The sequence below is a fragment of the Nicotiana tabacum genome, chromosome 7, assembly GCF_000715075.1.
Source record: "Nicotiana tabacum cultivar K326 chromosome 7, ASM71507v2, whole genome shotgun sequence".
NCBI classification, from domain to species: Eukaryota; Viridiplantae; Streptophyta; class Magnoliopsida; order Solanales; family Solanaceae; genus Nicotiana; species Nicotiana tabacum.
This window is the reverse complement of record NC_134086.1, coordinates 158,643,581-158,787,759: the sequence shown is the minus strand read 5'-3', so window position 1 is coordinate 158,787,759 and position 144,179 is coordinate 158,643,581. Positions and strand designations below refer to the sequence as shown.

The 144,179-nt window shown below is 38.4% G+C and overlaps 4 protein-coding genes and 1 long non-coding RNA gene across 13 annotated transcripts; 4 read left to right on the top strand and 1 right to left on the bottom strand.

The window, feature by feature from the left end:
- Window positions 1-29,459: 29,459 nt before the first annotated feature.
- LOC107810397 (brefeldin A-inhibited guanine nucleotide-exchange protein 2) lies at window positions 29,460-45,206 on the top strand. Its single transcript, XM_016635175.2, has 11 exons — window positions 29,460-31,010; window positions 34,771-35,088; window positions 35,198-35,543; window positions 35,649-36,071; window positions 36,154-36,443; window positions 37,020-37,293; window positions 40,931-41,430; window positions 41,528-41,849; window positions 41,985-42,363; window positions 42,498-43,183; window positions 44,320-45,206. Exons 1-11 carry the CDS (start codon window positions 29,818-29,820, stop codon window positions 44,929-44,931), a joined length of 5,343 nt encoding a protein of 1,780 aa, XP_016490661.1. The 5' UTR covers window positions 29,460-29,817; the 3' UTR covers window positions 44,932-45,206.
- A 1,557-nt stretch (window positions 45,207-46,763) lies between these two features.
- On the top strand, window positions 46,764-52,408 carry LOC142161900 (uncharacterized). Its single transcript, XR_012693619.1, has 2 exons — window positions 46,764-50,922; window positions 51,656-52,408. It is a non-coding gene; the product is annotated as an uncharacterized LOC142161900 (long non-coding RNA).
- A 3,438-nt stretch (window positions 52,409-55,846) lies between these two features.
- Window positions 55,847-66,209, top strand: LOC107810394 (putative calcium-binding protein CML18). 9 transcript variants are annotated; one of them, XM_075217934.1, is made up of 6 exons: window positions 55,847-55,966; window positions 56,113-56,174; window positions 63,639-63,701; window positions 64,631-64,690; window positions 64,817-64,904; window positions 65,064-66,209. In XM_075217934.1, exon 6 carries the CDS (start codon window positions 65,152-65,154, stop codon window positions 65,656-65,658), a length of 507 nt encoding a protein of 168 aa, XP_075074035.1. In that variant the 5' UTR covers window positions 55,847-55,966; window positions 56,113-56,174; window positions 63,639-63,701; window positions 64,631-64,690; window positions 64,817-64,904; window positions 65,064-65,151; the 3' UTR covers window positions 65,659-66,209. The 9 variants fall into 9 exon arrangements, with proteins under 9 accessions (XP_075074035.1, XP_075074034.1, XP_075074031.1 ...); XM_075217933.1 differs by having other exon boundaries at window positions 64,137-64,690; XM_075217930.1 differs by having other exon boundaries at window positions 63,639-64,690.
- A 7,952-nt stretch (window positions 66,210-74,161) lies between these two features.
- On the bottom strand, window positions 74,162-75,841 carry LOC107810396 (AT-hook motif nuclear-localized protein 24-like). Its single transcript, XM_016635174.2, has 2 exons — window positions 74,904-75,841; window positions 74,162-74,829 (listed from the first exon to the last, which is right to left on the bottom strand). The coding sequence occupies exons 1-2, from the start codon at window positions 75,374-75,376 to the stop codon at window positions 74,388-74,390; spliced, it is 915 nt and encodes a 304-aa protein (XP_016490660.1). The 5' UTR covers window positions 75,377-75,841; the 3' UTR covers window positions 74,162-74,387.
- Window positions 75,842-85,353: 9,512 nt separating this feature from the next.
- On the top strand, window positions 85,354-125,989 carry LOC142162386 (uncharacterized). The gene is made up of 10 exons (XM_075218734.1): window positions 85,354-85,576; window positions 85,665-85,816; window positions 85,925-86,825; window positions 86,913-87,156; window positions 116,258-116,343; window positions 120,154-120,452; window positions 120,557-120,706; window positions 123,442-123,570; window positions 125,549-125,600; window positions 125,712-125,989. The coding sequence occupies exons 1-10, from the start codon at window positions 85,354-85,356 to the stop codon at window positions 125,987-125,989; spliced, it is 2,514 nt and encodes an 837-aa protein (XP_075074835.1).
- Window positions 125,990-144,179: the final 18,190 nt, after the last annotated feature.

Genomic DNA, 144,179 nt, shown 5'->3' with positions numbered 1-144,179 from the left:
AGAAACAAGAAAGAAAAGAAAATGAGGGAAGTGAATCCAAATGCAGAAGTAGAGAAAGATGTGAACTGCTCAAGACATGGTTGAAATCACGAGCATTGCATGTCCGGTCTTGATCCGAAGAAGAATGAACTAGCACCTGCAGCTAGCAAGCGTCAAGATTCAAATCTAAAGTCCACATGAAGAGCCCTTCAAGACTCAAGACCAAGCTTCAGAAGACTTATAGATATGAATCTTGTAACTCATAGTTGACAGACTTAGCTAGTCTTTTTCATTTTTTGATTTTGATGTAATAACAGTACCGCGGACTGGAACCTCGACGGAATGACACCTCGATCGGCTCTCCACCTCGGTATACTCCATCATCTCACTCACTTCTGAACTACACGTGGCCTGATTCCTTTATAGCCAAGGATATGTAGGCAGCTCAGATACCAGGGCTCGTCACAGTCTCTGCTCTTTTAGCTTTTGGTCTCTTTAATAAGGGTCGGGTCAAAAAATCTGTCTAGCCAATCTTTGTCTGAAAATACTTCGTATTTCCAGTCAAAAAGGGGCAGCTGTAGACATGTGATTTTTGACCCTCCCCAAGATTTTACATATTTTAGCATATAAATATTTAGTTTAGGTCTAATATCGATATTTTAGCTAATTTTGACACTTTTACTTTATTTTATCACAAAAATTACAATAATATTTTCTCTTATTTTAACTACTAGTTGATATTTTGTCTAGTTAATTTTACTTTTGAAAAAATACAAAATAATTTTGGCATTTTTATTTTCCAAAAAAAATAAGAAAAAGAAAAAGTTCAAAAAAATATATTCATATTTACTTAGTTTAGTTTAAAAGTTGTAGGCCTCTAATGAAATCTTAAGTAGTTAGATTTTTTTTAAAATAAAAATTATTTTATTTCTTTCTTTTAATATCCCATTAGTTTAAATAAACTAAAAATTTTGTTTCATCTTCAAAAGATTAAAATTGAAAACAAACAAAAGAATAGAAAAAAGAAGAAGAAAACAAAACGAAAAACGGAAAGCAAAAAAACGTGAAAAAGCAAAGGAAAAAATCCAAGAAGAAAGAAAAAAAGGTGAAACGAAAATTAGATCTCCTTTACGTGGCTCCCATATTTTTGTCCTTCCTTAATTTCTTATTCTTCAGTAGGTCCCAACTCCAAAATTAATTTTCATCCATATCTTCTATCAAAATCACGGGCCTTCCTTCCATCCATAACAGAATTTGATTCCTTTTGGTTATACTCTTAATTTTGGCATTTTCATGGGGACCACCCATTAACTTTCTCATCAAGATATAATACTATATAAAAGCACACACAGATATACACAAGAGAGGGAGGTCTGAAAAGAGAGAGTGAGACGAAAAAACAAAGATAGAGAGAAATAGGGGTTGTGAAAGGGACGAAAAACAGAGGAGGTAAAAATCAGAACTTGCAATTCACTTTTCTCCAAGCCACAAACAATGTCTATACTTCCCTTCATTTCCCTCAATGATTGAGAAATACACACCCACAAAACCAAAAAAAAATATAGCAGAAGCAGAAATTGTCGGGATCAGAGATTAAGGAAAAAAACGAAAAGAGAGGAGAGAAAATCTGGGGAAGAACCATCAACGACATACCTGGACTAAAAAAACAAACAAAAGAAAAAGGGGCAGCTTCATCCCAATTCGAAAAAGGATTAGCAACCACACTCCATCTTCTTCTCATACATAGTGAACGAACATAGCAACGGAGAGAGGCGAGCTCTTCTTCTTCCTTGATAGAAAGAACTTCGATCTAAGAGTAGGAAAAGAAACCTCTGTTTTATTGCACCTGAGAAATAGCAGACCAAATACCATTTTTCATCCATCCTAAAATAGCCATGTGAGCAATTTGAAACCATCCCAGCACCATCGTTGCTCACCTCCAAAAATCAGTCGCAAAACACCATTGTTAGCACTTCAAAACCACCTAAAACTTTCCCTTTCTTCACTGTAAAACACCCATTCATTCCAGCGAAAACCGGTTGAGTAACCAGGCTCCATTGAAGATAAGACGAGGCTTCTGTCTCGAGGTTCCGGTTCGTAGCTTCGGCTTTTATTCCGACGATTGTTGCTCTGTTTGGTTTGATTGAGCTGTAGATTTTCATATTTGTTCATCACTATAAAGGTCTGATTCTTCCTTGCTCTATTTGCGGTAAACCTGCTGAAAATTTCTTCCTTTGCTTCTTCACTGCCCCTTTTTCCCTTTGTGATTTTCGTGCCATAATTATCTTCTAGCTAAGATTCATGTGATATTTTTGGGGTCATGTTTATTTGTAAAGAAAAGATTATGGGTTATACTTATGGTACTCGGGTATTTCTTTTCATTGGATAAGTGTGATTATTCTTGTTTGTGTTTGTTCAATTATCTCTTGAGAGTTGTATGTTTACTACGTTTCTTACTTCCAATTTGATTCATGAAATATATGGTGAGGTTTAAAAATGAGCAAAAACTATGGATGTATGTTTGACCTATGTACAATAAAAATGAGTGTTGTATATTTACTATGGCATTTTGGCCAATATTGAATTAAAGAGACTTGAGAAATGTGATCAAAATCAGTAACGTGGCCATACTTTTTTGTTCACCCCCATTCACTCTTTTGTCTTGTAGTAGTATTATATCTTTTCAGAATCTTACTTTCTTGCATTATTAATATACTTTCAATTTTTGAATAATTGAACTGTTAGTGAGGAAATGATTCATCGTAGTTGCTTTAGGCGCGTAAATAAATCATCGTGACTATGGGTATGGTTCCCGTGGCATGGTCACGATACGTAATCCTCAATTTGGGTGTGCATTTCATGTGACCCGATCATAATAACTTCGAACAATAATAAAAATAAACATGTCGCAAACCATGGGTGCATTTCATGTAGCGTGGTTTGCGGTGTGTTCCAAAACGGTAAGTGTACGACAATCGTAACTTGTTCAAGAAATAATTTCATAAACCCTAAAAATGGGTTAAAATAATTAAAAGCGGTTCTAAGGTTTAAAAATGCACAATATGTTTAAAACATGTAGTAAATCAGATAATAGGCCAATTTAATAGTTTAAGCGACCGTGCTAAAATCACGGAACCAGGGAATGCCTAACACCTTCTCCCAGGTTAACAGAATTCTTTACCCGGATTTCTGTGTTCGTGGACTGTAAAATAGAGTCAACCTTTCCTCGATTCGGGATTTAAAGCTGGTTACTTGGGACACCATAAATTATCCCAAGTGGCGACTCTGAATTTTAAATAAAATAATCTCGTTTCGATTGTCACTTAAATTGGAAAAACTCCCTTATACCCTTACAGGTGTAGTAAAAAAGAGGTGTGACAGTCGTGATTGCAAGACTAGAACTAGCTCTCGAGTATGGAGCACGGCGAGTCATCCTCCGATGTGACTCACAACTCGTCGTCAACCAAGTCACGGGGACTTTCCAAATCAAAGAACAAAGGCTACAAAAATATCAGGCAGAAATTCATAAGCTATTGCTCGAGTTCGATGAGTGCCAACTCGATCAGATACCTCGAACACAAAACAACAAAGCAGACAGCCTCGCCAAATTAGCAGCAGCCATAAGAACATAAGCGGAAAGGAAAATGTCGTCACCTTCCTCCGTTCGTTAATAGACCAAATTGAGGTACGCACTATAGGACTGGTGCAACCATATTATGTCATATTTGCAGGACAGAGTGCTCCCATCCTACAAAAAAGAAGCCAAGAAGATTCGAAGGCAGGTGTCCAGATACAACATCATCAACCATGACTTGTACAAAAGAATGTTTTAGCGGTCCCTTGGCGAAATGCTTAGGACCAAACCAAACTAGGTGTGTCCTCGAAGAAGTACACGAAGGCCACTGTAGAGCCCATACCGGTAATCGATCCCTCGTTAGATGCCTTATATGGGCAGGCTATTACTGGTTCACCATGAAAAAAGAAGCTGCCGACTTCGTTAGAAAGTGCAAACAATGCCAAAAATACGCTCGAATGATCCAAGAGGCGGGCGAGCATCTCTACTCAGTTACATCGCCTTGTCCGTTCATCAAATAGGGTATGGATATCGTCGGACCCCTTCCAGCAGGACGAGGTAATGTATGATTTCTTTTGGTTTTAACTGACTATTTTTCCAAGCGGGTAGAAGCAGGTGCAATTGCCCAAATACGCAAATAGGAAGTTATCATATTCATATGGAGGAACATCATATGCCGCTTCGACATCCCCAAAGAAATTAGTTGTGATAATGGACCCCAATTCATCGCAAAAAGACCGCCAAATTCTTCAAGAAATGGCACATCAAGCAAATACTCTCCACGCCATATCATCCTGCACGCAACGGTCAGGCAGAGTCCTCCAACAAAACAATATTGAACATCATGAAGAAGAAGCTTGAGGACGCCAAGGGATTGTGGCTAGAACTGTTACCGAAAGTTCTATAGGCATACCGCACCATGCCAAAAACAAGCGCATGAGAAACGCCATATTCACTAGTCTATGGGACTAATATAGTGATACCAGTCGAAGTCGGGGAACCAAGTTTGAGATACTCCAACGAGAGCAGACCAAGTAATGATGAAAGCATAAAGTAAGACTTCGACGAAACAGATGAGGAAAGAAACATGGCCTACATAAGAATGATAGCTCAAAATAGCAAGCAGAACTATACTACAACAAAAAAGCCAAAGTCAGACCACACAAGGTAGGGGACTATGTACTCAAAGCCAAAACACAAGCGAGCAAAGACCCACGTGAGGGAAAACTGGGAACCAATTGAGATGGACCATACAAAATCACGGCAACAAAAAATAAAGGGTCATTCCAACTAGAAACAATGAAGGGAAAACTACTACCAAAAAATTGGAACGTCGCCCACCTCAAATACTTCAACTTCTAAAGATAGACGTCCTCCAAGTCGTACTCTTTTTCCCTCACACGAGTTTTGTCCTAATTGGGTTTTCTCTGAGAGGCTTTTAATGAGGCGACGAATAGGACATCTCAAATTTTAGGTATTAAGTTCATCGCCCCGCCTATCGACTAATTCTCTAGGCCGAGCGATGAAGGGACTAGATAGACTAGGAATCCTCGGATATATGTACGGACCAAACAGAGTAATATTCTCCAATGAATAAACAAATCAATATATGACATTCTTACACAACTCCACCAAATTTACGCATCACGCCAACGCAAAGGAAATGTAAATTCGATCTCGTTCGAATGATTTTCTAAACTTAAATTCGACCTCGCTCGAATTAACTTACATACGACCTCGTTCGAATCAACAAAGGAAATGTACATTCGATCTCGCTCGAATGATTTTCTAATGTTACATTCGACCTCACTCGAATTAACTTACATTCAACCTCATTCGAATTAACAAAGGAAATGTACATTCGATCTCACTTAAATTATTTTCTAAGTCTACATTCGACCTCGCTCGAATTAACTTACATTCGACCATGTTCGAATCAATCTACATTTGACCTTGCTCGAATTAACTTACATTCGACCTCGTTCAAATTGATCTACATTCGACCTCGCTCGAATTAACTTACATTCGACCTCGTTCGAATTAACAAAGGAAATGTACATTTGATCTCACTCGAATTATTTTCTAAGTCTACATTCGACCTCGATTGAATTAACTTGTCACGCCTCCTTTTTCCTACACTTGGAAGGGTATAAGGGAGTTTTTCCAATTTAAGTGGCAATCGAAACAGGGTTATTTTGTTTATTCAGAGTCGCCACTTGGGATAATGTATGGTGTCCCAAGTCACCGATTTTAAATCCTGAATCGAGGAAAGATTGACTCTGTTATATAGTCTACGAACACAGAAATCCAGGTAAGGAATTTTGTTAACTCGGGAGAAGGTGTTAGGCATTTCTGGGTTCTGTGGTTCTAGAACGACCGCTCAACTATTATAACTGGCCTATTTATCTGATTTTAAACACGTTTTAACCTATGGCGGATTTTAATTTATTAACCGCTTTTAATTATTTTTAGGGAAGATTTCAACGTCATCTAAAACACGTCTTGGGACCACGCCACATAAAATGCACCCGCGGTCCAAGACACATTTTATTTAACGTTGTTGAGATTTGAATTTGGGTCACATGAAATGCACACCCGAGTTTAGGAAAGTAATTTTTAAATAGCGCGCCTAAAGTAACTACACACTTTCAACTTTGTGACGGCCATGAAAAATTCAACTAAATGGCACGCCTCGATTTCTAAATGTCATGCCCATGTTTATTTTTTATTCTTATTAGGTCGAGCCCGATATCTAAAGTATGCAGTCTAATTTAATACTAGTGTATTCGATCCTTCCCATACCCTACGGGCCAATGCAAACAAATTGTACTGGACTACTATGGTATCTAAAACACACGGGGCCAACAAATAGTCAAAATAAAGCTAAATAATCAAAATAAAAATGGTAGATCAAAATATAATAAGAGTCGTCAATATCTCTTATATTTCGCCTCAACCATAAAACATATAGCAAAATGGAAATTCACAGTACAACCTCCATGCGGAAGAGAACCAGCTGAACGAAACATATTTCCAAATTCATCCAACAACGATGCCTTCAATTGAAATTTAAAATAGAAAAGCCACTTTCCAAATTTCTGTTTCTACATTAAGAATCAATTAACAAGCAAATAAGCAGAATATGCAAAATTTGAATCCAAAGTTTCCAAAACCAAAGAGCCAAATGAATATACAAGACCATATGAATACATCCACATTTATTCAAGCGTGACACGAATCAGTACAAGATGAGGTACAAAAATGAAGATCCAAATTTGACAACTAAAAGAAAACAGACCTTAGTTAAGCTTGACTCACCGAATACGACCTCGAACGGGCAACCTCAACAAATCGACGACCTCACCGAAAAAACAGGAACTCCGATGGAACTTTTGTGTTCAAGTATTGTCTTGGACTAAAAAATTGCTGGAAAATGCACAAGCGACCAGAAGTATTGTATTCAGCCGGGTTTGACTCGGGATTGGAGTTTAGGTGATGTCCATGGTTGGGGTTTCTCCGATGAACACGACTGAAGAAGATGAAGTCAGGGAGTGGTCGTGTTTATGGGGTGGTCGATCGGTGGTGAATTCCGGCGATGGACAGAGATAGAGAGCTTTGGGGGTTGATTTCTGGGGGGAGGGGGTCACCAAGGAGATGAAATTTAGAGAGGGGTCTCCTCTTTTGCACTGTTGCGGCTGATCAGTGTGCAGTCCCCCCTTTGGATTTTAGGCGTTATTCCTATCTATAGGTCTAGGTCTAATGTACTTTTTGTGTATTTTGCCAATTAGTCCCTAGGTCTTTTGCGTAATAGGTCCCTAGGTTTTTTAAGAAAGGTTTTTCTAGGTTAAGGGAATATGGGTTTGGTCTTATGGGCTTCGTAATTATGGGTTAGGTCTAAAAATTAGGCCTAAAAATGGGTTGCTCAAGTCCAAGTTTTATTCTTTCTCCGCGAACGAGCCTATTAAATACAATCTCATTTATTAATTAATCCTACTTAAGTAAAATAACCATTAAAATAAGACTGTCCGTTAAAACAAACTATTTTTGGTATTTTTCAAGATTTAAAATGACTACAGAACATTAATGAACCTATTTTTTGTAATTTTTGTTTTCTTGTAATAAAATAAAGTAACAGAGTAAAAATGAGTTGAAATAGCTATATTAGGCCTAAATTAAATATTTACACGCTAAAATATAAAAAATCTTGGGGAGGGTCAAAAATCACATGTCTACAGCTGCCCCTCTTTGACTAGAAACGCGAAGAGTTTTCGGACAAAGAATGACTAGACAGGTTTTTGACCCGACCCTTATTTAAGGATACCAAAACTAAGAGAAAAAGGGAATGTGACCGAGTCTTGGTATCTGAGCTGCCTACATATCCTTGGCTATAAAGGAATCAGGCCACGTGTAGTTCAGATGTGAGTGAGATGATGGTCGCGATCCTGTTATTACATCAAAAATCAAAACATGAAAAAGACTAGCTAAGCCTATCAACTACAAGTTACAGGATTCCTATATATAAGTCTTCTTAAGCTTGATCTTGAGTCTTGAGTGGTTCTTCATGCAGACTTTAGATTTGAACCTTGACGCTTGCTAGTTGCAGGTGCTAGTTCATCCTTCTTCAGCTTTTCGGATCAAGACCAGGCATGCAGTGCTTGTGACCTCGGCCATGTCTTGAGCAGCTCACATCTTTCATCAACTTCTACATTTGGATTAACTTCTTGCCTTTCTCTTTTTTTTCTTTATTGTGACTAACTTCTGTTGATCACTTCGGACTGTTGACTCGCATTCTTGCAGCGAGCTTCTTTTGTTGCTGACTTGAATTGTATTCTGAAGTGAATTCTCTTATTCTCCAGGTAGGCGCTTGATTGCCAATATTTGACATGTCTTCCTTCGAAACTTGCTGCTTTCCCTTTGTTCTCCAGGTAGGCTCCTGATTTGTCACGACCCCAGTTCGCCCTCCGTGAACATGTTGTGATGGCACCTAGTCCCTACAACTGGTAAGCCTAACAATGCGGATTTTATACAACTTGCGGAAAACAAAACTAGTAGAAGCAAACAACCGAAAACTTTATTGTCAAGAGAAAACTGTATATAAGTGCCACTTGGCATAATATAACTCATATCACGAAATCCAAAACAATTTCCCAAAACCCATAAACTCACAGGAAAACACAGGCTAATAGAAATGAAATATACTGCTCTAACTCCAGAATGTCTACACAACCGAAAGAAGGGAAAATCATATACTAAGGCTGGAATAAGATAGAGACTCCTGGTCTGTGGACGTGGCAGATATACCTCAAAGTCTCTGCTAGATGTCTCCTCCGCGGGGATAGTGCATACCTGGAGCTGCACATGAAAAACATGCGCAAAAGAGGCATGAGTACACCATATCGGTACTCAGTAAGTGTCAAGCCTAACCTTGGTTGGGTAGTGATGAGGAAGTTCATGGCCCTACTGAGATAAATATAATAAATGATAAGATAAAGGGAAACAGTATAGATAAAGTCTACAACGAGAATCGAAACAGGATAAATAAGGAATGCAGTAATAGAAAGCAGAGACAAAACAATACAAGGTAAATACTGCTCACAACATGCATGATAATCGGGGATCTCTTGGTATCCCGAGGATCTCTTGGTATCCTTCATAAAAATTCGGGGATCTCTTGGTATCCCGAGGATCTTTTGGTATCCTCCATAATAATTTGGGGATCTCCTGGTATCCCGAGGATCTCTTGGTATCCTCAATAATGATTTGGGGATCTCTTGGTATCCTCAATAATAATTCGAGGATCTCCTGGTATCCCGAGGATCTCTTGGTATCCTCAATAATGATTTGGGGATCTCTTGGTATCCTCAATAATAATTCGGGGATCTCTTGGTATCTCGAGGATCTCTTGGTATCCTCAATAATTATATACACATGTGCCAAGGATCTCTTAGTATCCCGCACTCCCAATCCAGAACATAAAACATGCAGGTGATCTTCCGGGATGCCGTCCCGTAATCCCAAATTTAAAACAAACAATAACAGCTCAAAATATCAAATAAATTCCAAACTCATATCGAATACTAGTAAAATTCTAGCCTAACATGCTTCCTAGATTACAAACATGGCAGTTTAAGCAAATAGGCAAGTAAGTCAACTAAACATGCTCTTCAAAATAACACAGGCTAATTTGCAATTAAAGTAAAACAAGTAAGCAAGAAAACTCAATTTAAATACTCCAAATAAAAAAACGGTTTTTCAACAATTAGCTCAAGTATGCACTCATCACCTCACGTATAAGGCATTCAATTACCAAATATCAAATCCTAAGGGACAAAGTCCCCCACACAAGGTTAGACAAGCCTCTTACCTCGAACAAGTGCAAGTCAACCAGAAACCACGCTTTTGCCACGAGTATCCGACTCCAAATAGCTCAAATCTATTCAATTAAATTGCATATTGTAAATAATAATTCAAGTAATTGATTCTACAATTAAATTCTAAGCTAATACGCGAAAATATGTAAAATGACCAAAATGCCCCTCGGGCCCACGTCTCGGAATCGGGTAAAATTTATATTTCCAGAACCCTCGTACTCTCACGAGTCTAACCATATAAAAATATTTCAAATCGGACCACTAAATAGCCCCTCAAATCTCGAATTTAGAATTCAAAACTCAAGCCCTAATTTCTTACAATTTGGCTAAATTCTCAAGGATTTCAAGGATGATTCTACAATATAATTATGTTTTTAACTCATAAAACTCACCTCCAATCAATCCCAGTCGAAACCCGCTTCAAATGCTCCCAAGTAGCTCTCAAAATGCTCAAAAATGGTGGAAAATGGGTTTGGGTTCGCGGATGAACTGTTTTTTAACATTCTGTCCGGGCACTGTAGCTAACCCTATGCGATCGCATAGAACAAAATTTCCAGGCATAGAACAAAATTTCCAGGCCTCAAAATTACCCTATGCGATCGCAACTGAACCTCTGCGATCGTAATTCACCATCCAACAACACTGTGTGATCGCAGCGATCGCATAGCACAACCAAACAGCCCCCAAAATCCTCCTATGCGATCGCAGCCCTTGCTATGCGATCGCATAGAGCAAAATTGCTCTGCACTTACTGCTGCATTTCTGCAATATTTTCCAACTTCAAAAATTTTCGTTAGCCATCCGAAATTACCCCCAGGCCCCCGAGATCTCAGCCAAAAATACCAACACCTCCTAAAACATCATACAAACTTGTTCCAACCATCAAAATGCCTCAAACAACGCCAAAACCATCAAATTACATCGTATTCAAGCCTAAGTTCTTCTAAAACTTCCAAAACACGCATTTGATCAAAACCCAACCAAAACATGTCTGAATGACCTGAAATTTTGCACACATATCCCAAATCATCTAACGAAGCTACAACAACTCTCGGAATTCCATTCCGACCCTCAGATCAAAATCTCACCTATCAACCGGAAATCGCCAAAATACTAACTTCGCCAATTCAAGCCTAAATTAGCTATGGACTTCTAAAATTCATTCTGAACAAGCTTCCAACCTCGAAATCACCTAACGGAGCTAACAGAACCATCATATTTTCATTTCGAGGTCATCTTCACACTGTTCCAACTACGAACCATTTTGCAACACTTAAGCTCTCATTTAGGGACTAAGTGTCCCAAAACTCTCCAAAACTCAACACCGAACGTCCCGACAAACCAAAATAGCAGAAATGAACTTAGGGGAAATAGTTAATAGGGGATCAGGGCGTAAATTTCAAAAATGAACGGCCGGGTCGTTACATGATTGTTGAATTCCTTTGAACATTGCTACTTTTTTTCCTTCTCCAGGTGGGATCCTGATTACCAACACTTGCGTTGCTTTTCCTCGAAACTTGAACTGCTTCCCTTTGTTCTTTAGGTAGGGTCCTGATTGTTGAACTCCTTTGAACCTGGTTGCTTCCCTTCGTTCTCCAGGTAGGCTCCTGAGTGTTGTCTTCTTTTGAACCTTGCTGCTTCTCTTCGTTCTCCAGGTGGGCTCCTGATTACCAACACTTGCGCTACTTTTCCTCGAAACTTGAACTACTTCCCTTTGTTCTTCAGGTGGGCTCCTGATTGCTGAACTCCTTTGAACCTCGCTACTTCCCTTCGTTCTCCAGGCGGGCTCCTGATTGTTGTTTTCCTTTGAACATCGCCGTTTCCCTTCATTCTCCAGGTGGGATCCTAATTACCAACACTTGCGTTGATTTTCCTCGAAACTTGAACTGCTTCCCTTCATTCTTCAGGTGGGTGCCGGATTTTATCAAAACAAACAAAACAAATGACTGCCCCAGTTTGCACTAGGAAGATTTGTGAGTTGTTAGCAATATTATAAACCACTTATACTATTGATGCAATGGTGAGAGTAAACTAATGACTAGACCAAGATGTGCGTCTCCTATGAGTAGAATCAAAAACTTTGACTAGCAAATGCGTCTGCTAAAATAAAACCTGAATGAACCAAACTAGGAAGTGTGTCTCCTACGGGTAAAACTTGTATGAACCAAAACCAAGAAGTGTGTCTCCTAGGGGTGAAATATCAATTTAGGAAGTGCGTCTCCTAAAATAAAATATAACTCGAAAGGCCCTGACTAGGAAGTGTTCTCCCAATGGGTAGAACTTAACTGACTCAAACTAGGAAGTGAGTCTCCTACGAATGAACTCTCAGTTTAGGAAATGTGTCTCCTATGGGTGAAACTCAATTTAAGAAATGCGTTTCCTAGTGGTAAAATATCAATTTAGGAAGTGTGTCTCCTAAAAGTGTATCTTGAAAGACCCATGCTAGGAAGTGCGTCTCCTAGGGGTGAAACTCAATTTAGGAAATGTGTCTCCTAAAACAAAATATAGTCTAAAAGACCTAGACTAGGAAGTGCGTCTCCCATGGGTGAAACTTCAATGACTCAAACTAGGAACTGTGTCTCCTATGAATGAACTCTCACTTTAGGAATTGTATCTCATATGGGCGAAACTTCAATGACTCAAACTAGGAAGTGTGTTTCCTATGAATGTACTCTCAATTTAGGAAGTGCGTCTCCTATAGGTGTATTCGGAAAGACTCAGACAAGGAAGTGTGTCTCCTATGGGTATAACTTTAATGCTTAGAACCAAGAATTGCTTCTCCTAGGGGAAAGCTCAATGTAGGAAGTGTGTCTCCTAAAACAAAAATATAACTTGAAAAACCCAGACTAGGAAGTGCGTCTCCTAGGGGTGAAACTTTAATGGCTCAAACTAGGAAGTGTGTCTCCTATGAATGAATTTAAATGACCAAAGCTAGGAAGTGCGTCTCCTAACAAGTATAAACTGAAAGATCCCTACTAGGAAGTGCGTCTCCTGACGGGTAAACTTTCAATGACTCTAACTAGGACGTGCATTTCCTAGGGGTGAACTTAAATGCCTAAGACTAGGAAGTGTGTATCCTAGGGGTAAAAACTTCAGTGACTAAAACTCATATGATCCAAACTAGGAAGTGCGTCTCCTAAGGGTAAAATCTCAATTTAGGAAGTGCATATCCTACAACAAAATATGACTTGAAAACCCAGAGTAGGAAATGCTTTTCCTAGTGGTGATGTGTGATCTTCTCAATAGCCTTTGGTAAGCAGAATTGGGGGATTACACCTGAAAATTTCAACCTTCCAAGCTTTGATATGAACATAGCTTCTGTCCCTGTTTCAGACAAAGAAAACTTGTGAGTTTAAACACGGTGGTTGGTTTGTGGCCTTGACTTTGCGGCGATTGCTCCTTCACTTGCCATGATAACTTTGATTTCACCTCGAAAGACATTGCTTGCTTATTGACTGACCAATTTCTCTGTCACCCTTATCACAGAAATACCTTTGATCTGTTCACCCAACATCGTCTATCTGTTGGGTTGTTCATGAATTGATATATACCAAATCTTTGTATTTCACAGAATCCCAAAGCATGTTGATTGTTAACAACTCAGTGCGCACGTTGTTCTTTCCTGACTTATGCCACTTTGATATGCTAGCCAAATTCCGTTTTGTACAATTGGAAAGTTGGTAGCAAATTTTGAAGTCATTTCTCACTTGTTCTAACCAAATAGACTCAAGAAGTGTAAGTAAACAAACAAAAGGAACAGAGTAAGGACAATGGAAAGAGATGATTCCTAACAAGAAAACTAAACACTTATAGATGTGGATACCAACTCTAAAGACCGTGACATGCACCTTTATATTAAATGGCCTAATCTGCCAAGCAAGTCCGACGTTCAACTCTTATTGTACCTCATCGCCGTAAAACTGGGCTTCAATGCTCCGATTTTCCAATGTGATTCACGATACTTACTCGACTTGTAGTGCCCGAAGGGTTTTCACCATCAAGCCTCTCTCATTTTGTTCTTTCTCTCAACTTACCGTCGTCTTATGGTGTCTGTAAAGGTTTTCACCGATAAGACTCTCTCATTTTTATTTTCCTTGTATAGCACAGATTGCTGCCCCTGGTGTGAATTATACCTCTGCCTCGCTTGACTTGGCATTCTCAAGTATTTGTCAAAATGTCTTTCTTTGGATCGTAATGTAGGCTTTTGGATAGGGTTAGAAAGAAAGGATATCAACAGGCTCAAAACAACTTGAATGAGTTCAAAGTTACAACTCTTGGAATCAGATTTCTTACAACAATCACAATTTTCTACCCCAGTTTCTTTGCTTGGGGACTTTTGAATTTTTATTTTGATGGGACCTAACCGTGAGGCTGCCTACATATCCTTAAAAGGAATCAGGTCGAACGTAGTTCATGAAGATACGTTTTGTTTTTGCTATTTTTCTTTTCTTTTTCTTTTCTTCTTTTCGTTCTTTTTTCTTCTCCCCTCCCCCCCCCCCTTTTCTTTTTTCTTTCCTTCTTTTCTCTTTTTTTCTTTATCTCTTTTTTTTTTAAATTTTCTTTTTTGAATTTTCCTTTCGGAATGAACTTTCAAGAATAAACCTATGGGGACATGAACGTTTGTTTTTTGTATGACTCTAACTTGATTTCAAAATAGGAGAGGTCAAAGAAATCAGTACAGGCTCAAAAGGGTATCGAATGGTATAAGTGTTTGGGTAGCTGAAAGAGGGCCTCCCAATCCCTGAAAATGCCAAGTACAACACATGCAACTTGAAATGAAATTTGAAGATCATGCACAATATTTGTCTTGTGGCTTCGGCATTAATATCATTGATATGCCTTACACTGTTCTTTAGCACCTTGTCAAGTACAGAACCCTCATTGGGTGATTCCCTCTTCACAATGGATAACCTCCTTCAATTCGGAGAAAATTTTCTTGCCTTTATCTTGTTACTTGAGGTACACTTGAACTCAAAACTGATCGCTTCAAATTATCTGGGATGCACTCTCCTTTAATGAATTCTGGTCATTCTATTAACTTCCCAAATTAAATTCCCCAGTTTTACACAATTCGGGCTTTAAGTGATCTTAGAATCTCTTTATTTACTTCCCTCAAATGTCTCTATCATCTTCAAAATTGTTTCATTGATTCATGATTAGGCTAACTTTTTAGGTCAGGCCTAGAATTATGCGTGCATGTGATGTCGCTAAAGTCAGCATGAAAAGAACTATAAAAGAAAAGAGAACTAAACAAAAATGACTAGAAATAACAGAAAACAGAAAATTACACTAGACAGATGGTGGAAGAGTTTAAACAACAAAACAAGTAAAATAAACTAGGGCTACAACCCTGGAACAAACATAGACAACACTAAATGAGTTACTACGAAAAAACAAACTAGGCAAAATAAAAGGATAGAAGGGTTTGAATCAGAAGACAATATCCGCATTACAACCCTGAAAATAACTCGGACAACAAAAATGACAACAAAATAAACCACCAAGACTCCTCTCCAGCTAGCCAAGAGATAGAGCGTCTTTCCAATTACCAAGCACGATATCTTAGGGTTCCACATCAACATTGCCAAAACCATTAACAACTTCAATATCATTAACTTCAGTCAGCAAGTTCCCAAGAGGATTCGCATGCTCTCTGTCATTGTTATTGATCACAATTACCCCTTCTTGAATCATTCTTTCTATTTCCCTTTTCAAAGAAAGACAATCTTCAATGCTATGCCCTTGGGCATTAGAGTGGTACATGCATCGTATAGTAGGATCAAAGCCTTTTGCATATAGGTCTGGAGTATAGCCTAGGAGTGGCTCAATCAGGCCAAAATGCTTTAACTTTTCAAACAAGCTTGTGTAGGAATCCCCGATTGGCGTGAAACTATTTCTTTGTCTTTGTTCTCTTCCCTGCCCCTATATCCTAGCGTTGTTGGGTGCTCGAAAATGTTGTGAAGGCAAGAATACATTATGCGGTAATGGTGCTCGTCATAGGGAGCGACCTGGTGGTTGGACAGATGACCATACATTGTTCGGAGGATAATATTGAGGTGGATTATGTGGAGCTCGGGGATAGGTTTGGGGTTGGGGTTGAGGCTGGGTATATTGGTGAGGCGGGCCCTTTGGTCCATGTTGTGACTCTAAAACAACCATGGCAACATCATCGTGTTCCTTCTGACCCAGCAAGCTTCCTGTGTCATTCTGAATTGCTTGTGTTGTTGTTTTTAAAGTAGAATAGCTCATGATCTTGCTCGACTTCAACCCATCTTCTATTATTTCTCCCATTTTTACCATATCATTAAAAGTCCTACCCACAACCATGATCAAATGCCCAAAGTAAGTTAGCTTTTGAGCTTGGAGAAAGTACTCGACCATTTCTTTTTCTTCCATCGGAGGATTGACTCTGGCAACTTGCTCTCTCCATCTGAGCCCATATTCCCTAAAGACTTCATTAGGCTTTTTTTCTATCTTGGTGAGGTACATGCGATCTGGGACAATTTCTATATTGTACTAAAAGTGCCTAGCAAAGGCCTGAGCCATATCATCCCACGTGTACCACCTGCTAGCATCTTGGCGGGTGTACCACTCCAGAGCTGCCCCACTCAAACTCTGATTGAAATATGCCATCAATAATTTGACCTTCCCACCAGCGCCTCTCATCTTACTGCAGTAACCTCTCAAATGGGCAACAAAATCTCCATGTCCGTCATACAAATCAAACATCGGCATCTTTAAACCAGCAGCCAGTTGGATGTCAGGAAACAAGCACAAGTCTTTGTAAGCCACGCTCATCTGGCTCTCTATCCCTTGCATGTTTCTTAAGGACTACTCTAAGATTTTTACCTTCCTGGATATCTCATCTTGCTCCACTATCTTAGCAGGCTTTTCAGTTTCACCGAGAGGCTCAAAGTGAGGAATGTGAGAATATGGATCCGAGACTTTAAAAGTTGGTTCTGGAGCACAGTGTTGGGCATCAGGGACTTTGAACACAGTCTCGTTAGAGGATCGAGGAAAAATAGCTCGTGGAGGAGCTGCAAGAGCATGAGTGGCCAAAGGAGCGGGATATGAGGTGGTTTTGGCAGGTAGAGTGTGAAAAGGTCGTGGGGAGATATCAGCAGCAGTGAGAATCTGGATTTGTAATAGTAGTGGGATAGTTGCAGGGTTTTAAGTGTAGTTAGTGGGGAATAAAGGTGGAGGATGTCCCCTGATCCAAGACTGATACATTTCTGCTATCTGTTGTTTCACCCTTTGGACCTCCTCTTTCAATTCAGACTCCGACTCCACAAACTCCCTTGACGGGTCAACAACTCTTGTGCCCAATTTTTTGCTAGTCATGGCTAACTTGCCCTTTGACCTTGTGTTGTATGGACGAGTTGCCTTAAGAACCACAAACCAACCACCCTTCTGCTATAATGAGGAGAACAAAGAGGAACAAAATGAAGTCATCATGTTAGCGTTAGGGCATTTAACAGCTAAGAATATCATATTTCATACAATGCACCTAGCAACAATTAACGGTTCAAGAATGATTTCGAGGGTCACAAGGTCACTTGGCATCATCCCAATTTGTCCATTTGAATCTTCTCTTTTCTTTTCTTTTCTCGCACTTCTTAGCTCGCTCATTTTCCTTCCTTTTTTTCTTTCTGATTATCGTTCTTTTCTTCCCTCTCATTTCTCACATCCCATGATTTCATCTCCTTTTTTTGGTTGTTTTCTTTTCTTTTTTTCCTTTTAATAAATAAAAAATGATTCGATCGAACCCTATGTAGGTTGCCTACGTATCATGACGTCGCATGAATCAGATCTTTGCGTAGTTCGGGAAGATCGGAAATAAAGCAAACAAACTAACATTCCTTCTCCTTTTCTTCTTTTCTTTTTCTTTTTACCTTAATGACTACTCTGATGAGAAAAGAGAAACAAAAGAAGCAAATCTTTTTTTGAATTTCCTAGACTTAATGTTCTATAACCTATTCTAAACTCTGATGGTAAGCAACCCCCACTTCCAACCGAGAGGTTGTGAGATCGAGTCTCCCCAAGAGCAAGGTGGGAAGTTCTTGGAGGGAAGGATGCCGGGGGTCTATTTGGAAACAGTCTCTCTACCCTAGGGTAGAGGTAAGGTCTGCGTACATACTATCCTCCCCAGACCTCACTAAGTGGGATTATACTGGGTTGTTGTTGTTGTTGTTGTTGTTGTAACCTATTCTAAACTCAAACTTAACGGGTATGTATTTTTTCTTTTTTTTTCTTTTTCAAAAAACCACTCTATGGGAAATTATTAAGAAAAAAACCCTACAAGAGAAAAACATTTTTTTTTTGATTCTTTTTTAGGAAGGAAATCTAAACAATAAACCAAAGAAAAATATTTTGAATTTTCATTTGATATCCCTAAAGAAAGATTTCAAAACGAGAAATGAACAAGATAAAAAAATATTTTTTTTTCAATTTCAAATTTTGATTACCTAAAGAAGAATTACTAATGATAAACCAAAGATAAAATATATTTTTTTTCCTTCTATGTACAATGTCCTAAAGTTCTAGTGAAAATAGAAAGAATTTTTTTTTTTGTTTTATTAATTTCTGAAAGAAGAACCTCAAAGGGAAATCCTTTTAGCTTTTGGAATTAATATCTTAAAGAAAACTTGTAAAGAAATATCAAAAGAGAAAAATCGTATTTTTGTTTTTGAGTTTTTAGTCCTAGTATCCTAAGGGAAATATAAAAGCAATTTTTTTTGAGTTCTAAATATTAATTTCCTAAGGGAAAAAACACCTCAAAATTTATTTTTATTTTTTTTAATTTCTAGGAGTAGTATTTCTAAAGAAAATTCTAACGGAAATATAAAAATGCACAATATCTTTTTTTTTTATTATTCACAACACACTTTTTCAAATACTAAAAGAAAGTACAATAACAAAAGACTCGACATTACTGTACAAAACTAGAAAGTAAAAAACGACATAAAAAGAAAAACATGCCCAAAACATAAAAAATAAAAAAAATATCTCCTTAAGCAACTCTGAATAAGCGGTCCTCACTGAATGGTCCCGGGGTGTATGTCATGCTCAGACTCCAGTAAGTAGACCTACACATGTATGAGAAAACTTTAACCAACACTATGTGAGATAATAACACTCCCTATTAGACACATACAAGACATGATTGAGACTATTTTTGCAAAATGACTTATGTGGCCAAAAGTGGATAAAAATGTAAAATTTGGCTAAGACCCTGCAAAGCCAAGAACCTAAGATTTACTAGGAATACCGGACCCTATGTGGGTTGCCTACATATCATGCCCCGAAAGACGAGAATCAGGTATGCGTAGTTCGGGCAGATTGGATACGGGCGAGAATTAAAAAAAAACTAATTTAGAGAAAATAATTTTTTTTGTCTTTTTTTGAAAAATGATGAAACATGTAACTCTTTTTGGATTTTCTTTTCCCATTCTTTTTTTTTATTTTTTATTTTCGAAAAATGATGAAAAAGTGCAAAATCTTTTTGAATTTTTCCTGTTTTTTTTTTTGGTTTTTTTCTTAGCAAAAATGTGACAGAAAACATAACTGGACCCTACTTGCTTTATTTTCACACTTCACCCTCTCTTTTTTTCCTTATTTTTCTTTTTTCATTTGCCCTCAGCTATCATTGGTCCGCCAAATGACCCTTTTACCCTTGAAAATTGCAACATGTAGCACATAGGATGCATCAGGATGATCTTTTATTGTTTGGGCACACCTGTCCTAGACGGACCCAACCTTTGTATTGAGTCCCCAAAGTCAGATGCACATGATGCAAACAAATGTTCCTACTAGGGATCCGGCATGAGGCTGAGTTATTCTAAGTTCAAAACCTGAGTATGTTGTTCTAGACCTGGCTTATCCGAGCGGACAGCTCGAGCCGAGGAGGGGGCAGCGTACCGAGAATACAGAAGCTTCACCGGCTTTGCAACTTGTCCGAACCTCATTCTAAAATTGGGATATGACTCTAACAGAAGAGAAGTCACACGAAGTGCACACTTCTTAGATGATTTAGAAGACTCAGAGAGAGGAAGGTTTCGTATCAATTTATATACAGTTCAACAATATCAAAGCGGTAAAAAGCAATATTTAGCACATTAAGCCCAAACATGTAAATAAAACCATATTATAAATAAAGCCAAATATAACAATTATACTAAGCTCGAATTCTTGAACCCTGAACCAGAGATTCTAGGTTCGATCCCCAGTAGAGTCGCCAGAGCTGTCACACCTCCTTTTTCCTACACCTGGAAGGGTATAAGGGAGTTTTTCCAATTTAAGTGACAATCGAAATGGGGTTATTTTGTTTATTCAGAGTCGCCACTTGGGATAATTTATGGTGTCTCAAGTCACCGATTTTAAATCCCGAATCGAGGAAAGATTGACTCTGTTATATAGTCTACGAACACAGAAATCCAGGTAAGGAATTTTGTTAACTCGGGAGAAGGTGTTAGGCATTTCTGGGTTCCGTGGTTCTAGCACGACCGCTCAACTTTTATAATTGGCCTATTTATCTGATTTTAAACACGTTTTAACCTATGGCAGATTTTAATTTATTAACCGCTTTTAATTATTTTTAGGGAAGATTTCAACGCCATCTAAAACACGTCTTGGGACCACGCCACATGAAATGCACCCGCGGTCCGAGACACATTTTATTTAATGTTGTTGAGATTTGGATTTGGGTCACATGAAATACACACCCGAGTTTAGAAAAGTAATTTTTAAATAGCGCGTATAAAGCAACTACACACTTTCAACTTTGTGAGGGCCATGGAAAATTCAACTAAATGGCACGCCTTGATTTCTAATAGTCATGCCCATGTTTATTTTTTATTCTTATTAGGCCGAGCCCGATATCTAAAGCATGCAGTTTAATTTAATACTAGTGGATTCGATCCTTCTCATTCCCTACAGGCTAATGCAAACAAATTGTACTAGACTACTATGGTATCTAAAACACACGGGGCCAACAAATAGTCAAAATAAAGCTAAATAATCAAAATAAAAATGGTAGATCAAAATATGATAAGAGCCGTCAATATCCCTTATATTCCGCCTCAACCTTAAAACATATAGCAAAATGAAAATTCACAGTACAACCTCCATGCGGAAGAGAACCAGCTGAACGAAACATATTTCCAAATTCATCCAACAAAGAGGCCTTCAATTGAAATTTAAAATAGAAAAGCCACTTTCCAAATTTCTGTTTCTACACTTTATTGTTGATTAAGAATCAATTAACAAGCAAATAAGCAGAATATGCAAAATTTGAATCCAAAGTTTCCAAAACCAAAGAGCCAAATGAATATACAAGACCATATGAATACATCTATATTTATTCAAGCGTGACACGAATCAATACAAGATGAGGTGCAAAAATGAAGATCCAAATTCGACAACTAAAAGAAAACAGACCTTAGTTAAGCTTGACTCACCGAATATGACCTCGAATGGACAACCTCGACAAATCGACGACCTCGCCGGAAAAATAGGAACTCCGATGGAATTTTTGTGTTCAAGTGTTGTCTTGGACTAAAAAATCGCCAGAAAATGCACAAGCGACCACAAGTATTGTATTCAGCCGGGTCTGACTCGGGATTGGAGTTTAGGTGATGTCCATGGCTAGGGTTTCTCCGATGAACACGGCTGAAGAAGATGAAGTCAAAGAGTGGTCGTGTTTATGGGGTGGTCGACCGGTGGTGAATTCCGACGATAGACAGAGATAGAGAGCTTTGGGCGTTCTCTTGCGGGTTGATTTCTGGGGGGAGGGGGTCACCAAGGAGATGAAATTTAGAGAGGGGTCTCCTCTTTTGCACTGTTGCGGCTGATCAGTGTGCAGTCCCCCCTTTGGATTTTAGGCGTTATTCCTATCTATAGGTCTAGGTCTAATGTACTTTTTGTGTATTTTGCCAATTAGTCCTTAGGTCTTTTATGTATTACGTCCCTATGTTTTTTAAGAAAGGTTTTTCTAGGTTAACGGAATATGGGTTTGGTCTTATGGACTTGGTAATTATGGGCTAGGTCCAAAAATTAGGCCTAAAAATGGATTGCTCAAGCCCAAGTTTTATTCTTTCTCCGTGAACGAGCCTAAAAATACGATCTCATTTATTAATTAATCCTTTTTAAGTAAAATAACCACTAAAATAATACTGGCCGTTAAAACAAACTATTTTTGGTATTTTTCAAGATTTAAAATAACTATAGAACATTAATGAACCTATTTTTTGTAATTTTTATTTTCTTGTAATAAAATAAAGTAACAAAGTAAAAATGAGTTGAAATAGCTATATTAGGCCTAAATTAAATATTTATATGCTAAAATATAAAAAATCTTGGGGAGAGTCAAAAATCACATGTCTACATAACTTACATTCGACCTCGTTCAAATCAATCTATATTCGACCTCGTTTGAATCAACTTATATTTGACCGACCGAAAGTCGAGGACCTTCTCACAAAAGAAGACACTCACGAGAAAGAAAAAAGAAAGAAGAGCCAAAAATACACAGCAAAACCAATTGTTCGATTTCAATCATTCCATTCCAATACATTTTACAAAGGGCTTGAAAGACGCCCCCATAAAAAAATAACAAAACACAAAAAAACAAGTACAAAGACTTCACGCCGCATCGTCCCCTCCATCACCAACGTCACTGGCATACTATCGTCGTACCAAGGGTCGGAGGCAAGCCCATCTAAGGCGCCTTATCATCGTCCTCCCCGGGCGTACCAGGATCATAACCACAAGCGTCACGAGCTGTACGTGCCTTGACACGAACATCCTCAAATTCTGCCTTGGAAATCTTTCCAGTCGTCTTCAAAGACCTGTATATGTCAAGTTGGGCCTCCGCATGAACCCACATTTCATACAACTCCCGTGGTACACCGGGATCGGCAGAAGTATGAGAAGTAGACGACTTGGTCTGCTATTGTGCCTTCTCGATTCTTAGGGCGGCAACCTGCTCATTCAGCTCAGACAGCTCCGCCTCCAAACCCCCAATCCGCTCCTCAAACCTTGCCGCCTTGAGCGCCGAAGTTTCCTCCTCAGTAGCTCGCTCAGACCTACAAACACGGAGGGTGCCCCCTAGTGCTGCCACCTCCTCCACAATGGCCATTCTGGATTTCTCAACTCGGCCCAACTCTTCGACCATGGTGCTCAAATTCATCCCTCAAGTTGACGACCCTTGTTTCGCTCTGCTCGAGCTCGACCCTTAAAGATGCCACCTGTGCCTGAAGGTCAGTATTCTCGGCCATCACTCCCTTGCTCACTTAGAGCTAATCCTCTTTAGCCCTCAGCGCCCCCTCAAGCACATTGCATCTGCCGATGGTCCTCATAAGTTCCTCGTCCTTATCCCTCAGTTCCTCATCCTTCTACTTGAGCCCATCGTGAAGCGTCTAAATTGGTCATCCTTGCTAAGTAAGTTGTCTAGCACTCGGTGCTTAGAACGATACTCTCTATACTTGGATACCATCTTCTTGAAGAGGGTCGTCCTTCGCTCTTCCTGCCGATCATTCTCAATCTCAAAGATGAGGGTCTAACACACAAAAGAAGATAGGTCAGCGGAAGTAAACTACACATACAAAATGAACAAACTTAACATAGGAAAAGCAAGCTTACTCGTAAGGCCATGTCAGATATACCCAATGAAAGATCCGCATCCTTCACCATCTGCAGCATCCTGTTTTCAAAGTCTGCGTATAAAGAAATGAAGGCCGGCACCGCCTGTTCCGAGTTGTCCAAGAGGTTATAATCTAAAAGTATGACTATGTGCCGATCAGACCCCTTCGTCCTTATCTCCACTCAGGTGAACCTCTCCTCAAAAGCCCGTACCTCTTCAGGGTTGACATCGGAGCATGACCCATCATCTTCTACAAGGACGATTCTATCCCTCCCGTCCGCTAATGATGAGTCGACCCTGGCTGTTCGTGCATGCTCCCCTCTATTGTAGGTCCCTTCAACCTCTGATAGCCTTTCCTCCGTGACGATAACTGGCGTGGGAGCAGCCTCAATGTCCAGTAATGGCACCGCCTCCGCATCCAAAATAATGGGCCTTTTCAGCTCGGCATCAGTAGCACCGACCCTTCCGGTCTCCACCCTCCACCTTTTCCTTAGTACCACCTCCTCCTCGCCATTGGACGACTCGTTAATTAGGTGCAAGACGGGGTGATAAGAGGTCTCAGCCAATGTAATGGCCACGTATGGGGTAAAATCGCCCAACGACGGAGCTAGAGTTTGACCCTCTCGTACGGACTCAGCCAGTACGAATTGCATTCCAGTCGAAGCAACCGCCTGGCGGAATGCGGGCACCGAAGCCTTCGCTTTCTTGGAAGCTCGCCGACCTGGCACAAAAAGAAAATCATGTTAAAAAATGACAAGACAGTGATAAGCTATAATGAAGATGAAAGGGTCGTGGAAGTGAGAATCATACTTACTAGTCGAAGGCTTGGGCCCAAACCGCTTGTTAAAGGATGCCCAGTCGCGAATTCCCATAGTATAAGGTAAGACGCGAGTTACCCAGTCTTCAATGTCAAAAACCAGGGAAGGTGGACGCTTATCAACTAAAAGTAGAAAGACATGAGTGAGTCAGAAACAAAAAAGAGGGCGGATAAACAAAATATATGACAGACGATAAAAGACCCTTATGGTTGAAGTTCTACTACTCGGGGAACCCGACTGGGTGCGCCACTACGTGCTCGGTCCTGACGAAGGAGTAACTACACCGGAACCGGCGGTTTTCTTTGTCATCCATCCCCCCACCAATCCTTTAGTCCCATGGTGGCGGAGATGAATCAGCGTGCCTCTGTAGAAATTAGGCAAGAAGAGATGCAACAGATGACAGATGGAGACTTCGCAGCCTTCCAACTATGCAAACTTTGCCAGCATTAAAAAGACTTTATACAAGTAGGGGGAAAGCTGTGCCGGGCAGGCGCCATAAAGCGGCAGAACTCCTCAGCTAGTGGGGGAAGAGGAAGAGAGTAACCCACAAAAAATGGGTAGGCGTAGAAAGCGCAATACCTGGGCCGGTGGACTTCTATCACGTTGTTCCTCGCCGAAACAATATCCACGTGAGCAGGGATACAGAATTTAGATCAGAGGGCAAAAATTTATTTCGGCCCCATATCAGATAGTACCTGCTCAGGAGAAGGGGTAGGCTCTTTTGGGAAGTCATTTCTGACAGACGGGTTCCGGGGAACAACCTCCTCCACGGTGGAAAAACTTTCGCCTTCCGCAACCGTGGACTCACCGCCACCGGAAGGTATGACCACCGACAATGGGGTGGCATAAGAGACTATGTCAAAAGTTTGAGGGGAGTTTGTCATTTCTACAGTAACGTGTATACAATAGAGACGAAAAGAGAGTATCAAAGGGAAAAAACCCAGAAGCTAGAGCTAAAAAGTAGAAGGAAATCGGAGACAAGGGTTAGAGAAGAAGCAGAAGAATAAACAAAGTGCAAATGGAATATGAAGTGCGAAAGTTTCATTTGTGAATCCTCCTTCCTCTATTTATAGGATCTTGTGGCGCCCAAATCGATGCAAGAAACTGTCAGTGACACCAAAATCAAAGAAACAGAGGCATTGTAAACAACGCATTGCATCGGGAAGATGATAAATAATGACGCGCATGGCCATGACATCATCCTATGTCAGCCACGCCAACCACAACCTTTGAGCCGATCCTCATCAATTCGACATCGACCAATTCAGCTCATTCGCCACCACGGAATTTCTTGTGATTAGATGTAGATAAAATCCGATCATCGAGGATGACCTCAATAAGCGGAGGGACTAACTGTATGGGTCAAAATTAGGTCGAGTTTAGTGAATGCAAACGGACGAGATGAGACTGAGGTCAAAGCCAAGCACGGCCCAGTGGAGAGGAGCCACCCAAGGAGAGAGACCAGTGCCAAAGTCGAGTAGAGAACAAACAACTGTTGGAACATTTTTAGGACTATGAATAGGAATATTCCATTGAATATTCACCCAATTGTACCTTTTTAGAGTTTTCTAGAAATATCTCTTATAAATAGGAAGAAATAGGGAACAAAAAAGGGGTTTTCTGCCTAAAGTTTCATAAAGTGAATTTTTAAGTTTTGAACATCGATTCAGAGTCAGAATTGGATGAAACTAGTATAGTTGGACTCATAATTGAATGGGTTGTCAAATTTTATGAGTTTTGTCGGATTTCAAGATGCGGGCCCGGGTTAGGCCTTTTGGTCATTATGGGCTTTTGATTAAAGATTCAACCTTTTTCGATTGAGATTGGTTCCTTTAGCATTGTTTGATGTATTTGAGTTATTTTTGTTAGATTCGAGCCGTTCGGAGGTCAGAACGCGCGAGATGGTATTTTTAGAGCATCATTTGACTTGCTCGATATTGGAATTGGCTTGTTTGAGGTAAGTAACGATTGTAAATCTAGTCCTGAGGGTATGAAACCGCGAATTTCGTATCGTTCTACTATTTTGAGGTGACGCACATGCTAGGTGATGGGCGTGAGGCGTGCACCATTGGGGATTGTGACTTGGTCCATCCCGTAGCAACTATAAGTTGCGTATTTGGTTGAAACTATATGATACTTATGTATTTTAAAAAGAATTTCTATAAATTGGGCTGAACGACATACTTGGGCCTTGTGCCAAAGCTGTTTGGACCCCGAGGGACCTTTTTCTTACCATCCTCTCACTATTTTCGATTGAAAATCTATAACCAGTCATGTTATATTTATTGTTTTCATAACCCAGTCTTTATTACTTTGTTTTGATGCATATAAAAATTGTTTTGGGCTGATTACCCTGTTTTTACTGAGAGCCCGAGTGACTTGAGAGGTTTATGACTGAATGAGGCCGATGGTCTGATTTGTGAGGATATTTATGGGATCGGGCTGCACGCTGCAATATAATTTACTGATTTATGACTAAGTGAGGCTGAGGGTCTGATTTGTGAGAATATTTATGGGATCGGCCTGCACGTCGCAGCATGTTTACTGATTCATGATTGAGTGAGGCCGAGGGCCTGATTGATTTATGCCATGAGGTGGCTTGTTATAGCGCTTGGGCTGTAAGAGCCCCTTCGGAGTCTGCACACCCCCAGTGAGCGCGAGTGCCCTGAGTGAGTGATATGATGTTTTGCCCGAAGGGCTGTTCTTGATTCATGTTGTGCCTGCGGGGCTGTTTACGAATGATTGTGAGGTATGCTCGAGGGGCTGTATACGAGTGACTGTGAGATTGCTCGATGGGCTATTTATGATTCATGTTTGCGCGATGGGCTGTTCACGAGTAATGTTTTGCCCGAGGGGCTGTTTATATTTTCATCATTTTTTTACCCACTGTTTCATCACTTTGTTTGAAAACTGTTGAAAGATATTTTAAACGGTTTTACTAAAACTGGATTTAAGCGAGCTGAGTTGATTTAAACCCTGATTTTAAAAGCCTGTTGTATTCTATTGAGATTTCATGATATGAACTGTATATGTTTTATTGCTCGTCACTACTGCTCAATCTTTATTTAGTTTGTTTACTTACTGAGTTGGCGTACTCACGTTACTCCCTGTACCTTGTGTGCAGACTCAGGTATTTCTGGACCCGGTAGCGCGTGTTGATTATTCGGTGGTAGATCCATCGGAGTTAGTAATGTAGTTGCCTAGCGATCACAGCCCTGCTTTACTCCCTCTTTATCTTCTGTTAGTTATATTCAATTATTTCCAGGCTATGTTAGTCTTGATATTGTCAGACGGTTGTAGTAGATGCTTATGACTAGTGACACCCCAATGTCGGGCTTTCTTTTCCGCACTTTTGTTTTTGATTTACACTCCTTATGGAGTTTCTATATTAAATTACTTTGGAAATTATCTTGAAAATGAAAATCTCGTTTTGTTTTGGTAATGTATCGGCTTGCCTAGTACCACGATAGACGCCATCACGATATGGTTAGTTTTGGGTCGTGTAAGGTTACTATCAAGAATATACAAAAAGCTTGTCTTGTCTCCTTTGTTTGATTCTATTATTAAACATTCCTCTTTTATTCACAAGATCCAAGAACACTTTGTTCATTTAGGAATCATCCAACTCATTCAATATTTGGGTGACAAATTCCTTCTTATTACAATTAATGCCATTTGTCACATTTATTGCATGTTTTCATTCTCATATTTATTGATAATCATTGAGCATTAACTTGACATTCATTGACTTGAACACGGTCACATACCATCAAAATTATCGAACTTCAAATATAGGATTTATTATATTTAACTAGGATCCACTCTTTATCTACTTATTAAATTGATTTAACAAAAAGGGCCTAAAACGTTTTGGTCAAACAAGAATATAGAGAAAAAGAAGTTGAAATGCAGCAAGAAGAAGAAAAAATAGCATGTGTGTGGTGGTTTAAGTTTTGGCAAACCTTAAATATTTCACAATACAAAATATGTTTAAATAACTCTAAAACGGCTACCGGTGCGTTTAGTACTATTTATCTCTTAACTGGTATATCCATATTCTTGTAAAATCAAATGTGAGCTTTTATAGCTTGTTTGTCCAAACTTCTAAAATCAGTTTATTTTAAAAAATATTTGTCTATTTTTGGTAAGAAGCAATTTGTGTTTTAGTAATTTATTTCAAAAATACTTTTGAGAATCAATTAATATTTGACCAAGCTTTTAAAAAATGATTATAAGTGTATTTTTCTCAAAAGTACTTTTTTAAAAAGTACTTTTAGAAATAAGCTATACTTTTTTATGCTTCTCAAAAACCATATGTGCTTCTACTCAAAAATATTTTTTCCTTCTAAAAACTTGACCAAAAACCTTAATTTTGGGAAAAAAATACTTTAAAAAAAGACCAAAAAGAGCTTCGCCAAACAGTGAACTGGCTATTAATCCAAAACAATCTTCTAATTTGATCATTATTATAGTAGTCTTGACATTGGGTTTAATAACACCCTTCTAATATTTCACTTAAACAATATATGTTCTGTCATATAATTACTAAAAAATGTACATTATTATCCAGATAATTATACAATCAAGTAATTACATAACATAGTAGATCTAAAATGTGTTTGTTTATCATATTATAATTATAATATTATATATAAAGTCATATTTCCAATCAGAAGTGTAATTACATTACATATTTTACAAATTTAATTGCCAAATATTTAAGAAAATAAGCCTTAACGAGTGACACATATAAAGTTGAGAAAGAAATTCTTTATCAAGATATTTAAATATATCATGCCTCAAAAGCATATATATATATATATATATATATATATATAAACATTATATTTTAAAAAGACAATATTTGGTTGGGAAAAGTTGTTTATATCAATTTAGTACCACAAAACTCCATACAAATACAATCTTTTGAGAGAATTGTAAACAATAGTTTGCCTTTTTGTTGGTAATATCTTAAGTTTGAATATCTTAAGTTTGAATATCTAGAGACACATAAGGAAACTTCACTTGACATTCCTAGGGATTTTTTTTCTTTTCAAATTCATTTCCTAGTAGAGATTGATAAAGCAGAAAAAGGCGTTAGTACGGTACTATTAGGCGCCTTCCAATTTCCTAAAATCCAAGTACCAAGCAACCACCATGTTCATTTCCTAAATTGCTTCTATGGTCAAACCATCGGGCTGCACACCACTTGTTTGATAATACTCCTACTATACGAAAAAAATAATCAAACACACATCGCGATCTAGATTCGCTCCACTTTCTATCACACTCCCCTCACTCCGTTCTCCTTCACCGGATCCACACATTCTGGCCGCCCCTCGTCGCCGCTGCAACTCCCATTACGACGTCGTCTTGAACGACCCTCCACACCGCCGGGCAATTACGAATCCAGATCCAATCTAACCCAAATCGGGAATGGCTTCTTCGGAAGCCGATTCCCGGCTAAACCAAGTGCTTCTCCCAGCCCTTGAGAAAATTATTAAGAACGGATCATGGCGTAAACATTCAAAGCTATCCCACGAATGCAAATCCGTTATTGAATTCCTTACTAACCCATCATCTTCAACCCCACCCACTTCCCCTTCTGCCCAACCCGATCCTGATACAACAAACCAACACCCCGGTGTTCTCCTAGATCTCTCTTTTAATGATTCCGAGCTTATTCTTAGCCCTTTGATAAACGCCGCAGTTTCAGGTCACCTTAAGATCGCTGAAGCTGCTCTTGATGCTGTGCAAAAGCTCATTGCTCACGGGTACCTTCGCGGTGAAGCGGACCCCACTGGAGGCCCTGATGCCAAGCTTCTATCCAAATTGATCGAGTCTGTTTGTAAATGTCATGATTTAGGAGATGATGCCGTGGAATTGCTTGTAATTAAAACTATTTTATCTGCCGTAACATCCGTTTCGATCCGAATCCATGGGGATTCTTTGTTACAGGTTGTGAGAACGTGTTATGATATCTATTTGGAGAGTAAGAATGTGGTGAATCAGACTACGGCTAAAGCTTCCTTGGTTCAAATGTTGGTGATTGTCTTTCGGAGAATGGAGGCTGATTCGTCTACTGTGCCATTGCAACCTATTGTCGTGGCGGAATTAATGGAACCAGCTGAAAAAGCTGATGCTGATGGGTCGATGACATTGTTTGTTCAGGGGTTTATAACCAAAGTATTGCAGGACATTGATGGTGTTTTTAATACTGGGACTCCGAGAGCCGGTGCTACGTCTACTGGTGCTCACGATGGGGCATTTGAGACAACTACATCGACTGTGGAGTCCACTAATCCTGCTGATTTGTTGGATTCCACAGATAAGGATATGTTGGACGCCAAGTATTGGGAGATTAGCATGTATAAGACGGCACTAGAGGGGCGAAAAGGGGAGTTGGTGGATGGGGAGGGAGAAAGGGATGATGATTTGGAGGTTCAAATCGGGAATAAATTGAGAAGAGATGCATTCTTGGTGTTTAGAGCTTTATGTAAGCTCTCAATGAAAACCCCACCGAAGGAGGCAGCAGCAGATCCACAGTTAATGAGAGGTAAGATTGTGGCATTGGAGCTGCTCAAGATATTGTTGGAGAATGCTGGAGCAATATTTAGGACAAGTGACAGGTATTTACCAGCTATTATACTCAAATCTATTCTAAGTACTATGCCTCAATCACTTATGCAATTGCTCGTCTAATTACTGTATATCCCTTCTTATTTCGATGTATTGAAGTATTGTCTCTGCCACACTGCCACTAGTTCATTTTGGGTGGCATAAATGTGTAAATGGCACGTGTTTATTTTGTTACTTGATCTAACTTATAAAGTATTGTTCATTTTTAATCATTTAGATAGTAATATTCTCAATGTTTCACATGGAAAGATGGTTATTTGTTGCTCTTATATGTGCTTAACTAAGGTAATACCAACAGATAATACGGCGAGTCCAAGAAGCTGCTTAGAGATAGTGATAACATTCCCCCGGTAACATACATGGTAGCATTTTATCTTAAAAGAAATTTGAAATGTGCTCCTATTGAGAATCCCACAGGGGAGTACCTTTTTCGCGATTGGCCTGGATAAAACAAGCCGAAGTAAAGTGCAAAGCACAGACTTCGGTCTATACATCTAGTTGGGGATTCGATGATTTCATACCATTCAGGTTCTGTGATTAGATCTTTTACTCCTCCTAGTATCTTCCGAAGCTGGGCCTTCTTTCGATTTCCAGTCATAGATCTCTCATGAAAAATAATATCCAACCATTCGTAACTTTGTGCTGTATAAAAGTAGAGAGAAGAAAAAGAGAATTGATGATTAACAATGTACAAGAATGGCTCCTCATGATTGATGATTTCTAATGCACAAGAGAAGCTTCTTATGTAGGAGTCTCAGAATACCTACAATATAATTTGTAATTACTTTCTCTGTCTAGTAAGGTATCTGAAGTGCTACTAATAAATGCATATTATTATATGATATTTTAGGGATTAGCATGAAATATTCTGCAGTATTCTGGCTTACGTTCAATAAATCAAGCCTTGTAAGCTGTAGCAATTAAATAAAAATCAAGCTTGTTAATGCAGACACATGTAAGTCTATTAATTCTCTTGACTCCCACCAAACTGAGCTACCGTTTCGTCCATGTTAGCTCCGAAATTAAATAGGTCCGGGAACCGATGTTTGAGGGATATATGTCCTAATCATTCATCAGGCCCAAAGGGTTCTTATCTACCATCACCATCTCTGAATGAATTTTGAGAGTACTCATTCTGAAGGTTTACATGTTTCCACACCCAACCCCTTAAAGCATGATTCCTAGTTTGTGGCTTTGTGCACCTTGGATCTTGAGCTCCATATTTAGCTTGTACAGATCTTTCTTCGTGATACTTTTTGTGAGTGTTGTTTTAGTTTTTCTGAGAAAGATCATAATTACTTATAATAAAGTTTCCAGCTTCCTTCTCACTTTATGTTACTGTACTCTATTTGAATAAATAGATTTTTTTTTAAAAAAGATACTGGAATATTTGAGTAAATCTTTCTTCATGATACTTTTTGTGAGTACTATTTTAGTTTTTCTGAGAAAGATCATAATTACTTATAATAAAGTTTCCAGCTTCCTTCTCACTTTATGTTACTGTACTCTATTTAAATAAATAGATTTTTTTTAAAAAGGTACTGGAATATTTGAGTAAATAGAGTTTTTCGTCATTTTTTTCCATCCAATAGGAAATCCCTCGAAAAAATTTCCAACTTTATCTGTATCTTTCATGGAATAGACATCGTGTAAGTGGACAGACTAAAGAAAAAAAAGACATGTAAATGGGGAGTTAGTTATTTATCTATACTATATTAAAAGTACGAAAACCCTTAGCGAAATATCGTTCACATTTTTTACCCTTTAAAAATAGAGTTTATATTGGACAAAATTGTGATTTAGGTTACCTTCCTATTATTTAGGATTTTAAAATTAATTCCCATTAATATACTTGGCCTAATATTTAGGACCTTCCTTAAATTGAAATTTCTTTTCATTTGGCAGTACAATAAAACCTTTAAATATAAGATGTTCATACACAAAATAACTAATGATTCTTTATTAGATGCATCTTTTCTTTTGTTATTTATGTTAAAAACTCTAGGAATGTTTTCTTTTTTACCTTTTCTTATTTTGTAAGAAATTTTACGAATACTTTATTTTATTTAGAAAACAATTGACTAAACATAGAATTAAAAAGTAAATTACAATACATTCCTCTAATTTCATGCCATCGAAGGTACACTTTATTTAAAACAAGTGACTAAACATAGAATAAAAAGTAAGTACAATTCTTTGTTTAGTTAGTTAAATATAACTAACCTTCTTTATATTCAGAGATTTAAATTTTTGTTTAATCTTTATATCTCATGGAGAAGGTACACGCACAAATCGCGTAGCCTAAGACTAGTTTTGTTAAAAAAAGTTAGCAGGTAATGAGTCTAGCACGCTATTGATAAGTAGTAGTCTCTCACCAATTGGATTTTCCTACTGTACAACCTCTTTTCAAACTTCTCCATGATCATTCTTACTTTTAAAACTTTTTCTTGATAATAAAAAAAATAACACTATTAGAAGTAGAGGTGCGGGCTTATTCCTACACCAACAAACTAAACCTGGTATTTAAGTGGAGAAGGGTAGAGGGGCGGGCTTATCCCCGAGTTTCGAAGGCTGTGGTTGGTCTTAATTTGTTACTGAGTTAATGGCACCAATTTATTCCTTGCTCCGAGATGCATGCCCAAACCACACAGAATCTCAATCTTACATCTTATATTCTTTCTTAACTCTTGTAGTCCGTGGAGTTCATTTAGAAGTTAAAAAAATAGCTTTTTGCTAGATTTATATGCAGGGGACCCATGAAATTATGACCCGCTCAAGTTGTTTAAAACTGGACGAGTTTGGCTGGGATATATTTATTGGCAGGTCAATTTGGGCTACCTGTGCGCAGCCCAAATTGACCCAAACTTTTAGGATGGTTTGACTTGGGTTGTGCCTAAATTGACTTATTATTTTAGCCGAAATAGACCCAACCATGTTGACCCAAGCAATATCTGGATGAGTTATGGCCCAAAGAATTTATTGAGTTGACTTGTTTTTACCTCCTATAGTTTAGCCCAACACGTCCATTTGGCACCCTTACTTAAGTGCAAACCTGAAATAGTCTCAAAGACCAACATAATTACTGTTACAATCTATTTCTTAGTTATTTTCTGGGTCGTTATGTAACAGCCCATGGACTGTTGGCGGTTAAACTTGAAACGGGGTTTCTAACAAAACTTCCCTTGGGCAAATCTCACATCGGAATTGGAGGGGAAAGTTACGGACTGCATAAGGGTGAGTTCAGGATTCTAATTCTCTTTGGGATGATAAATGACCTACTTAACTCAGTTGTTAAAGTACTGGTTTCATATGGTGGGAGTTGATGGTTCAAATCCAATCAAGGAGACAAAACTGTAAGGCCAAAAGCCTTGAGGTGGTGCAGAGGGTTGAGCTAAAGTGGACAATACCTTGACAGTTGGATCTGGGTCGTGACACGTTGAAGTTATGATGGTGGTTATTTTTTCACTGGTTAGGTGCTAGTCACAGTGTGGTCACCACTTCTCATTTTTGTTATCCTCATTTCTGCAATATTTTTTTCCTTCTGGTCATCTGCTAGATTTCTGCGTAAGTCTCATAACCTCTCTTTATTTGAAATTCTAATCAGTGCCTACTCTTAGGTCTTGGCACTGTCTGATTATTTGACCTACTGCAATCAGCAGGGCAACTTCTTGTGCATCTTTCAATTTCAATGATGGTTGGTCTAAATTCATGGTTATATTTGGTTTTAATTGCTTTGGTCTATTCTTACAGGTTTTTAGGTGCTATTAAGCAGTACTTGTGTTTGTCGCTTTTGAAAAACAGCGCTTCAAGTCTCATGATTGTCTTCCAGCTTTCATGCTCAATTTTTATAAGTCTGGTTGCAAGATTTAGAGGCGGCCTCAAGGCAGAAATTGGAGTTTTCTTTCCCATGATTGTTCTTAGAGTATTGGAAAATGTTGCTCAACCAAATTTCCAACAGAAAATGATAGTACTTCGATTTCTAGAGAGGCTCTGCATTGATTCACAGATTCTGGTTGATATATTCCTCAATTATGATTGTGATGTCAATTCGTCAAACATATTTGAGAGGTATCTTTCAAATCCTGTTGTCTGTGTATTACATAGTTAAGAAATTTCAGCTTAGTCTGATTATTAATTTCATCTGGTTCCTGCTTTGTTGTCCACACAATTCTCCCAGAATGGTCAATGGGCTTCTTAAAACTGCTCAAGGGGTACCTCCTGGTACAACAACAACTCTGTTGCCACCACAAGAGGCAACGATGAAGCTAGAAGCAATGAAGTGCTTAGTGGCTATCTTGAAGTCTTTGGGAGACTGGATGAACAAACAACTGCGTATTCCGGATACTCATTCAACCAAAAAGTACGAGGCACATGACAGTAACTCGGAACCTGGGACTCTTCCCATTGCAAATGGCAATGAGGATGAGCATACTGAAGTATCAGATTCTCATTCTGAATCCTCTAGTGAAGTTTCGGATGTTTCTACGATTGAGCAGCGTCGCGCTTACAAGCTTGAGCTTCAGGTAGGTGATAAGTATATTTGTTCTTTGGACAAGTAACTATTCTGATTGCCAAAAGAATTGTCATGAGCAGTGTCTGCGACATGGTCTAACTTGAAACTTGTGCAGGAAGGTATATCTCTGTTTAATAGGAAACCCAAGAAAGGCATTGAATTCCTGATTAATGCTAATAAAGTGGGGAGCTCACCAGAAGAAATTGCGGCATTTCTTAAAGATGCCTCTGGTTTGAATAAGACTTTAATAGGCGATTACCTTGGGGAAAGGGATGACTTAGCATTGAAAGTAATGCATGCGTATGTGGAATCCTTTGATTTCCAAGGAAAGGAGTTTGATGAAGCCATCAGGGCCTTTCTACAAGGATTCAGATTGCCTGGTGAGGCCCAGAAAATTGATCGAATCATGGAAAAGTTTGCTGAACGGTACTGTAAATGCAATCCAAAAGCTTTTAGTAGTGCAGACACTGCCTATGTCCTTGCTTATTCAGTTATATTGCTTAACACTGATGCCCATAATCCTATGGTCAAAACGAAGGTATGCTTTTTGTTTTGCAGGAGTTGACTATTTGTTTATGCCCATTTTCAGTAATTTGGCCTGATGTCCCATTATTCTGTAGATGTCAGCTGATGATTTTTTACGGAACAATCGCGGAATTGATGATGGAAAGGATTTGCCAGAGGATTATTTGAGATCTTTGTATGAGCGGATATCGAGAAATGAAATTAAAATGAAAGATGATAACTTGGCTCTCCAACAAAAGCAGTCTTTGAACTCTAACAGGATTTTAGGTTTAGACAGCATTTTGAATATTGTTGTCCGTAAGCGAGGAGATGGCAGTATGGAGACTAGTGATGATCTAGTCAGACACATGCAGGAGCAGTTCAAAGAGAAAGCTCGCAAATCCGAGTAAGATTCACTTGATAATTCTTCTATGCCTGGACGGGAGAAGTTATATTCTTGAAGTATTATCTTACTTCCATCATTCTGTCTTTGTTCTTAACAGCTTCTTTTCTTTACCCTCTGTAGCAGTTTCCTGTAAAGATATAAGAATGAGAGCTTTAAAAGAATTACATATTGATCTGCTGCTGAAAAATGATGATACTATTTACTATGTTGTATTCTTTTTGTGAGATCAATCTTTCACACATTCGTATTCATTAGGAAGCTTTAGAAGGATATGTCATAGTATCATTGCTTATGATCTCTTTTAGGCTATGTTGCGCTGACTCTCCAAAATGGTGCCGCACCTGTGTCGGATCCTCCAAAAATACACTACTTTTGGAGGATCCGACCCGCACCCGGCGACATTTTAGGAGAGTCCGACCCGCACCCAACGACATTTTCGGAGAGTCCGAGCAACATAGCTTTTAGGGAAGAAAGAAATATGTAATTTATTCATTACTCAAGGTCAATTTTGTGTACCACCTTTCATTCCATTGCGTGATTAACCTAGATCACTTTGAATTCAACTTGCCTTTGCAGATCAGTTTATTATGCTGCAACAGATGTGGTGATCCTCAGATTCATGGTAGAGGTCTGCTGGGCTCCAATGTTGGCTGCCTTTAGTGTTCCTCTAGACCAAACTGATGATGGAGTTGTGATAGCTCTGTGTTTGGAAGGATTTCGTTGTGCAATCCATGTTACTGCTGCAATGTCCATGAAAACACATAGGGATGCTTTTGTGACTTCTCTTGCAAAATTTACTTCTCTTCACTCACCTGCAGACATCAAACAGAAAAACATAGAAGCAATCAAGGTTTGTGTTTTCTCCTAGTATTGCATGCCCATGATTCTACTGTACTAAGTTAATCTGTTTTGTTGCTAATCTGATTTTTGATGGTGCTTACCAAGTTTGCAATTTGATTTTTTTAATTTTTATTTATTGTAATAGAGACTGTGCATAATATTCATGAAACCCCTTGCATGTACGCATTGTTGTCAGGACTTATAGTTTCCTCCCGAGCTAGTAGCTTATCCGATCTCCAGCATCGAAGTGAATGATGGATTTGCTAAGAGGTCTTCCTTTGTGTTGGCAGCTGATAATACAGTTTAGTAACATTAGCAAGTTGGTGCGGTGAATTTTGGAACAAGCTAGAATGAGTCTGAACAGATTGGAGTCATACGTGACGGTTGTTGTCTATAGTTTGGAACTGATTGTCATACGATAAATTGTAGGGCAAATCGTTGGAATTGATCAATAGAGCTGATGTACCTTCTATTGGGTAAGGTTGTGTTGAAGTTTCATAAGTTCAACCTACCCCTTTAATTCAGATCCAAGGATACTATTAGCTTGTGAAACCACGACTCACTGATAATGAAAAGATATAGTTTGACCTAAAATGATGTTTGAGTCAAATAACTGTCAACGGAGCTGGGCATTGATCTTAGTTTGATTGTAGCTTTCACCTTTCTTTTAGGCATAATATCTAATGTATCAAAGGATAGTTTCACAATATTTTTTATATTTAAATGAGTTTAGACTTCTCGACTTCAAAATTGTTTTATTCACCATCCCTAAAAATAATAAGTTGTAACCTTTTGTCAACACCTATTCTTCTTTTTTTTTTTGGTGGAGAAGGTAACAAATTTTATTATGCTAAAAAGATAGTCCTTAGCACATATAGTGTTACAAGACCCAAAATGTGGACATTAGGAATAAAAACTATTCTGACAAGTAGGAATAAAACTCAAAACTCTCATATTGATAACCGTCCAGGCGAAATGTGGACATTCATCTGGTAGTAGTTGAATTTTGACAAAATTTGGTTAAAAACATAAACAAGCCAAACAGGAAAACCATAATTTGACTAAATTTTATTCGAGAATGATCTTGGATGATGATAGGAATTCAAAGGATAAGGTATTGGTCTGCTTCATAAAAAAGGATAAGGTATTGGTCTGCTTCATAAAAAAGGATAAGGTATTGGTCTGCCCTAACAGATATCAGTGCCTTTGGAAATGAGAATAAGACTAAAAGTACACTTTCTAATGATTATGGTGCCTATCTGCTATATTTTTTGATTGGTAGGGTACTTTCTTGATTTTTTTCTATGCTCTTGAGAAATTTTCACACCCTTGTCCCTCTTTGAAGCCTAACTCCAGAATTTTATGCATTCCCGTTATGATATTGAAAAATCTGTGGTCTAGATTTAGTTTTCCACTCCTCTTTACTACCTAACTCCTTGTTCCATTATTTCTTAAATTCTCTCTCTTTTACTCACAGGAAATATTTTGGATACTGCTGCAGTTATCCTTTTTTCATTGACCTATTTCTGCTCAAGTCTGCCCAAAAGTGACTTAATCCTAGTAAAAAGTTTACGCTTCCAATAATTTAAATTCTTATTCACTATGAGGCCTGGATGCTCGGCAAAGCCATGCTCGGCTCCATTAATTTTGATTAACTTGGAGTTTTGGTTCTTAATATTTTTTTTTAATTTTATAAAAGGAAATTTGGTTCTTCATCTTTTGGGAGAAAACATCTCTAGAATTAGTCTCGTGTTCAGTAGCTGATCCAAATATGGGGTTTCAGGTAACCAAATTTCTGGAATATAAGTGATATGGACTGATTTTCCGGAATTCAAAGTCTTCCTTTGCATAATAGGGGACTAAGTTTAGTGTGACAATATGGAATTTTTTTTTTTGATCTTTGTTTGCATTTAGCATATTACCGTATCATTAGCTGAAATTCACCATCCTACACACTCACTAAGAATGAATGCCATGTATCTTGTTGTAAATTTTTTATTACCTTCCAATAAAAAAGGCTTAATATTTTTGTCACCAATTCCCAATACAGGGTGCACGTGGTTAACAAATGCTAGTCCATGATCTTTCATTAGTTTAGTTCTGACTACCTTGATTCTCGCTGAAGGTTGAGGGATTATATGCTAAATATCAAGGACCAATAGAATTTCCTATACCTTTGCTCTCACTTAAGGCAGGTTTCCATAGATAGACGTCTCGCGGTCTCGTCCACAACAAGAAAAAAGAAACAAAGTAGGTTCACATAACAAAAAAAGTATTACCGGCTCACTTTTTGCCTCCTAAAATGGAATTTTCATTTGACCACATGATTTTCAATATTATATATATTTTTGATGACCATTCAGTGTGTGTGTGTGTGTATATATATATACATACATATATATATATATATTATATTTTAAAGACGTTTGTCCTTTAAATTTCAGAGGATTAATCTATGATGCAAAGAATTTCTAAAAACATTTTAGATTTTCTTGGCTAACCACATTTTTATCATTATAAAACAATATCTGAAACTGATAGCAAAAATTGGTATCCACAAAACCAATCTACTCATCTACTGACAGCAAAGAAACTCCGCTTTATAGTTGGTTTTTCAGTTTTCGGGGACAGGTGCTTAATATCAATTAGTTATATTCTGTATTATTCAAAAAAAAAAAGGGTTACATCTCTTCAACAAATTTCTTCATGTTTTTCGCGCTTCAAACATTATGTGAATGCGTATTTTGCTGAAATTGTTATAATAATCTATTCAAAGGTAAAGAAAGAAAGAAAAAACCTTTAAGCGGAGCAAAGAGGGTCGATGGAAAGGGGAAGAGGAAGTTTATTTACCTGGAACAGTTCGCAACCCTATATTACACTGTATTTATAGTAGACTGTTACAAGTTTACACATTTAGAGTGCCAGGATTTCTACCAGAATAAATGATGGTTGGAAAGTGTTTTAGATCCAATCAAATTGGGCTGGTGGAGAATACCTCTCAGCACCAATCCAATGCTACCCATAGTCATGCCTGGTATTATGATTCAGTGGCTCTTTTGTAAGGTGTGGGGATGTAAGAGACTTTAGTGGACCCTTGGCTTCTCTTTCAGCCTGGACTTTCTTTTTCTCAACCCTCTTCTCTCCCCTTTTGGCTAATTAGTCAACCTTACGCTTTTTCATTTTCCTTTTTGTTCCTTTTAGCTGAGAATTAAACTAAATTTACTCAAATCCAAGAAAAAAAATCCTTGTACGAGTTTGCCTGCACCTCCTTGCAGATATGTGATTTCATGTGTATAATGAAGGGGTTGTTGGCAATTACACCGCTCGTGTGTTTTAGGCTCTAGATTTGTCATATTCTGGTGGGACTTCATGTATATTAATAGACTGCTCCTCGCTGACCAAGTGGCAAATGTAAAAGCAGGACCACGTTTCTTGTCAAAGTAGCAGGTAGTCTGGACCTTGTTTGACCTGAGTGGTTAGTTTCCCTGTGTCATTGCTATTAAGTTACCGTATTATCTTCTCCCTGAGGTTTATGGAAGACTATACAGTATCCTTGCAAGTAATGGCTGGTGGTTATAAATTCTATACTCATCCTTTCCTTGAGTTCCGAAGGGAGAAACTCATTGACTTTCCTTTTTGTTTAACAGGCAATAGTTACGATCGCAGATGAGGATGGAAACTACCTGCAGGAGGCATGGGAACATATTCTGACATGTGTTTCTCGGTTTGAACATTTGCATCTCTTGGGGGAGGGTGCCCCTCCGGATGCTACTTTCTTTGCACTTCCTCAAAATGAATTTGACAAGTCAAAACAAACTAAGTCTAGCATCCTTCCTGTCTTGAAAAAGAAAGGTCCTGGGAAGATTCAAAGTGCAGCTGCAGCTATGAGGAGAGGTTCATACGATAGTGCTGGTATTGGTGGCAGTGCTGCTGCAGGCATCACATCTGAGCAGATGAACAACTTGGTCTCTAACTTAAACATGTTGGAACAAGTTGGTGAAATGAACCGCATATTCATAAGGAGTCAGAAATTAAATAGTGAGGCTATAGTGGATTTTGTTAAAGCTTTATGCAAGGTCTCCATGGAAGAATTACGTTCTACTTCGGATCCACGGGTTTTTAGTCTCACAAAGATGGTTGAGATTGCGTAGGTCCTTTGGTTTCTTTACTTAAAGTGTATCATTTTGCTTTCTTTTTTACTTCCTGATAACTAGCAGAACTATTAATTCATTTTCGTTGAACAGGCACTACAACATGAATCGTATCAGATTTGTTTGGACAAAAATCTGGCAAGTTCTTGGTGAATTTTTTGTGACCATTGGCTGCTCCGAAAATCTTTCAATTGCCATATTTGCAATGGATTCTTTACGCCAGTTATCAATGAAGTTCTTGGAGAGAGAAGAATTGGCTAACTATAATTTCCAGAATGAGTTTATGAAGCCTTTTGTGATTGTTATGCGCAAGAGTAGTGCTGTTGAGATTAGAGAATTAATCATCAGATGCGTCTCTCAAATGGTTTTATCTCGAGTCAATCATGTGAAGTCTGGATGGAAGAGCATGTTCATGGTATAAACCATCTTTTGATCTTTACTCCATTATAAATTACGTGTTAATACCGAATATGCATTCTTTTCTTAAATTTCTAGTTTGTTCTTTTCACCTAATGTTTTTTTTTTCTTTCTGATTACCTAACGTTTTCAGGTTTTCACCACTGCTGCTTATGATGACCATAAAAATATTGTGCTGTTGTCTTTTGAGATAATGGAAAAGATTGTGCGAGATTATTTTCCATATATTACGGAGACTGAGACTACCACATTCACAGACTGCGTTAACTGCCTTATTGCATTCACTAATAGTAGGTTCAACAAAGATATTAGTCTCAATGCCATTGCTTTCCTTCGTTTATGTGCGGCAAAACTTGCTGAAGGTGATCTTGGCTCCTCGAGGAACAAGGACAAAGAAGCTTCTGGGAAGCCTTCACCATCTTCACCTCATAAAGAAAAAGACCACAATATTGAAAATGGAGAATTGACAGATAAGGAGGACCATCTGTATTTCTGGTTTCCTCTGTTGGCTGGTAAGGACAAAGACACCAGGATTTCATGCCTGTAAAGCAAATGCTCTCTTTCACTGTTCTTTGTAGAGACAAGTTTTAAGTCTAGGTTAATATTTGTTATACTTGTTTAAGAAATTATTCCTTTTCTCTTACAGGACTATCTGAACTTAGCTTTGACCCGAGGCCTGAAATCAGAAAGAGTGCTCTGCAAGTGCTGTTTGATACCTTACGCAATTATGGGCACCATTTCTCTTTATCATTATGGGAAAGGGTGTTTGAATCTGTCCTATTTCCAATCTTTGACTATGTTCGACATACGATTGATCCTTCAGGTGAAAACTCACCTATGCATGGAAATGATGATGAAGAGGGTGAGCCTGATCAGGATGCATGGCTTTATGAGACCTGCACACTGGCACTCCAACTGGTTGTAGATCTTTTTGTTAAATTTTATGACACAGTCAATCCTCTTCTGAAGAAAGTGCTGTTCTTATTGGTGAATTTTGTCAAGCGTCCTCATCAGAGTCTTGCTGGTATTGGCATTGCTGCATTTGTCCGTCTTATGAGCAATGCTGGGAATCTTTTCTCTGAAGACAAATGGCTTGAAGTGGTTTTGTCCCTTAAAGAAGCAGCTAATGCAACTCTTCCAGACTTCTCTTTTCTTCTGAATGAAAATAACAACTATTGGTCCCAGGAAGAAGATATGGCTAGGAATAGCAATGCTGAAACCATTGGGACAGATTCTCCAGATGAGGACTTGGAAAACCTGAGGAGGCACCGTCTATATGAAGCTATTTCTGATGTGAAGTGTAGGGCTGCTGTTCAGCTATTATTAATTCAGGTATCCAGCATAGCCACTACTGTGGGTTTAGTTCTAATTCATTTATATATGCTCTCCTGAAGCAAGTAAAGATGGTATACACTATGTCAAAGGTACACGATAAAGGGCTTGATCAGTACATTGCTTCATGTTCCTACATAAAAATCATTAGTGTGATGGATTCAGAAAGCCCAATGAATGTCGTACTTTTTATAAGATCTTTTGAATATCTCGTGGTTTGACTTGACATTGTTAGACACAAATTGAAGGTGGATAACGTGTCAAATTAAGTGGGAGAAATGTGGGGTTGCCATATAGTTTTGGTTTTAAAATATATAGGCACAGTTAGAAATTTTGGACGCATGTATATTTGGTGTGCTAGCGTTTATTCAAGCTCTTAAGTTAGAAATGTATATATGGATAAAAAATAACAGATTTATGTTGGAAACTAAAGCTATTTTTAAATGTCTAGAAGGAGATACCGTGAAGTCCATATTGGAATAGGAGTAATTTGATGAAGGTTGGGGTAAGATATTTTAATAAGGAAAGATAACCGGATAAGTGCTCCACTTGATAAACAACCTACCATTCATGAGTTATTGATTTACGGTTGCGTTATCTTTTCTCACAGTTTTTCATCAATCTGAGATTAATACTATTTTATTTTTTGATGTTAGAACTATAACTAGTAACGCCTTCATAGAAGTTAGTACCTAATTTCATCATAGTTTCTTTTATGTATGACTAGAACTGGGAAAAAGAGAATCAATTATAATTGAGTAATACTATGAACTTTTGATGCCTTCTCAAGTTTCAGACAATCTTTCTATTGCTGATCTCTGTAGTTTGAGATTAGAGACTCAGAATATCTCAGAATCCTGTAGGACGATCTTTGATATGATAGGTGTTCGTGTTTTTGGTGTTTGGCGGTTGTGTTTCTCTTTCTAGGTGTCTACTTGAACTCGGGATATCTTTGTAGTGTTATTTTGGTCATTCGCTGAAGTATGGGGGCCGTGTGCTTCCTTAAATGTCATGTCTTTAGAAAGAACATTGATATTATTGGAAACCTTGTATGGTCAATTTGATTAATCTTTCCTGCTTTTCGTGTATATGTGGAGAGCATAATTACTACCATATTGGTCGCTTGCACATTGCAGGCTGTGATGGAGATCTACAACATATACAGACCTCAGCTGTCTAGCAAAAACATCATTGTCCTCTTTGATGCCATGCGTGGTGTGGCGTCTCATGCTCATAAGATAAACAGTGACGCAACACTGCGGTCAAAGCTTCTAGAGTTCAGTTCCATGACCCAAATGCAGGACCCTCCATTACTACGGCTTGAGAATGAGGCATATCAAATTTGCCTCTCATTTTTACAAAATCTTGTGCAAGATAAACCTACTGGTTTTGAAGATTCTGAAGTGGAAACTTACCTCGTCAACCTTTGCAGCGAGGTCTTACACTTCTATATTGAAATTGCACGTTCAAGACAAATGTCTGAGTCATCTCTTGGTGCACAGCTTCGTTGGTTAATCCCCCTGGGCTCTGGTAGAAGGAGAGAGTTGGCTGCACGTGCACCTCTTATCATTGCAACTCTCCAGGCAATATGTAGTTTAGGAGATGCATCATTTGAGAAAAACTTGTCTTGCTTCTTCCCATTACTTTCAAGCTTGATAAGTTGTGAGCATGGCTCAAGTGAGATTCAGTTAGCCCTGAGTGATATGCTCAGCTCATCCGTGGGTCCTGTTTTGCTTCGATCATGTTGAGCTTAGGGTACTCATATGTTTTTTTTCTTCGATATATGGTAATATTTCTTGTATTTTTGCAATTTTTGCTATGATCTAATATTGCAGAAAGATAGTTATGGTGCTTCAAAAACTAGTGATTGTTTATCTGCCCAGGCATTTAGAACCTTCTGCAATATACTGAGGAGCTTAGCTCTTTGTAGAGTCATTAGATGTTAGCAGGAGTTCTGGTGTTGTATGTGTAGCATTTTCCTCTACATTATATGAGCAATTTCATGTCTAAAGTTTGCTTGTTCTGTATCGGCTCAGAATCATTTTGTGGGCTTTGTTTATCTGATTAGTTGCAGGGGTCTGGTAATTGATGTTTGATTTTACAGCTCTGAAGCAGTATAAGATCATCCATGGCGATTCCGTTGGTTAGAAGACAAAGATGTTATTTGTGTTTGATGCACAGGTATGCTTTTGTTGGATTGATGTTTACTTTTTTCAATTTATTTTTTGATGGTAATGATATTCGGGCCAGTTTGCGTGCACCTCGGCTAATATGCCGACAAGCAGACTTGATGGGTTGGCCTCATGAGCAGATGGGCTAAATGTTGTTGCTGGGATTCAGACCTATGATTTTTAGGTTGTTACTTCTATGCTTCAACCACTAACATAATTTCCTTAGGGATGGGTGGATGGTTACCTTTTCGTAATTGCTTTATGGAATATAGCCTTGATTTTTCACTGAACCTGCAAGGAAATATTTTCGCTGGCATATCCAACTGTTTTTTGATGTTATTACTCTATAAGCAATGACCATTAAGGGACTCAAGAATTTTCTCTGGAAGGCGTGTACAGATTGTCATTATTCTTTTACAACTCAAAGATATACTTTGCTGGTGATCCAGTTCTTTCCTGTTATCATGGACTAACTGAGTAACTAAGGTTTCTGAACCCTCGAAAAAAATCCCTTTCGTCTTTTTATGCAAGTTTCTGTTTCTGCTATGTCTGGGCGATTATTGTGGTGTTTATGCGTTGTGATTTTGGAGGGCTGCCAGTCTCCACTTTCCATGTAGTTTCTTTACCTGTTTTCCTTTTTCCGTTTAGAGCTTTTGTTAAAAAACGGACAGATATGATTGAGTGGTTATTTATGTTGATTTGTACCCTTTTTACAGAGAGGTGTTTTTTTTATTACGAAGAAATGGTCTCCTATAGCCACTTACAATTTAAATTGAAGAAATGACCTTTTCATATCTCTTGTGTGTTATTTTTAGATCTCTCATATGTAGAAATGAAGACTGCTTGTAAAAAAGACATAAAGCCCCGAACACATTTTTAAAGGACTATAAACCAATTGAAGGAGTAATTTTCCTCATCTTCCAAGTCTATGGTGACAGTGCTTTTTACTGTCGTATCAGTGATTTGCAACTTTTCATTTATCCAAGGAACTCTGTTTTTGAATCTTCCCACTTTGTTAAATTTCTGTTCATCTATAGTATTACAAATGACTGAAAGAATCTATCCTAGTGTAAAAAAATGTCTTTTTTTTCCTGGTGGATATCAACGTGAAGGGAGACTCAAAAATTTTCTCGTCCAAAAAATACTCATTTGTCGCTTTTCAAGATTTTGGGAACGCGTTCAGATGTTTTGTACTGTAATTTTAATGAGGATAGGTATTAACTTAAAAAGTTACTTTTGTTATGATAAAAATCAAAATATGGTGGATGTCTACTCTTCCTCCATGATCTTTCTCTCAAATGGTTAATGGCATATTCAATGACATATTTTCTATGTTCAATGACATATTCCATGACATATTTGCTTCACTTTTCATGCCTATATAAAGGCTTTGTAATAGATAGGAAAATACACACAATTGAAGAAGAAAATCTCTTCCTTCTCTCTATCTCTATTCTTGTTCATGTTTTACTAAGTTGCTTTTATTTCTTGTTCATACTTTACTAAATTGCTTTTATTTCTTGTTCATGCTTTACTAAATTGCTTATATTTCATAACACGTTATCAGCACGAGTCTCTAACCAATTGTATTTATATATCTACAAAAAAATTTCCTACATCCAGAAAAATTACAATTAGAAGCCATACATATTATCACATGGTTAAATGTAAAGAGAAACTACATATGGTAAATAATGAAATGTAAGAAGGTATGATTATCTTATACTTGTCATTCCTTTAAAATCTCATATGCACACAACTTTGTACTACACCTGTATTGCATAAGCACATATTAATATTACACCTTTTATATCACATGAATGGAATAAAATTTTCGAAGTTCTATATGTTAAAATCATAGTAGCAGTTAATTGTTGATATGATGCATGTCATGGTAACCAAGGATATTTTATATAAATTGTCTTATGCATATTTATGTGTTAACTATTTTCAATCTGTCCTGCCGCTTTTAACATTTTCTTTTACTTGGATGAATATTTTTTTTCCTTTTGGATTTTTACACTTGCATATAGTACAAAAAAAAAGGAATAAAATATAATAATAAAATTGGTCACACTGATTAAAAGCATAAATCATCTTGAAGAAAACAAGAAATACTTCACATCTTTATCTAGGTTGATTAATTACTTCTTTGAAGTTTGGAAAACAAACCAGCTATTGAGAAAGTATACTTCATAATTTATGGTCGTATCATTTGAAAGCAAACAATAATTAGTATGATTACTAGAAGAGGTACTTTTGAGTATCCATAACCTACTTGATGTTTGCTACTAACTTACCATTTTTAAGTATTTTATATGAATGATGCACAAGCTACAACTGGTAAGTTGTTACCTATAATGTCACTTTTCAGGTAATATAAATGCTGAATTTATGTATTAGTACTATATATGTGTTGTTACCTATATGGTGTATTTTTGATAAATTTATTCACTAATTGCTTGGTTGAATTGAGTGAAGGAAAGTCATGGCGTTTAATCAAATCCAATAGGTAGGGTATACCCCGAAAACAACAATATTTTTGAGAGAGACTCAATAATTAAGACAATGATTTTATGATTCTTTTAAACTCTAATAAAATTTAGAAGAAATATTCTGACTACAAACAATTGTATTTCATATAGATGCTACAAATAATTAATAAAGTTTTACGCTGATTTGAGATTTGTACACTTATTTAAGAAAGCAAATTTGATTTGCTAAGTTGCAAATTAGTTGTGTACAACTTTCTTGGCATGTGATTGAAATTAAGGCTTGAGAATGAATCTCAATATTTTTTAGCCTATTATGCTATTGATTAAGACATCGGGATCAAGTCCTGATGCTCCATAATGATAAGAGTTGGGTTTGAGTCCCAATTTATTATGGCCTAACATGCCTTTATATTGGTAAGACATTGAGTTTGAGTCACGATGTACCATATTGATGATATAATGATGACTAAAGAAAAATAATATATTTTTCATGAAAAGGCATAAAAATTGTCCCACTTGATTTGCTCCATTCTTGAAATGAATGTGATAACAGTGCATAATAAGTTTCAATGAAGACAAGTGGTTGAACAATGAACATGGGCATTCCAAATATCAAAATAATAATAATCATCACTATGATTATAAAAGGAGAACAATAAGGGTTCTCAAAATAGTCCTTCAAAATATGAAGGTAATGCTTACCATCAAATTGACATGAAAATAATAAAGCACGTCGCTGATTATGATCCATTCCTTGAAGAGAATGTGACTTGTGATAAGCATTGAGAATGCAAACCCATTCCTAAAGTTGAATGTGACAATATGTGATAAAAACAATGAATAAAGACATGTAATTCATGAATACCACACAACTCACCTCTAAGGGAGGTTTGAGTAAAATAAAGAGAATAAATATTATTGTGTGGTTACATGAATATGTCATTGGTCGCGTACATGTGATATGCCAAATATTATTTTGTCATGCCTTATAAAAGTTATTAAAGGCAAAGTTAAAGCAAGAAATGATTTTGCTTATGATGATTTTGACCATGACAATTTATTATGATATAATTTTCTCTGTGAAGGAGACATTTACCATATGAATGGTATGATAAAAGATCTTGTAGTACAAAAGTTGTTAAGAACTCCGGAAAAACTAATTTGTTACTACCCGGATGAATAAACTTATTCATGACATTGATATTGTAAAGTCTTAAAAGAAACTTTTTGAGTTTCAACTATATAAGTCAAAGTGATTGGCATATTGAGACTATAAATGAAAGGAAGATTGAATATCTTCATATTTCTATAATCATATTGGGTAAATATGAAAGGTTACCCGGTCTTCTTTCTATTTGTACTACACAAATATAAGCATGATGTTGGAATCATATGCCACCAGTAAACTAGAGGTTTACTAAAACAAATATTAATTGGCATGACCGGTTGGTCATCTCGGTTCAATTATGATGCGAAAAATTAATTAAGAATTACATTGACATATATTGAAGAATAGAAGATTCTTCAAGAATTCTCTTGTGCTGCTTATTCTCATGATATACCAGTTAAAGGTTGGGATTGAATCCTTTGATTTCTAGAAGGAATAAAATGTGATATATATATGGGCCCAGTCACCTGCCATGTGGACCGTTTACTATTATATGATTTTAATAGATGCATCTATTTTATGGTCACATGTGCATTTGTTATCAACTTGTAGTTTGGTTTTTGCAAGATTGCTTGCTCAAATTATTAAGAGCACAATTCCAGAATATAAATTATGATGATTTATCTTAATAATACTGGTTTAAATCCAAGTTGGTTTAGCAGAAATTGTATGCCTCGAATTATAGCTAAATCATTGGTTATGAGAACAAAACTCCCAAAAACGAAATTTGGTATGAGATTTATTATTTAATATACAACAGCACTTGTACGCATCTAGCCAAGTTATAAAAATTTCTCCCTATCACAATCGGTTCAGGGTCAGGAACCAAATAATTTCTATATAGAAATATGGATGTGCTATATGATTTAATTATGCCACCAAAATGTACAAAGATGAGTTCCCAAAGATGGTTGGGAAATGTGTTGGTGATCCCAACATTAGGGGGAGAAAATGGGCAGCTGAGAGAGTGATACGTGAAATGAATTATTATGAATACATATAGATCCTCGTACAAGAAAATATAAACTTGAAGTTCAAGTGATATTCATTTACAAATTATTGCCAGACGCATTTGCTGACTCAAAGCTAAATGTCATATTTCAGCTGCTAATGCTCCAAATAGAATAAAGTCCATGAGGGACAGAGTCTATGGCACACATGAAGTGTAACAGACCAATCGGTTCCAAAGATAAAACTCCTTGAAGAAGGAGAGGGGCAAATATTCAAAATGGTCATAATAAGAAGGCAAGTGCCCTAAAAGGGCACCATGACATAACACTTCATAAGACCTCATGGGAGAGGCTCAGGTACCTGAAAATAATGAAATAAAGAGATCTCAATAAGTTATGTCTTTATTGGGTAATGATGGAACCGACATAAAATGATTGTCGACGATATTGTTAATATAATGCAGCGCTCAATATGATTAATATTGACGAGGATCTTGAGATCAAATCTGTCATGAAATTTGGACGGATAAAAGATTGGCCAAATAAAAAATACGCAATGAAATTGACTTCACTTGAAAAATGTGAAATTGGACGGATAGTCCAACACCTGAAATTATAAAGTCAATTAAGGTATAAATGTGTTCTTGTGCGAAAGGTTCAAGTCGATAGACATAAAGACGACTTGTGGCACAAGAAAATTAGTAAATATCCTCACATTGAATATATGGAGACATGTTCTCTTATAGTGGATATAGTCACTTCAGGTTTTAATATGGCAATATATGAAAAACTTGATATGCGTATAGTGGATAACATTGAAAGATTTAAATTGTCTTGGAGCATATTAAGGTTTCCAAGAAATTTATTAAATAAAGCTTCAAAAATCCTTATACGGATTGAAACAATCAGGGCGCATGTGGTATAATCATCCGAGAGAGTACTTGTTGAAAGAAAGGTATAAGAATAATTCAATTTGTCCTTGTGTCCTTATAAAAGGATATGGATTTGAATTTAATCGCCATGTATGTTGATGATTCAAATATCATTAGAACTCCCGGAGAGCTTCCTAAAGCAGTAGACTGTTTAAAGAAAGAATTTGAAATGAAAGATCTTGGAAAGACAAAATTTTGTCTTGGTCTACAAATTGAATATATGAAAGATAGAATTTTTGTCCTTCAATCAGCATACACTAAAAATATTTTAAAGAGCTTCTATGTGGATAAAGCACATCCATTAAGTACCCCGATGGTTGTGAGATTACTCGATATAAATAAAGATCCACTTCGACCTCATGAAAATAATGAAGAGCTTCTTGGTCCTAAAGTACCATATCTTAATGCAATTGGTGCGCTAATATATCTTGCTAACACTACAAGGCATGACATAACTTTTTCAGTTAATGTCTTAACAAGATATAACTCCGCTTAAGGAGAAATTGGAATAAAATCAAGCACATATTGCTTTATCTAAGGGGGATTACCGATGTGGGCTTATTTTATGGCAATGATTGCAATACCGATTTTGTTGGTTATGTCGATGTGGAGTATTTATCTGACACACACAAGGCTTGATCTCAAACATATTATGTGTTTACATGTGTGGCACTGTCATATCTTGGCGATCGACTAAGCAATCAATCGTGGCTACTTCTTCTAATCATGCTGAGATAATTGCTATTCATGAAGCAGGTCGAGAATGTGTATGGTTGAGGTCTACTATACATCTTATTCGAGACAAATGTGGTTTGAAGTGTGATAAACTACCCACAGTTTTGTATGAAGAAAATACAACATGCATAACCCAATTAAAGGGAGGATTCATAAAGAAGTTAGGACAAAGCACATTTCACCTAAATTATTGTTCACACATAATCTTCAAAAGAATGATGATATTAATGTGCAACGGATCCGTTCAAGTGATAATATGACTGATTTGTTCACCAAATATCTACCGGCGTCAACCTTCAAGAAACTAGTGTACAAGATTGGGATACGAAGGCTCAACGATGTGAACTGATGATCTCATCAGGGGGAGTTAATACGCGTTGTACTCTTTTTCCCTTACAAGGTTTTGTCCCATTGGGTTTTCCTTGCAAGGTTTTTAACGAGGCAACCAAAAGGCGTATTTCTAATATGTGTACTCTTTTTCCTTCATTAGGATTTTTTTTTCCCATAGGGTTTTTTCCTAATAAGGTTTTAACGAGACACATTATTTATGGACATCCAAGGGGGAGTGTTATGATAAAAATCAAAATATGGTGGATGTCTACTCTTCCTCCATGATCTTTCTCTCAAATGGTTAATGACATATTCAATGACATATTTTCTATGTTCAATGATATATTCCATGACATATTTGCTTCACTTTTCATGCCTATATAAAGACTTTGTAATAGATAGGAAAATACACACAATTGAAGAAGAAAATCTCTTCCTTCTCTCTATCTCTATTCTTGTTCATGTTTTACTAAGTTGCTTTTATTTCTTGTTCATACTTTACTAAATTGCTTTTATTTCTTGTTCATGCTTTACTAAATTGCTTTTATTTCATAACAACTTTGAAATTTTACTCACCATTTACTGTAATTTAATTCTAAAAATTGGTCAAATTGACTATCGATAAACTAAATTTATCAAAGTGGGTTGGAGAAAGTGATGGGAAAATTTCATCTACTACAAGGTGACTTCTGAAACGTTGCGCCTTGGTCCTTAAAGAACCCAAGTACCTTCTCTTGCATTCATCAGCCTCACACTCTTTGCTTATCTTTTAATTGATATTTTTGTTTATGCCTTTAATCCTTTATTGCTTTGTTTATGCTTTCATTAGTGCTAAATTAGTCTTAGTTGGTGATTAAAGTCGTGAATGTTTAATTGCTTAATTATTTTATCCGGGTTTTCAGAGTTGCTAATCTCTTGAGGGTTTTCACAGCTTAGGGTTACAATTGATTGAGTTCATAGAGGTAATTAGGCGTCATAGCATAATTGGTTCTTGTTCTTCCAATCGATTGTAGGCTTCACAGAGTTGCTAATCTCTTATTGTTGATTATGCGTATTTTGCTATATCCGTGTTTTTGTTAGTGCCGTCTGACATGTAAATTCCAAAAGATTGTTCATTAACGCTTGATTTTCCTTCACATATGCAGACCCTAAGAGCCAAAAGAAAAAAATGATGACAAATATGTAAATTTTTCATGTGGTGTCTAGTTTTGCGCCGGGGATTGAATCTAAACCCACTTTTAAAAAAAAGTTTAACTGATATTCAATTTTTAGTAACTTCAGATACATACATTTTTCTCTTCTTCACTGCTGCTTTCTTCTTCTTCTTCTTCTTCTTCTTCTTCTTCTTCTTCTTCTTCTTCTTCTTCTTCTTCTTCTTCTTCTTCTTCTTTCTTCTTCTTCTTCTTCTTTGTGTTAATGAGTTTGTTAAATTTGTTGTTGTTTTAACAATTTGATGATTAAGATTTGTTTTTTATGATATTTGAAAGTTATGTTTCAAATTTGGAGTAGATTTGGTGTTGAACCATGTGTTGGATTGTTGAAATTCGAAGAACAAGTTTATGTTTAAGAACTTCAGATTTTGAATTTAAGTTGTCTGAAGTTGTACTGAGAAATTGGACTACTTAAGATTTTTGATTTTGAATCTGATTTGAATATGAAGTTGTGTGAAGTTGTACTGAAAAATTGAACTACTTAAGATTCGAATTTCTGAAGTTGCAATTGAAAGATAGAAAACTTTCAAATCTGAAGTTGCTTTGAAGAGTTTGAACTACTTAAGATTTGAATTTCTGAAGCTGCAGTTGAAAGATATGAGAACTTTAGATTTGATTTATGAAGTTGAATTGAGGAGATTGTTCAGACCCGAACGACTACACTTAACAAAATTTTGTGTAATGCTAGTATAAATTCAATGGCAGCCCAAAAAATGTGTATATATGCAAATGCTCCGACAAATATTGTCGGCAATTTAAGGAGTTTTGACACAGTTACCCACAAAAACAAACTATTTACCCTTGTCTACCCATTTATTTTTCTACCCATAAACTAATTACATTTCCTACCCATAGTAGGTTTTGTGGGGAATTTTTTCTTTATTCTCCAATTCTTTTTTATTTCTATGCTTCTTTTCTTTTCTTTTTTCTTTTTTCTTTTTTTTTTCTTTTCTCCTTTTCTTTTTTCTCGTTTTCTTCTTATTTTTTTCTTTTTTCCTTTTCTAATTTCATTTAACTTCTTTTTTTTATATTCTTTTTCTCTTCATAATCTAATTTCATTTACTGTTTTCACTATTATTTATTATTCTTTTTTATATTATTACTAAAAAAAATCAAATTGTGTACCAATTAAATGTAGCTAATACAATCAAAAAAATATTAACTAACATATGATACCAGTATAGTATATAGCTATACCAACAGGGTATACAATTATACGCAAAGAGTTAAAAAAATTTAATTCAATTATTAAACTGAATAATATCAGTTGTCAATAAAAATTTTAAAAAATTCTAAAAGGATCTAATTGTAAGAGTATACCGTTACATTATATAGCATACTATAATTTTTTTATTTTCAATTTTCCCCTCACGATGGGTAAAAGCTTAAAACAAATTAAAAGGAAAAAGACAAGTGAATTTACGGGTAATAAATATACTATTATAGTATATTGTACACTATTACAACATATTGTTACAATATCTTGCATATTATTACAGTATATCATAACAATATATTGTATACTATAATGATATACTGTTGCAGTATAACTATATACTCCTATAGTATATTAGTATATTGTAGCGGTATACTGTTAGGTAGCTGTGTTCTTCTTTGATTATTACTGTAGCTGTGTTCTTCTTCGATTTTCAACTGAAAATTTCGATCTCAATCACCTCAAATCAGCTCCAAATGCTATCAAATTTCAGTATGAACTTTCAGAAGGTACTATAAGCAATATTTAACAGCACCCACTTTGAATCAAACAAGAAATCTTCAAAAATAAAATTGAGCTTCAAGCCCAACAATGGTGGATATTCAAATACACATAAAAATTTGGATTTGGGAAGCTTACTCGAAGATACTATAAGCAATATTTTATAGCACCACATCGAATCGAATAATCTTCAAAATAATAGCACCACTTCAACAAAGCAATCATGAAAGAAGAGGTGAATGGTGGCTGGGCCAGAGGCAGGGGCATCTTTGAACATCTGGGAGGTTACTGAGCCAACAAAAATTTCAACTTTAGGACAAGTCTTGGCATAGTAGTTAACGGTGAGTTGTCGAAGCTGTCGTCGGGGGGTATTGATGGATGGGGAGTTGAGCAAAGAATTAGAGGAAGGTAAAATGAGGAAGAAGAAGAGGACATAATAAAGGCGGGTAAATAGTTTGGGGCGCGTGGTTAGGAGTAGTAAATAGTTTGGGCTTGGGCATTCAGGGATAAATAGTTTTTATAAAGTGAGATTTTCTCAATTTAAAGAGGATATTTCCATATTTCGCTAGGAATTAAACTTGGTAATTAGCACAGCAAAGACATTGTCTACACTCAGCGACATGACTTCGTCCACTTCTTTCTTGTAACACTCCTCTAATTTATATAAATATCAAGGCTCGTTAAATATAGAATTTAATTTTTTTATCTTCTTTATGAATTTAAACCCTTGTGATTGATTTTTGAGCTACTTCCCTATTTATATAAATAGTTGGATATATAATTATGAGAATATTAATAGTTTAATATTTCTAATTATTAAAAGTGGGTATCATTAATTATTAATTAAGTAAAGAAAAAAAAAATAACAAAAGAAAAATGGGAGGGACATTATTAAGCCCATAAAGGGCTGTTGGAATAAAAAAAGGCTTAAGGCCTAAAAAGCCTAACCTTGGACGTAAGCAGCAGGAGTAAAAATTGCACAGGAAACAGAACGTTGTTCTGTTTCGCAGCAAACACAGGCAACAAAAAAGAAAATCGTAGGGCTCTTTACAAACCATTAATTCTTGAATTCAGGTATATAAAATTTCCTATTGTTAATTATCCTACAGTGGTAATAGTAAGAATTGAATAGTTAGTTTCCTTCTTTCTCTGTATTAATAGTAAATTTCATGTTTATGTGAGAAACTTTAAAATTGATTAAAATGCACTGGTTGTTGTAGAATCGATTGTTTGACTGGTGTCAATTGGACTGGGATCTACATATTGGCTCGAGAAGTTTTGAGTGAGTTGATACAACCCTTTACTAAAGTAGTTTAACTCACAAAAGCACGCATACACAGTGTTTGATGAATTGTTTGAAAGAGTTTATATTTACTTAATTGGAGCGAGTGAGTACCTATTAACTTAGAATTATTCTAACAAAAGTTTAGATGATTTATTATATCAAAAGTTTAGATGATTTATTATGATATATGTGCATAAATTTTCAGATTTTTGTGTTATTCTTATATACTATTTTCATGTTAAAAATTTATGAAGAAGCAAGAATCTTTAGGAATACTTTTACAAGTTTATTTCATTCTTATGCCATGTTTTACATTTAAGGTTACCAACATGAGCATGTACATGATGTTCTATAAAGAAAAGATTTAGACTTGAAGAGTCACAAGAAGATTTTTGGGAGTATCCTTTATTCTGAGAAGGGGTCATCGTCCAGGCCGATGGTCCTAACCAAGGCGTTGACTTCCTGAAACTACTTGTGCCAAAGTAGGGAGCACACGAACCTAGAGCCTCGTTACTGAGAATTTACTTAGCCATGCTAAGGTATGATACATGAGCGCTGAGAACCATGAAGCGAGTGACACCTCGTGGATTGGGCCTATTCGATCAGGTTGGGATCGAACACGTGCCGATCACACGGTGACTGAGACAGAGTTAAGTCAGAATAGTTGAAACTCCCAAAGTATAAAGTGAAGTTTTTTTTATAAGAAAGAAAAAGAAAAGAATTTCTTTTAAAATATTCATAAACTGCTATTATGTAATTATTTAGAATTATTCTTATAAGCTTTATGTTTTACATGCATTTAGAACCTTTGCTCGTAATGTATATGTTATTAAAGTTTCGTCCCCTGTTGTTGAGACTCACTGAGTATAATGGATGATACTGACATTCTCTTTTGGGAACCTACATTGGTCTGTGGTACAACATAGGAACCAGATTTGCAGGCGAGCAGACTACGAGTTAGGACTTCCTTCTCTTCTAGTGCTATTGATGAACTCCGCTTTTGTTCGTGGAGTATTACTTAGAGTCATCTTTATTTAGTTGTTTCTTTGTTACTTAGAGAACTGGCCAGGAAATCTCATGTCCTGAGCAGTGCGTCAGTTTATCAGTAGATGTTTCATAGACATAGTCGTTGGGTTAAAATTCAGATGTTTTTGATAATAACTTAGTAGTATTTCATTGGTTACTATGAATAAAGTTTTGGGGTTGATTTATTTAAACATTTAAATTAATCAAAAGTATTTGGTTAGAGTATTGCCTTGTTGCATATAAAGTTTGGAGTTATAATAGATTTAATAAACAGAGATATTCGCTCGGTCATATTTAGTGATCGAGTGTCGGTCCCGGCTTGTTCAGAAAATGGGTCGTGACAAACTTGGTATCAGAGCCTTAGGTTTATGGAGTCCTAGGGGTCTATGAAGTCGTGTTAGTAGAATCTTGTTTATGTGTATGAAGCACGCCATACTTATAAACAGGAGGCTACAAGCATTTAGGAAAAGTCTCTTTTTTTAATACTTTAGATCATGCAGTAGAGTCTACCTCTAAGAAATTATCTAATTTATTCGTTTCTCCAAAACTCACAGAAATGGCTCGTACTCGCAACTCTGACACCGACACTCAGGATGCTGCTCAATAAACTATCGCTACTATTGTGGCTCAAGGTAGAACTAAGAAGGCTTCGACTAAAAAAAGGAGGGGAAATCCACAAAGGGAGTCCAAGTACCTCGGGTTGAACAAGAAGAAGGGGTGGAGCACGATGATCCAGTACCTCAGGATCCAGTACCGCTCCCAACAGCAGCTCTGGCTCAGGCAACTATATCTATCGAGGTGGGTCAGATGTTTAATGCTATCAACAGTGCTATGGAGATGTTTAAAGCCTTTATGGCTAACCATAACGAGAGAAGAGATGAGATTCCACCTCAATCAAATAAACAGAACAATTCTGAGTCCTCAAGAGTGAATGAATTTTTGAAGTTGAGTCCTCCAGTATTCAATGGTTCTATAGTTGATGAAGATCTAATGTTGTGGCTGGAGGGTGTCAAGAAAGACCTCCGAGTGATGAAAGCATTTGATGATGAAGCTGTGGAGCTGGCTGCTTACCAGCTTAGAGATATGGCTGGCGCTTTGTTTGAGATGTAGGAAAAGGAAAGAGATAAAGATGATGGTCTGCCTATTTGGGAAGAATTTGAAGAGGCCTTCTTGGCTAACTTTATCCCAGAAGAGGATAGGGAAACTAAGGCTACAGAGTTCAAACAGCTCAAGCAAGGGAATAAAAGTTTGCAAGAGTACTACATGAAATTTATAAGGTTAGCTAAGCATGCTCCTCACATGGTTAAGATAAAAAAAGCAAAGATTCGTAGGTTTGTTGGCGGTTTAGCTTACCACATTAAGGATACGACATCAGCTGCAGTAGTAGGGATGACAACCTTCTCCTATGTTGTGAGATTTGCCAAGCACTTAGAAAAAGATAGACATCAAAGGAGAGAAGAAAAAGAGCATAACAAGAAAGCCCGGACAACGGGCAGGTTTAATGGTACATCCAGCAGAGGTGGAAGGTATTCCTCTAATAAGGAGTCATTAGCACCAGCTCAGTCCAGTCATCAGTTAGGTGGTGGGTCTTCTTTCAGACGTACTTAGAGTTATGGAAATCAGTCTCGCCAGAATCAGAATTTTAGGACATCATCCTCATATAGCCAGAGTCATGTTGAGCAACATTTACACCAACAAGGTCTTTGTGGAACATGTAAGCAGGCACATTCAGGTTAGTGCAAGCTCGAATTTCATGGTTGCTACAATTATGGAGACATTGGTCATATAAAGGCCAACTGCCCAAAGTTGTGACGTAATTTCAGTGGTGGATCAACTCGTCCTTCTAGTTCCTCAGCTATTGTAGTTGCGCCACCTTAGGCTCGTGGTTCTCATAATCAGACCGGGCATAGAGTAGGCAGAGGTGCAGACCGAGTTACTCAGGGAGGGGGACAACCCCGTTTGTTTGCTATACTTGATCGTCAGAGTGCAGAGACATCTGCAGAAGTTATTACATGTATATTTTTAGTCTGCTCACATAATGTTTATGCCATAATGGATCCAGGTTCAATGTGTGACTCCATACTTTGCAATTAACCTCGGACTAGAACCTGAACAACTTAATGAGCCATTCCTAGTATCTACTCCAGTTGGCGAGTCAGTGAAAGTCACTAGAGTCTATAGAGGTTGTATAGTTTCAGTCCAAGGTCGCAACACTAAAGCCGATCTTATAGAGTTAGAAATGGTGGATTTTGATGTGATCATGGGTATGGATTGGTTGTCTTCCTTCTATGCCATGTTAGATTGTCATGCCAAGATAATCAGGTTCCAATTTCCAAATGAAGAAGTCTTATAGTGGAAGGGTAGTTCAGCATTGCTTGTAGGTAAGTTTATTTCTTACCTTAAGGCACAACGAATGATCGGTAAGGGGTGTCTCGCCTATTTGGCTCACATAATTAATCCAGAATCAGAACTACCAGCTCTTCAGTCAGTGCCAGTTGTTAGAGAATTTCCAGAAGTTTTCCCAGATGACCTTCCCGGACTTCCTCCCAAAAGAATCATAGACTTTGGCATTAATCTCATGCCAGGCACTCAACCCATATCTATACCTCATTATAGGATGGCTCCAGTAGAACTTAATGAGTTGAGAGAATAGTTGAAAGACCTTCTTGACAAGGGCTTCATCAGACCGAGTGTTTCACCGTTGGGTGCTCCGGTACTGTTTGTCAAGAAGAAAGATGGGTCTCTCAGAATGTGTGTCGACTATCGGCAGTTGAATAAAGTTACCATTAAGAACAAGTACCCATTACCAAGAATTGATGATTTATTTGATCAACTTCAGGATGCAAAGTACTTTTCAAAAATAAACTTGAGGTCGGGGTACTATCAGTTGAGAATCAGAAAAGATGATATATCTAAAACAGCCTTTAGAACTCGCTACGGGCACCATGAATTTCTAGTGATGTCCTTCGGGTTGACAAATGCTCTAGCTGCATTCATGGACCTCATGAATAGAGTTTTCAAGCCATTCCTAGATACCTTTATTATTGTGTTTATAGATGATATTTTGGTGTACTCTAAGAGCAAGGAAGATCATGCAAAACACCTCAGAATAGCCTTGCAGACCTTGAAGGAGAATGAGCTTTATGCCAAGTTTTCAAAATGTGAGTTCTGGTTGCAGTCAGTGGCATTCTTAGGCCACGTCGTATCTAGTGAAGGAATAAAAGTAAACCCTCAAAAGACAGAAGCAGTCAAGAACTGGCCTAGGCCGACAGCGCCAACTGAAATCAGGAGTTTTTTGGGGGTAGCTGGCTACTATAAAAGGTTTTTAGAGGGTTTTTCCTCACTTGCAGCTCCATTAACTAAGTTGACTTAGAAAGCAGTTAAGTTCTAGCGGTCAGACGCTTGTGAGCAGAGTTTTCAAGAGTTAAAGAAGAGGTTGACCACTGCACATGTGTTAACCTTGCCGACAGGTTCGGGTGGGTTCACAGTGTATTGTGATGCCTCCAGAGTGGGCCTTGGTTGTGTTCTTATGCAAAATGGAAAAGTTATTGCTTATGCTTCCAGACAGTTAAAGAATCATGAAAAGAACTACCCCACACATGACTTGGAGCTTGCATCAATGGTGTTTGCATTAAAAATATGGTGACACTACCTTTATGGCGAGCATTCTGACGTGTTTATAGATCATAAAAGTCTCCAGTACATTTTCAAGCAAAAAGAACTAAATTTGAGACAGAGAAGGGGGCCTGCGCATATGGTAGTAAATGCACTTAGTAGGAAGTCAGTGGGTGTCTTGGCCCATATTGCAGTACAAAGGCGATCTTTGGGTTGAGAAATTCAAAAACTAGCAAATGATGGAATTAGATTGGATGAGACCGAAGAAGGAGATATAGCTGCTTATGCCTTAGCGCAATCCTCCCTTGTTGCGCATGTTAAGGCTAAGCAAGACGAAGATCCGTACTTAGTGAAATTAAAAGGAGTCAGAAGCAAAGAAATCACTGCTTTCACTCTAGGAAGTGACAGAGTTTTGAAGTTGAATGATTGGTTATGTGTGCCTGATGTAGATGGTCTTAGGAAAACCATAATGGAGGAAGCTCACAGTTCGAGGCACTCTATCCACCCAGGTTCTATCAAAATGTACCTAGATTTGAAAGAGTTGTATTGGTGGAAAGGCATGAAGAAACAAGTAGCAGATCATGTGGCTAAATATTTAAATTGCCAGCAAGTCAAAGCCGAGCATCAGAGGCCTGGTGGCCTAGCTCAAGATATAGAGATACCACAGTGGAAGTGGGAGATGATTAATATGGATTTCGAAGTAGGTCTACCTCGCACGTACCGTAAACATGATTCAATTTGGGTTGTTGTTGACCGACTGACAAAGTCCGCGCATTTCCTACCAGTAAAGACGACAGATTTCGCAGAGCAGTATGCGCAGTTGTACATCAAAGAAATAGTTCGATTGCATGGTACTCAATCATATCTGACAGAGGCCCTCAGTTCACGGCGCATTTTTGGCAGGTATTTCAGAAAAGATTAGGTACCAAGGTCATTTTAAACACCGTTTTTCATCCACAGACCGATGGCCAGGCAGAAAGGACCATTTAGACACTCGAAGATATGTTGCGTGCGTGTGTTATAGATTTTGGAGGTAATTGGATGATCACTTGCCACTTATAGAATTTGCTTACAATAACAGCTATCAGGCCAGCATTGGTATGGCTCCTTATGAAGCGTTGTATGAGCGGAGATGTAGGTCTCCAGTGGGTTGGTTTGAACCAGTAGAGGTACCGTTGATTGGTCCAAAGTTTGTTTGTGAGGCCTTGGAGAAAATTCAGCTAATTAGAGAAAGACTTAAAGCGGCTCAGAGTCGTCAAAAGTCTTATTCTGACAAGAGGCATCATGAGTTAGCGTTCATGGTTGGTGATAAGGTGTTTTTGAAAGTTTCACCAATGAAAGGAGTTATGAGGTTTGATAAGAAAGGGAAACTTAATCCTAGATTTATCATACCTTATGAAATTCTAGAAAAGAAAGGAAACGTGGCTTATAAGCTAGCGCTACCCGTTGAGTTGTCCACTGTTCATCCTGTCTTTCATGTGTCTATGCTTAGAAAGTACATTCATGATGAGTCGCATATAATAACTGCAAATATCATAGAAATTAAAGAAGGCTTGACTTATGAAGAGGTACCTATAGAAATTCTCGATAGGCAAGTAAGAAAATTGAGAACAAAAGATTTAGCATCGGTAAAAGTTTTATGGAGTAATCATGATTCTAAAAAGGCTACATGGGAGGTCAAGAAAGATATGAGAAAGAAATATCCATATTTATTTGAGGAAAAGGTATGTGAACCTTAGTTTGGTTTGACATTTATACTTCATTTATTAAATACAAGTTAACAAGTGTTTATGTCCTTCCTAGATTATATTAGTTGTTGTAGTAATTTAGTTTATGCCGTAGTATATTTAATTCATTGAAGTAATTTACTTGTGCTAAAGTTGTTGTGCTTTAGATTCTTGTTAGTTATTATAGTACCTCCTTGCCGGAGTGTGAGTAATTAATTTATGAGCTGCGTATGGTACCTATGAATGACCTGTTATGGCATATCTGGTTTTTGTTGGTGTAGTTGTGGTATTTGTGACAGGGATATTTTTTTTGGATAGTCCAATTTACAAGGTAAACTCTGCCGAAATTTTTGAAAATTTAGGGAGTTAGCCAAAATTTTGAGTCCCTTGAAAGAATGAGTAGTGCTAAGAAAACTTAAGAGATTCAAGGACCTAAGGGATGATTGTTAGCTTACGAATAAGGCCCTAGCAACATTCGAGTACGAATGTTTCTAAGGAGGGAAGATTGTAACACTCCTCTAATTTATATAAATTTCAAGGCTCGTTAAATATAGAATTTAATTTTTTTGTCTTCTTTATGGATTTAAACCCTTGTGATTGATTTTTGAGCTACTTCCCTATTTGTATAAATAGTTGGATATATAATTATGGGAATATTAATAGTTTAATATTTTTAATTATTAAAAGTGGGTATCATTAATTATTAATTAAGTAAAAAAAAACAAAAAACAAAAGAAAAATGGGAGGGACATTATTAAGCCCATAAAGGACTGTTGGAATAAAAAAAGGCTTAAGGCCTAAAAAGCCTAACCTTGGACGTAAGCAGCAGGAGTAAAAATTGCACAGGGAACAGAACGTTGTTCTGTTACGCAACAAACGCAGCAAAACACAAGCAACAAAAAAGAAAATTGTAGGGTTCTTTACAAACCACTAATTCTTGAATTCAGGTATATAAAATTCCCTATTGTTAATTATCCTACAGTGGTAATAGTAAGAATTGAATAGTTAGTTCCATTCTTTCTCTGTATTAATAATAAATTTCATGTTTAGGTGAGAAACTTTAAAATTGATTAAAATGCACTGGTTGTTGTAGAATCGATTGTTTGAATGGTGTCAATTGGACTGGGGTCTACGTATTTGCTCGAGAAGTTTTGAGGTGAGTTGATACAACCCTTTACTAAAGTGGTTTAACTCACAAAAGCACGCATACAAAGTGTTTGATGAATTGCTTAAAAGAGTTTATATTTACTTAATTGAAGCGAGTTAGTACCTATTAACTTAGAATTGTTCTAGCAAAAGTTTAGATGATTTATTATAGCAAAAGTTTAGATGATTTATTATGATATATGTGCATAAATTTTCAGATTTTTGTGTTATTCTTATATGCTATTTTCATGTTGAAAATTTATGAAGAAGCAAGAATCTTTAGGAATACTTTTACATGTTTATTTCATTCTTATGCCATGCTTTACATTTAAGGATACCAACATGAGCATGTACATGATGTTTTATAAAGAAAAGATTTAGACTTGAAAAGTCACAAGAAGATTTTTGGGAGTATCCTTTATTCTGAGAAGGGGTCATCGTCCAGGCCGAGGATCTTGACCAAGGCGTTGACTTCCTGAAACTACTTGTGCCAAAGTAGGGAGCACACGAGCCGAAGGCCTTGTTGCTGAGAATTTACTTAGCCATGCTAATGTATGATACATGAGCGTTGAGAACCATGAAGCGGGTGGCACCTCGTGGATTGAGCCTATTCGATCAGGTTGGGAAACTCGTGCCGATCACACGGTCACTGAGACAGAGTTAAGTCAGAATAGTTGAAACTCCCACAGTATAAAGTGAAGTATTTTTTTTATAAGAAAGAAAAAGAAAAGAATTTCTTTTAAAATATTCATAAACTGCTATTATGCAATTATTTAGAATTATTCTTATAATCTTTATGTTTTACATGCATTTAGAACCTTTGCTCGTAATGTATATGTTATTAAAGTTTCGGCCCCTGTTGTTGAGACTCACTGAATACAATGGATGGTACTGACGTTCTCTTTTGGGAACCTACATTGGTCTGCGGTACAACGCAAGAACCAAATTTGCAGGCGAACAGATTACGAGTTAGGACTTCCTTCTCTTCCAGTGCTATTGGTAAGCTCCGCCTTATTCAGAAAATGGATCGTGACATTTCTTCTGCCGCTTCTTTTTAACTTGGAAAAGCTTCACAATTTTTCACTTCAATAGAAAAAAAGAAATCTAAGTACTTGGAAAATGCAGGTTAATTTCTGTAGGACCAGATGAGGGCTATAGCATGATTAGAAAGTGACAAATGATTGAGTTTCTTTTCCCAAATTCCACGCCACATGTAATGTCACATGATGCACTCTCCCATTCATTTGTACTTACTAATTCTACTTCTTGACTATTGTCAATAATTCAACTACCACTATTTTTCAGTCTTTTACTCTTATCTTTCTCCTTTTTTCCAAGATCCTAGTTAAAAGATCACTATGGATTCTTTCAGAATATGGTTCAAGTCTTTGAATAACACTGCTGGCAAGTTTCTTGGACAATTTAAGTACTGGAAAAAAGGGAAAAAGAAACCAAAGAGAATGGTTTCTGATTTCAGTTGGTTATCAGGTTTTGCAGCTATGGAAATCTCTAGTCAACTTAAATTAGTCTTTAAATTCATAGATGCTAATGGAGATGGGAAGATATCTCCATTGGAGTTAACTGAAATTTTGTTGAGTCTTGGACATGAAGAATTGAAAGATGCTGAGGAATTAGCTGAAGTTATGGTAAAAGAAATGGATTGTGATGGGGATGGATTTGTGGATTTAGATGAGTTCATGAGTATTATGGGGGTGGAAAATGATCAAGTTTTTGGTGATTCTACTAAGGATTTCGATGAGCTTAAGGAAGCTTTTCTTGTATTTGATGCTGATAAAAATGGAGTTATATCAGCTAAAGAGTTGAGGAGAGTCCTAATTAGTCTTGGTTGTGTAAATTGTAGTGTTAAAGAGTGTCGTAGAATGATTAAAGGGGTTGATAAAGATGGTGATGGATTTGTAAATTTTGATGAGTTTAAAGAGATGATGGGTGCTGGTTGCAATCTTTAGTATAGTAAGCCCTTAATCTTTATCTTATTCTATTTTTGTATATTTGGGATTTGAAAGGGAGCTTAGCACAAGTTAAGAGTTGTCTCTGTGTGATTCAAGCTAGGGAAACAAAATGTAAGAGCGCATGTAATTAACCCAATATGGTTTGGCCCTTCCATGAACTTTGCCCGTACTGAGATTTTAGTGCATTAAGTGGTTCTTCCTTGTTATTGTCAGGGATTTCTTTGAAATTAGTGACAGTTAATTTTGTGGACTTTAGTACTTTGGTTGTTGGATTATGTACTGTTCAGAGTTTGAGCATTTTTCTGTATGGCCGGGCATACATCGGGTATAATCAAAAGTCCGATCCGAAAAATGTTTATTGGGGTATCGATATTGGATTATTGGGTTAACGATTCAGTAATAGTTTAGTATTTTTTACTATTGGGTTATCGATTCGGACCTCGATTTGCCCAATTTCTTAACGGGTTAGCCGATAACCCAATAAGATTTAATAAAATTATAATTTTACCTTTAAGTATATAAATACATCTAGGGCTTCATTCTCTCTTTCTCTCCCAATTTTTTACAGCCGCATTCAAGATTGAAGTTTCATAGTTCACTTTTCAGACTCTGATTCAATTCTTCATCAGTTCTTCTTCAAAATTCAATTTTTTGGCATAAAACAAAAAAAATTGTTATTTATGTCCCTGTTAACTGCTATTTCCAGTGAATTGGAGATGAAATATTTGTGAAGTTGTAGTATCAATTTTGGAGATTGCACAGGTCTTGAATTTGTCAAAATGAAGCATGCTTCAAATATTAATTGTGGCTACAACGCAAAAATGAGTAGTATATTATATGTGTATTTTTCTCTTTTTTTGCTTAACTCTAGATTAAGTTATATCTTATCAGGTAAATCGATAATCGAATCGATAATGATCGATAACCGATTAACCGATAACCGTTAATCGATATCTTATCGATTTATCATATTTATAAATCGAAACCAATATGTTAAACCGATAATATTCACAACCGACCAAACCGATGCCCACCCCTATTTTTCTATACAGGTTTTAGGTAGGATTTTCAATACTGTTCAGGCTTGTGGTTTTCTCATCATATTATTAAGCTTGACTCTTTCGTTGACTCCAACAATTTCAGAGATCAGAGTCAAGATCTGAAGATAAAGTATGTACGTACAAGTATACCTAATACAAACACAGCCATTTATTAGCTGCCTTGTCACGTGACACGTGTCAATTGTTATATCCTTTGAAATGATTAAAAAAATATCAAAATTGTTTACTCTTGTCGCAAGTTCTTGACCTAAATGGATTTCCTTTTTCTTTGTTTGGGTCTTTCAAATATCCAAAAAGAGAACATTTCACAATTTAAACTCTGTCAAATAGCATAAAATATTGGTACAAATTACACTAGGTAAATGCTTATTAGCATTTGGTGTTTATCAAATTAAGTATTTTAACATTAAGATTTAAAAGTTAATATTAAAATCATGTCACATAAATACGTGTATAAAAAATATATATCATGTATTCATTTATTTGGTGCAATCAGGTGCGATATCAAGAATGTTATTGCTTTTGTTTGGACGTTTCACAAATAGTGCAAGTTCCATTTTCACCAGTGACTCTTCAATTTCCTCTTCTTTTCCTCCTACTGGTTAACTTATTTATTTATAGCGGTCAGAAAATAAACGCAGACAAGATTACCTTGATCTGATTAAATAAGAGAAGAAGTCACTATTCTGTTTATCAGAAATGTGATTAAATCTGAAAAACTCCTATTTTCATCAAACGAAATGTTTATGATTGAGGCGAATTGTAGCGTTGGTTTTCAACTGAACCACATTTTTTTGACATGAGGAATAAATACGTATGTGAAAAGTTCTTAAAATGTTAACAAATGTATGAAAATTGGGATCATTACACAATTAGCTTCACCTAGCAGAGGAAGGCTTTTATGGGCCATTACTTGTTTATTTGGTTTTGGGCTGGATTCGTTCGTTAAGAATAACGTACTACTATTATTTCTTTTTTCTTTCTCTTTCTCTCTTTTTACTGCAACGTAATATTTGTTAGAACATTGGTTCAATTATCATTTTATTGAAAGATGATAGTGAAGGAAAATATGAAAGGAGATGAAATGATGATTTTGCAAACATTTCCCCAGTATTCATATCCTCTATACGTGCTGTTATTTTTCATATTAGAAGCTTCTATAATAGTCCATATAGGTAAGAGCCAACCAGGTTACGACTATCATCCTGGCTTGAACATAACGATTTGAGTTGTGGTTTCTAAATCACAGCTATTCCGGCGAGCAAATTAAGAAGAAAAAAAAAGGTAAAATTATCTAAGCGTGCATATTAGTTAGCTAAAGTTTGTTGTATAGTGTAGCTTGGCAAAATAGTCATGCCACAGCGGGGCAAGTGCACAGATAGTCATTCTCAAGGATGCTATTTAGAGATTAGCCAATACTTATTTTGTCATGAAATTTTAAAATAATATTTTTTTACTTTACGACAATTCAAAATACTTTTGTCCCAAAAATTTTAACTGAAAAACTAAAATTCAGGACGCAATGGCTAATTCCTAAAGGGATTGTTACACAAATAGCCTACCAGATTGCCACAACCCGGAATTTCTACCTTCGGGACCGTGATGGTGCTTAACATTTCACTTGCTAGGCAAGACAACGTTAGAGAGTTCACAAATCAACTTCAACAAATTTTGATAATAGAATTTAATTAAGCCAAACAGAAGCTAAACAGAGTTGCGGAATATTATATAACCCAAAGTAACTGAAACAATTAGGATCTGGAGTCACAACTCACGAGCTACTACAATTTATTACATACAAAGTCTGAAAGATAATACACTATTCTGGAAAAAAGAAACAGTAAAGTAACAAGTCTAGGAAGAGACTCCAGGGTCTGCGGATGCCAGCAGATCTACCTTAGTCTCCTATCGATCAAGTCCAACTGCTAAACTCGAGGTCAACTCAGTCCAGTATCAAAATCTGCACAGAAAGTGCAGAGTACAATATCAGTACAACCGACTCCATGTACTGGTAAGTGTCGAGCCTAACCTCGGCGAAACAGTGACGAGGCTAGGACAAGAAACATACATAAACATGTGCAGTCAAAAAATATAAGAGCACAATAACAGCTAATAGAAGCTAAACATATATAACGGGAGGGGAAACATGCTGAGAGGGATTACAAGATAAAGAATCACATCTGTAGAGAAATTTAAACAGCTAGTACACCTTGAACCAGTAACAACAAGTAAGTACAGTAACAAAAAAATGCATGACATCATCCTTCGTGCTTTTACTCTCAATCTCACCATATAAATCAAATAAGAATGGCACGACATCACCCTTCGTACTTTTACTCTCATCCTCACCATATAAATCAAATAAGAATGACACGACATCACCCTTCGTGCTTTTACTCTCATCCTCACCATATAAACCAAATAAGAATGACACGACATCACCCTTCGTGCATTAACACTCTCCCTCACCAAAACAAAGAACAATAATAATATGGAGATAGAAATGATAACAACAAGTCTTACTTCAATAATTACTTCCACAATATCAGCTTCGACTCTGAGTCAATACTCAATTATTACCAAAATCCGTACATAAGATAAGAACAATCAACATAACAATAAACTAGTCTAAGCATGGATAATATGATCACGGAAAGCTAAACTTTTATGAATAAGACTCACTAGCATATTTATGACTCAACAACAACGCATAGGTACTCGTCACCTCACCTATACGTTGTACTCAACATTCAAACACGTAGCAAATAGGCAAATAAGACCTAATCCCTCAAGCCAAGGTTAACCACAATATTTACCTCGCTCCGCGGGCCACTCGATACTCAATTACCATTTTTCCTCTAGTATCCACATCCGAACCACTCGTATCTAGCCACAATTAACTCAATAACATTAATTATTACTAAAGGAATCAACTGCAATGCATGAATTTAGATTTCTCAAATCGACTCTGGGCCTGCTTGGTCAAAACCCGAGGTTCGTATCAAAATCTATTTACCCATTCAACCCCGAGCCCGGATATACATTTGATTTTGGAATCCGACTTCAAATCGAGGTCTAAATTCCACTTTGCAAAAATCCTCAATTCTTCCTAAATCCCTAGTTTTCTACCATGGAAGATCTAATGTTAGGGCTAGGAATTCAATGGGCGATGTTAGAAATGGAAGAAAATGAGTTAAAGAGTACAAACCTATGATTTGGTGTTGATTTCTCCCTTCAAAATCGCTCTTAGGTTGAGTTCTAATGAAAGAGTTTTGAAATTTTTGAGAAAATCCCGTTCTGGCCTGTTTTTAAATCACTGGCCAGGCCTTCTTCGCGTTCGCGAAGGCCCTGTCGTGATCGCGAAAGGCACCAGCCCAAAGGCCTACACGTTCGTGATGGTTTATCCTCCTTGGCCACCGCGCTCGCGATGAACAAACCCATCCCCGACCCAGCTTATACTTCGCGTTCGCGAGAGTAGCTTCGCGAACGCGAAGAAGGAAACTAGAAACACTCATGCAGCAAAACACACTAGATTTCAAAGTCTAAAACATCCCGTAGCCTATCCGAAACTCACCCGAGCCCTCGGGGCTCCAAACCAAACATGCACACAAGTCCTAAAATATCATACGAACTTGCTCGCGCGATCCAATCGCCAAAATAACACCTATAACTACGAATTTAGCACCAAATTGAATGAAATTTTCAAGAAAGTTTTAAAACCTCTATTTTCACAACTGGACGTCCGAATCACGTCAAACTAACTCCGTTCCTCACCAAATTTTACAGACAAGTTTTAAATATCATAATGAACCTGTACCGGGCTCCGAAACCAAAATACGGACCCGATACTAACAAGATCAAACATTAACCAAATTCTTAAAACTATTAGATTTTCAGTTTTTTAATTTCATCAAAAATTCATTTCTCGAGTTAGGGACCTCAGAATTTGATTCCGGGCATATGCCCAGGTCTCATATTTTGATACGGACCCACCGGAACTGTCAAAATACGAGTCCGGGTTCGTTTACTCAAAAATTGACCGAAGTCAACTAAATCAACTTTTAAAGACAAAAATTATTATTTTCATCAACTTTCAACATAAAAGCTTTCCGGAAACATGCCCGGATTGCGCACGTAAATTAAGAAGGGTAAAAATGAGATTTTATAGGCCTCGAAATACAGAATCGAGTTCTAAAACATAAGATGACCTTTTGGGTCATCACACAGATTCAATATTTACTTTTTCTAGCTGGTATACATAGATTACATTGTTATACAAAGTTATGCATATATTATATGAACTATATATACATTATATATCCGTCGGATATTTTTAGTTTAAGAAATTAGTTGGGCGGCTATTTGAGTTAATTCTTCATTCCTAAATAACAGCCCTTTATAGTTATAGTTATAGTGGCTACCTGGTGTCATTTCGACTGCCACAGCCCATTGTATTGTTACAGCCCAAAACAATTTTTCTCTTTGACGGCCTCCAACCGTCCAACATTGCACACTGAATCTCTCCTTACTTTTCAACAAGTTTTTAGCCTTAATAATGTAAACTGCAACAAAGACCAACATAGTCAGTTTGAATATCTATCTTTATAATCCAGATTGCAGCCTTCAAGTATAAAATCACCAGTCCTTTGTGTTATGTTTCAACATTTATTTGGTTGAACGCTGGGACATGGTGTATATTAAAATGGAATTCATAAATGGAGTTTAATTTATCTTTGCGCATAATGGAATTTGTTGTATGAGATTAACATATATCAAAAGAAATACATGGTTGTGATTCTCTCGTTGACAATATACAGAGAAAATAAAAAAGGAAGCCGATTCATACCAACCAAATGCATAGTGTATCTTTCGACTTGAACTTTTTTGCAAGGCCTATCGTTCTGTTAGTTGTCTCACGAATTCCAGAAATCAAGCGATTAGGAACAACAACGGGTTCTTATATAAATGACACTTACGAAATGAAGACACGCTCCGACCTCCGTAAGAGATAATGGATAACAGTTACGAAACGGAGACAAACTCAAAATAAAATAAAATAAAGAAGAAATCTTGAAAGAGTTCAAATAGAAATTTTGATTTCTTTTCAATATTTATGTACAAAATTGCTCAGTATACGGATAAGAGCAAAGCAGATTTGTAGTAGGGCTTTATAACCGTATTTTCTTGACCATTCACAGATCACAGCGCCTCTACGTATATACAAAAATAAGTAGAAAAATAAATATGATCATTCGCCTAAATGAGCAAAATCAAGCTGATCCCAATGACTGGAACTGGAGCCTCACGAAGGATATAGCAGTTTTGTGGTTGAATATTATCAGTCGATCAAGCATACGTGAGTCACATAATGTGACTCTAATGATAACATGCTAAGTTTTCCAGATGCAATATAGAGGGCTGTTGAACTTTTTGCAGTAAATCAAACCATAGTTTTTCTAACTCCAAGTTTACCCCATCAAGGTTTTTATTTTATTTTTCCCATAATTTCGAAAATGAACACTTGAATGGTCTTCAAAAGTAAGTAAATATATCTGAAACATATAAATGTGATTAATTAATCTGAAAAATTGTCGAATATACAACCTAACTACCATTAAGAATTTAGTCTTTGGACCAAAAACAAGCAAGAAGTGGAATACCACAATTCCACAAAGATAGTTATGAATAATACAGGCAAATGATAGGAATTAAACTAAACATGATTTGGAATAGAAAGATTTTAATCATTTTTATTTGTTTGAAACAAGAAGAAAAGAGAGGTAATATCCATAGCTAGCTATATATTAATCCGAATTGATATGCATCTAAGAATTTAAATAATTTGCAGTGGCAATCTATAAGTTCTTTTTACAGGGTTAGTGTAGTTTAACTAATTATAACTGCTTGGTCGTCATTTTTAGCACGTTGTCAATTATTACTTTTATAGAGATTTACCTATATTGTTAGACTTATGCTAAAAAGATAATTGCACGTAATTTTCATAGTAATCACGTTGGAATAATGACGCGTATAAAACAAATAACCAGCTACTAAACATGTTAAAATTCAAAGTCTAAAACCATTCTTGAATTTTTAAAACTATCAACTTACCTGTAGTCATCTGTAGGTTGATCATTCCTTCTCAAGCAGTGCTTATTTACTTCTAGCTGCTGGACAACGTACTATTTTTGAAAGATTTCTATACGGATGACTCAAAGATCAGTACTAAGTTAAATCTTCATCGTAGAAGCTTAAGAAAAATTCTATGATATTTTGATGGAAAAAAAACACAAAGTAAAAAAAAAAAAAAAAAAACCGAAATGGAAACATAGTATTAGCTTCAGATGTGGAGAGTAGTACTAAAAGGAGAGATGGGATTGAGCAGTGGCAAATACAACATTAACGGGTTTTCAGGTTCGGCAAATACACACACAGTCTAGTATAAACTAGTATAGATATCACAATGACACAATCTACTTCTAAATTATGAATCGAAGAAATAGAGCCGGTCAAGGTAGATTTTCATGGGCGAATATAGTGTGGCTTTGGATTAGAACCCTCTATATATATGTTAAAAAACTCACCAAATAAGTACAAGTAGCTGGGGAGTAACATATTGTGAATTCACTAAATTAGACAAAATGAGATAAAAAATTTAAAATCTGAACCCATAAAATTCAATGGTGTGGAGTTAAAGCAAGGAGAAGAGAAGTTGTGCGCTAGTTGTTGTGGGTAAAGGCTTAGTATGGAAGTGAAAGTGTTAGTTGCCTCGAAAAGGAGCTAAGTTCAGAAAAGTGCACGTGTAACTCCCCACTACCCAATGTTCATGTCTGCCTAGCTAAGCTACTCCTCCTGCTCTGCTCACTTCATAGTATTAACCCTAAATATTGTACTCACTTCAGTCAAAAAGCAAAACTCGAAGAATACTAAATGTGCCCATACGTCTCTGCCTAATTCATCACTCGTGCCCATTTTTCTGCATGTTCTCTCATTCTTTTGTCTATTTTCCCCTACTTTCTTTCTTTCTGCCTTCCTACCTACACTTTTCCTTTTTTCTCTTTAACATCACCACTGCGAGCAACTGATGGTATAATGGCGCCGCTTCTGCTAATAATGATGCTGCCTCCTCTCCCCATAAAGTTCCTCCATAATTAGAAGAAACTATGAAACCAGATAATGAACCCTTTGAAGAAATATTGAAACGTTGAACCTGAACTATATTCTGTAACTAAAATATAGAATTCTAAAGAAAGTAAAACGGAGTGAAAGACTGATTATCTTCTATGAGGAAAAGAAAGTAAGAGATGAGAGAAGAGACAGTTCATGTCATGCACTCTTTTGTTAACATCTTTAATTTCTACCATTCACATAAAATAAAAACAAAAATGAGAAAGAAAAGAACCCACAATGAATTCTTGAAATTTTACATACCTCACTAATAATCAAAAAGTAAAGACCACTACTAAACAGATTAAAATAACTCCACAAACACGACTAACACTTTAGAAGAAGTAAAAGGTGATCAACAAAACGTGATGAAGTTGTAGTAGTACTACTGTACCAGTAATAATATTGGAATTCTGAAACCATGTCCAAGATTAATGCAAAAAAAAAAAAAAAAGATTAAAAAAGACAACTAGTTTTTGAAGTTTCCCAAATTTTTTATCAATAAGGAGGACGACCTGCTGTTCCCCAATAAGCATCAGCTGGTAATTGACATGAATTTAGAAGATTTGGTGGCAACCCTTGTAGTAAATTAGCATTTGGATCACTATTACCACCCATAATTTGCTGTTGATGCTGCTGTTGATTATTTACTATTGGTAAAGCCCCACTTCCCTGCTGCCCCACCGGCGATTCTTCGTCTTCAAGTGGAAGCCTTTCATATGCTGCATTTCCAAACGAAGCTGCCATAATCACCACCGGACCCGAAGCATTTAGCGGCCCCACAACGCTACCGCCTACTACTTGGCCTTGTCCTCCGGCCAAGTATATCGTCAGCCCCGATGCTGCTGGCGGGGCTGGCGGTGGCAAGTATGAACCAGATAGAGATAAAATTTCGAATCTTCCATGTAAAGTTACCACCGCGCCCGGAGATGCTGGCTGCCTAACAGTTAAAAATTAAAGTAAGAATACATATCACTTAGCAGTTAAAGCTGGTGGGAATTATAAAATTTTTACCTTATTGTAACGTTTGTGACAGTTCCACTACCACTTAATATGCAAACTCCTCGTTGGCGCCTGGTGGCGAAAGTGGAGATGCTTTCTTGGATATCACAGCCACTGGCGATTTCCATAACGTGAGATCTAAGGGCATTAGCGCTATCGCGAGTGATTATGATGGGTGGTTTTGGTTTGTTTTTGGAACCAGCTGGTCTTCCTCTTGGTCTTCTTGTGACTTCTCCACCACCCTCTCCCGAATTTCCTTTGCTGTCCATAGAGCCGGATTCGGGATTTAAACCTGGTGAGATGCTAAAGTTATCGTCACGATCCCGTTTCTGGTTTCGGTGTCCGGTTTGTTGTTCGTCTTCAGTTTTGGGTTGTTGTTGTTGTTGTTGTATGTGATGGAACTGGTGAGGATTATTCTGTAACTGAAGATCTCTTGTGTGAAAAGGAGGTGGCAAAGGACGGCCATGAGCTGTTAGTTGATCCATCTTTTCTGGGAACTTCTTCTTCTTCTTCTTGAATTAGAACTGAGTATATTTTCTTGGAACTTGCAAATTAAATTCTAGCTGAACTGAATAGAAGTAAAAACAGAAAATTTGCTAAGAGGGTAGAGCTGAAGTATCAAATCAATGGGTTGTTCCTAACCTTCACTAGAAAAAAGTAGGAAAGGAGAAGTGAAGTCAGCCAACAAATTTTCAGGTGAAAGAGGTGAATCAACCATATCTGACCACTATAATAAGCTCATGTAGCAAAGTGTAGAACTATATATCCTTGGTTTGTTTGTTGCTCAGTTTCTGGTCTTCCTTCTCTTTTGGTGAGGGTTTGGGGGAAAATGAAGAGAGAGAGAGAGAGAGAGAGAGAGGATGAGTTGGAGGAATTAGATACTTTTATTAAAAGTTTTTGTGAGGGGGTTTGGGTTATAGTAGTATTTGGGTTAGGGTTAGGTCGATGGAGGGTGAAGGGGGGCTAGTTGGAGTTTGAGATGGGGATGATGGGTTCGGTTTTGGTAAGAGAGACAGCGTGCGTATGGGCGGTGGGAAAGACTCCAAGGCAATTGGGGCAATCCTTTGTCTCTCTTTAACAAAAAACTCCTTATTTTGGGTGGCTGGGGTGAGCTTTGGTTTGGTTTCATCATCTATATATTAGTAACATGTTGTAAAAAGCTTTTCGCTTTTGCCCTTGTAAAGAACACATGCCTATTGAACAAATTTATTTGGCCTCACTATATATACTAAATCATTAAATACATTATAAGTAATTTTAGTATTGATTAATAATTATTATTAATATACATAACTCTCGCCATATTTGAAACTTACATATCCCATCTTCTTCAGCTTCCCTTACTTAGCTTGTTTTTGTCCCGTTTTCTTCCTCCAATGGTAATGCAAAAATCCCACCTGAACAGAATCAACATGTCGAAATTCAAGGTGTACATATGACTGTTACATTTAGTGTTGGTTTTGTTTACTACTTCCTCGGTTCACTTTAGTTGTCTACTATGGACTTTTCACTTTCTTCAAGAAAAAAAATAAACGAGGTATATATAATTTTACCCATTATAATGATAACATTTTCAAAAATCTTGAAAAATGAGTAGTTAATGATAAGAGTTACAAGAAAAAAAGATTGTTTTTTAATTTAGTATAGTGGATAAATAAAAGTGAAAATATATTTTTAATATAATGAATAAGTAAAAATATTTTTAATTTAGTATAGTGGATAAGTAAAAGTGAAAATATATTTTTAATATAATGAATAAGTAAAAGTGCACGGAAAGAGTGCAAGTCAATATTCAGTTTCACCTCGGAAGTCAAGTATTTTGATACTCTTATGGACTTTATTGAGAAAGGGCAGTGGCGGGGGAGGAGTAGTTGAGAAACGTTACGAAAATCTGGACCCGGAATTTACGTAGAGAGAGTAAGTGCCATAACGAGGGAGGGAGAAAAGAATCAAAAACTCGTAGTTTAATGCAAAGAAAAAGATGAAAAATTAACTGGAGGTTCATCTTTGCAAAGGTGATAAAGACAGCAAGGACAAACACACGCACACTCAGAGAAGAAGATGAGAGAGAATGAAAGAGAGTGTGTATTTGGCTGCTCCCCCAGAAGACACGGTCTGATCATCTTGGGTGGCTTTATTGTTTTTTTGGGAATTGACTCTTTCTCTCACATCTCCAAACACAACTTTTCATTTTATTTTTTTGTTCTATACTAGTATTATATTATATCCTTAGATAGATGGATGTCAAATCATTTACTACTCAACCTCGTTTCATTTTACATAACGGCTTTGACTCTGCTTGAAAATTTTAACTCAAAAACGAAGAGGGCAAAATAGTGGAAGAGTCGAGATATAAATAAATGAGTAGATAAATAAATAAAAGAGAGAGTAATTAAATGCACCAATCGAAGTTTAAAATGTTGCGAAATGCACTATATATGCGTCACTCATAGTCTAATATTACTACCTTCCAAATAAAGTCCACTACCGAGTGTAACAACGGACCTTTTTTCTAACAATTTTTACCTACTTAATCTCACATATCTCGAGTGATCTAATGTGCAAAGTGGGAAAAAAGGGAAATAAAAATACACTTTTGCCTTCAAATAAACAATCACATGAAGAATTGAGAACGACTAAACAAGTGTGGGTCTATCAGATTGCTCTATAATATTAAAATAATTAAGTAAAATAGTTTGATTTATGGAAATATCATCTTTGATTTTGTTGAGTTCCCACATCGGGCAGGAATACAAATTATTTGGCTCATTATATATTTTTGAACAATCCTCATCTCATGAACTAGGTTTGAAGTTGTGTTAGATCCTAACGTCCATTTTCTTATCAAAGGTTTGTCATACTTGTTTTAGGTAATGGTTGTTCTCATTGGCAATTAGCATAACAATAATTTCTTCCAATGGCTATATATTAACTCCCTTGAGGATGAGAACTTTTAATCCGTTAATAACTTAATCTTTTATACTATACGTTTAACTCCCTAATGATACATGGTCATTTCTAAAGTTTAAAGGGAGGGTATCTTAATCCTTACTGCAAAAATTTGTTTTTTTTTTTTCATTTAACAAATTTGAATAATCACAAACCAGCTCAACATGAATAAGCAAAAAGAAATATTTACACCATAAAATAAAATATCTGAATTTTGTGTAACAATACCATAACTAAGCTGTATTATATTGTCACTAGTAGTCTTATATATTTCGGCCTTCTAGTCACAGGCATGCAGTGGGCATTTTCAATGCTAAAAGAGAGGAGTTTGAGGAGAGTTATTGGTCAAAGGGAATTAGTGATATGCTATTGGAATTAGAAACCAAAGAGAGTGGGCGTGATTGAGAAGCAGAGTGGGGTGCACTGACACCTGACATAACCAAAAAAGTTGCCATGAACGCTCTTCTGCTACTTGCATTCTGCATCTTTCTTCTGCTGCAATGTTGTTTCTTTGGCCATGGCCAATGCAACTTGTTTTGGGGCGGCCCGACCAATTTCGTGGCCTAAAGTCAAACTGTACGAGATACTTATTTTTTTAATTTTTTTTAGATGCAAAGTTATTATTAAATTTTTATAATCAATTTTTCTTAATAAGTCTTTTTCAATTGGCAATACAGCTAATTCATTTAATATCTTTGAGACAATTTTGATCTAGGTAAGGTTTTATCAATTTTAATTTTGAAACACTTTTTTCCGCTGAAGCAATGGTAACAAGAGTTATTAATATTATTCTATAAGTAATATAGGCATTTGGAAAATAATCAAATCTTTTTATTTGATTGAGTATATCAATTAAATTGTTATCTTCTAATTGTACTATTTTTAAAATATTTTTAATTCAAAAAATAAGTCTAAACTATCAATATCGGGTTGATTATTATGATTTAAGGAGCATTCAAGATGAAGCAATCTTTTTTCAAAGTGATCTCAGTTTTTACCGCTAAATAGAAAATCAAAAATATTTTCATATGCCTCAAATTGTTCAAATCTATTTTAAAGTGAAAAAATAACCTTGTCTACTATTCTCTCCGGTCCATAATAAATGACTTTTTTGGCTTTTATTTTGGTCCAAAATAAGTGTCCTTTTATATATAACCGAGAAGAAATTAACTTTATTTTTCCAAAATTTGCCCTTATTTACATATCTCAATATGTCAAGTTAACAACATATAAATTTTAATTAAGGATAATTCAGCCAAAATACATTTTTGTTCTAGGAGTCAGTATTTTTCTTAAGGGGCACAACAAAGGTTAAAAAGTCATTTATTATGGACCAAAGGGAGTATGTATAAAAAGTAATGAACTATAAAGAACTCTTCGAGAGATTTTGAGATTTCACTATTAATATTCTCCTCAAATTGTTTCTTCCTATATATTACATGTTTCCTATGAAATTCGGGTTCGATATTAATTTCAAATGCATTTTCCTTGGCAGAAATCAAAGCAGTTGCAAATCCTTCATCTCTTTATTTGTTAAATAAAGAAATAAAAAAAGATTCATTTCACATAAAAAAATCTTAAAAATTTATATATAGCCTATTAGGTGTAAAAAAAATGGGGCCTCCACAAAAGTAGGGCCTAAAGCAGTTGCTTTACCTGCTTTATGGACGGGCGGCCCCTGGTTCTAATATAACGGTTTACAATAAGTGACTATTTGGCACACCCTTAAGAAAACACTAATTCCCAAAAAAAATAAAATAGTATTTTGACTAAATTACCTTAGATAAATTTGCATATTGTTAACTTGACATGTTGGGATATGTAAATAAGGGTAAATTTGAAAAACTAAAGGTAATTTACTTTTTGATTATGTAAAAAACCACTTATTTTGAACCAAAATAAAATGGTCAAAATGTCACTTACTTTGAATTGGAGCGAGTATTAATTTGCTTGAACAAAAACGTTATAGGAGTATTTATTATTGTTATTGTGTATTTTAATTTTTTTAGAAAGAAAATTCTTGGTGAATTGATAAAATTTGGCGTCATATGAAGGTTCAAGCATGGAAACTAGCTTAGTTAACTGTTCAAGTAAATGAGTTTCATATGATAGACCTAATATTATTCGGTTTTAATTTATACACAAATCATGAGTATTGACAGAGACGGAGTTAGGATTTGAAGTTGATGATTCAACGATTTTAATCTTTTAAAGTTATTAGGTTCTAAATTAATGATTTGTATATTTTTAATAAATTTCTCTAAATAAATATAAAGTATGAAGAAGTTACTAAGTTCTCCAAATCCGTAACAAACATGCTAGCTCCGCCCCTGAGCAATGGGAGAGTTTAGTGCGCCAACATTTCTATGTTTTTTAAGTGTATATTTAGTGAATAATTAGTCAGTCAACAACAGCGAAAATGGTCGCACCTGTTACTAAAAGTTAGATCTATCACTGTTAAACGATCATATTTTATACTCCAATATTATATACCGCTTGGTTCTGATTACTTTCTTGAATGTGTGCAGTGTGCCTGCCTATTTTCATCCCACAACAATTACAATTCTTGACAGCTTATTGGTTGTGCAGTGATTATTACTCTCTTCCTGCCAAAAGCCCCGCACGCCCTCCCTCAAACTCATGCACTTCCTCTTTCTTTCCATCATTAATTTTCTCCACTTTTTAATCCAAACACGCATTGCTTCATTTTTAGATCATTTATTCTCTCCCGGGGTTTAATGTTTTTAACAACACACATTAAAAAATAGTATTAATCATAAAAAATATTGACTAAATTATCTTTATTCTCTGTCTTAAATGGATAAATTAACGATTATATATATGTTAAGAATTAGTCGAATTTGAAAAAGAATAATGTATCCTTTGTTTTCAAAAGAATGAGTGTCAATCTCAAAATGTTAGATACAATTCAATTTTATTTAAGCACTATGTCAATTAAAAATATCTCCTTATATGGTTGGACAAAATTTAATGTTTTTTTTTTTTACAAAAAAAAAAGTTAGTAATAGTTTTCGTATAATAAAACCAAATAATAAGTGATTACCCGTAAAATTACGCAAACAAGAGAGAATACTACTAATTTTTACCATTTGCAGTTATGTTGTGAGAGATTTCTGGTACCATGGTGCAACCGACGAGCTGTAGCATTAGGTCCTTCTCTGGGTACCATGCGTGGTCCTTGCGCTGCTATAATAAATATATATTACTAATAGTAACAACAATTATAATAATATTAATAATATTAATACGGAATATTATTTATTTATTATTAATCCGGTTATAATAATGGTTGGCAATTGGATAATGAAGAATCTAAATAATAAAGTGGGGTCCTTCCCCCAGGACAACCGGCCCGCATTCTTCTCTAATCTCTTAGAGGCAAGGAAAAATAATTAAACTAAAAAGAAAGGGAAAACTTAAATATTGAAATTACAAAATAAAAAGAAAAAGAAAAAGAAATGCCAAGCTAATAATACAGCAAAACCATCATTTTCAAGGGCAGTCAACGATTCTCCCACCATCTTTCCTGGAACTGAAATTAATGCCATCCTGTTACATATGTATTCTTTAAATACATATTTGGACAATTGTTTCCCAAATGATTTTTTCACTTATTTTAGTAGAGAAACATATTTGGACAATTGTTTCCCAAATGATTGGCATTTCTGTTATTCTCTTTTTTAATCTGGTTTTTACCTTTGCATAACTAGTTCAATTGGTAATTTCCTTTATAAGATTTAGTATCTAAATTAAACTATTGGCCCTATTAGTTCAGATTGTTGGGTCAAATTAGTAAAAAAAAAAACTGTACAGCTAATGATTGAATAATTTTTAAATTATCAGCCTAGAAGATAAACCATCTTCTGAATTGTATCATGAATTCCAAATCCTGAAATAGCACTTCCAATTCCAACTCCATTATGAATTCAGAGGGGACGATTTAATGCCTTATTAAACTAAGTCAAACATCATTCTCCCATGTTATAACAAGTCTAACTAATTAAGCGGCAAAACTGTCACAAACAACCAAAAAATAAGGGGGGGAAATTGAATTCTTTTCATAATTGTTTCACTTGTAATATAGTCGTCAATGAATCTCTCGTTTAGTGCTTATAAAACTAAAAAGAAACCCCCCAAAAAAATCAACGAAAACTAAATATTACTTCTTGCAAAATATAAACAAGAAGGAAAAATGTGATAATTAATTTCTCTCTAACACTTTCACGTACGAAGTAATTAATTTTGTAAACAAATTAAGTGCAATTCTCCATAATAAAATTACCTCACGTCCATCACTTATATAAGACAATCAATTTCCAAAGATGTACCAACCATATTGTCTTGTGTTGAATCTTGGGAAAGTTGGAAAGTGGGGTCTTCAATGAAGACATGGTCTTCTTCTTCTTCCCCTAACACTTAGGTTTCAAGAAAAAAGAAAAAAAAAACATAGGAAATTGTTGCCAATTAGATCGATTGGACAACCACGACAACGAAGATATATTAATAATAATATTGTCCTAATGCTTATCTTAATCAAGTACTCATTGTCTTATTAAACAACTTGAAACCCCATTACTTTCCCCTTAGATAAATAATAATTAAATTAGACAAGCTAATCTTGCGGCAGAAACATGCATGGACCACTAATTAATTAGCTCACAAAGAAAGACACCATCTTTCTTTCATGTGAAGAGCACCCAATTAGGTATTTTGGCTTTCGGAATCTTTTTGACTCACAAATGTTCTGCATGTTCTCACTTTCTGGGAATTCGCTTTTGAATTAGTGGATTCCATATCCCATATATATATATATATATATATATATATATATATATATATATATATATATATATATATATATATATATATATATATATATATATTTAGATATGCTCGTTCAAAGTGTGGACTTGTGCGAACTCATTAAATTACTTAAAGTTATAGGTTTATATCAAAACGTTATTGCAATTTTAATAAATTTTACACATAAATTTATGTTTCGCGTCAAAAGTTATGCGTTAAATTGAACCCGTCGGTATTATGCTACATCTACTTTTGCGTAGACATGCTTGCTTATTGCAGTTGATGTAGATGCACTAATTACCTTTTATGGGGAGATCAGTTTTATAATTCATTATAAATATCTTTTATGTTATTATGGTCTCTTTTTTTTATATGAGAAATCCAAAAGTCATAATATATGAAATCGGTAAATAAAACATAAGATATTTGTTGGGTCATTTTCTTCTACTAAAACGTTAGAAATTTTGAAACAAAATAAAACAACTGATATTTGAGAGCGATGAGAGTGATACTAACATAAATTCGGCACGTATTGTCACAAAAACGATATAGGTACATCGATCCTTCGTACCAATTTAATTTTCTGAATCCGTTCTTCGTCTCATAGATGTAATAACACGCTTCATAAGTATTGTGCTATATCTTTTAACAGTAATACCTCGGTCTAATTGATTACATTAACACCATCAATAGCGAAGCCACATGGTCATAAGGGTAGTCAATTGATCATTCTTCGTAAAAAAATTACACTATATATTTAGATAAAATACTACGTTTTAGAGGTATATAATATACACGTCTGAATACTCTTTGTCCCCTTTTTTTTTCTTTCAACACACTTAAAAAAATTCGAACACCATTCTAATCAGTTTTCATGTAAAAAGAATAAAGAGAGAGTGATCCAAACTTATTTTGTCGTATACTAATTTGTCATTTGCCTCCTTTTACCAATAGGTAGCTCTCAAGTTGAGATTAATTAAAAGCAAATTGGCGACTTTAATTGGAATATTTAAAGTCCTAAACAGCCGACCAAGTTAAGAGTTATCCACGTGAACGATGAGAGCGATCGATTTGGATTCGACCTAGTCATGCCCACCTGCTACCCTTTGTTAGTCATCTCAATTTCTTTAATTAATATATTGTTTTGGTTAATGTCCATTATTTTGGCTTTAGCATTATGTCAACGGTCTCTTTTCATATCAATTTGATTCACATTATTGATGATCATATACATCTTGTTTTCATGTAGAAATAATTCATTGCCCTTTAGCTAAGTAAAAATGTTGTTGGATTTGTTGATGTTAACAAGTCTTTGTATTTATGTTAATCTCTCGGATAATTAAATAAAAAAATCTCTTTCACCTTCAATAAATCACAGAAGATATGACTATGGTCGGATGATTGAATTTTATTTTTACTTCTAACCAGATATTTTCGTATGTGGAGCATTTTATTCCTTTTAATAACTGTATCCCGTGACAAAATCTGATTAATCGAATTAATGACTCCCGACACTGAATTTAAATCCGAAAAAGGTTCTTTTCACCTTTCATTAAAGAAATACTGCTGTTTTGTTGAGTCAATCGTCATGAGAGACTAGTTAAGTTTCAAACACCCAAGGAAAGCAACTAATCATCATACCAATCAGTGAACAACTATATGAGGAGATGCCAATTTCTTTTAAACCCACTAATTAATTAGGTATTGGCATACCGTTTGAGACCTGTAATTCAATACAATGATCAATTCTGAGCTGCTTAAGATACTTCATTCAAGCCTTTTCAATTTTTTATACTTTAAACGTTAATTAAACGCCATGTTTTTCTTTTTAAATAAGGTGAATTAGAATGTTGTTTAGTTTGGACAAGTGGTATTATTTAACCTTATATTTCTGAAAATTGCAACTTAATAATATTCAACGTCGTAGAATTTCTGAAATGCAAAAGCTTAGCATCTATAATATAGTACTCAAAGTATAGTAACTCTGTCGGTGAGTTACTGTTCGATCAAATCTCTAGGAATACAATCATAAGGCTCTAATTAACATTTTCTTTTGAAAGCGAATTATTAGATCAGAATCTTATTCCAAAGATTGGTCATATCCAATTAACACCCATCCCACACTCGAGGTCCTTATACGTACAAACCAATGAGTAAGGAAATGAGGCTTTACGTTGAAATTTGAAACAAGGAATTCGTTCCGGTGTACTACTTTCTTTGATGTCAGTATTTTTTAGTATCACACGATCGTTTTGATTCCGTTATTTTGTGGCTTAATTTTTTTTTTTTTTTGTATTTTTAGAAACTCATAATCCCTATAGGTTTAGAAAAACTTATTTGGAAGTTATTAGATGTAGTAATTAGTTATTTTAAGACATATTGTAATTACTAGAAGTAAGGGGTCTCTATTACTATTTTTGAGTCTTCCTAACTATTTTGTATATAGTGAATTATTTAGGGCTGTAAATGTCAGTTAAAAAATGTTCTAATTCTCTCTTCTTCTTCACATTCACAGCTTGTTTCAATGGCTAAGTTCTGACATGGTATCAGAGCCATGAAGACTCGCGAAGCTTTCTGATTTCGCTCAACTGATTGATTACTCAATTTTAGCCGCTTAATCTTCACTTTAGACATTTTGTTGTTGTAATTTCTCAATTGAGAAAAATTGCTTGCTCGAATTGGTGCGTCAATGGCGACGGAGAAGATCGATCATACACATCCGCTGTTTCTTCAAGCTTCAGACACGACGAGCTTGATTTTTATTCCAATTCAGCTCACAGGTTCAAAAAACTATAGACTGTGGAGCAGATCGATGCGTCTTGCCCTCAAAGCTAAGCGGAAATTAGGGTTCGTAATAAGAGCTTGTGCCACAAATTCGTTCGAGAAAAATCTCCATGAGGAATGGGAAACTTGTAACGCAATAGTGCACAACTGGATTTATGAACTCTGTTTCAAAGGATTTGCTTAGTGGGATCATTTATGCATCATATGCACATGCAGTCTGGGAAGACCTACAGGAGCAATTTGATAAGGTAAATCGAGTGCGTGTTTTTCAATTGCACAGAGCAATTTCGCGATTATCACAAGGGTCAGATTCTGTAGCTGTGTATTTTACCAAGTTGAAGGAGCTCTGGGCAGAATATGATGTATCGGTACCGTCTCCGAACTGCGGTTGTCCAAAATCAAAAGAGCATATGACTCACTTGCAGCAATAAAGGGTTATGCAATTCCTAGATGGACTAAATGACACATATGATCAGGCTTGCAGGCAAATATTGATGAAAACTACTAAACGAACCCTTAATCAACCATATGCACTAATAATACAGGATGAGAGTCAACAATGCTCAGGAGGTGGAGTCATGGGTCAAAAGGCAGATCCATTAGCTATGCAAGCAGGGAGAGGCCAAGGTTTTCGAGGAAGGAAACAACATCTACAATATGAACATTGCCGTATGAGAGGGCATACAAAAGAAAATTGCTACAAGATCATTGGATATCCTGAAGACTTCAAAGGAAGGAAAGGATTTCAACCTAAAAGAGTGCTTACTGCTGAAAATCATGTAGAAGGATCTGTGACTCAGAGTTCACAAGGAGCATCACAGTCTAAGGGAGATTATTTCTTCACAGAGTACCAACAAATCCTAGGCTTGCTCAGCAAAGACTCACCGCTAAGTGACACTCAGGCTGACAATCAACCAACTGTTGCTGGTATAATTAGTGCATTATCTTCTAGTGTGCATGTTTCAAACAAAAAGAATGATGACTGGATTATAGATTCAGGAGCAACACATCACATATCATCTGCTTTAGACTTAATGAGTGATGTAAGAAGAGTAGATGACAAAGCACAAGATCAAGTAACACTGCCAAATGGTGTTAGTACAAAGAAATCCCATATTGGGAGTTCATATCTATCAGTTGTTGATAAACTGCAGAATGTACTACATATTCCTGATTTCAAATTTAATCTGATGTCAGTGTCCAAGCTAACTAGAGATCTAAGATATACTGCCACCTTTTTACCTGAACTCTGTGTGTTTCAGGAACTCTACAATGGCAGGGTGAATGAGATTGGTAAGGAAGATAAAGGTTTGTATGTGCTGAAAGGAAAAGGAGTTAGACTTCTAGCAGCTCATGTTGATGTGAAAGGTTCAATTGGTGAAACAACATGTTGGTAGCATGAAAGACTAGGCCATGCTTCTGTTCCTGTTATGCAACATGTTTCTTTTTTGCAAAATTAAGTAGATAGTAATATGCAAAACAAATGTTCTGTTTGCCCTCTAGCTAAACAATCTAGACTAAGTTTTTGTGATAGTGAAAAAAGGAGCACTACATCATTTGAGTTAGTTCACATGGATATATGGGGAACATATAAGAAGAGTACTCATGATAGGAAGCACTACTTTCTTACATTTGTAGATGATTTCTCAAGGGCTACTTGGATTTTCTTGATACAGTTTAAGAATAAAACTATCATTTTCTTAAAACAGTTTGTTTGTATAGTTAAAACACAATTTGACACTTTTGTTAAGATGTTGAGAACAGATAATAGAAAGGAATTTTTCAGCAAACAACGGAATGAACTCTTATTATCACAAGGCACTATTCATCAAAGTAGTTGTGTATATACACTTTATATGGTAAAATCGGAGGGCCCAATTTTTCATCGTTATAACGCCTAGAAGGATCGAAATTACGGTCGAGTTTCATACCTCGAGGGCCATCAACGCTCGACCCCGGGATAGTATGAGACCGACGGTTACGGGAAGAAAACGGGGAGTTCCCTAGGCATGAAGCTAGAGCCAACAAGGTCTGTCAAGCTAGTGTGAGCCTGTATCCTAGGCGTTAACTAGCTATCCCATCTCCATATCTTTATAATAAATGCACTTGTACTATGTTGGGATTTCCTCTCTTATATAAAGGGGATCCTTGTCATTTTTCAAACATTTGTTGCTCCATACTAAATATACTAGAACATTCTCTATACTCTTTAACACATTCCCTTGGTCTCGTTATCTTATTTATTGCTTATATTTATTGTGTTCTATTTATTGTTCATCATTTATTGCTTATTATTGGCCATAAAGAGCCGCCTTTGATCTGTTTATAATTGTTATTCACCATCGACCACCTTCGATAGCTCCCAGCTGAGCTTCAGACTCGATCCCGAGGCCCTCGAATAGGCAAGCTCGAGGCCCCGATTGACAGCGATTCGGTTTGATTAACGCCTTGTTCTTAAAGCTCTTATTTCATTTATAAGTCTTTCACATAGCATTAACTACCTAACTACTAGCATAAAAATAGATCATGTATTTTTAGAACCACTAAATCAAATTTAATTGTTATTACCATTTTCACGGTAAATAGTTTGGCGCCCACCGTGGGGCTAAAAATAATAGTGATTATTTTCTTGCTAGTTTAACTACATAACGCAAGTTATCTTTCATGCCTTTTCTTGCCCAAAATCTTTGATTTCAGGTCAAAATGTCTGACTCAGTAAACAACAATCTTGAGAACCACGGGAAAAATAGTGTCGATGTTCCAGGTGCTGGCGTACAACCGCGAAACCCTGAGAACGGGCCAGAACAGATCTCCGTGGATGCGGTCTCACGTGATGCAATCTCCCATACTAATAGGAGCGTGCACCAAGGAGACCAACAAGAAGCCTAGGAAACCCCGGCTAGGGAAGAACGAGAGGTTAGCCTTCACATAATTTTTGAAATGTTGCAGGCACAACAGCTAGCGATTGCTCAGCTACAAAGTCACCAGAATACTCCCAGCAGGGTAGCGCGGGGGATGGCTTCCCGGACCGAACAGGTACTGGAGAGGTCAAGCAACAATAGGTTAGTAGCTGACTCCGCCATCGTAATAATGCTCGAGGACCTCACAAAGAGGATCAAATTGGGCGCGAATAAGATAGAAGCCAATGACAAAAAAGTCGAGACCTACAACTCCAGGGTTGACCAAATTTCGGGCGCACTCCCAATTTTGAAAGGTGTGGATTCGAAGAAGTACATACAAAGGTCGTTCCCAGAGGAAGAGGCTCCATAACCCATTCCAAAGAAGTTCAGAATGCCAGACCTTCCAAAGTACAATGGGTCCTCAGACCCCAATGAGCGTGTTACAGCTTACACTTGCGTAGTGAAGGGCAACGACATAAAGGACGACAAGATCGAGTCTGTCTTACTAAAGAAGTTCGGGGAAACACTCTTGAAGGGAGCCATGATGTGGTGTCACAACCTAGCTCCTAACTCTATAGATTCTTTTGCCATGCTAGCAGATTCTTTCATAAAGGCACGTGCTGGTGCCATCAAGGTTGCAACCAGAAAATCCGATGTCTTCAAAATTAAATAGAGGGATAATGGGATGTTGCGAGAGTTCGTATCTTGCTTTCAAATGGAATGAATGGAACTACCACCAGTCTCCGACGAATAGGAAGTGCAGGCCTTCACTCAAGGTCTGAATGAGCGAAGCTCGGTGACTTCGAAGCAACAGAAACAGAACCGTCGTGACCTGGTCGGATGTTCACAATTGATATCAATCAAAAATCAGGGTTGAGGACACCCTCGGGCTCGGTAGACCCAAGTAGGCTTTTGGAGAAGGAGCCAAAACCAAACAAGGAAAGGTACCAGCCATACACCGACGACAGGAGAAACGCCCCGAAGCATAACATACCTCACAATGACTGACTGATGGACTGAGGTCAAAACCCTCGGGGATTCGTCAATAGAGCCGAATTCGATAGGAACCCGTGGCCAACAAAGGCCCTCTCTTATCAGAGTACAACTTCAACGTAGATGTATCAGACATCATATTCGCCATCAATAAAATCATAGACGCCAGGTGGCCCAGGCCTATGCAATCAGATCTTTCGCAAAGAAATCATAACTTAGTTTGTGAGTTTCACAACACGCATGGCCACAAGACCGAGAATTGCCACCAGCTCTGAGAGAAAGTGGCCAGACCACTCAGTAAAGGTCACCTCTGAGAATTCCTCAATGATCGGGCCAAAAACCAGTACCGGGAAAGAGATGCGGCCAAGAAGAACGAAACGAATGAGCCACAATATGTCATCCACATGATCTTGGGAGGCATCGATGCCCCGCAAGAGCCCATGATGAGAAGAACAAAAATATCCATCACTAGAGAAAAGCGAACTCAGGATTACATACCCGAGGATGCCCTCACATTCAGCGATGAGGACATCGAGACCTTGTCTCATCCCCACAATGACGCACTGGTAATCTCTTTTCTTCTAAATACATTTCAGATTAAACGTGTACTTGTGGATTCAAGCAGCTCGGCCAACATTATCAGGTCGAGGGTGGTAGAGCAGCTCGGACTGCTTGACCAAATCGTACCTACCTCTCGAGTCCTCAACGGATTTAACATGGCGTGCGAAGCAACAAAAGGGGAAATCACCCTTCCAGTCAATGTAGCCGGCACAATCTAAAATGCTAAATTCCATGTCATCGAGGGGGACATGAGGTACAACGCCTTGCTTGAAAGGCCGTGGATACACTGCATGAGAGCAGTACCATCCACCCTCCATCAAATGATGAAATTCCCCACAAAGGATGGGATTAAGACTGTCTACGGGGAACAGTATGTGGCGAAAGAAATGTTCGCGGTACATGATGTGGCCCCGGCACCGGTACCTCCACCTTGAAGGAGCCAAAGGATAAGCAAACAGTAAAATAGCAATAACAAACTACACTCCCAACTATCCCTGACTAAGCAAAGCAGGGAATCATATCGCGTTATCATCACAGGCAACTGAAACGTATTGGGGCCCGAAACATCGCCGACACATTCTACGCTAAGGTATGACCATATTCTCTCTCTTTCAATTATATTTACGCTGATCTGAGTGCATGTATCCAATCGGAACAACCAAAGCACTTTCCATCTCGAAGACCTTAATGTTTTAAAGCATCTGTTGCACTCTTTTCCTTAGACCGAGTTTTTATCCCGAGAAGGGTTTTACCGGTGAGGTTTTAAATGAGGCAACACCTACATGCTACCTAAGGAAGATCCAACAAGTATTCAAGGCTTCTCTTGCAACCAACCTCAAATATTGGGGGCTATCCCCCCGGAAGGTCACCTACTTTGAGAAGCCAAGATACGCCAAACAGGGGCTCAACAGGAAAGTAATATACCGGGCCAAACGGTCGAACGAACCGTGTCTGCATAGAACAACCGAGCCGGCAAAACAAAAACATGTATACTTGTTCCAATTAATCAAAGAATACTTCCCAAAAGCATTTTGCATTTCAAGGAAGCTCGACATTTTTGCAAAAAATGACCCCAAAGCAGAAAGGCACCCCGAACACTCGGGGACCGACATCAACTAATTAAACAATGTGACCTCCGGGTCGGAGCTCCTAATTCATAAGTCCTCAATGAGGCAATATCAAGATTACAAAGTGGCTCTAGAGCCAAAAACGTCTCGAACACTCGGGGACTGGCATCAAATACTCAAACTTACATGGCCTTCGAGTCGGGAACTCCAAAATAGTAAGCCCTTAATGAGGCAATATTGAGTCTACAAGTAATGGTTCCCGAGCCAAGAAACCCTTGATGACTCGGGGACTGTCGTCAATCGCCATCTCCATCGATTTATCAAAACCCGAGGTCGTAAGGCCACATGCGGGTAGCATCGGTCTCGTAAGACCTTCATAAGGCAACAACAACATCTGTAAGACCTCAAGCAAGGCATGAACAGTACTTGCACCAAGTATCCAAAATTGTAAGACCTCAAAGGAATGAAAAACTTGTAAGACCTTACTAATGGCATAAGTCTGATCTCAAAGTTTCGGTTATATATCGAACCCTTAAGATCCCTAAAAGTCATACCCTCAATATAGATTCCGAAACTACTTCATTCGAGACTTAAAGGCTCCGTCCAAACACAAATGACTCCGATTGCAAGGTTGTATCAGCCAAACTAATGCGACTCGGGGACGCCTGACCATCGCTATAAATTACAGGCCTTCAATTACTCCGAATATACTTTGGAAAGAACTGGCTAAACAGGTTACCCTCGATATAGGCAAAAGAGCTTCGACCATGTCAGCTCCTAAACACTGGCTTCGAGATACTCAACCTCCGAGCCAAAACTTTTGAGGTGCTCGATCATCGCCAAATAATGACTCACAATCGAGGTTGTTTAAACTGTTGAAGAGTCAGGCAAACACTATTTCAAAAAATCCTTATCAAGGGAAAAATAAAGCCTACATAAAAGGTCGCATCGACCTAAGGCGTTCGAGCCACTGTCGCCAGCTTAAAATTCAAAAACTTGAGGGTCAAATGAGCTCGAGTCGTAACCCGATTCGAAGACTGAACCCAAAACAGTTAACTAAATATGCCTAAGGGCAAAAGCATAAGAGCCATTATCGCCAGCCCACATATACTAAAAGGTCGCATCAACCAAAAGCATAAGAGCTATTGTCGCCAGCCTAAAATTTAAAAACTTGAGGGGTTAAATGAGCTTGAGTCGTAACTCGATTCAGAGACTGAACCTAAAACTGTTAACTAAATATGCCTAAGGGCAAAAGTGTAAGAGCCATTGTCGCCAACCTACATACACTAAAAGGTCGCATCGACCAAAAGCGTAAGAGCCACTGTCGCCAGCCTAAAATTCGATGACTTGAGGGTCAAACAAGCTCGAGTCGATTCCCGACTCAAGGACTGAGCCCAAAACAGCTGGCCTAAATATGCCTAAGAGAAAAAGCGCGTAAGAGCCTACGGGCCAGCCCAATGAGCCTCAAGGCCATACCGTGAATTTAAGGATTCCCTTCAGCTCAAAAACCAGTTCATCCGGCTAAAATCAAGGCAAAATAAATGCAAGAGAAACAAAGCCGCAAGGTTTCTTCTTTATACATACATGCAGATAAATACAAGCTCCATTTACAAATGTGCTTTAAGAATGCTATATGCAGAATCGGAAAGAAAAATCTACATTCCCCTTGGGGGCTATGGATCGTCAGCCTCATCTTTGCTATCCTCGGCATCGAACAGAAGCAACCGAGCACGACGCTCATCCGCCCTCGCTTGCGTCAACTCTTTCGAGAGATCAAATCCCCTAGCACGGATCTTCTCGAGGGTTTTCCTTTGAGACTTACACCGAGCGTATTCTTTGCTCCTATATTCGTGGCCAAGGATATTTCTCAACTTAGCTTGTGCATGGCAGCATCCTTCAAATAAACCGCCACTTTCTGGTCAGCCTTAGTTCGACTCATTACAGCTTCAGCTCGGGCATCCACAATATCGGCCTTTATCTTCGAGAGCTCGGTCTTGAGCTTCGCAATCGTATCTTTTCGAACCAAGCTATTATCACGAGCTAAACGAAGTTGAGCCTCAAGGGTGGAAGCCTTAGCCAGATCACACTCCTCTGTCGAAGCCTGAGCATCCGCCTGAGCCCTTAACTCATCATACTTGCGCTTGGCTCAGCCAACCTCGTTTCGAAGGCGATCCAAGACCTCCGCCTTTTTCCGCAACTAAAATAAACAAAACATTAGCTTCGGGAGCTAGAATAAGGAACGCCCGCTCACTCGGAACAAAAACTACCTTCTCCTTCAAGTAGCTCTCATAATTCGAGCTCTAACTCGCCTCATACCGTAAGTATGCCAATTCGATTTCCCTTTCATCACAAAGGAGCCTTTGGTATTTCTCCTCATTCAGAGCTTTCCGCAACCTGGACTCACGACAAAGTAGCTCGAACTTAAGCTTGTCGAAGTCCTGTAAAAGAAAACCCAGTAAGGAAAGGAAGGCACGAAACTCAAAAGGTCTGTGCGAAAAACTCACCATAGAGTGAAGTCGTTGTGCTTCCTCGAAGGTCGGGTGCACTTCGCTCGGTGTATATGATCCCGGGTTTTGAGTATCCCTCGAAGTACCTCCAACAGAAAAAGAAGGAGACAGCGGAGGATAAACCGCCTCTCCAAAACCAGAAATCACGGGCGTGGCAGGCTCAATCAATACTTTCACTCCGGGCCCCCAGCCTAGGTTCACCTTGCCTAGAGCGCCATCACCCTGCAAAGGTATCTCTTGCTTATTGTTATCATTCTTTAGCCCAGAAGCTAGCGATCCTTCTTCCCCCTTCTCCCCAAGGGGACACGGCCTCGCCTAAGAAGACTCCCCGATTCCTACAATAACAGGGTTAGCACGTAGAAAGAGAAAGTGCCTTTTCAACTAAAAGAAGGGAACAAATCGCACAGCACATACCGTGGTATATTTCCTCCTACCTATCCTTAGATAAAGCTCGCCGCTTAAGCTCATTGTGAGACGAGTGGGTCGTCAACTTCCGAACCTAATCCGGTAGATCAGGAACCTCGCCAGCATCCATGAAATCACTACAGAAAAAGAAAAGAAGGCACACTTACGGAACACCCGTTCACCATAATTGAAGAATTGTGAAGGCACGAGTGTACCGTTTACGAGTATAATTCCATTCCTCAGGGAATGGCATAAACTCCACGAGGATAATATCTGCAGTTCGTACTCGAACGAATTAACTCATCCACTCCTGACCCTCATCTTCTTTATCATCAACAACGAAAGGCGTGGCCTCGATGATGAAAGGGCTGGTAGAGCCAGATAAGATGACTAAGTGTGAATTTGAGCCCTGCCTTCTCCGTAAAAAACCTCACCATCAACACTATCTACCAAAATGACGGATGAATCTGGGCCAAGGTAACTCGATACTTTTGACAGAAGTGAAGCACAACCCTGTCAAGGGGTCCCAACATGAAGGGATACGTGAACACACTCAGAAATCCCTCGACACGGTCCGTAATACTCTCATCCGAGGAAGGTACCTGCAGTACCACCTTTTCCCCCCATCCACAGTCTTTCCTCACCAACTCAAGGTGTCCCTCTATTATCGAAGAAGTAAACTCCAGGGTATGCTCCCGTTGATCCTAAGCATCGGGGCACTTTTCTGACGAAAAGTCCCCTTTCGAAGCAAAATGCCCCGAGCCAACAAGGCGAGAACCGGAGGCGGAACCCTCTCCTCCCTGCCAAACGGATCCTGATGTAGCAGTCATGACTACAGCAAAATCGGAGAACTGGAGTGGGAATTTAGGCCAAAGCGTCAATACTGAAATAATGAAAAGCCTAACACAGGAAAAAAGGGTAACTTCTCAGAATGGTAGAATCTCCAAAAGGACAAAAGCAGCCCTATATATGGAAAAAGCGGCAAAGATCCGCCTGCTCCAGAGGCCTATTAAAATGTTGGCCGAAATCACTTTGGGAAGATATGCTAGCGGGGTCGCCTCGGTCACTTTACAGCCAAGTCGCCCATTTGACAAGCGTCGTATGATGTTTTGGGGTCGGAGACCCCCATACGAAACAAGTCCCGAGATGGTACCTGATATCGAGGACCTCCATCAAAAAGAAGTTAGGCTCCAGGAAGCCTTTGGCATCATCACCAGTCCCGAGATGGTACCCGATCTCGAGGACCTCCATCAAAAAAAAGTTAGGCTCTAGGAAGCCTTTAGCATCATCGCCAGGCCCGAGATGGTGCCCGATCTTGAGGATCTCTCCAAGGGGCCATCGACGTCATTACAAGACTCGAGATGATACCCAGTTTCGAAGGCTTCTCTTAAGAAGAAAAATAAGCACTTAAAACTTTGTTCGTATAGGCTTGGCCTCAGGATACCATCTAAACTCGAACAGTTCCTCATCCAGGATCTATCTACAACGCCTTAAGGCTATATACACTAAGTTCAAGATAAGTTTCCAGACGGCCCGAGTTAACCCTCACTCGGGGACTGCTCTCGAAAGCCTAAAGGCAGTCTCCATTCTCGAGCTTCCGGACCAATCCCCCCTTGAAGATTATCGCCATGTCTAAAGGCTAAATCTTGATTTGAGGGTTTAGAAGCCCCTACTCTCATTCAACTCAAATTTAGGGCCCCGACTGTGAGCACGTGATTTTTGCTTCACGGAAATTACTCCAAAAAAAATCGAAAAATAAATAAAACAAGTTGCCCTCGGTTACAATTTCGAGAATTTGCATGACATTTTGATAATTGTTCTGTCCGTAAATGCTCGCCTTACTATAGTTAAAAATACAAAAACACATGTTGCATTGCATTTAGGAATAAACGGTACATTTAGGAATTAATTAACCATAATTTGGTTTTAAAAGCGAAAATCACAAAAATATGCATTTTTATTCTATTTGTTAGGTGTCATGGTAATTTTATTAAATGTTTTAATTCGTGTGTTAATTGTTGTTAGGTGTTAATTAATATTTGGGTAATTTAATTTTTGGTTTTTAGGAATTTTTGTTTAATTATAAGGAAAGAAGATACCGGATTTGGGCCAAAACTTCAATTAAAAATCGGGCCCAAACCAACCCCAAGACCCAGTCCAAAACCAGGCCTTCCAGGTACACCCCAAAACGACGCCGCATAGGGCGTTTGATCTGAGCCATACAGCCATACTCATCCAACGGTCCACGCTCACGCCCATAACCTGACCTGTTTACTTGGGTCAACCCAGCCCTTTATTAAAACCAAACGACCCCGTTTCTATACCAAACGACCCCATCCTGTCCCTCACCAGTTGATCTAAGCCGTTGAGATCATCTGATCTAACGGCCCAAATCAATTGCCCCGTTCCGTATATAAGCTTCCCATCACACCCCACGCCCCCAAACCAAACCCCACCCTTCACCACTGTACACCATCGTCCCAAACACAAACCCAAGCCCCCCTGTTCCAAACCCTAGCTGCCCTCATACACTCTCACCATGAACCCGGCGACAACGACGCCGGTGACCACCAAAGTAACACCCCTGATGCACCTCACCACCCTGAACACGGATCTGCTACCCCCTTGCCTCGAATCATCCCCCATCATCTCGAATCTTAATTTGAAGGTTCGAGCCCAACCCTGACCTACACCAACCCACCCCAGTTTCACACCAGTCACCACCCTGGCCTCAATCGTGACCAAACCAAGCTTGGTTTGGTCCGAATCTACCCACAAATCCTCAAGCCCCTAATCGGACTGGTTCAAACCCTAGAACCCAAGAGCCTTGGAATCCGTCCAGTTTAACAGAGGGTTGGGGTCTAATAGACCTTAATCGAAGTGTTCTCGGTTTAGAACACCTCGATTAAAGTTTGTTCGACCTCAATATGGGCAAATCCGGTCAAAGCTGGGGTCGTCTGTGTTTAAGCTTTTCAGAGTGAGTTCCCTTTTCTTTTTCTTTTTTCTGTTTTTGTTTAAATGTTGTTTGGGTTTGTCAGCATGTTTACTTGGTTTGTTGAGTATTTCTGATGTTTCCTTCCAATTTGTTCTCCGTCTTCGTAAGACCCTTTTATTTGGTCGATTGTTCTTCTGTTTATGTTTGAATACGTATGATAAGATGCATATTCAATTTGATTAATATCGTCGAACAGTTAATTCATATGGGTTCCCTGTGTCGTGCAAAATTGTTGAAGGCAGTTGATGCCCTATTCGTTTGTTTGTTTGATCGACTGATTGTTCTATGTTATAATTAGTGTAGTCGATTAGATAAATGTCGTCGATTAGTTTTATAGGACTGAATGTGCAAATATTCTGATTCATATGGCTTTTTATGACGGTTCTAATCATTGTCGTTTAGCGGATTATTTGACATTATCTGTGAATGGTTTGTAACTGCAATACAATAACTAGAACTCAGTTTAGGGCAGCTTTGAATTTGAACTTTCAGGAGTTCAAAATGTCCTACTGCTGCAGTAGGGTAATACAGTAATAATCAAGGTTTAGCAGGGTTAGTTTGGGGGTTTGAAAAGATCAGAAATGTTTAGTTTAGGTTGGGCTGACAATAGGGTACTGAAATAGGATTAAACTAAGGCAATAGTGGGGAACAAGATTAAATGGCATGGGGGAGGTTGATTAAAATAAGTTAAACACCCATAATTTTGATTAAAAAAAGAGAAAAGCATGCGGTATGGGGAGTCTGCCAGGAATATGATGGGCATTGTTGATTAGTTTAAAGGGGTATGGGCAGAGGGGAAAAGCAGCCTGGGGGGCTTGCCATTTCTGGCTTATAAATAGGCTGGACAGTGGAGTTGAGAGGAGGTGGGAAAAAAAGGGTGAAGAGATTAAAGAAAAAAGCCAAAAACAAGGCTGGATTTTCAAAAACTTGAATAGGTCAGCCTAAATTCAGAGTGATAGAGAGTTAAGAGGGTGTTGGATTTTGAACATAACAAATCAGAGGCTATTGTTTGCTGCATCTGTTTCCTTCTCTGCTTAGCTTGTATTTGTTGGGACGCTGCTGAGTTTTTAGCTTAGTTTTCTTGGTTTCCCTACTGGTACAACACTGTTTCATTTGAGTGTTTTGGGTTTTCTGAGTTCACTGGACTTCTGTTTTGATTAAATCTGTTTGCTGGTCTCTCCTACTGGGCATTGTTGGATTTTGTTTCGCTGGGTTTGCTGTTGGAAACAAAAATCTGACTGCTGGGGTTGTGTTGCTGTTTTCTGTTATTGTTGTTGCTGTGTATGCTACTGCTTCCACTGATCATTCCTCTTCTTCTTTTGCTTTTCTCAATACTAGGTACACCACTGATACACTGTCAATGTGAGCTGAAAGTTGAAACATGAATACAAAAAAGGAAGAGTTGAAGTTGTTTTATTTTCATACATAGTCTGTATATTGAACATTAAGTTATGTATAATAGTTCACATCTTCTATTAGGATAATGAAGGTAGCCAGCATGTATAACTAAACGTCATGTATGGCAACTTAATATCATACTGTGTATATAGGCTGGTAGATAAATAGGGGTGATAGTGTAGTAAGCAATATCTTGAATTTTAGCTATGTTTGTGGTTAGCATATCTTCCAACGCATGTTAAGTGCTGAACTATCCATTGCTAGTTAACCTCATTTCATTTTAGTAGGCTGCCTCGTTATAAGTTGCAGCAATACCGTTAGAATAAAATAACACCGGTTCCCATTTCAACCTTATAAATGTTGGTCCTAAGTCAAATAAAATAAACAGACCCTCATCGAAAAAGGAATGGCCCAGGTCCAGTCCATACAGTGTGCGCTGGGCCTGGGCCCATAACTGCCAAATGGACTGCTTCGAATCACGTCCCTCTTTCAACAAAACACGTTCGAAATTTAACTATAATAACTCATAGGTATGTAAATAAGTTAGGATCTTTTCATTTATTTTAGATGCAAACAAAAATAGAAAACGTAGCCGCTATAGGACGACTTTTTAAATAAAAATGAGACGAGCCTCGCCAAATAAAAATACAAAAATTGCGGGGCCCTCAGTAAATATTTGCTTTAAAATTGCTTAGACTCCGGTATGGACCGTTTAGCAAAATTTCACGGCCCTACCCGAAGTAAATGATATGCTAGCCGCTTTAGGCGCGCCTTTAATAATTTTATCTTCTTAAACTCGGGTGCACATTTATGTGACCCAAATCCAAATCTCAACGGAGTCAAAGTGTGTCGACGACCACGGGTACATTGATTGTGACGCGGTTCGAGGTACATTTTCACAACGTTGCAATTCCCTGTAAGATAATAATAATAATAATGAAAGCGGTAAAGAGTTGAAATCTGCACATAAGTTCATATTTGTATAAAATCAGATAATCAAGCCGAATATGACAGTTGAGTGACCGTGCTCGAACCACAGAACTCGGGAATGCCTAACACCTTCTCCCGAGTTAACAGAATTCCTTATCCGGATTTCTGGTGCGCAGACTGTAATATGGAGTCATCTCTTCCTCGATTCGGGATTAAATCGGTGACTTGGGACACCCTAAATCTCCCAAGTGGCGACTCTGAAATAAATAAACAAATCCCGTTTCGATTGTCCTTTAATTGGAAAAAACTCCTTCACCCCTCGCGGGGGTGGAAAAAGGAGGTGTGACAGCTCTGGCGACTCCGCTGGGGAACAAACCCAGAACCACTGGTTTAGGGTTAGAAATCGAGCTCAGAATAAATTGTTATGTTCAGCTTTATCTGATATTTTTATGAGATATGTGTTTCATGTGCAAAATAATGTGTGTTACCGCTTTGATATTATTTGACTGTATATATAAACTGCGCCGAAACCCTTCTCTTCTTACCTTCGGGGATGCGGCTCACTGGTTTGAGACTCCCTATTCTGTTAGTGTCATGCCCAAGTAGAAAGAGGCTCGGATAAGTTACAATGCCGGACGACCCCGCGGGTCCCCGGTACGTAGCCCCCTCCTCGACTCGAGTTGTCCGCTCGGGTAAGCCAGGTCTAGAACAAAGCCCAGTTTGAAACTTAGTAAAACATGACTTCATGCCGGATCCCTAGTAGGAAAACGCTTATTTGCATCACGTTGCATCTGACTTAGGGGGATCAACACAGGGGTTGGGCCCGTCTAGGAATAGCAACCTAGAACAAAAAGACCATCTTGTGGCATCTTGTCTGTTGACGCATTTAATTTGCTTCGAATTTGCATGTTGACTGATGGGTGATAACGGGAATTTTGAAAAATAAGAGCTGCTCATTTGAGAAAAACCAATGTCCAAATAATTTTGATTTTTGAGGAAAGAGAATTGGATCCGTGATTTAGTTAATTTTCTTACCCGAACTGCGTCGGTTTGATTCTCACCGGATGTGGAATACGTAGGCAACCCTTATCGGGTCCAACTCCCCGTTTTTGTTTATAATAATATATAATGAATATATATATATATATATATATATATATATATATATATATATATATATACATATATTGCTTCTTTCGTAAAAGAGTCGGGTGAGGCCATTTTGCGAAAATAGCCGAATGTTCTCGAAAGGGACGCCGGAAGGCTGTCTTTGCACAAATGGCCGCCTTTGGCCATTTTTCTTACCTCTTGGCCGGTTAAAATCCCACTGCCTTAAAATCTTCACCCCTGAAGAGCTGAAAGACCGTATTGGGAAAGTCAGTCTTGCTTTTCTCAAAAATTAAGGAAAAACAGAAAAATGGTTTTGGAGTCAAAATAAAGATATTTGCTTTCGTCTAAAATCACCTTAATAAATGTGCGGAATGAGCACGAGTAAGAGTTCATCTGAGGCCATTATAAACAGAGTCCCTTTGGGCTTACGCATGTGGTGGAACGACTTGGAAGAATCAGGGCGAGATACAGTCAAAATATACTTAGGAAATTTGATTGGATTGCTGGAAATCGATCCGCGAGGGGACATTATAAGGGCTTTAATTTCATTTTGGGACTCGGCACACAATGTATTTCATTTCTCGGACTTTGAGCTCACCCCGACGCTAGAGGAGCTGGCAGGGTACATCGGATGTCCTAAAATCCCTATAAGAGAACAGTATCTCATTGCACCAAGGACCGTGACCATACACAGGTTCCTAGACACCGTAAAGATCCGCAGAACGGTACACAACCCAGAGTTGTCAAAAGGGTTTTGTAGTTTGGTATTTCTGTACGACAGGTACGGTCATCTTGGAGGGTTCAACAATCCCGAGAGTAAGATTTGCAGTGGGGAAAGCCGGCTGAAATGGGAGAGGCATAGGTGTATTGCTTTTATGATAACCTTTCTGGGATTTCTGGTGTTCCCTAGAAAGGACGGGACAATTAACATACAAATCGCTGGGGTCGTCAGCACTTTGCTCAAGCAAGACAACAACACTCTATCACCAATGATAATAGCAGATATTTTCCGTGCACTCACCGTTTGCAAATCCGGAGGAGGTTTCTTTGAGGGATGTAATATACTACTGCAAATGCGGATGATAGAGCATCTATGTCACCGCCCTCTGTTTTTGAAATATGGGTCATCACAAAAGACTTGTATAGAAGAGTTTCCCACCAGGGTCGACGGGTTCAGCCTGCCAGAAGGGGTCGCCGAATGGGTCACGTTGCTGCGCTCTATTTCAACAAATCAGATAGAATGGGCATTTGAGTGGCTACCCATAGATGAGGTCATACACATGTCAGCCGTCGAGTCTCATTTGTTGTTGATGGGTCTCCAAAGTATCCAGCCTTATGCGCCAAACAGAGTATTAAGGCAGTTGGGACGATGTCAATTAATCCCGAAGGAAGAGGATCTCAGTAGCCAGGTGGTCGAAATCGGGCCTGGTGGGCAGTTCCCTGAAGCAGTCGTTCGGAGAATCTGGAATGAATGTCAAACCCTGAAAGGAGATACTTATGTACAAGATCGGTCCAAGGGCGAAGTGTCGCCAAAATACCTCATGTGGTACGGAAGAGAGCTTGAGCACCAGAGACCAACTAAGAGAGCTTACGTCCAAGACTTTGCAGAATCGTCGCATGCACAATGGGGCTGGTTAAGCAGGGAGGAAGGCTATCAGGCTGAAATCGGGAAGCTAAAGCAACAAGTTGAAAGGCTTATATTTGAGAACAGCGTGCAAGTCGCCTCCGAGCGGGGTGAAAAGAACAAATTAGCCAAAGAAAACCAGACACTGATAGCCCGCATTCGCCGAGTCAGTAAGAGTAACAGCGACCGGCAGAAACATCGCTCCGACGAAAGATTGATAGCAGAGTTGAGAGATCAAGTCAGCAAAAGGCGAGAAGAATTAGATAGATCGGAAGCTTGCATAGCAAGAATAAAGGTCAGATGGGAAAAAGGTACAATGGCCCGGAGGAAGTGTCTGCAACAAGTCATAAGGGATTCTGAAATGAGCATCGGGATATTAAGAAAAACGAACTCCACTCTTCAGGAGCGGATCTTCAAACAAGCATGAGATGCCCAAGCTGACAGAAGATGATGTTACGATGCGATGACCGGAATGGAAAGACAAATGGAGAAGTTCCAGGATCGACTCGCCGACAATGCTCAAGCACTGGGATTAAAGAACCGGCGAATAGAGCAATTGTTCGTTGAAAGGGACTACATTCGAGGAAGGATTGATGAGATTGGGCACTACATCTACATGAGATGCCTAGCATGTGAGCAAACACCTCGGGATACCCTCCTTGCTTCCATCATGGGCTACGTCCAACGGATCATGAACGAGTTGAAGAGCTTGCAGAAAGGCCTTACACCAAAGTCTGCGGAAAGGCCGAACGATGCCTCGCGTGCCCTAAGTTGGAATTTTAAATCCCTTGTCGAGTCTTGTTTAATTGGGTTTGTTGTCTTCACATATGTTGTTTTCTTTTTCTTTTCATCGAGTCAGGTTAAGAAATTTGGAATCTGTACTATTGTTGTTCTTTGTTTGAGATAAGTGACTTGTAATAGCAAATTTTGGTGATGAATGAATGATTCCAAAAGAAATTTTTGTGTCATTACTTTGGCAGAACTACGCCCGGTCTGATTCACGCAGAGACGTGATACGTAGACAATCCACATAATATTCGCTGCCATTAAAAAGAAAAAAAAAGAGAAAAAAAGGAAGAAGAAAATATAAAAATAAAAATAAAATACAGGGGTTCCCAAAGTACTTTAAAGGGGCAAATAAGCAAGCCGGGATGACGCATGTGTTTGAAGCAAAGCATGTTAGAAATGGTTTACTGCCTAGGAGCATTGCATCCCCAATGTGCTATTATCAAATCTGTTAAACTCTAACGCTAACAAGTTTGTTTGTTTTCCACATATAACAGACAGTTAGTTGTTAAAGCATTCTGGCAGCACACCCTTATCAAACCAGATCCAAAGGACCGGTAACAGCGAGCATGACTACTTCAGAAAATAGTACCGAGGAAGAAAGGTCGTTGAGCCAGTTGTTAAAAGAAGCGATGGAGAAGATAGAAAGGATGGGACTAGAGATGAATGCAATGCAGTTAGCTTTGGCCAAAGCACAAAAGAGCCCTGAACCACTAGGGCATATGCCGAAATACCCTCACTCTAGCCCTTCAACAAGCCTCCCAAATAACCACTATCATCAGGAGAGAAGCCCCCATGATTCCCAAGCTCCACCACCCCATCAACCTCTCCTAACACCAAATGTTCCCACTTTTATGGGACCTACATCAGCCACCATGCAAAGATCAACCAGCGAGTCGTTGTTTCAGGCTCACGATACGCAATATTATCCCCCTGAACCCACATTCAATGCACCAGAACCCCATACCTACAATCCGCACTTGGAGGTACCGGCGGAGATTGAAAAGCCGGTTAAGGTCCCAGAACAAGATGAGGTAATGAGGAAGTTCAAAAGCCTGGAGCAATCCTTCAGGAACCTGTATGGATTGGGCAACCAGGTCAGCATGGCCTACAAGGTTCTATGCCCTTTCCCGAACGTCCAACTCCCGGCTGGGTTCAAGATGCCTAAGTTTGATTTGTATGAAGGGCACGGTGATCCCATGGCACATTTGCGGGGCTTTTGTAGCAAAATGAGAGGGGTAGGCGGCAAAGATGAGCTGCTAATAGCTTATTTCGATCAAAGCTTGAGTGGATCGGCATTAGAATGGTATACCAGACAGGATTCCAGCAGATGGTACACTTGGGATGATCTAGCGCAGTGTTTCGCGGGTCATTTTCAATACAATCTCGAGATAGTCCCTGACCGTCTCACATTGCTGAGGACCAGAAAGAAGCCTGGGGAAAGCTTTCACGAGTTTGGTTTCCGCTGGAGAGAACAAGCAGCCAGAGTTGATCCTCCCATGAGAGAGGGAGAAATGGTGGACTACTTCTTGCAAACACTGGATACAACTTACTTTGGTCACTTGGTGACGACGGTTGGAAAATCCTTCAATGAAGTAGTAAAGATAGGGGTCATGATAGAGGAGGGTATGAGGTCTAACAAAATCCTGAATTACTCGGCGCTCAAGGCAACGACCCAGGCTATTCAGAGCGGCACGGGAGGTGCGCTGGGAAGGAGGAAGAAAGAAGAAATTGCCACGATTGAGTGCAAGCAGTTGGTCCAGGTCCAGCAAACCATACTACAACCAACCCAGACCCCACAGGCCAAACTACCCATACAGCTCACCACAACACTACTATCCACCTCAAGAACCACACTTCTCCGTGCACCCAGCCCAGACATACACTCAGTCTCCGGCTTGCCCACAATGGCGCGCGTCGGCTCCCCAGAACACATATGCACCCCCACAAAACACCTACCCTCCACCGCAAAACACCTATCCTCCACCAAGAACATACATGAATCCTCCGGGGGCAGGCTTTCGAGGGAGTCAAGTTGCTAGAAATGATAGGCTACAGAGACATAAAGCCTTTACTGAGTTGGGAGAGACCTATACCGCCGTATTCCACAAATTGAGACGGCTGGGTTTGGTGAGTCCTGTCGAACCTAGAGAGAAAAACCCCCCACCCCAAAATTTGGACAGATCGATAAGCTGCGAGTACTGCTCAGGAATGCTGGGGCATGATACTGGAAAATGTTTGAGGCTGAGGCAGGCAATACAAGATCTTATTGATGCCAACAAAATCAAGGTCCAGGCGCCGGAGGCGCCCAACATCAACCAAAACCCATTGCCAGTACACCGCGAAGCTCACATGATCGAGTTGGTATACGAGGGAGGAGAGCCAATGAGACCATCACAGACAGTGATGACAATCCAAGCCGCTCTGAAAGAAGGATCGACCGGTGGAAGACCAGGGGTACAGTTGCAATGGGTAGGTGTCAAGCCAATAGTGATATTGGGCAAGAGTCTGTCTACTGCAACAAAGAAACCAAAGCCAGCCAAATTGGTAATATCAGGGACTCCACCCACACCCGCAGTTGTGTTGAAAGGGGTATACGGGGAACTGGTCACCATAAAGCCGGTAGTCCAACTGTTAATGATTGATAGCAAGGTCGTGCCTTGGAAGTATGAGAACGCAATGGTGATATACAAGGGAAAACAAGTGGAGGAGGATAGTTGTGAAACGCAAGGGCTGACTCGATCAGGACGGTATTTTGCTCCGGTGGAGTTGAGAAGACCCAACCCAGTTGCAACAAAGAAACCTGTGTCCGAAGAAGAAGCTGAAGAATTATTGAAGAAGATGAAAGTGTAGGATTACTCCGTGGTCGAACAGTTGAAGAAAACACCGGCCCAGATCTCGCTGTTATCATTACTGACCCATTCAGATGAACATCGTCGGGCCCTGATGAAGATACTAAATGAAGCTCATGTGCCCAACGAGATTTCTGTAAACCACCTTGAAACGATTGCCAATAAAATTTTTGAGGTGAACATGGTAACATTCTTAGGTGATGATCTGCCAGTGGAGGGCACGGAGCATAATAAAGCCCTCTACTTAACTGTCAAATGTGAAGATTCGACAGTTACTCGGGCATTGGTGGATAACGGCTCATGTGCCAATATTTGTCCATTATCCACCCTGAACCAGTTGGAGATCGACAACGGAAGAATCCACAAGAACAACATTTACGTCCGAGGATTTGACTGAAATGGAACAGCCACCGTGGGGGATATTGTACTTGAGTTGACCATCGGTCCAGTCCAGTTTACCATGGAGTTCCAGGTATTAGATGCCGCGATATCTTATAACCTTCTATTGGGACGACAGTGGATCCACGCAGATAAAGCAGTGCCTTCCACCTTGCATCAAATGGTCAAGTTCGAGTGGAATAGACAAGAGGTCGTACTGCACGACGAGGACGCTGCGTGCACCATGGATGGCACCATTGTGCCCTTCATAGAGACCAATGATGACAAGGGTACCTGGTTTTACCAGATTTTTGATGCAATGTCGGCAAACAAGATTTCTGAGGGTGAGATAATTCAGCACCCTAGGGTAGCTTCCGCAACGGTCATGATGGTTTCAGAAATGCTGGGTAATGGGTTTATGCCGGGAAAAGGCCTGGGGGTTGAGCTTCAGGGGATTGTCCAACCTGTCTCCCTGCCCAAGAATTTGGAGACCTTTGGGTTGGGGTTCAAACCAACTGTGGCAGATGTAAAGCGAGCGCGGAAAATGAAGAAGAAAGTTTGGTTTCTTCGCAAATCTGTGCCACGTCTCTCAAGATCTTTTGTTAGAGCACGTGCCAAGGGGTCACCGGTCCCAAAAATTCTCGGACCATTGATTGGGATGGACGGGGACTTGAATCAGAGTTTCTAGAGGCTATTTGCTGATGTCAATATGGTGGAAGTCGGAGAGAGTTCCAGTAGAGCGGACATACAGTTTGTGGGGCCTGAGGCCAAAACCAACAATTGGACGGTTACTCCTCTTCCTATCCGGGGGAGTCCTGGTAGTAGGCTTTGATTTTTGCTTTCTTGTTTCAGATTATTCCAGGGTGTAATCCAAATTTCATCTTCATTTTTTGTAAAAGTGTGAACCCTGTTATCCCGCAATTTTAATAAAATTCTCTTCTTTTGTCTTGTTTTAATTTTGTTTTGTTCTTTTCTTTCTGAACAGTTCTCTTTTTACTGGTTCTAATGACATGGCATGCACAGTGGATCTTCGACTCTAATAAATCAATCCGACTCCGACTTAATGGTACAAGAGGTCGATCATGACAATAAGTCTGAATATGACGAGGATAAAGCCTTCGAAGAAATAAACCGAGAACTGTGCCAATTTGAAGAGAAGCCCAAGCCTAATCTGAATGATACTGAGGCTGTGAATCTAGGGGACGAAGATAATGTCAGAGAGACCAAAATCAGCATCCACATTGAGCCAAACGTCAGGGAAGAATTGATCAAAACCCTTATGGAGTTCAAAGATGTTTTTGCATGGTCATATGATGATATGCCGGGATTAAGCACCAATCTAGTGGTTCAAAAATTGCCCACTGACCCAGCATACCCTCCGGTCAAGCAAAAGCTGAGGAAATTTAAAACAGAAGTGAGTGTGAAGATCAAAGAAGAGGTGATTAAGCAGCTGCAGGCGAAGGTCATTCGGGTCACTCGATATCCCGAGTGGTTGGCCAATGTGGTACCAGTGTCGAAGAAGGATGGGAAAATCAGGGTATGCGTCGACTACCGCAATCTCAACAAAGCAAGTCCTAAGGATAATTTTCCATTACCCAACATCCATATCCTGATCGATAATTGCGCTGGGCGCGAGATCGGATCCTTTGTGGACTGCTATGCAGGATATCATCAGATCTTAATGGACGAATAAGATGCAGAAAAGACAGCTTTCATTACACCATGGGGAACTTACTGCTACCGGGTCATGCCATTCCGACTGAAGAATGCTGGGGCAACGTACATGCGAGCAATGACTACTGTGTTTCACGACATGATACATAAAGAAATTGAGGTGTACGTAGATGATGTGATCATAAAGTCTTGGCATCAGGAAGACCATGTAGCAGACCTAAGGAGATTTTTTCAAATACTTCGAAGGTATGATATTAAGCTCAACCCGGACAAATGCGCCTTTGGGGTTCCATCAGGAAAGCTGCTAGGATTCATCGTCAGTCGACGGGGTATTGAATTGGATCCATCCAAGGTCAAATCCATCCAAGATTTACCACCGCCAAAGAACAAAACAGAGGTAATGAGTCTATTGGGGAGGCTAAATTACATCAGCGGGTTCATCACTCAACTCACGGCGACTTGTGAACCCATATTTCGGCTGCTGAAGAAAGATGTTGCGGTAGACTGGACGGCGGAGTGTCAAGAGGCTTTCGACCAGATTAAAGGGTATCTGTCCAATCCACCAGTGTTGGTTCCACCTGAGCCAGGAAGGCCATTAATTCTTTATCTAACGGTCCTGGAGAATTCGTTTGGTTGCGTACTAGGGCAACACAATGTCACAGGAAGGAAGGAGCAAGCCATTTATTATCTTAGCAAGAAGTTCACAGTGTATGAGGTCAAGTACACTCAACTCGAGAGGACATGTTGCGCCCTAACTTGGGTGGCTCAGAAATTGAAGCACTACTTGTCTTCATATACTACTTATCTCATCTCCCGTTTGGACCCATTAAGGTATATTTTCTAGAAACCTATGCCTACAGGGAGGTTAGCAAAATGGCAAATCTTGCTCACAGAGTTTGATATCGTCTACGTGACAAGGACGGCCATGAAAGCCCAAGCGCTGGCCGATCACTTGGCTGAGAATCCCGTTGATGAAAAATATGAGCCGTTGAGGACGTATTTCCCAGACGAGGAAGTAATGCACACAGATGAGCTGGAATTACCCGAGGAACCAAGCTGGAAGCTTTTCTTTGATGGAGCCGCAAACGCGAAAGGGGTTGGAATAGGAGCAGTACTCATTTCGGAAACAGGACGCCATTACCCTGTTACAGCTCAGCTACGATTCTATTGTACCAACAACATGGCAGAGTATGAAGCATGCATTTTGGGTCTGCGACTAACTGCAGACATGGATGTCCAGGACGTTTTGGTCTTGGGAGACTCGAACCTCCTGGTGCATCAGATTCAGGGTGAATGGGAAACACGGGATTTGAAACTCATACCATATCGACAATGTTTGCACGATCTGAGCAAGCGATTTCGATCAGTGGAATTCAAACATATCCCGAGAGTTCATAATGAGGTTGCCGATGCATTGGCCACCTTAGCATCGATGTTACACCACCCTGACAAAATGTATGTTGAACCTTTGCACATCTAGGTTCGTGATCAGCACGCTTATTGCAGCATGGCAGAAGAGGAAGTGGATGGCGAGCCGTGGTTTTATGACATAAAGGAGTACCTCAAGATGGGATATATACAGAGCGGGCCACTGGGGACCAAAAAGGAGCCCTTCGGCGTTTGTCGAATGGTTTCTTCCTCAGTGGAGGAGTGTTGTACAGAAGAACCCCAGACTTGGGATTGCTAAGATGTATAGACGTCGATCAAGCCACGACAGTTATGGCAGAAGTGCATGCTAGAGTCTGTGGGCCACATATGAGCGAATATGTATTGGCAAAAAAGATTCTTCGAGCAGGGTACTATTAGCTCACTATGGAGCATGACTGTATCACTTTCGTGAGTAAATGTCATCAGTGTCAGATACATGGAGATTTGATTCATTCTCCGCCGACAGAGTTGCATATGATGTCAGCGCCTTGGCCATTTGTCGCATGGGGCATGGATGTCATTGGGCCTATCGAGCCGGCAGCAGCCAACGGCCATAGGTTCATTCTGGTGACCATCGACTACTTCACAAAGTGGGTTGAAGCTAAAACTTTCAAGTCGGTAACCAAGAAGGCAGTGGTGGATTTTGTTCACTCCCATATCATCTGCAGATTTGGGGTCCCAAAAGTGATCATCACGGATAATGGTGCAAAATCTTAACAGCAACTTGATGAGAGAGGTATGCCAACAGTTTAAGATTACACACCGCAATTCCACCCCATATCGTCCCAAGGCGAATGGAGCGGTCGAATCAGCCAATAAGAACATCAAGAAGATACTGCAGAAGATGGTGGAAGGATCTAGACAATGGCACGAGAAACTACCCTTTGCTTTGTTGGGTTATCGCACTACAGTCCGGACTTCCATAGGTGCAACTCCTTATTTGTTGGTATACGGAACTGAAGCAGTAATACCAGCGGAGGTTGAAATTCCATCCCTCCGAATTATCGCTGAAGCCGGGATTGACGACGATGAATGGGTCAAAGCTCGACTAGAGCAGCTGAACTTAATAGATGAAAAAAGATTGGCAGCAGTGTTCTATGGCCAATTGTATCAGAAAAGAATGGCAAAAGCATACAATAAGAAGGTGCGCCCCAGAAAATTTGAAGTAGGGCAGCAAGTATTGAAACGGATCCTCCCGCATCAGGTCGAAGCAAAAGGCAAGTTCGCCCCAAATTGGCAAGGGCCTTATATCGTGACCAGAATGTTGTCCAACGGTGCTTTGTGTCTAACAGATATCGAGGGAAGGTGTGTCGACATGGCTATCAATTCTGATGCAGTCAAAAGATATTATGCGTAGTTTCTTTGATTATAGTAGTTATTGGTTCGTTTGTTTGTATTTGGTACTTATCAGATAATGAAATGACGGAGGCAATTCTTTATTCTATCCAAACACTTTTAACCTTTGCTTCCCCCTTTTGAGCCTTAAGTTATTCTTTCATACCCCTCTTTTGGAATCACTAATGGGAAAAATATGAAAAAGAAAAAGAAATTAAAAGAAAAATGGAAACAAGATAAAGATCACAAGGAAAACAAGGGAATTAGGAACTATGTTTGACCTGATTCCTCAAAGAGGATACGTAGGTGCCTCACGGCTCGGTCATAGTGCGCATAATATGCATAGCTCAACATAGTGTAAATATAAAATTCCCCAAGCAAGAAAACTAGGGCAGGAGTTATGTTTTTGAATCTCCAAAAAGGGTTTGATTCCAATAGTTGTAACATTCCACCCATCAAAGTTACGTTAAATATTTGACACACAAACCCAACATCGATGTCCCAAAAAGACCTCCCGATCAATATCTGAGAGGTGCCAAGTCAGGCTAATGGAAGCTGAGAATAATACGCTGAACTCCAGCAAAGAAGAGGGTCATAAACTGGAAATGAATTGATGGCCGAAAAGAATCTCCGAAAGAGAGAATCATATCGGCAACACTCCAATCCCCCGTTGAAAGATAAAATGAGAGAGTCTTAATCGGTGAAAACCTTCGCAGGCACCATAAGGCAACGAAAGATGAGAGAGACAAAATGAGAGAGTCTTAGCGGTGAAAAACTTCACAAGCATCGTAAGGCGACGGGAGCTGAGAGAAAAGAGAGAGTCTTATTAGTGAAAACCCCTCGAAGGGCACTGTAAGGCGACAAGACAGATTGGCAAAAGGATCCGCATTTGCGAAGAGGTGGGCACCTATTTATCCCCAGCAAGTAAGGCCATCAGGCATATTGATTGATACAAATAGACTGGGTCGGGAATCCGTAGTGCACGACATGATCATAAGGACCAGTCATACCATCAGATAAGTTCTTTCCTTTTCTTCTTCTTCCCCCCAGCATTTGTTCAGCAAGATTTTTCTCTTTTTCTATCTTTTTCATTTCTTTCCAGAAATTTGTTTTGAAAAGGATTTTTCAGAGTTTACTACCAGGGGCCAAAGTGGTACAAAGCAAAACGTGAATAGGACAGGCCAAAGCTGAGGCAATAAGACAAAAGGCGTTTGTTGCAAAACCAAAGGACAAATTGGCTTAGAAAGTTAAGGGGGACGTGAAGAAAAGCGGAAAACGACGGTTGAGGGACTTATGGACCAAGTTACAAGAAGATCCCCCAGCAGAACGTTGATAGATCACGGACCAAGGTTCGAGGTGGTCAGATACCACAGAAAGGGGGAAGGAGGCAGGGAGAATTAATCCGCCGCAAGATAACCCTAACAGTCATATCCCCAATAAGGTTATCCCCAGGTGATAACATCCTATGCCCTGCAGTTCTGGGAGGGAATAAAAACTTCTAAGAGAGTAGTTTTGGAATTAAAGAGGACTCCCACAGTTTGTTCTGAAACAAGAAGGCGGGGAAGAGATAAATGGAAAACCATCCCCAGTAGACATATCATCCCCAGCAAGCAACTTTATTCCCAACCAGTTTTGGGAGCACAGAAAGGGAAAGGAAAAAATCATCCCCCAGCAGGAATGACACGACCGCTCACCATGTTAAAACTAACAAAATTTTCTTTGTTTGCTACAGGAAAATAAAGGTTGATGATGGCAGAAAGACACGCCGCAAGAAAGGTCACCAAAACCGGGGCAGAAAATTTTCTGCCGTTGTCAAAAAATTTTCTCGGAGGAATGAGGAAATAAATTCAAATATTTTCATGTCTTAGTTCAATAGGCGCCCACCTGTATAATGAGAGGAATATTTTCATGTCTTAGTTAAATAGGCACCCACCTGTATAATAAGAGGAATATTTTCATGTCTTAGTTCAATAGGCGCCCACCTGTATAATGAGAGGAATATTTTATGTCTTAGTTCAATAGGCGCCCACATGTATAATGAGATATTTTATGTCAATAGGTGTCCACCTGTATAATGAGAGAAATATTTTCATGTCTTGGTTCAATAGGCGCCCACATGTATAATGAGAGGAATATTTTCATGTCTTAGTTCAATAGGCGCCCACCTGTATAATGAGAGGAATATTTTCATGTCTTAGTTCAATAGGCGCTCACCTGTATAATGAGAGGAATATTTTCATGTCTTAGTTCAATAGGCGCCCACCTGTATAATGAGAGGAATATTTTCATGTCTTAGTTCAATAGGCGCCCACCTGTATAATGAGAGGAATATTTTCATGTCTTAGTTCAATAGGCGCCCACCTGTATAATGAGAGGAATATTTTCATGTCTTAGTTAAATAGGCGCCCACCTGTATAATGAGAGGAATATTTTCATGTCTTAGTTAAATAGGTGCCCACCTGTATAATGAGAGGAATATTTTCATGTCTTAGTTAAATAGGCGCCCACCTGTATAATGAGAGGAATATTTTATGTCTTAGTTCAATAGGCGCCCACCTGTATAATGAGAGGAATATTTTCATGTCTTAGTTAAATAGGCGCCCACCTGTATAATGAGAGGAATATTTTCATGTCTTAGTTAAATAGGCGCTCACCTGTATAATGAGAGGAATATTTTCATGTCTTAGTTAAATGTCTCAGGCACCCACCTGTATAATGAGAGGAATACTTTTGAGTCTTATGCTGCAGATCTTGAAATCAGTAACCCACCGGAAGGCAGAGGGTTACCACAGGAATCCCCAGCACCGGAAAGCAGAAGGTTGCAACAAGGGGTCCCAGCACAAAATCAAGCGCATGAGTCGAAAAGAAGATAAGACGCAGCTTGAAAGAAGCGGCCTGTGAACATTAAATTATGCCCAGCATAACAAATCTGATGAAGAGAGCCGTATCCCCAGAGAAACGGCCGAAAAGCTTAATGAAGAGAGCCATATCCCCAGCGGACCGAACAAAATGAGGAAAACTGATATTCATAGAAGCAAAAGGCCAGTGTCGTCCCCAAGTTCTTGGAAGAAAAGCACCGGAAGAAACATAAACCGACAAGAAAGCAAGGCAACAAGAACAAGTTGAAGATAGATGAGATCTCATGATCCGTAGTCTAGTCTAGCTTCTTGTTTTTTTTAAGAACGGTGTAACAAGGAAATCGGTAACCAGTGATAACAGCACGCAACAGCAGTAACATTGTAGTCCTGTGGTAGTCCCAGCTACCAAAACTTCCTGAACTACATTAACCTGATTCCCCTTTAGCCAGGGATATGTAGGAAACCTTTGAAGCAAAGGTTCGGTTAAATCTTTTTCTCAAAAAATGCTTCACATGGAGTATCCCAACGGGCAAAAATCGCTCGTATCCGCTCACTTTATCTTTGCACGAAAGCTCTTTGTGTTTTCGGACAAAGAGGGGCAGCTGTGAGCACGTGATTTTTGCTTCACGGAAATTACTCCAAAAGAAATCGAAAAATAAATAAAACAAGTTGCCCTCGGTTACAATTTCGAGAATTTGCATGACATTTTGATAATTTTTCTGTCCGTAAATGCTCGCCTTGCTATAGTTAAAAATACAAAAACACATGTTGCATTGCATTTAGGAATAAACGGTACATTTAGGAATTAATTAACCATAATTTGGTTTTAAAAGCGAAAATCACAAAAATATGCATTTTTATTCTATTTGTTGTCATGGTAATTTTATTAAATGTTTTAATTCGTGTGTTAATTGTTGTTAGGTGTTAATTAATATTTGGGTAATTTAATTTTTGGTTTTTAGGAATTTTTGTTTAATTATAAGGAAAGAAGATACCGGATTTGGGCCAAAAATTCAATTAAAAATCGGGCCCAAACCAACCCCACGACCCAGTCCAAAACCAGGCCTTCCAGGCACGCCCCAAAACGACGCCGCATAGGGCGTTTGATCTGAGCCATTCAGCCATACTCATCCAACGGTCCACGCTCACGCCCGTAACCTGACCTGTTTACTTGGGTCAACCCAGCCCTTCATTAAAACCAAACGACCCCGTTTCTATACCAAACGACCCCGTCCTGTCCCTCACCAGTTGATCCAAGCCGTTGAGATCATTTGATCTAACGGCCCAAATCAATTGCCCCGTTCCGTATATAAGCTTCCCATCACACCCCACGCCCCCAAACCAAACCCCACCCTTCACCACTGTACAACATCGTCCCAAACCCAAGACCCCCCTCCCCCGTTCCAAACCCTAGCCGCCCCCATACACTCTCACCATGAACCCGGCGGCAACGATGCCGGTGACCACCAAAGTAACACCCCTGATGCACCTCACCACCCTGAACACGGATCTGCTACCCCCTTGCCTCGAATCATCCCCCATCATCTCGAATCTTAATTTGAAGGTTCGAGCCCAACCCTGACCTACACCAACCCACCCCAGTTTCACACCAGTCACCACCCTGGCCTCACTCGTGACCAAACCAAGCTTGGTTTGGTCCGAATCTACCCACAAATCCTCAAGCCCCTAATCGGACTGGTTCTAACCCTAGAACACAAGAACCTTAGAATCCGGCCAGTTTAACAGAGGGTTGGGGTCTAATAGACCTTAATCGAAGTGTTCTCGGTTGAGAACACCTCGATTAAAGTTTGTTCGACCTCAAAATGGGCAAATCCGGTCAAAGCTGGGGTCGTCTGTGTTTAAGCTTTTCAGAGTGAGTTCGCTTTTTTTTTTCTGTTTTTGTTTAAATGTTGTTTGGGTTTGTCAGCATGTTTACTTGGTTTGTTTGGTATTTCTGATGTTTCCTTCCAATTTGTTCTCCATCTTCGTAAGACCCTTTTATTTGGTCGATTGTTCTTCTGTTTATGTTTGAATACGTATGATAAGATGCATATTCAATTTGATTAATATCGTCGAACAGTTAATTCATATGGGTTCCCTGTGTCGTGCAAAATTGTTGAAGGCAGTTGATGCCCTATTCGTTTGTTTGTTTGATCGACTGATTGTTCTATGTTATATTTAGTGTAGTCGATTAGATAAATGTCGTCGATTAGTTTTATAGGACTGAATGTGCAAATATTCTGATTCATATGGCTTCTTATGACGGATCGAATCATTGTCGTTTAGCGGATTGTTTGACATTATCTGTGAATGTTTGTAACTGCAATACAATAACTAGAACTCAGTTTAGGGCAGCTTTGAATTTGAACTTTCAGGAGTTCAAAATGTCCTACTGCTGCAGTAGGGTAATACAGTAATAATCAAGGTTTAGCAGGGTTAGTTTGGGGGTTTGAAAAGATCAGAAATGTTTAGTTTAAGTTGGGCTGACAATAGGGTACTGAAATAGGATTAAACTAAGGCAATAGTGGGGAACAAGATTAAATGGCATGGGGGAGGTTGATTAAAATAAGTTAAACACCCATAATTTTGATTAAAAAAAGAGAAGCATGCGGTATGGGGAGTCTGCCAGGAATATGATGGGCATTGTTGATTAGTTTAAAGGGGTATGGGCAGAGGAGAAAGGCAGCCTGGGGGGCTTGCCATTTCTGGCTTATAAATAGGCTGGACAGTGGAGTTGAGAGGAGGTGGGAAAAAAAGGGTGAAGAGATAAAAGAAAAAAAGCCAAAAACAAGGCTGGATTTTCAAAAACTTGAATAGGTCAGCCTAAATTCAGAGTGATAGAGAGTTAAGAGGGTGCTGGATTTTGAACATAACAAATCAGAGGCTATTGTTTGCTGCATCTGTTTCCTTCTCTGCTTAGCCTGTATTTGTTGGGACGCTGCTGAGTTTTCAGCTTAGTTTTCTTGGTTTCCCTACTGGTACAACACTGTTTCATTTGAGTGTTTTAGGTTTTCTGAGTTCACTGGACTTCTGTTTGGATTAAATCTGTTTGCTGGTCTCTCCTACTGGGCATTGTTGGATTTTGTTTCGCTGGGTTTGCTGTTGGAAACAAAAATCTGACTGCTGGGGTTGTGTTGCTGTTTTCTGTTATTGTTGTTGCTGTGTATGCTACTGCTTCCACTGATCATTCCTCTTCTTCTTTTGCTTTTCTCAATACCAGGTACACCACTGATACACTGTCAATGTGAGCTGAAAGTTGAAACATGAATACAAAAAAGGAATAGTTGAAGTTGTTTTATTTTCATACATAGTCTGTATATTGAACATTAAGTTATGTATAATAGTTCACATCTTCTATTAGGATAATGAAGGTAGCCAGCATGTATAACTAAACGTCATGTATGGCAACTTAATATCATACTGTGTATATAGGCTGGTAGATAAATAGGGGTGATAGTGTAGTAAGCAATATCTTGAATTTTAGCTATGTTTGTGGTTAGCATATCTTCCAACGCATGTTAAGTGCTGAACTATCCATTGCTAGTTAACCTCATTTCATTTTAGTAGGCTGCCTCGTTATAAGTTGCAGCAATACCGTTAGAATAAAATAACATCGGTTCCCATTTCAACCTTATAATTGTTGGTCGTAAGTCAAATAAAATAAACATGCCCTCATCGAAAAAGGAATGGCCCAGGTCCGGTCCATACAGTGTGCGCTGGGCCTGGGCCCATAACTGCCAAATGGACTGCTTCGAATCACGTCCCTCTTTCAACAAAACACGTTCGAAATTTAACTATAATAACTCATAGGTATGTAAATAAGTTAGGATCTTTTCATTTATTTTAGGTATAGGACGACCTTTTAAATAAAAATGAGACGAGCCTCGCCAAATAAAAATACAAAAATTGCGGGGCCCTCAGTAAATATTTGCTTTAAAATTGCTTAGACTCCGGGATGGACCGTTTAGCAAAATTTCACGACCCTACCCAAAGTAAATGATACGCTAGCCGCTTTAGGCGCGCCTTTAATAATTTTATCTTCTTAAACTCGGGTGCACATTTATGTGACCCAAATCCAAATCTCAACGGAGTCAAAGCGTGTCGACGACCATGGGTACATTGATTGTGACGCGGTTTGAGGTACATTTTCACAACATTGCAATTCCCTGTAAGATAATAATAATAATAATAATGAAAGCGGTAAAGAGTTGAAATCTGCACATAAGTTCATATTTGTATAAAATCAGATAATCAAGCCGAATATGACAGTTGAGTGACCGTGCTCGAACCACGGAACTCGGGAATGCCTAACACCTTCTCCCGGGTTAACAGAATTCCTTATCCGGATTTCTGGTGCGCAGACTGCAATATGGAGTCATTCTTTTCCTCGATTCGGGATTAAATCGGTGACTTGGGACACCCTAAATCTCCCAAGTGGCGACTCTAAAATAAATAAACAAATCCCATTTCGATTGTCCTTTAATTGGAAAAACTCCTTCGCCCCACGCGGGGGAGGAAAAAGGAGGTGTGACACCGACAACCCGAGTTTATCAGTCCAACCCGGGCTCGATATTTTCACCAACCGATGGGGTCATGTACTTAGATTCTACACAAGCATAGATAAAAGGAAAATAGTATGCATCAGAGACAAATTAAAGAAACATTTTTCATTTATAAATATTCGATTACAAAAGCCCACAAGGGGTCCTTACACAGAAACAAAGAAGCAAAGGGTACACATATGGTAAAAGCATAGAGCCTAGCCTATTCTCGAGGATGCATCCTCAGTGGCAGTATTTTTGAGCGCCATTTCCCCAGGAGTCTCATCTCGGTCGTCCAGAATGATATCTCCAAGGACGAAAATAAAGAAGAGGAAAGTGGTGGAGAAGAACAAAGTGATACAGAAGAAGCAGAAAAGAACGAAGAAGTGGCTGGGTAAAAAATCTGGCTAGTATAGATTTCGCTAGTGCTACTATTGTAAAGCCACTTCTTGGGACGTTACCCCGGTGGGGGATGCAACAGTTAGTAGATAGTACCACCTCACTCCATGGAAATAAAAGGGAGTGAGGCGCCACACCGGGTAATCGGGGGAGGTGAGCAGTGGTGTATAGTCCAAACTCCCTCATGAGCAGCGGTGTAGAGTCCAAGTATTTTCCTGAGTCGGGAGAAATCGGTCCCCCTATCTCCTCGTCTCGGGCCAATGATAATAGTAGTAATAACAACAACAACAACAACAACAAGTTGGTATAGTCTCGCTCGATGGGGAAGAGCCCCGGGAAAAAACCATGGTATAATTGATGAGAACGCCACCAGACAACCTTAAGGCCACGAGCCTCATATATGGGAAATGACAGCGGATGAGGATGGAGAGAAGAAATGGGAGAAAGGTTGATTGAAGAGCACTTGAACAAAAACTTGGTTCCAGGAGGCCCCATTTATAGGAGGGGCGGAAGCGTAATCGATGGCGCTATTATTGTCCTTGAAAGACGTAACACCAGGCGTATTTAATGTATCCTTGGGAGCTGAACCGGTGGTGACATTACCACTTTGAAAAAGAGACGGTAATGCTTTGAATGATTCTGGAAAGTTGAAATGACGGTACAACTTGGTTGTCATGGAGGCTTGCGCCATCAGTATGACGTCATTGCAGGAAATTTAGAAAGAAGGTTATCAAGGTTGTTTCTTGTCGTTCAACTCTAAAAATGCAGGGACTATCTGTATACGGTAAAATCGGAGGTTCCATCGTTATAACGCCTTGAAGGCTCGAAATCACGATCAAGTTTCATCCCTCGAGGGCCATCGACACTCAACCCCGGGACAGTATGAGACCTTCGGTTATGGGAAGAAAACGGGGAGTTCCTTAGGCATGAAGCTAGAGCCAGCAAGGTCTGTCAAGCTAGTCTGAGCCCGTATCGTAGGCGTTAACTAGCTGTCCCATCTCCATATCTTTATAATAAATGCACTTGTACTATGTTGGGATTTCCCCTCTTATATAAAGGGGATCCTTGTCATTTCGCAAACATCTGTTACTCCATACTAGATATACTAGAACATTCTCTCTACTCTTTAACACATTCCCTTGGTCTCGTTATCTTATTTTTTGCTCATATTTATTGTATTTTATTTATTGTTCATCATTTATTGCTTATTATTGGCCATAAAGAGCCATCTTTGATCTGTTTATAACTGTTATTCACCATCGACTGCCTTCGATAGCTCCTAGTCGAGCTTCAGACTCGACCCCGAGGCCCTTGAATAGGCAAGCTCGAGGCCTTGATTGACAGCGATTCGGTTTGACTAACGCCTCGTTCTTAAAGCTCTTATTTCATTTCTAAGTCTTTTACATAGCATCAACTGCCTAACTACTAGCATAAAAATAGATCACGTATTTTTAGAATCACTAAATCAAATTTAATTATTATTACCATTTTCACGGTAAACATATACCTCAGCAGAATGGGGTAGCTAAAAGGAAATGTAGACATATATTAAACACTGTCATGGAATTGAAATTCCAAAGTCATGTTCTAGATATATTTTGGGGGAATATGTACAAACTGCTGTGTACATAATAAATAGGTTACCTACCAGGATCTTATATGGAAAGAGTCCATATGCAATGATGTATGGTAGAGAGCCTTCAGTAGCTCATTTAAGAGTATTTGGATGCTTATGTTATGCCACTAATCTGGTGTTAGAAGATTAGTTCACTGCCAAATTAAGAAGGGTTGTTCATATGGGGTATTCAACTACTCAGAAAGGTTATAGATTATATGATCTAACCGCTAAAACCGTATTTATTAGTAGGGATGTATCTTTCAGGGAACATGAGTTTCCATTTAATAAGATACAACAACAGAATTCATTCATATTAAATGATTTTGGTGCCAGTTTTTGGAAATAGAATTACAGGTTTCAACAGGTACATTCCCGGAAGTGCATAGTCCTGAGGGGCCATCTCAAACTCCTGATCCAGCAGAAGTAATAAATACCAATTTACTAGTACTTGAACCTCCAGCTATACATGATGCATTGAACACTGCTAAAGACATGTCTATTGATGGACCTATTCAAGGTGTACAAGATGTGCCAGTTGATGATGCTCAAAATGTGCAAGGTGTGCCTCTTGCTGAGTCTAGTTCTAATGCACCAACTAGACAGTCACTCAGAGTTAAAACTCCACATATATGGCAAAGGGACTATGTAATGCAGCCACAGAAATCCTCAAAGTGCAATTATCCAATCTCAAACTTCCTTTCTTATGAGAAGATGTCACCAAGGTACAGAGTTATGTATCAATTTTTTAGGTCTTGAAAGAACCTCATAACCTCAAGGAAGCTGTAAAAGATGAGAGATGGATCACAGCCATGAAACAAGAGGTACAAGAATTAGAAGAGAATAATACTTGGGAGGTTGTAGACTTACCACCAGGCAAAACTCCTATTGGGTCCAAGTGGGTATACAAAATAAAGTATCAAGGTAATGTAGAAGTAGAAAGATTCAAGGCATGACTTGTGGCTAAGGGGTACAATCAGCAAGAGGAATTAGGCTATCATTGTGAGCACGTGATTTTTGCCTCACGAAAATTACTCCAAAATAATTCAAAAAAAAAACAATTTTTGCTTAGTGTGCAATTTTAGAATTTGTGTGGCGTTTATTAATTATTTGTATTATGTCCGTAAATGGTAACTTTGTTGTAGTTAAATGAAAAATAAAATAAAAATACATGTTTCATGCATATCTAGGTTTTAATTATACATTTAACAATTAAAAAAATAATAATAATAATATAAAATCACAAAAAATATGCATTTGTTCTAGTTGTAATGTTTCAATGTGTGATTAACGTTTTGTCTATGTGTTAAATAGTTGTTAAAAAAGTAATTAATATTTTTGTAAGGTTAAAATTGTTTTATAATTTTAATTAGGATTTTTATAATTAGGATTAAAATAAGGAAATATAAAATAATTTTAAAAAAAATTAAGGGTGAAAAATCGGACCTGGACTAAAATCCAGGCCCAAACAAATTAATTCCCCATAGCCTAGTCCAAAACAACCCCAGGTCCGGTCCAATTCAAGGCCAATACCAAACGACGACGTTTGGTCGTATTTCATCAAGGGCCGTTGGATCAAATCCATCTAACGGTTGAGATCTCACAACCCTTACCCGTAATCCCCTACCCGATCCACTGCCCCGATCCAGCCTGACCCCAACATTTAACCAAACGACATCGTTTGGTTAAATGAATTGATCTCAACCGTGCATCTTAATTGATCCAACGGATGAGATCAATCCACCCCATCCCTATATAAATCCAAATCCCTACCCCGGCCCCCTAACTAAACACCCCCCCTCCACTGTTCATCATCATCCGAAAAAACACACCCCTAACCGTAGCCGCCCTCATTCCCCATTGCCTAAAACCCGGCGGCAACAATGCCGCCGGTCACCACCTTAACACCCTCGACTCCTCACAACCCCCTCTTCACAGATCCGGGGTTAGTTTCCCTCGAATCAGACCACATAGTCTCGAATCTTCGATTGAAGGTTGGTCTGAAAACCCAACCTTCTCCGATGACTTCCTAATTAACACCATAGCACCTCCTAACATGCCTCGTTATGGATCTGGTATTTGTTTGGTTCGAATCACCTCAGAGTGCTTCGAATCTTCTTTTGAAGATTCGAACCAAACATGAACTCACTCAGATTCGTTCCAATTAACACCAAATGACCCCTAGGCCTCCCTCACCCTTGTGTCATTTTGGTTCCCTTCGAATCTGCCTAGAAGTGTTCGAATTTAAGATCCAAGAATCAGAAACCCTAAAAATTTCAATTTTTGGATTCTGCCCCAAATTCGATAAAAGGTTGGGGTCTAATCGACCTTAGTCGAAGTATTTTCAGTTGAGAATACTTCGACTAAGGTCTGTTTGATTTCAAAGGTACAAATCCAAGTTGACCCTGTGTCCGTGTGAAATTAAAGATTCAGAGGTATTTTTCTTATTTCTTTTTTTTTGTATCCTATGTGTATATTGTTGCCTGTTTCAGTAGCTTGCGTAATTTATTTTTCACATTTTTGTTTATTTAAATTCTGTGATTCTGTTTCATACCCGTCTATTTGATCAAATAAATGAATTGTTTCTGTTGGTTATGATTGTTTACAATGTGTGTAATCGACTCGATTAAGTTCGTCGATTAGTTACATTATGAATTCCCGTTTGTGATAATGCTAATTGAAACAATCTGTTTACCTATTGTTTGTGGACAATTGTTATAGATAATCAGTTTGATTAATACTCGTCAGTTAAATCATCCTTGATTATATTTCAATGAATCTGTCAGATGAATGATGTGTGTATGTTGATTTCTGAACATTGAGTTTTAGGGCATTGTCAGTATATTGACAATGCTCCTGTGTTTGTTTGATCTTAGTTCAATGTTAAAGTTCAGTTTGAATTGTTGTGCTGAATTCAGTGTAATGTTATTGTGATGTGGGGTTTGAATTCAAGTTTACAAGGGTTGATTAGATACAACTGTGTTAGGATTTTGATTAGATAATGTTAATAGGATTGGTTATAGCTGTTTGAACAGAGTGTAGAATCTATTCTGATTTTGTATTAAGAACAGTAATTACAGTAGGATTTCAGGGGTGTTTTGGGAATGAAACAGTGAAAGTCATATGATAATGTTAGTGTGCTGTTGGTGGATTGTTAATGGCTATAATCTGATGAAATAATGGGAAACAAAGGGTAATGAGAATGCTGAAAATCAGGAAAAGATCACTTAATGGGATTTAAAGTAGTAAAAGCAGATTTTAATGGGATTTTCTGATTTTTAAAAGAAGAAGGGGGTCCAAGCAGCACTAAAAGGAAAGGGGTAGACCTGTATAAATACAGGGACTGATTTTAAGAGAGGGGACTGGGATTTTAAGAGAGAGATCAGATTTTAAAAAAAGAAGGAAAAATCTGATTTGAAGAGAGAGGACAGATTTTAATACATACAGATATAGAAATACATATACACAGAGAGAGACAGAAAGAAACTGGACAGAAATTAAGAGAGGAAAAACATACAGAAGCTGAAACAGAGAATAGAAAAGGAAAAGGAAAATCTGAAACATTTTTTTTTCTGGAATCTGTCCGGGTCTGTTTGTTGATACTGCTTGGTTTTAAAATCTGAAATTCTTTAAGAAGCTTTGCTCCTGTGTATCTGGGTTCCTCGGGTCCTGTTTTGTTGCTCAAATCTGTGAAAATACTGGTATATTTTGCTGTTTTGCTGCTGCTGTCACTGCTGAAATTTACTCCTTCTACCTTCATTTTCAGGTACATATTTGTAAACTCCTGTCATGAAAAGCTTCAACATGACAAATAAATGAAGTTCGGGAATTATAATTCTGTTTTCCTTTCGTCCAAGTTCATTAGTTTAAAATTTGATTTTGTTTCAGTTGATTAATATAGTAGTACGTTTGGCGAGATGAATATAAGATAATTGTTACCTCTTGAAGTTCGTATAAGTGTTGTAATAATGTCACCTATTTCAGAATTTTCATTAAGTGAAGTCATGATTGAATTGTCAAGGTATGGAACATGGCATAAAATGGGCCATTAATTACATCCTTTAATATTGTTAGCTAAATGAAAAGTAGAATGGAAGTATCAAGAAATTACATTATTAGTATATCTTGTCAAAAATCTGATTTTTGTTTAGATTGATATAAGTTGTATGTTCATATATGGCATGATAACGGGTATATATATATAACCATATGTGGAAGGTGAGTTGATATAGCTCGTTACGATGTTAGAATGTTATGAATGGTTCAGACATACAACTATGTTGCATGTAATGCAATTTTATTAAATCGATTTGAATAATAATTCCTTTTTTTTATCAACTTGATGCCTATCTACCATCGTAAACAAATTAACCAAACGATTACAACTTTGGATTAAAAACAAGTAATGTAGAAGGTGATTAGGTTTATAGATTATAACAGTTTTAAAAATATAAAAAATAGTATTTGCCTCAAATAGAATAATGAAGATTCTTCGAAAATATCATTTCCTCTCTTACATCAATTCTTTCCCAATGTTTATACGTAATTCGCACGTTGTTTATTTGGGTAGGCAAATATTGTATTCACTATAAATGGTAGTATTGATCACACATTGTTCATTTTTACTCCTTAAATTCGAATGGCTTGGAGGAATATAATTTATACGCGAAAAAATATAATTTGTGGTCAACACTCCATAATTTGTGAATCCTTTTCGAGTAATTTAGAGGCGTCTCAAATATTGATTTCTCATGACTTTCACATAAAAATGCATGGACATAAATAAACAATTTATGGAAAATTTATACTACTATTAAGAATATTTGCGTGATTAGGGATGCGTTCGCATAACCTGATTATATTTCTAAAAGCAATTCGGATTATGCGTTCGCGCAACTTCGAGCGAATATTTAATAAAAAGGGGTTCTTCGGAGACTATCAATATTAACTTCATAAAAACCCGAGATGTGCGGTTCACTACTTAATCATACAAAAAGTGCGAATGTTATTGATTTTATTTAAAACACAATTTCGAAAATAATTATTTTATAATAAATATATTATCAATATCATTGTGTACACGTACGCGTGACACAATTCCTCACGTTAAAAAATATATAATATATAAAACGAATATACGTACGCGTGATTCGATTCGAAGAAGGGTCTTTAATTATAAACAAAATAAACAGAAGCGGTAACAAAATCATGCAATAAAAATGTAAAATCGAGATAATTAAGCCAAGAATAAAAACAGTTAAGCGACCGTGCTAGAACCACGGAATTCGGAAATGCCTAACACCTTCTTCCGGATTAACAGAATTCCTTACTCAGGATTTCTGGTTCGCAGAATAATAAACAGAGTCATATTCTCCTCGATTCAGGGATTAAAACCGGTGACTTGGGATGCCTTAAAATTCCCAGGTGGCGACTCTGAAACAAATAAATAAATCCCGTTTCGACTGTCCTTTAATTGGAGAAAACTCCCACGCACCCCCGCGGGCACGGTATAAAGGAGGTGTGACAATCATGAGACCTTCTCACCAGTTGCAAAGATGGTGACAGTCAGATCTGTGATAGCCCTTGCAGCCTCAAAGGATTGGTCCTTATACCAAATGGATGTTTTTAATACTTTTCTTCAAGGAGATCTATTTGAAGAAGTCTACATGGATTTTCCACAGGGCTTCCAAAGGCAGAGGGAGTAGAAAGTGTGTAAATTGCTTAAGTTTTTATATGATCTCAAGGAAGCATCAAGGCAATGGAATTTAAAGCTCACAGAAGCCTTGGTGGGAGAAGGTTTTATACAAAGTACTTATGATCTATGTTCACCAAGAAATCAGGAAAGGATATTGTCATCATCCTCAGCTATGTTGATGATTTACTATTGACTTGAATCAATAAGGATAGATAAAGCAAAGGCAGCTCTGTATCAGCAATTCAAACTCAAAGACTTAGGAGAATTGAGGTATTTCTTGGGTATTGAGGTATTGAGATCCAAGCATGGGATATTACTCAACCAAAGAAAATATACCTTAGAGCTTATCTCTAAGTTGGGCTTAAGTGGTGCCAAACCAGCTTTAACACCACTTGAAGTCAATCAGAAGCTCACCACAGTTGAGTATGACAAAGCTGCTGGAGTAGAGAATGCAGATCCCTTAGCAGATGCAAATAGCTATAAAAAATAATAGGGAAACTCCTATATCTGATAGTTACTCGACCAGATATCAATTATGCAGTGCAGACTTTAAGTCAATTTATACAACTGCCTAAGAAGTCACATATGGATGTTGCAATTAGAGTGGTCAGGTACAAGAAATCCACACCAGGAATGAGAGTACTCTTGAAGCAAGGGCTTGTTAATACACTAAGAACCTTTTGTGATTCTGACTGAGCAGCCTACCCCATGACAAGGACTTCTGTTAGTGGCTATGTAGTTAAACTTGGCGAGTCCTTGATTTCATGAAAATCAAAGAAACAACACACTGTCTCCAGAAGCATTACTGAAGCAGAGTATTGCAGCATGGCTTCAGTAGTTTCAGAAAGAGTGTGGTTATTGGGTCTGTTCTTAGAGTTGGGAGTGACCATTCTTAAACTTGTGACATTATTCTGTGATAGTAAAGTAGCAATGCAAATAGTTGCGAATCCAATCTTTCATGAACGGACCAAGCACATCGAGATAGACTGTCATTTTGTTCGAGAACGTATTAAAGAAGGTCTTTTAACTACTCAGTATGTTTCCACTAAAGAACAACAAGTAGACCTCTTCACCAAAGGATTGGCATCTTTACAACATCGTGTTTTGTTAAGCAACCTAAGAGTGTTGAATATTCTCTACCCTCTAGCTTGAGGAGGAGTATTGGAAGTTATTAGGGGTAGTAGTTAGTTATTTTGGGCCATATTGTAATTACTAGAAGTAAGGGGTCTCTACTATTATTTTTTAGTCTTCCTAACTACTTTGTATATAGTGAATTAGTTCCGACTGTAAATATCAGTTAGAAAATTTCCTAATTCTCTCTTCTTCTTCACGTTCACAACTTGTTTCAATGGCTAAGTTTTGACAAAACCTGTTGTGCTAATAGATTTGGGAAAGGAAAACTTATAGTCCTTGTCAAATTGAGAAACCTTTCTCTTTTAGGTTTGGGACTATTTGAGATCTATATATAGGGGTTATAGTTGGAGATTTTATAGATTGTATTGTGCTTTTTTCTCATTCATAGTGAATAACTCCCTCTGTTTTTGCCTGAGGATTAGGCTTAGTCGAACCTCGTTAAATTCTTGTTTTGATTTTTCTTCTTTATTTGCTTTGTGTGTGATTGTGTACTAGTTAACCCACGATCTTCTACAACAGCTTGTATCAGAGTAAGGTTCGGCTTTCTATATATAATCTAGGGTAAGATGTCTTCCTCATCTTCAACAAAGTACAAAGTAGAGAAATTTGATGGGGTTTTTAGTTTCAGTCTATGGAAGATTAGGATGAAATCGTCCCTGGTGTTAAGGGGGTTATAGAAGGCAATTGATGAGGATTTTCCTGAAGAGATGAAAGAGATAGAGAAGGAAAACATGAAGAGAGGGCTTTGATTGCGATCTTCATGAGCGTTACAGATAGCGTTCTTCAGAAAATTGCTAAAGAAACTTCTCCAGCAATGGCATGGAAGAAGCTGGAAGATCTGTATTCTAAGAAATCGCTGACAAATCGCTTCTACCTAAAAAAGAGGTTATAAATCTCCGTATGAATGAAGGCACACCTGTTAAAACTCACCTTGATGAGTTTAATTCAATTATAATGCACCTGAAGAACGTGGATATCAAAATTGAGAGTGAGGATCAGGCCTTGATTGTGTTATATTCTTTACCACTGTCCTATAATACTTTTGTCGTTATGCTGCTATATGGGAAAGACAACATTTTACTGGAAGATGTTAGTAATGCACTAAAATCTAAAGAGTTAAAAAGAGCTTTCGAGATAGCAAAACTGAGGGTGAGTGTCTTGTGAGTAGAGGAAGAACACAACAAAAGAACTTTCACAGAAAATGGTCAATCGCCAAATCGAAGTCTAGAGCAAGGAAGCAGAATTGTTATGAGTATGGGAAGAAAGGTCACTATAAGAGAGATTGTCCTGAACTGGAAGAGAAAAGACGGAAGCAGAAAATAGATAATTCGGCAAATATTGTTGACACTGGCAATAATTCTGATGATAGTGATTGTGTAGGGGAAGTCAATCTCGTGAGTTCTAGTCATGGCAGAATTCTCGGGTTCTTGATTTGGGTGCTATTTTCCACATGTGTCCACACAAGAATTGGTTTGCAACTTACAAGCAGATGAGTGAGACTATCTATATGGGAGATGATAATCCATTACTAGTAGAGGGGATTGGTAACATTAGATTGAGAATGTTTTATGGAATTATCAAAAACATTGAATGTTGGCATGTTCCTCGAATAAAGAGAAATTTGATTTCTCTTTCGACTTTAGATGATCAAAGGTATAAGTTTCACTCCGAGAAAGGAATACTTAAAGTGTGTACAGGATCCATTGTACTCATGAAGGGTAAACTGTATTCTAAATTATATCATCTTCAAGTTAGTACAGTTGACGGAGAAGCTAATATAGCTTATGGGAAAAGTGATCTGAATCGGTCTCAGTTGTGGCACTTGCGACTTGGTCATATGAGTGATAAGGGATTATCTTTGTTGAGTAAGCAGAATTTGCTGAATGGGTACAAAAATCAAGTTTTGAATTTTTGTAAGCATTGTGTATTTGGTAATCAGACAAGGGTAAAGTTCATCAAAAAGGCCGAGCACAAAACTAGAGACAAGTTTGATTATATACATTCAGACTTGTGGAGTCCAAATAGAGTTCCCTCCAAGAGTGGCACCATGTATTTTATGACTTTGAGGGATGATTACTCAAGGATGGTGTGGGTGTATTTTCTAAAAATAAAAGATCAAACATTTCCGACATTTGTTAAATGGAAGACGATAGTTGAGAGGCAGATAGAAAAAAAAGTTAAGCATCTTCGAACTGACTGGAATTTTACAATTCTGAGTTCCATAATTTCTACAACAAAGAGGGCATAATGAGATACCGCACTTGTGTTGGAAAACCAAAACAAAATGGTGTTGTAGAATATATGAACAGAACGCTTTGTGATAGTGCACAAAGCATGTTTTCACACTCATGTGTTAGCAAGGATTTTTGGGCTGAAGCAATCAATACAGCTTGTTATTTGGTCAACAGATCTCCATCCACAGCTATTGAGTTCAAAACTCTTTTTGAGGTATGGTCCGGTTTGACTGTTGATTATTCAAATTTAAAGATATTTGGTTGTCTTGCTTATTCTCATGCGAGGGATGGAAAACATGAGCCAGGGGCAAAAAAGTGCATATTTTTTGGATATGCAACTGGAGTGAAAGGATATAGGTTATGGTGCACATATCAAAATACTCCAGGGCTAATTATCAGTAGGGATGTAACATTCAATGAATCTGCCTCACTAGACAGTCAGAGGGAGAAGGCAATAGCAAAAACAAATCGTGGTGTCAGTGACCGCATAGAGCTAGAAATTAAATATCTACTAGCTCAGCCCAATAGTTCTAAAGTAGAGGAAGTGGAGGAGGTGCAAAATATTGATCAAGATGATAATGTTGATGCACCTGTGCAACAACAACCATATAGCATTGCAACAAGCAGAGAGAAGAGAGTGATCAACCGACCGCAAAGGTTTGCAAACATAGTTGATGGGAATTTTCTTCGATATACATACCCTTTAAGATTTGCTTTGGCAGTTGCGGAGACTGTTGATGTGTTTGAGTGTTGCTATCAAGAAGCTATTCCAAGTACAGAACCAAATTGACGGATTAGTATTATGGCTAAAGAGATTAAATCCCTTAACAAGTGTAGGTATTGCCTAGACTTGGTTGATATATGCGACTATGGGTAGAGCCCTTGTGAGGGATAAGGACAAGGTAAAGAGACGTTGTTCCTATTGATGAAGAGAATTCAAGCCAAGGGGAAGATTTATTAGTTTGTGGCTTGAATTATTTCCTCGTATTTTAGGAAACCCATAATCCCAAGAGGTTTAGAAAAACCCATTGTCCTAATAGATTTGGGAAAGGAAAACCTATAGTCCTTGTCAAATTAGGAAACATTTCTCTTATAGGTTTAGGACTATTTGGGATCTATATATAGGGGTTGTAGTTGGAAATTATATAGATTGTATTGTGTTTTTTTTCTCATTCATAGTGGAAAAACTCTCTCTATTTTTGCCCCGAGGATTAGGCTTACCCGAATCTTATTAAATTCTTGTGTTGATTTTTCTTCTTTATTTTCTTTGTGTGTGACTGTGTGCTAGTTAACCACGATCTTTCACAATAGATTCTCATATGTGACATTAAACTTTGATTTCTATTTCTTTAAAATATCACGTGTATCAAGACTTGACTAACAGATAAGTGATACATATACCAAAAATAAATTAACTAGTAGCACTCAATTAGAGCATAGAGTTTGTAAAGATAAAGCCCAGCTAACAAAGTATTATCCGCTAAAGCTCAAATTTGTGGGCTCTCACGGTTTTGTAACCGTAGATGTTACCTAAAGGCACATCGACAATTGAATTTTTGCATTGTCCTTTAATGTCCCCTAACTTTTTCTTCTTATTTCGATATGTGATTTGCCTAAATCAAGCTTCACAAAATCCTTAGGCAGTTGATCTGCGGGTTGTTATATTCATACTTGCCTTAACGACTCAGTGTATTCACTGAGATTTGCCCTACCATCGTATTACGAGAGGCATTCACCAGATACCACTTGTAATCACCTAAGCTCAACTATCTATAGTTTGTTATGACCTAACCTTTAGAGCCTCACGACTTCGTTCCTTTGAGTGTTACAACTTGTTTGGATGATTGTTCCCCATTATATCGTATTGTATTGTTATCTCAAAACAATATTTGTTTTAATTATTTTATTAAAACGGGTTGTATTATATTGTTAAATTTATTGTTCTGGAACAATGAAAAGTCCCTTTTTTTGAAACAATCAATTTGGTATGGCGGGATTGTTTCCTATTTTTCTTTTCAATTATGCCCTAACTTATTATTCCACAATTCTATTTTACCCTTTACCTTTTTTTCTATTTTAACTCCAAATCTCCAATCTATAACCTACTTTTTATTTTCAAAACTTCTGCCGCCATGTTAAAGGTGATTTGCCGCCTTCTGTTTTATTTTTTCTCCTAATTTGTTTTTAACTCAATTCTAATTAGCTGTGCTCCTTTGTTTTGTCTTCTTCTATCTCACTCCTTTGTTTTCCTCTTTTAAAGTGTTTTGCCTCCTTCTCTTTTATTTTTTAAAATTATTTTTATGCATAATTTTTGATAAATTTAATATTTAAACAATTGATGGTATTTTAGTAAATTTATCTATTACAGTATAGTACGATGCAGTCAAATTAAACAGTAAAATATTAATTAACAATAACAAACAATACAATCTATCCAAATATTGTATTCATAAAACGATACGTTACAATTATAAAACGATGGGGAACAATGATCCAAACAGAGTGTTAATCCAAAAGGTGTATCAACAATTGAATCATGCACTCTCCATTTATGTATGCCTCTAATTAATTAACTTTCTCATCTCATTACCATGTGAGATTTGCCTTAAGTAGTTACGGAGTTGTTAATCCTCTTATAAAGAAAGAGCTTTTGATTCAACATTTATCTCCTTTAGACTTTCCTTCTTTCACCTAAGGAATATTATAAATATTCATTCCCTCTCTAACTAAAAATCCAACCGGCTGTTTGAAAGTTAAGGTAAAAAAATTGGCAGAAAAAATAAATAAGATTTTCTAAGTTATTATATTAATAGGAAAACAAAGAAATGAGATTTTCTAAGTTACTACATGTATATGGTCAAAATCATATGCCTCCGATTTATGGACTCAAGGTTTCGTCCTAGGCCCGAGTCCGGACAAGGTCGAGTTCGGGACCGGTAGATCAGACTCGAGCTCGAAGACAAAGTGCAATGCCCGAAGATAGGAGTTCGAGGAATACCGAGGCCAAGTATGATTGACCCCGAAATAGTACCGTTATGGATTTGTAACTGAATGAGCTAGATTCCTGCCACGTACCAAAGATCATGGCGCAAATCCCGAAATATGATTGTATGATTCCGTACTAGGCGGTTAGACAGCTGTACCAAGAATATTCCTTATTGTAAATAGAAATATACCTTATTTAGGGATTCCCCTATGATATAAAGGGGACCCCAATCATTTGTAACATGATCTAATCATTGAGCAAAGAATATACTCTCTACCTTTTCGCCTACTATTCATCAACATTGTCCTTTAGCTCTACTGTCCTGGTTTTACTTTTCTTTTTTAATTGTTCTTATTTCCTTGAGTCATCTCAAGGTCACTAAGCTCAAGGTCACCACTGTTGAGTAACATTGGTTTGATTCACTTCTATCTTTCATTTCTACCTCATATTTCTTGATTATTAATTGGTATTGAACTAATTCACATATCTTTAAAACCACAAATTAAATTTAATTGTTACTCATATTTTCAAGGTAAACAGTTTGGTGCCCATCGTGGGGATAAAGATAATTGTGATTATTTCTTTACTGATTCTCATTACACACGTTGCTTTTACACTTTTTCTTGTCAAGATTTTTTGATTCTCAGGCTGAAACATGTCTAGCTCACAAAACGCACCCATTCATGACAACGAAGGTCTTGGAGAAAACAACAATGCAGGAGTCGGTGTACCACCGATAAACCTAGGGGAAGTTCCAAATGTGGAACCTGTTGATGTTAGTTCGCACATTGCTTTGAATGCAGATCTAGGCACGGACCCCGAAGAAAATATACACAGGAAAGTCCAGTCTGGTGGCCAAAGAACGCTAGGAATGGGAGATGGGGGAATCAACCTCCAGGTAATATTTGAGATGCTGCAAGCTCAGCAAGTCACTATCACTCAATTTCAGAGTCATAATAAGACTCTGAATACAGCCGAACCAGTAAACACTCGGCGTACTGAACCAACGCTGAAAAGGCCCGATGAAAGTGGCTCGGGGGCTGACCCCACGATTATGATAATGCTCGAGGAACTAACTAAGAGGATCAAGTTCGGAAAAAAGAAAATTGAAGGCAATGTTAAGAAGGTGGCAACTTATAACTTCCAGGTAAACCAGATACTGGGGGCACCTCCAGTTTTGAAAGGTCTAGACGCCAAAAATTTTATACAAAAACCATTCCCACTGAGTGCGGATCCGATGCTCATTCCCAAGAAGTTTCGCATGCTCGATATACCATCGGGACAACCGACCCTAATGAGCATATAACTTCATACACTTGTGGGATCAAAGGAAATGAGTTGAATGACGATGAAATCGAGTCAGTTTTGTTGAAAATTTTGGGAAAACACTATCAAAGGGAGCCATGATTTGGTATCACAACTTAGCTCCTAACTCTAATGATTCATTTGCTACATTAGCAGATGCCTTCGTTAAAGCACACGCCGGGGCCATAAAGGTGGCCACAAGAAAATCAGACATTTTCAAAATAAAGTAGAGGAATGAAGAGATGTTAAGAGAATTCGTATCTAGGTTCCAGATGGAGCGAATGGAGTTACCACCAGTCTCGGATGACTGGGCATTACAAGCTTTCATGCAGGGTTTGAATGAAAGGAGCTCGATTGTGTCTCGTCAATTAAAGCAGAACTTGATCGAATATCCAACTGTGACATGGTCAGATGTGCACAATAGTTACCAGTCAAAAATCAGGGTTGAGGATGACCAGTTGGGAGCCCCCTCGGGTTCAGTTCATCCAAACAGATTTGTAGCCAAGCCCCCGATGGACATAGACCGGGAATCGAGATTCAACAAAAAACGGTACCAGTCATATGCCGATCGAAGGAACAACGACCCGATCCGTAACACTTCTCGAAGCAATCAGAAAAACAATCGAGGCCAAAGTTCTCGAGGACTCATGAGTGAAAACAGGTTCGATAAGCACACCGACCCCACCGAGGGCCCTTGATTATCAGAGTACAACTTTAGCATAGATGCATCAGGGATTGTCTCATCTATTGGGAGAATCAAAGACACCAAGTGGCCTAGGACAATACAGACTGATCCTTCTCAAAGCAACCCAAATTTGATGTGCAAATATCATGGCACACATGGTCATCGAATAGAAGATTGCAGACAACTAAGGGAAGAAGTGGCTCATTTGTTCAAAGAGGGCCACCTTTGAGAATTCCTAAGTGATCGGGCTAAGAATCACCTCAGAGAGAGAGAGATGCAAGGAAAAATGAACAAGAAGAACCATAACACGTAATCCACATGGCCGTTGGCGGAGTCGATGTCCCTCAACGACATGTGTTCAAGTGCACCAAAGTATCAATCACCAGAGAAAAATGGACTCGAAGCTATGTGTCCGAGGATGTCTTATCATTCATAGACGAGGAAGCAGAAGGCATATCTCATCCTCACAATGACGCCCTGGTAATCTCTATCCTTTTGAATAAAATTCAAGTTAAACGTGTTTTAGTGGATCCAAGTAGCTCAACAAACATAATTAGATTGAGGGTCGTGGAATAACTCGGCCTACAAGATCAGATTGTACCTGCATTCCGAGTCTTGAATGGCTTCAACATGGCAATTGAAATAACAAAGGGAGAAATTATCTTGCCAGTAAACGTTGCCGGGACCATACAAGATACAAAGTTCTATGTCATCGAAGGTGATATGAGGTATAATACGCTCCTCGGAAGACCATGGATACACAACATGAGGGTAGTGCCTTCAACTCTTCACCAGACGATGAAGTTCCCAACAAAGGAAGGAGTGAAAACAGTCTACGGAGAGAAACATGCTACAAAGGAGATGTTTGCGATCGAGGAGAGGGTGTTGATACCAGAGCCTTCGACCTTGGAGAAATCGAGCATCGGAGGTAAACAGGCATCCAAATAGCAATCACCGCCTCCAGCCTCGATGGCATCGGAGCAACAGGTAATCAAAGACGAAGATGAGGATTTACTTACTCCCCGAACCTTCGTCATTCCCGAAGAATCCGATGCAACCAAATCAACCATCGAGGAGCTGGAACAGGTCATTTTGATCGAATACATTCCCGAGAAAAAGGTATACCTAGGAACGGGATTAACCCCCGAACTCAGGAAAAATCTCATTCAATTTCTTATTGATAATATGGATTGATTTTCTTGGTCCCACTTAGATATGACAGGTATTCCACCGGAAATCATCACGTATCGGCTAAGCACTGATCCTAGGTTCAACCCAGTGAAGCAAAAAAAGGAGGCCTCAATCCGAGGCAAAGCATGCTTTCATATAGGACGAGGTAACCAAACTTCTTAAAATAGGGTCTATATGGGAGGTAAAATACCCTGAGTAGTTACCCAATGTAGTTATAATTCCTAAAAAAGAAAACAAACTTAGAATGTTTGTAGACTATAAGGACTTGAACAAAGCATGTCCAAAAGATTCTTTTCCACTGCCCAACATCGATTGTATAATCGATGCCACGGCTGGCCACGAGACCCTAACGTTTCTCCATGCTTACTCTGGGTACAATCAGATTCAGATGAACCCGAAGGACCAGGAAAAGACTATGTTTATTACAAAATTTGGAACTTATTGTTACAACGTAATACCCTTCGGGCTAAAAAATGTAGGATCTACATACCAACACCTAGTTAACAAAATGTTCGAAGAACAAATAGGCAAAACAATGGAAGTTTATATTGATGATATGCTGGTTAAGTTTCTGTGCGCAGAGGACCATTTAGCTCATTTGCAGGAAACATTTGCAATCTTGAGAAAATACAACATGAAGCTTAACCCCGATAAGATTAATGCTATCGAGGATATCACAATCGTGGATAGTGTGGAGGTCGTGCAAAGGCTAACGGGGCGAATAGCTGCCTTGGGTTGATTCATTTCGAGGTCATCGGATCAGAGTCACCGGTTCTTCTCTTTGCTCAAAAAGAAAAAGGACTTTGCGTAGACCCCGGAATGTCAACAAGCCTTAGAAAAACTAAAATGATATCTGTCGAGCCCGCCTTTGCTTAATACCCCAAAGGTAGATGAAAAACGAGAAGCAACACTTGTTCGAATGGCCGCGCAAAAGCAAAGGATCAAAAGATACTACAATAAAAGGACCAACCTCCGACATTTTGGAGTCGGGGACTTAGCTCTACGAAGGTTACCCTCAATACTCGAGACCCGAATGAAGGAAAACTGGGCCCGAACTGGGAAGGGCCGTATTGAGTCCTCGGGATTATTGATAAAAGATCTTACAAACTCAGCACAATGAAAGGTGAACAACTGCCAAATAATTGGAACATGTCACTACTCAAACGATACTACTGCTGAGGTATGTTTTTATCCTTTTGTCTATTTGACTTTAAAACTAACTCATTACAGATTTTTGATCGAAGCTATCATAGGCATACGATCTCGAAGGCATCGATTTGTACACTAAGGCCTTAGGTTTTAAAGCATGCATTGCACTCTTTTTCCCTTAGATCAGATTTTATCCCAAATGAGTTTTACCGGCAAGGTTTTTAACGAGGCAACAACTATGCGCTACCTAAGAAGAACTCAACAGTATCCAAGGCTTCTTTTCAATCAACCTCAAATACTGGGGGTCATCACCCTCGGAGGTTATATTTTCAAAGAAAATACTTCACGCCTAAGAGGGCCTCGATAGGGGAACTTTGTAGTGGGCCAAACCGTCAGATGAACCGTGCCCAACAACAAAACATGTACGCGTGTATCAAATTACTTGAAGAAGCATTTTGTTTATATCAAAAACACTTTGTGTCTCAAAAACGTCTACTATTATACGAGCTCTACACTTATAATCTTACGGAAAACGGCTCAAGAGCCAAAGCATAAAAGCACCCCCGAATACTCGGGGACTGTCATCGATAGTCAATACATCCGACTCACCAAAAACTCGGACTCATAAGACCTCAAAGAGGCATCCCCTCGAAACAAAGGCCACGGCCAATATACTCGGGGACTAACTTTTCAAACAAGTTCGAAAAGTCAACAGGAAACAAGTCCAAGTGACATACCCGAAGTCTATGGCCATATTAAAGACTACGGTCATGTGAAAAGGCTACAGCCTAAATAATGCGGCTCAGAAACGTCTGACTTCCACTATAAACCAAAGGCCTTCAAACACTTTGTAAAAACCGGTCGAATCAGGCTACCCTCGACAAAAGCAAGATGTAATGGGCTTCGATAAATTTAGCCCTCGAATAATTTAAATGCTTCGATAACATCAGCTCTCGATAAAACCTTAAGAGGTATTCGATTATCAGTACACAAACAAGGTCCTGACACGTCGAACCTTCAAAAAACCCAACGGGTTCAAAAACACATGATAAGGCATAAGTAAATTTTCACTAAATCTTTTAGACGAAATGAGGGAAAAATTAAATAGCCATTCTAGAGGCCGAATTGGCCCAATTTAAAGAGCCTAAAGGCCAACTTAAAGAGCCTAAGGGCTGATATATAAGAGCCTAAGGGTCAACTTCGAAAGGCTTAAGGGCCAAAAACTTATAGTTCGAGACTCCTTTCTCACTCGACCCGGACTTAAGAGTTACGATATCCCGAGCTCACATCGGATCGATTTACACTTAGCTCAAGGATTATTAAATCTATCGTTAAAGATCTAAGGGTCTATTATATCCCGAGCCCAAACCAATTCTCGAACCAATCATTCAAGTTATACGAACGAAGTATTCCATAAATAAAGACAATATGAAATCCAGCACAAGTCAAAGATGAGATAAAAAGTTCCTCTTGTATTTCCAAAAGATGATTACAAAAGATATTTACACACGGGATACTTGCACAAAAACAAAATAAGGAAACCTAAAACTACTTCGGGGTCAAATCTTCGACAGTCGCATCTTCAGGAGCCGTATCTTCAAGAGTCTCACCCTCGGGGACTTCATCTTCATCTCCTCCACTCTCGGAGCCACTAGCTGAATCATCCTCATTAGAAAGCAGAGCGACAACCTCTTCTTCCAAAATTTTTGCCCTTTCAACATCGGCTGAGAGATCGAAGCCGCGACCAAGTACCTCCTCGAGGGTTACCCTCCAGAATTTTCGCCTAGCATGGTCAAGGGCACTTGATAACTTAACTTCTGCCGTATAAGAGATCTCCTTTGCCTGAGTATTAGGTGATTCAGCATCATCTCGGTACGAAGACATAATTGCCCCAGCATCAGATTTGGCATTGGCCAGCTCGGCAGCGGATTTAGCTTTAAGCTCCTCGATTTCGCAGCCTCAAGCTAGGCTCTCCTCCTTCACACTCTAAAACTGGCATTCGAGCGAAGCTAGCTGCTCTCGAAGAGTTTCTTTCTCGGATACGAGATTGTCCATGCCCTGCCTCCACCCCAAGGTCTCAGCCTCCTTCATCTTAAGCTCCTCCCGAAGCTGCACTACCAATTCTCCCTTCTAATGAAACTACGAAATTAAAAGTATTAGTCATCAAAACAAACAAGTACATAACAGACCCTCAAAGGCTATATTGTCTTTTCAACAAACTCGGCCTATTCTTGGCAAGCCTTTGTCAATTCAACTTGTAGATCGTTGATCTCCCCCTCTTTCTTAACATAGAGGATTTTAAGACTGTCCCTCTCTTCCGATTAAATTCGGCTTTGTATTGGGCAAGCTCAGTCCGAGATTTGACAAATGCTCGTTGGTGAAGCATGATAGCCTTCTCACAAGAAAAGGAGATCAGAATCAGAAAGGTGGAGATTAAACTCGAAATAATGAAAGACAAAACTTACTTGTTTGAGGAGCTTCTTGGCTTTCTCAAGAATAAATGAGGCATCAGGATCGGGGCCTTCTTCAACTCCCGCGAGACAATCCCGAAAAATATCGTTCTCTTCGTGAGTCGCTGCTGTAGACACGTGATTTTTGACCCTCCCCAAGATTTTACATATTTTAGTACTTAAATACTTATTTTAGGCCTAATATAGTTATTTCAACTAATTTTGACTCTTTTACATTATTTTTTATCACATAAATGAAAATTACAAAAAATAGTTTCATTAAGGTTTTGTAGTCATTTTTAATCTTCAAAAAATACCGAAAAATAGGTTTGTTTTAAACGATTAGTATTATTTTAATAGTTATTTTCTTAAGTAAGATTAAGTAGTATTTTTAATAGTTATCTTGTTTGCTATATTATTTTTATATACAAAAAGGAGGAGAGAATATAATTAGTTTTTGGACCAATTTAGTCTTGCTTGTAGCCCAATTAAACCAATCTCTTAGCCCATTAACTCAAAAACCAAAACCTAGACACCCATTTTAAGATAATATACAAGAAAAAATCAAAAAACATAGATCTGGGGGGAGGGGCTTCTTCTAGAACCGGGGAACAGAGGCACCCCTTCTTCATCTTCATCAACAACGAAAACAACCCATGTCTTAAGATTTCCATAGCAGATCACCATAGAAAGAAGACACCCTAATATCAAGGACCTTATTCCATATTCAACCTTGGAACACACTACCCAAAACCCTAGCTTCATCTTCACCTCATAACCTTCAGCCGCTAGCCACGCCGCCAGCCCGCCGGAAAACACAATGCCAACTGTCGCCCATCACCTCCCAAATCAATAGCCTCATCACCTACGCACCAGACCAGGAAAGACCACCCCTCACCGGCCAAACTCTACCACAACACAAGCTCCACGCTAACCAGTGCCGCCCACCCCCTAACGCCCTAAAAATTCGCCGGAAAAACCCATTAAAATCGGCGAGTTCACTCCTCCCTTCACCAACCAGCCCAGTACGCCCAACCCTTCTCCAAACACACCCCATAACCCTTGCTTCTGAACGACCAAACGACCCACCTCATCTCCAGCCACCAAGTCGCCGGAAAACGCATCGCGCAGCAACGCCTGCCACTCTAATCTCTTTCAAACAGTGTTTGAAGCACACACACAGGTGCAAAGGGGGAAGGGGTGGACTGATCTAATTACTACAATAAGAAACACCTAAAGTATCTTAATTTAATTTGTTCTATATTATTTTGAGAAAAGGGAAATCAAAACAGAAACAGAGATAAAGTTCTTTTTATCGGAGTACATTGCTTAAGCTTGTTTGGGTATGAATCCGTGTGATTTGAATTTTTCGGTGCCGATTCGAGGTCCGTTGTTGAATCTTGCTCGCGGTTCCTTGCTCGAATTTGTTTCTGTTGTCAAGATCTGCTCTCATCCCACTTCTGTTAGTTGATATTTCAATAACTTAGTGTTGAATTGCTTGTTATGAATTCTCTGCTGACTTGCATGCTAGATGTAAAAACTGTTTCTGTTTGTTTGCTTTAGTTTAATGTAAGATGAGGAGTGTTAATTGAATTCAAGTGTTAGGATGCCATTCTAAAATAAAAAGTATTAGTTAGAGCTTCGGAACTAAAATGACGAAATTATTTTATTTAGCTTTATTTTACTTGCTTTACTAATTTAATCGTTAGGAGCATGTCTAGGCCGTCATCACCTGGGTAGGAAAACTTTAGGATTTTTTTTAGTTTTGAGGCGAGAGGTCGTTCCCTTAGTTCAATTTATCCGGGGAAAGCCCCGAAGGATTTGTATATATTTTTATCCGGGGTATGCCCCGAAGTATTTGTATTTGGAGGCGGAAAGTAGAACTCTTAATATTTTTATTTTTATTTTCATTTTTCATTGTTCTTATATTAGGTGGGGATGACCTTGAGCCTCTTGTGTGTTTATTTTTCTTTTCTGTGTTTAGTTTTACCTCAATTAGAATATTTTAAAAGTCGATTTGATCAAGTGCGCAACCGTACTAGTTACGGGAATTGGGGAGTGCCTAACACCTTCTCCCCGAGTCAAATGAACCCCCTTTCCTGAATCTCTGGTGTAGACTTATTTTGGAGTCTAAAGTGTTTTAAAGGAAAATTATTTTAAAAACAGTGACCTGGCACACCGAAACAAATGTCAGGTGGCGACTTGGAGTTAATCCTTTTGAGCACTATCTTTTGTCACTTTCAAAATTGAAAAACCCTTGTTAGAGTTTTACAAAATCCTTTTATATATTTTTAAGAGAGTTTAGTGAGGTTTTGTAAAAAATGGGTGTAACAGCTGCCACATCGAGAGTCCCCATGTCCCGGGCATCTCGGAATTGCCCTTTAGAGAACATCGGGCCCTGCGGCGAGTCATCTATGTTGATTACCCCAAGTGATTCACTTGGGGTGTTATCCTGTCTTTGAAGAGCCTCGGAGTTAGGCTCTTCGAGCTCGTTCAACAAGTGTCCCTCGGGACAAGGAGCACTTTTTCTGCCTGATGGCTCGGGGACTTTGCTCGAGCTCCCCTCTGAAATTTCTTTGGTTCGAGATTGAACCGCCTCCGTTGCCGTCGATTCAGCGGCCTTTGGAGCGTCAGATCTTCCACTTTCCCGAGCTACCAGCAGGCAGTCATCATCCTCTTCCTCTTGATCCCGAAGGAGTTGAGTCGTTTCCAGGGATAGGGTAACGATATCGGCCTTGGGCTTTCGAGCTTTGCTTTTCTTTTACCTCGGGAAATGTGCAGCCGACTTCCTTTTTCTTTACTTTTCCTTGGAAGGCTTTGATATCTCTTCTTCACTAGCTGGGGCTGGCTGCATAGCAACAACATCTCCAGGACCTACACAAAAAAGAAGTAAGTATTCCACTAAAGAATTACAAGTGAACAAACAAGAAAACTCACCATGATTTTTAGCCTTCCATCAACCCTTGGTCAAATCTCGCCAGCAATGCTCCGAATACGAGGAAGCGGAGGACAGTTTTCGTACCCAGAATTCAAGGTCCGGGACCGCACCAGGAAACGAAGCAGTAGTTGCGCCATCAGAAAGGGGTTAGACCAGTGGAAAGGATAAAGCTGAGAAAAAAGAGAGAAAGTAGGGTATAAACCTACTATGTACTTACGTTTTATATTCCACTCCTTAGGGAGCGACATCCAATCAGTAGGAATCAGGTCGGAGGTCCTGACTCGGACAAATCAACTCATCCACCCTCAATCTTTGTCCTCGTCGATATGGAGAAGAGAGATTTTAAGGATCGGCGTTGTAGTTTTATCAAGCCGTCGCGATAAAGTCGAGGACTATACAGTCTGATCAGATGGTCGAGGGTGAAAGGCATCCCCTCGACCTGACTTGAAAAGAACCTGATCAAATAAACGATTTGCCGAAATGAAGGGTAGATCTGGCCAAGCGTCACTCGGTGTCGTTGGCAAAAGTCAAGAATAACTGGATCTATGGGACCTTGAGCCGGAGTTGCAGAGCCCAACATGAATGGGTAGGTATACACGTTTAAGTACCCTGCTTTATATATAGTGATATCCTTCTCGGGGGAAAGGATCACTACTTCTTTGTTCTCCCACTTGTAGTCCTTCTTTACTTACACGAGCTCGTCCTTGGTTATCAAACAGACATGTCGAGACATGGGCTCGCATCGGCCTGGTCTCGATACATGTTTCTCGATCTTGATATCGGATGTCATTTCACATGGCGGGGGAATGCACTACTCAATACGATGGGGCACTACCGGTTTGCTCTTGGTCGGTCGAGAAGATGAAGAAGCTTTCTTTTGGGAACCGATTTAGAGGTCTTAGCCATTATAATACGGAAATTCAAGAAAATGGAGAATCTTGATAATGAAGTAAGAGCTAGTAGAAGAGAAAGGAGAATTCGGAGAAATTGAAAGAGCTAACGAGACTTCGAGAACAATATGAGAATAAAGTTTGCAAGATTGTGAAGTTTATCTATTTATAAAGGTCATTTAAGAGTACCGAGGAAGCCAAAAAGCCGGCTGTCAGCCGCCTCCAATTAATGACTTTGGGAACCGTACGAAAAGCAACCTTTTAGTCACTTCAGTCGTTGACGTTACAAGATTGGCATCGGAATCTAGGAATCGAAGATTAATTCGTTTATTATCAACCTATTTCGAGTTCGAGCAAAGTGTTTACTCAACTACTAAGCCCAAGGGCTACCCGAGTTCGAGAAAATTCTCACTCGGGGACTATAAAAAAGCCTAAGGGCTAACTTTATTTCGAGTTCGAGCAAGTGCTCACTTGACTACTAAGCCCAAGGGCTACCCGATTTTGAGGACATTCTCACTCGGGGACTGTCTACGAAGCCTAAGAGCTAACTTTGTTTCAAATTTGAAACCTTGCACTCACTCAACTCGGACTCAGGAGTCCCGATATCCCGAGCTCACATCAAATCAATTTAAGCTTAGCTCAAGGATTAACAAAAACTTTAAGGGGTATTATATTGATCAATTAAAAACCTAAGGGTTTATTAGGTTCTGAGTTCAGTATTCGAACTAATCGCTAAAGTTATGCAACCAAATTTTTCGCAAATAAAGACGGAATAAAATTTAGCACGAGCCAAAAATGAGACAAAGAGATCCTTTTAATTTGCCAAGAGATGGTTACAAAATATATTTACAATATCCATGAAGGATCCTTACACAGGAACAAAGAAGCAAAAAATAAAAGCCAAGAACCTAATCTGCTTTTAGGGCCACGACCTCGGGAGCAGCATCAACCTCCCTCCCGGGAACCCCATTTTGATCTTTGGAAATATTTATGTGCTTGAAGAAATTTAGGGCAGAAAACCCTCGATAAATGTTTCCAGTAGCGGAGATTGAGCATTCTGTTGAAATTTTGGCCATAGTCCATTAAAAAGCGGCAAAAGAAAAACCAGAAGGGAAGACAAGAAGATGTAGCTTCACCTTCTATTACAAGAAAAACCAAAAAAGGTTTGCAAGATATACGAGCAACGATCCAAGAATATTCATCCATAGGATGATGTACCGGTGTAGGATGCAAAATTAGTAAATAATAATGCCACCTCTCTCCATGGAAAGCAAAAGGAATAAAGTGTCGCACCAGGTTGAAGTTAAGATAAATGAGCGGCAGGGTAAAGTTCGCATATTTTCTGATGCGGGAAGGATTCTGCGCCCTTCCCTCGTTGTCTCGAATCGAAGCTTTGAAAAGGGGAGCCTTGGCATAACTGGTAAAATTGTTGCCATGCAACCAAGAGGCTGCAGGTTCAAACCATGGAATCAGATGATTAGAGAAAGAAATAAAGAAGGGAAAGGATCAAAGTAGATTAAGATGAAATGAGTACAGTCCTTTGTTCAACAGAGTAGCCTCATATTTATAGAAAGGCGATGACGGTTCGGCGGCGCAAGTGGACGACCAGTGTTGGCGCACATTTGATGTGTTGGGGAAGCGTGCTAACATAATAGTTCTGATCACTTCAAGCGCCTACGTCACGGGCATGACGTCACCATAAGAGGCTCGGGGATATC

What these genes read in the sequence shown, in the direction of transcription:
- LOC107810397 (XM_016635175.2), top strand. Translation starts at nt 29,818, where the DNA reads ATGGCTTCTTCGGAAGCCGATTCCCGGCTAAACCAAGTGCTTCTCCCA. An exon ending in CTTACAAGCTTGAGCTTCAG is followed by an intron (nt 35,544 to 35,648) that starts GTAGGTGATAAG and finishes AAACTTGTGCAG; the next exon opens with GAAGGTATATCTCTGTTTAA. An exon ending in CTGGTTTCCTCTGTTGGCTG is followed by an intron (nt 42,364 to 42,497) that starts GTAAGGACAAAG and finishes TTTCTCTTACAG; the next exon opens with GACTATCTGAACTTAGCTTT.
- LOC142162386 (XM_075218734.1), top strand. Translation starts at nt 85,354, where the DNA reads ATGGCGACGGAGAAGATCGATCATACACATCCGCTGTTTCTTCAAGCT. An exon ending in CCATGAGGAATGGGAAACTT is followed by an intron (nt 85,577 to 85,664) that starts GTAACGCAATAG and finishes ATGCACATGCAG; the next exon opens with TCTGGGAAGACCTACAGGAG. An exon ending in GGGCAGAATATGATGTATCG is followed by an intron (nt 85,817 to 85,924) that starts GTACCGTCTCCG and finishes ACATATGATCAG; the next exon opens with GCTTGCAGGCAAATATTGAT.
- LOC107810394 (XM_016635170.2), top strand. Translation starts at nt 65,050, where the DNA reads ATGGATTCTTTCAGAATATGGTTCAAGTCTTTGAATAACACTGCTGGC.
- LOC107810396 (XM_016635174.2), bottom strand. Translation starts at nt 75,376, where the DNA reads ATGGATCAACTAACAGCTCATGGCCGTCCTTTGCCACCTCCTTTTCAC. An exon ending in GTCACAAACGTTACAATAAG is followed by an intron (nt 74,830 to 74,903) that starts GTAAAAATTTTA and finishes TTTAACTGTTAG; the next exon opens with GCAGCCAGCATCTCCGGGCG.